A 118,850-nucleotide genomic window follows, 5' to 3' on the forward strand; every position below is an offset into this window, starting at 1 on the left:
ATTTCTATTCTTCCATATTGACCACATAATCCAAGGGCCACTCCTTCTGATATTATAAGGACAACTTTGATTTTTCCCCACCTGTAGAACGTAGTAAATGTTGGAGTAGATGGAGAAGGGGTCAAAACCATTCTCTGGAATAGGAAAGTTACATAGAGCCCATGACTGCCTTACAATAGTACAAGTAAAAAGGACATGATTCATTGATTTTCCCTCCAAATCACAAATTTGGCATTGAGTGTCAACCTTCATTCCTCTTTCGACGAGATGATCAACAACAGGGATGGCACCGCTAATGACTTTCCAAAGAAAAATCTTAATTTTTGGTGCAGTTTTAAGAGTCCATATGCATTGCTTAATACCACTTAGTGAAGGCCGGGCTTGTCATGAAACTAAAGCCTCTTTTCTAGCATTCTTTTCTGCAAACCAATATCTAGACTTTACAGAATACTCTCCAGAGCGCGAATGGTTCCAGAAGTAGAAATCCGGTGAAGAAATAACTGGCTTTTTCTTTTAAATCAGCTCAATATCCTGTCTGTAAAATAGGTTCTCCAACTTCTGAAAGTCCTATAAGTGAGTGTTAGGAAGTAGGAGGTCTGATACCTTGAGGTTTAAGTCTACCAAGATATTCTTCATAAGAGGAATGCACAGCCTTTCTCCATCAACCAACTAAGGCGTACTCCAAACTGATATTGAAAGACCATTACCTATCATATGCCTTAAACCCTTAGCTAGGATTCCTCTGCCATAGAGGATGCTGCACCAAGCATATGAGGGTCTATTACTAAGAGGAGCTGATAAGAAAGCTCCATTAGGAAAATAGAAACTTTTCAAAAAATGGCTCAGAATAGACGACTGATCAGAGAGAATACGCCAAGCTTGTTTAGCAAGGAGAGCCTGATTGAATAATTCAATATCCTTAAAACTCATTCCTCCCAAATATTTTGAGGCACATAGCTTATCCCAGCTGAGCCAATGTATCTTGCCTTTGTCCTCCGAATCTTTCCACCAGAACGCTGTCATAGCAGATGTGAGATTGTTGCATGTGGTCTTTGGTAGTTTAAAACAAGACATAGCGGAATTGGCATAGCCATGGCAACAAACTTCAAAATGATCTCTTTTCCAACTAGACATCATGCCTTTCATTTTTTCCTGAATATATGCAAGCATTTCCACTTTCGAGCCACTAAAACATTCTGGAAGACCAAGATAAGTTCCAGCTCCACCTTCTGAATAAATTTGAATCTTTGACTGAATATGTTCTTTTAAATTCAGACTGATATTCTTACCAAAAGTGAGGGAGGATTTTAAAAGGTTTATGACCTGTCTTGTTGCTTCACCATACTTGTGTAAAATGTCTTGAAAGATCTGACATTGGTAAATATCAGCCTTGTAGAGGAACAGATTGGCGTCTGCAAAAAACAAGTGGTGAATTTCAGGACCATCCAAGTTGAATTGAATCCCATTTAAATCTCTCCTAGAAGCAGCTTGGTTCAGCATATGCGTGAGCCCTTCAGTGCAAAGAACGAAGAGAAAATGAGATAACAGATCGCCTTGTCTTAAACCTCTCTCAGGGGAAATGAAACCATATGATTGGCCATTCAAAAGAATAGAATAGTTGACCTTGGTTACAAAAGACATGATCCATCTAACCCAAAGATTATCAAAACCAAGAGACTGAAGAAGAGCTTTCAAATAGTTCCATTCAACTATGTCGAAAGCTTTTGACATATCCGTCTTAGCCGCCATGAAATATTTTGAGATTGCATCATGAGTTCTAAGGCTATGGACAGCTTCATGGGTGAGAATAATGTTATCAGATATAAGTCTATCTAATACAAATGCCGATTGAGTTGGAAAAACGATCTTTGGAAGAAAATGCTGAAGTCTGACAGCTAGGATTTTAGAAATAGTCTTGAACATAACCGAACATAAACTAATAGGCCGAAGATCAGACATCAGAGAAGCATTTGTCTTCTTTGGTATAAGAAAAAACTGTGTATAATTCCGTTCCGATGGCATAATACCCGTTTCGAAGAAAAACAGACTTCTTTGGTAAGTTGATCACCCGGAACATCCTAATATTTTTGAAAGAAAAACCCAGACATTCCATCAGCACCAGGCGCACTATCAGGTTTAATAGAAAAAAACTCCTTCCTTAACTTCATCTTTTGTAACTCTTCTAGTAAGAAAAAAATTCATATCACTTGTGACCCTTGCCAGAAGGTCACAAAGGAGATCAAAATAATCCACCGAGTTGGAAGATTTAAAAAGGTTACTGTAGTAATGAATAGCAGCTTGACCCTTTGAAGCTTCAGATCTTTGAAAACCCCCCATTAACATCTTGTAGCTTAACAATCTCATTCTTAGATCTCGAGACTTTAACTGCAGCGTGAAAGATTTTGGTATTTCCATCCCCATGTAAAATTCAATCATCTTTGCTCTTCTGTTTCCAAAAATTTTCTTCTTCTTTAGAAGCATAGACAAGAGATTTTGTTAGAAAGTTTAACCTGGAAGTAAATGGGTTCAACGAGGACTCCTCATGTTCTAGATCATCTTGAAGTTTAGAAATCCTTAGTGAAGAGTTAGACTGATTTTCCTTTTTCCATCTGCTTAAAGCCTTCCATAATCTGATACGATAGGCCACACAAAGGTTGAGATTTGAAGAAGAAGAGTTTCAGTCTTGATTTATGGTTTCAAAAACAAAAGGTTTACGAAACATCCTTTTATCAAATCTAAATGAGCCCATGTAAGCGTCTTGGGACGAGATCAACTTAATCAGAATAGGGCGATGATTAGAACCTCTTTTAGCAAGAAAAGCTTGATTGGAAGCTGGAAATTGATCAAACCATTTTTGATTTCCAAAAGCTCGATCAAGTTTACTTTGAATCCATAGGTTTTTGCCTCCCCATGTGAAACTATTCCCGGTACTTGGAAGTTCTAACATACCACATATTTCAATCATGTCTGAGAAGGCTTGAAAGGTGGAATCACTTCTTCTAGGGCCACCAATTTTCTCCTAATTGTTTAAAATTTCATTAAAATCTCCGAACATACACAAACTGCTTCTTCTGTTTATACTGAATCAAATCAAATGTTCCTAGATAATATGTCGTAGACTTATAGTTGGGTTGCCATATACACAAGAGACATAGAAACACTTATCTTCATATATGCTTTTACATCCAAGACATTCTTGTCTGCATACAAAATTTTTACTACAACAATGTTCTTCCAAAAAAGAGCAAGACCCCCCCCCCCCCCCCCCCCACGTATTAATCGGGTCAACAGTGTAGACATGATCATACCCAAGCCAACATTGCATATCTACTAGAGCATTCCTAGGATTCATGGTTTCCATTAGAAATAGCACCTCAGGAAAGTACGTATGTCGTAGCTCTGTGAGGCGTTGAACTGTCAGACCTTGAGGATCACCCAAACCCCGACAATTCCAACTGAGGAAACTCATTACGTTTTTGACGGTCCCTCATGCGGGACCATAATTGATGCATTGCTCTGTGCAGCCTTGGATGCATCAGCCAATTCAACTTATGTTTTCTTCTTGAGAGAAACGTCTTCCATCGAACCATGTCCTTTCTTCTTAGATGACCTGAAAGTTTCATCTAAATCATCTTTTGCTTTGCGTTTCTTGTTAGGACTCTCCTCATTTTGAACCAGAGTATAATGTTTTACTGAGCCTTTCGGGACTTTCTTCTGAGAGATAGGGAGTCTTTTGTATCTTCCATGCTTTCTCTTTGGTTTCTACTTAAGCATGGGAAAGCTTGAGAGCCCATCAAAAGGAATAGCTGATATTTGACTCAAAGAAGCTTGGCTAGGAGGAAGAAAGAGTCTGCAAAATACATTGGCCGTAGAGTTAGCCAATGAATGAGCAGCAAAGATCGCCGATGCCATAAGCTTTGGAGGTTGAGGATTGAGATTAGTGGATTGAAAGTCGTTGATACTTTTATCAAAGTTGAACACAATTCCCTTTCCTTTGTTTAAATCTGTAGTGAAGATCGGAGGAGGAATGAGCTGAAGCATCAACTTCTGAATAACTTGATTTTCCTCTGCTTCCTTCATCGAGAAGATCACTCTCTGCTCTCTAATGTGTCTATCTTCTTTGCTTGCGGCCAATAGATAGGTGTGCATTTCATGAAGTACTTCCGGAGCTATGCGAGGGCGACCAGATAGGGGATTAATACCAACTTGATCTTCTTGTAACACTCCAAACAGCGGATCATCTTCAGATAAGACTTGATGGTTTCTTGTAGAGAGAGAAGATCGTGGGTTGATAACCAAAGAAGCTTGCATGTTTTGAGAGTTGGCCAGGAGAGGACATATATCTTTTGCATGCGTGAGTCTTTGACAGCGAGTACATCTCTTATGAACTTTTTCATAGAAAAAGTATATAGTAGTTTGTTCTCCACCAGGTAAATTCAGAACCCTTGATCTCTTGAGGGGCTTGTTTACTTCAATCCGAATCTTGGCTCGAACATAGTCTTGTCTCTAAGATTTTTCTTGATCAAAGGATACTACTTCCACATGACCAATCAGCCCACACGCTCTGAGATGGCTGGTATTGTGTAGTGATTACCCAGAATATTCCTTATCCTGACCAAAATTGAGACGAATTGTAGATATCCCGATGGAGGTCTTTCTACCCATCTTTCTATAGCTAGACCCCAGTCTTTGAAGGTTTGCATGCCTTTGTCGAGGACATCTTGAAGGCCATATGCATGCATGAGATGAACTGGAATCTTTCTTTGGTGAGAGCGATACCTCTAACTCGATTGACGATTTGCCATTTCCTCGGCATATCAAGTATGAGATCCGCGATGTTTTGATGTTCCGGGTTGAGAAGACGGCCGATTAGACTGCATGCATTCCGTTCTGTAGCATAGTATTGAGGAAGATCTGGTAAATTGTAAGGGGTATCGTCATCATCTTTTAGAGAAAGAGCTAAGAGAGCATTATCCATTTATGAAGATATGATGAGATAAAGAGATAGAGAAAAGATGAATATGAAAGAGCAGCTTTGAGAGATTCTGAGACAAAGTGTGGGATCTAAGGTCTTTCTTGTTGAAGAAACCAAAAAGATGGTCCAATGCTCTAGAGATGATTTATCTGTAGAGAGAGAAAAACTGAATTTTAGTATATTGGTATTATTACTAATATTTGTAATTTAAATAATTAACACATCGGTTTCTTGGTTCGGTTCGGTTTTAAACCGAACTGAACCGAACCATTCGGGTTGGGGAAATTTTTAACCGAATGGTTTGAGTCGATTTCGGTTTGGTTGGTTCGGTTTGACTCGGTTTGATTCGGGTTTTTTGCCCACCCCTAGTCAAAAACTCTGACCTAATCCTTTTGTATATATTAGGATTATATCAGTTCTTCAAAGGCTATTGGAAAAACACAGACCGAAGCAGAAGGTGCGGAAAAAAAAGGGGGATTATTTTGCTATTGGGCTTCGAGTAGGATTGGGCCCATATCATTACAATCATCAACTTGAGCCCAAATCCATACTAATCCTTTTGGTCGGTGGAAGACTTGAAGATGAACGTGGAAAGGTTGTTGGCTCTCAGTTAGGTTTGGAATGGTAGTAAGTCCTCGCCCTTGATTGTTGGTTGAAAAGATGGGGAAAGCCCATCGGCCCATATAAACCAATCTAACATTTTGTATATAAGGTGAAGCTAGTTAGTTCCCTTTTATCTCGGTCTCATCCATCGCTCGCTCCATAGTTTGCCCTACCTAACGAAACGTTTCACATTCGAGGTGGGTGATCTTGATTCAACAACTTGAGTCAGTATAGATCAGCCGCGATTTGATTTTTTTTGTGAATATGAATTTTGATTTTGTAGGGAAAATGAACAAAAACAAGAACATGGCGAGGGAGCAGCATGAGGAGGAGAACGCGTTGGTGATATGGAACATCAGCAACTGCCCGATTCCTGATGGTCATGATCCTCTCCAGGTGGTTCCGAGAATACAAACGGCGCTGGAGAAGTTAAGACGCGATCGCCCCTATGGTCCTCTCTCCATCACTGCCATCAGCAACAACCTAACAGAGATCCCTGGTGAAGACGTCATGAGGAAGCTTTCTTCCACTGGAATCTCTCTTAAACATGCTCACGGTTAATCTTCTTTCTTCTCTCTCTCTCTTTTTACTTTTTACTTTTTAAGGGTTTGGATTCAGCATGCCATCCTTTTCTGAAACAGGAGTTCAAACGGATTTGTATCAGTGGGCCAGTAGGAATCCTCCTCCGGCTACTATAATGGTCATAACCGGTCATGAGGAACTGGAACATTTAGCTTCTACATTTTCTGGCCTTGAAGAGGAAGGACCATAAGTTATCTAATAGAGATTTGGCATAAACATAAATCGTATTTTTTATTTTTATCTGAAACAAAGCAAGATTCAAAGTTCGTTCAAGGGTTTCAAACACATTTTGGATTTGATAATTTGGTTACAGTAGACCCAGTGGGAAGGAGCGGTGGTTTAGCGCTTTTTTACAATAATGAGTATCAGGTTCAGGTTTTATACTCTAGTAATAGAATGATTGATGTGGAAGCGGTGGCTCTTGGAAAAACGGTTTATCTTACGTTTGTGTATGGCGATCCAGTTCCAAAATCAAGGGAACGAGTTGGGAACGTTTGACTAGATATGGGCTTTCTCGATCCGACCCCTGGTTTATTATTGGTGATTTAAATGAGATCACTGGAAATCATGAGAAGGATGGGGGAGCCCTGCGAAGCGCGGATTCATTTATTTCCTTCAACATTATGATCAGGAATAGTGGTTTATTGGAATCTCCGACTAGGAAAAATAAAATGTCATTGCAAGGGAGGCGAGGAAAAGGAAAAGGGGTAGTGACGATAAGGTGTCGTCTTGATTGAGCTTTAGCAAATGAGGAATGGCATACTTTGTTTCCATGTTCTTATACAGAATATTTAAGGATGGTGGCATCTGATTATCACCCAGTGGTGGCTTATCTAGAGGATAAGGTCCCCAGAAGAAAAGGACAATTTCGATTCGATAAAAGATGGATTGGTCAAGAAGGTCTTCTGGAATCAATTTCAATGGGCTGGTCAGATAACAGTAACGGAAGAGAAAGTGGGATAGTGGAAAAAATAAGTAACTGTAGACATGAAATTGCTACATGGCGGAAAAATAATCCACCATATGGAAAGGAAAAAATAAATGAGCTACAAAAAGCCCTTGAGGAGGTACAAATGGATAACACTAGATCTCAGGAGGATATTTTGGAGGTGTCTAAGAAGCTACAAGAAGCATATAAAGACGAGGAAGAGTATTGGCACCACAAAAGCAGGAATATGTGGTACTCATCGGGGGATCTTAATACAAAGTTCTACCACGCCTTAACCAAACAAAGACGGGTCCGTAATAGGATTGTAGGTCTCCATGATGCTGCAGGAAATTGGATTACGGAGGATATTGGTGCGGAAAAGGTAGCAGTAGACTATTTTGAGGAGCTCTTTACTAATACTTCACCAATGGAGTTTGATGATTTCCTCACAGAGGTAACACCAGACATTACTCAGATGAATCAACGATTGTTGAGGTTAGCGACGGAAGATGAGGTCAGAGAAGCTTTATTTATGATGCATCCAGAGAAGGCACCAGGACCAGACGGCATGACAGCTCTTTTCTTTCAACATGTCTGGCACATTATTAAGAAAGATTTGGTGGATATGGTAAATAATTTTTTGGTTACGGGACAAATGGATCCAAGGTTAAATATTACAAATATCTGTATGATCCCAAAGACATAGAGACCTACAAGGATGACGGAACTGAGGCCTATTAGTCTATGTAATGTTGGGTATAAAATTATCTCAAAAGTTTTATGTCAAAGGTTAAAAATCTGTCTACCTACCCTCATTTCAGAAACTCAATCGGCTTTTGTGCCGGGATGTTTGATTTCGGATAATATCCTCATAGCTCAGGAAATGTTTCATGGACTACAGACTAATAAGGCTTGTCAAAGAAAATATATGGCGATTAAAACAGACATGAGTAAAGCGTATGATAGTGTGGAATGAGGTTTTATCAAGGCTCTGCTACAGAAGATGGGTTTTGATTTTCATTGGATTACTTTAATGATGGAGTGTATATCATCGGTAAAATATTGGGTTCTATTAAATGGTCAACCTCGGGGTCTTATTATTCCTCATAGGGGCTTACGACAAGGGGAACCTTTGTCCCCTTATTTATTTATTTTGTGTACTGAGGCTTTGATTGAAAATATTAAAAAGGCGGAGAGAGAACGACACTTAACGGGTATGAAGGTAGCTAGAGCATGTCCATCGATATCTCATTTGCTATTTGCGGACGATAGTCTTTTCTTTTGTAAGGCTCAAAAGGAAGAGTGTCAAACTATTCTCAGGATTTTGAAAGAATATGAGGTTGTATCCGGTCAACTTATAAATTTTGAAAAGTCTTTCATTCAATTTGGGCACAAAATTGAGGAATCTTTTAAACAGGAATTACGAGATATTTTAAAAATCCAGAATATTGGAGGCGTGGGATCTTATCTAGGTCTTCCAGAAAATCTGGGGGATCCAAAATACAAGTCTTTAGCTTCGTGCAAGATCGGCTAAACAATAGAGTTAATGGCTGGACTTTTAAATTTTTCACAAAAAGAGGAAACAAAGTAATTATAAAATCAGTGGTTACGGCATTACCAAATCATGTCATGTCTTGCTATCGTTTACCTAAGGCAACTGCAAAAAAACTGACAAGCGCGGTTGCACAATTCTGGTGGAGTCCAGAGGGAAGCACAAGAGGCATGTACTGGAAATCATGGGATAAAGTGTATACAAATAAGGAGGATGGAGGTTTAGGATTTAAAGATATCACTGATTTCAATACAGCGATGCTTGGTAAACAGTTATGGCGCCTGATAGAGAGGCCAAATACTTTATTTGCTCGAGTTTTTAAAGGTCGGTATTACAAGAACGCCTCACCCCTGGAACCGATTCGTTCATCTTCTCCGTCATATGGCTGGCGGAGTATTGTTTCTGCTAGATCTCTGGTTAGCAAAGGACTAGTTAAACGGGTGGGATCAGGATCATCTATATCTGTATGGAATGACCCATGGCTTCCAACCACTCGCCCGAGACCAGCAAATAAAAATCAACACAATTTATACCCAGACCTTACAGTGGATTCTCTTATTGATTATACTTCGCGAACCTGGAACTCCCAGGCACTTCGGGCTTTGATGGATCCCCAAGATATGAAAATCATAGAAAGCATACCACTGAGTAGAACCCAGATGGTAGACAGGAATGGCTGGCATTTCACAAATAATGGGAAGTATACGGTTAAATCAGGATATCAGATAGAACGGGTCTACCCAGATAGGGAAAGACCACCTTTAATGTTTGGACCTACAGTTGATGCATTGAAGGCATTCTGCTGGAAAATACGGTGCCTCCCAAAGATGAAAAATTTTCTATGGCAATTAGTGACATGGTGTATAGCAGTAAAGAAGAGTCTGAAAGCGCGAGGAATACAAGGAGATATATGTTGTGCACGATGTGGAGCGGAAGATGAATCGATCAACCATGTGTTTTTTGAATGTCCTCCAGCAATTCAGGTGTGGGCTCTTTCCAAGGTACCTTCAAAAATGTGGATCATCTCTTTTGGTGAGTCATCCCGCATATGGAGGATCATCAATTCGCGTGGATACTATGGTATATTTGGAAAGGAAGGAATAGTAAAGTTTTTAGTAATTTGGATATGGATCCTCGAGATACGCTCAAATTGGCAGAAACAGAATCAACACTTTGGGCTGAGGCACAGGTACCCAAGGAAAACATTAGAGTCTTACCGGTCGAGCCTACAACCCTTCCTTCAATTCCAGGAAGATGGTGCTTCACAGATGGCTCTTGGAAGGAGAATGATGTTTTCTCAGGACAAAGTTGGCTTAGTACTTTAGAAGGTTTTGCTGGTTTGTTGGGGGCGAGGAATGTACGGGCTTGTCTAACTCCTCTGCATGTTGAAATGGAAGCCCTATTATGGGCAATGAAATGTAAGAAAAATTTACGTCAATTTCAGGTTACGTTTGCAACGGATTGTTCTCAAAAAGAAAAAAACGCAAAGCCCAACATAGTCAATTTGCTGCTTACGTGGCAAAAGCTTATAATCTGATTGGTTGATTTTCCTATCCCATATGAACAGCCTAAATGAGGCTCATATTCACCTTATAATACTTGTTTGATACTTTGCTTAGTTTTATCATTTTACAGTAAAGTTCAAATATAGTATTTTATTTACTATGATACTAATATCTAGAGCTCAAAAACTGCCAATAAAATAGACAATGTAATTCTGTTAGGTCCACAGAAAGAAATGTAGGTTATTTAGTGAGTAAACTTCAACCGAAAATAACCTGAGTTCTTGATTCTTGAATGCAAAATATCACTTAACAAATACAGTTTTCAACACCAAATGTGGCAACACTTACAAGAAGAAGAGAAAATAAACTTATAGAAATCAAATCGAATTTTACAAATTTACAGGCAACAGCAATGCCAATTTTTCAATATCTTAAAATAGAATCCAAAAAGAATCAAGTTATTACTTGTGGTTTTTCTTGAGTAACACACCAAACTTCTTCAACATTTTACCATTCTCAACAGAATCCATTCTCTCCTCTTCATTGTTCAGTATAGAAGCAGCCGTCTCAGCCGCTTTCCTCCACTGCTCACACTGAACCTTCACTCTCCTTAGCTCCGCTTCCATAGCTTCAGTGTTTGTGCTCTCAACTCTCTTCTCCATTTCACTTCTCAGCCTCTGCAACTCCATCTCCTTATCCATCAAACTCCCTCTCACTTCCACTAAATCTGACTCAAGCTTCTTGAAATCTTCAGCAGCTTCATATCCTTTGCGCAAAACCTCAGCTTCAGCTTTGGTTCTCTTCAGCTCCTCAGCTAACTCTGCCTCTCTCTGTGAATACTTTGACTTAACCGCCTCTGCTTGCTCGTAAGCGCTTCTTATCTGCAACGTGCTCTGTATATACTCATCTTGGTACCTTCTCTCCGCTACTTCAACCGCAGATTTCAACTGGCTTATCTCTTGCCTCGCAAGTTCCATTCCTTCTTTCAGAGTCTTCACTTCCCCTGATGATGATGATGATGAGTCTCTAACAAGTTTCTCTAAAGACCTTACCTCAAACCTAGAGTTCTCTAGCTCTGACTCAGTCTCAAAGAGATTTGACTTCAGCTTCTGTACCTCGGTGATGGCGGAAGACAAAGCAGCTGAGTCCATTCCGTGTTGTCTCTTCATAGCATCAACCTCAGATTGCCATGTCTTGTCTCTCTCCTGTGAGAGTTTACGCAGCTCCTCAATTCTTGAATCTTCTGAGGTGTTGATCTCCATTAGCTGCTTCTTGGCTTCTTCAGCTTCTTGTTTGGCTTCTCTCCTTAATGCTTCTGATCTGTTTAGCTCTTCCTTTGCCTTCTTGAGCGCTTCTTGAAGCTGAGCTACCTGAGATTCTAGCTCTGGTACCCTCCCTGACCTCTTCTTCTGAATCTTGAAACATCAAAAATACGTCATTCAACAAATCAAGAATCTTTCATATCAATATAACTACAAGATTACCTCATTGAGAGGGATTCTTGGAGAGCGGCGATCAGCAGTAGCTACTTTGAGGGTTTGAGTTCTTGGTGATGTTTTGGTTTTGGGATCAGATTCTATTCCACTTGGCTTAACTCTCCTAGCAAGTTTGGGAGCTGGTAAAGAGGATTTCTTATGTGGCAGCTCCAAAGAACCAGGCCTATCACACAATCACAAGCACATCAAGAACATTGAAAAAGATTTTTACCTTAATTGAAAAAGATTTTTACCAAAAAAAAAACATTGAAAAAGATTATAGAAAGAAAATCAAGAACAAGATGGGATGGGATCATTACCTTAATTTTGGAGTTTGCATTTTGGGATAAAGAGTTTAAAACCCTCTTTGTGTTGTGTGTAATGATTGCTTCTTATCTGACAAAACTACATGAAGACAAATTCAATATGTGAAAAAGAAGCAAAAGAGGAAACTGGAAGTAGAAAAGATTATCATAAGGATATATACAACAGACTCAAAGGTAATAGAAAGCTTAAGCAAGTGTACAAAAACAAATAAAAAGAGTTTGAATATACATATTATTAGTTAGCTTCAAAGAGACTACTATTGCCACCAAACGAAAGGTGAAGAGACAGAAAGATAAACATTCTGAAGTCTATTTAGAAGAGATGTAGCCGTCAATGTGATGTATCAAAGTACAAAGATAAACCCTATTACAAGCAAAGAAAGCTCCATATCTTACACATAATCTTTTTTGGTTGTCAAGTCACCAATTTTTCTGGTATTTTTTGTTTTTATTTTCAAAAAGAAAAAATGGAATTATGTGGGAGAAGAGACAATATCTTGGCATTTAGTCAATGTGAGATTTTGTTTTATTAGGTGGATCTTCCCAAAAAAAGAAACACAGATCCACAAGTAACAATACCCAGAAAATTAATCATTTACATATTTCCTAAAACTAGAATCTTTTAACATATTCTGCAAAAAGAAGAATAAAACACACAACAAAAACACTTGCAGGAAAATAATTATCATTCCGACTGAGTTGGAGTAGAGATAAGCATATATAAACCTTAAACTCATACAATTCTACAGCAAATGAGCAAAACAAATATGTAAAGTTACCTAGAAACGCAAAATGAATGTTGCGTTCTAACTGTGATCACATCCAAAACCTCAAGAATGATAAGTTTTTTCACAAATCAAGGAAAAAATCAGTTTAGAATTGGTAACAAATCATGTGAATGAAAAAAATAAATAAGAGAAATATTCTTTTGACAAAGTCGTGAAGAAATATTCTTTTTACCTGTCCGTCGATTTAGCTTCCTTTAGTTGAATAAATCGAATTAATAAAGAAAAAAAAAGACAAACGAAACTGAAGAATTGCAGAATGAAGTTTAGAACTGATCTTTAGACTCGTCGGATTTGCTTTTTTTTCTCACTGACTCACGAAGCCTCTCTTTTTTTCTCAGTGTGCAAAATTCGTTTTCAACTTTGTTGAAAAAAAAAAAGGTATTATCAAAAATAACGCTTAAAATGATTGTGTTGTTTCCACATCTCTTCCTTCATTTTCAATACTTTGAAATATTTATTTCTGTAAACCTTTTCACATTAGTGGCATACATTTGACCTTGGATTCGTTGTGGTTCTACTCAGAGCCGGCTTTGGACGTGTGCTCATGGAGCAATTGCACAGGGCCCTCCAATTTTTTTTGCAAATTTCTTTTACACATGAGGGCCCTTGATTTTTGATTTCTTGCAAGAAAGGGCCCTAATTTTTTAATCTGTGCAAGAAAAAGCCTTAAAATTTTTGACTATGCACTGGGCCCACATATCTTTTGAGCCGGGCCTGGTTCTACTGAAAACTCGATTTGTTGTTTTGTAATGATTAAATTCTCATGGGGGAATGATAATGCCATCACTAAAAATTAGGGGGCTGTTTTGGAAATAATTGAGAGAATGAAACGAAAAGTAAAAGAACGTGGAAGAGGCGTCTTTTTAGCTACGCGCTTGTTGACGGGCCCGAGTCACGTGCCATTGTTCGGCCTCATATTGCTCACTTCAGAACAAACGAACGAACGGTCACGCAACACAAGTCACAAAACAAAGACAATCCTAGCATGTTTTGGGTGTATTATAAAATCTATCGTTGACAAAAAAAAAAAAAAATATAAAATCTACATTTCAATAAATTTAATTTTAACAGCCTTTTGATCATGTTATCATTATATGGACCAGGTGGTCCAGATCTTGGGTATGAATTATCTTACATCCGAATTATTGTTTCTTTAGTTTAGTAAAGTCACATGTTACAGTTTTGATAACGTATCCATCGATCGGAACACGTGTTGTTGATAATTTACATTGAAGAACAATGATCCAATGTAACTTGGATAAATCACGGGTTACGCTAGCCATCCTCTTTGATGGGCCAGAAACTAAACTCAAGGCCCATCTCTTCTTCTCTCTTTCATGTTTCACCGCTGGTTTAACTAATTAAACCAAAGATTAAACCGTCACCAGAATTTGAACCACTGTAATACACTTGAAAAGAAACAGAATCTAACATCTTCGTAGATTCTGTGCTTTGTCTTTGTGTTTCGAACTTGGGGGAAGATTACATGGTTTTAGCATCTGTGTTTCTCTAGTTTCTACTGCAAATTGGCAACGCTTTGTTCATGCTAATTGAAAGATCAAAGCTTAACTACCGTCTCTTCTGTGTTTTTGACACTGCACACCACCTGCTCGATAAAATGTCTGCAATATCTACTCGTCCACATAGGTAGGTACCTCTTCTAATGCCACCTGTAAAAAAATTGTTGATTGAACTGAAAATTGATTAGTAATGATGAATATCCTTTATTCTTGATATGCTGTGAAATTTTTCTCTGATTCATAGAACTAGTGATTTTTTCCAGCTTGATTTAGTGTTTTCAACGATGATATTTTAGTGTGTGTGCTTTTGTCTTTTGTGAAACAGGCTCTTGTCCCTGATAGCCAGTTTTGGAGGAGGGCTGACTTCTTGTTCGGCTACATAAGAGTTTGCAAATGGCTTCTTGTGCATTTGCTAAGATAGTGAATCCTTTGCTTAGTTTGTTGGATGTTTCTCTGAACGACATCCCTTTCAAGCTGAACCATCCGCAAAGAGGTGTTTGCTAGGATCAAAGGAGCTTGATCGAAATGGAAAAAATGTTAAGATCAGGAGCTAGAGCTGCTGCCTTCAGAAACAATCAGATACCGTCAACATCAAGTGTGGTATCAACCATCAAGACCGAAGAGTCGTTGAACGATCACATCAACTCCCTCTGTAAACAAAATCTTTACAAGGAAGCAATGGAAGCGTTTGACTTTGCACAGAAGAACTCAACCTTCAACATAAGGTTGCAAACCTATACTTCTCTAATTTGCGCTTGCTCTTCTTCAAGATCTCTAGCACAAGGCAGAAAGATACACGATCAAATTTCGAAATCCGACTGCAAGCACGACACTGTTCTCAACAATCACATTCTCAGCATGTATGGTAAATGCGGCTCGCTGAGGGAAGCAAGAGAAGTTTTTGATTTTATGCCTCAGAGGAACTTGGTCTCTTACACATCTGTGATCACTGGCTACTCTCAGGACGGTCAGGAAGGGGAAGCAATCAAATTGTACATGGAAATGCTTCAGGCAGGTTTAGTTCCTGACCAGTTCTCATTTGGAAGCATCATCAAAGCTTGCGCCAGTGCTGGTGATGCTGCTTTAGGGAAGCAACTGCATGGTCAAGTCATCAAGCTGGAACCTAGTTCTAGTCTTTTCGCTCAAAATGCCCTGATTGCTATTTATGTTAGCTTTGGTCAAATCTCGGATGCAAGGAGAGTGTTCTGTGGTGTCCCAGTAAAAGATGTAATCTCCTGGGGTTCAATCATCTCAGGCTTCTCGCAACTTGGGTATGAGTTTGAGGCACTAAGCCACTTAAAAGACATGTTGTCTTATGGTGTTTGCCAGCCGAACGAGTATATATTTGGTAGCTCTTTGAAAGCTTGCAGCAGTCTTCTTCGAGCAGATTACGGAAGCCAAATACATGGTTTGTGCATCAAGTCTGGCTTATCCGAAGACGCATTTGCAGGCTGCTCTCTGTGTGACATGTACGCTAGATGCGGCTTTCTTCGCTCCGCGAGGAGAGTTTTTAATCAGATAGAAAGGCCTGACACAGCGTCGTGGAACGTGATAATAGCTGGACTAGCGAATAACGGCTACGGTGATGAAGCTGTAACGTTCTTCTCTCGGATGAGGAGCTCTGGTTTTGCTCCTGATGCTACCTCCTTGCGTTCTTTGCTCTGTGGTCAGACGAACGAAACGGGACTGCGTCGAGGCGTGCAGATTCACTCTTTCATAGTCAAGTACGGTTTGATTACGGATCTTTCGGTTTGCAACTCTCTTCTTACCATGTACGGCTGCTGCTCGGATTTGTACTGTTGTTTTAGGATGTTTGAAGACTTTAGAAACAGAGCAGATTCTGTTTCTTGGAATTCTATCCTGACGGCGTGTTTGCGGCACGAACAGCCAGCAGAGGTGTTGAGATTGTTTAAGATGATGCTCGTCTCTCAATGTGTGACGGATCACATAACCATGGGCAATCTGTTACGTGCTTGTGTGGAAATCTCGTCTCTAAAACTAGGAAGTCAAGTCCATTGCTATAATCTAAAAACTGGCTTGGTTCTTGAGCAGTTTATAACAAACGGACTCATTGATATGTATGCAAAGTGTGGGTCGTTGGAGCAAGCAAGTAGGATATTTGATTCAATGGATAATAAGGATGTAGTCTCGTGGAGCAGTTTGATAGTTGGATATGCACAGTCTGGATTTGGAGAAGAAGCTCTCACATTGTTCAAGGAAATGAAAAGTTCAGGCGTAGAGGCAAACCATGTAACGTTCGTCGGTGTTCTTACTGCTTGTAGTCATGTTGGGTTAGTGGAAGAAGGCTTGAAGCTATATTCAGTCATGCAAACTGAACACGGGATCGCGCCCACGAAAGAGCATTGCTCATGCGTAGTCGACTTGCTATCCCGCGCTGGGCATTTAGATGAAGCTGAGAAATTCATAGACGAAATGGAGTTGGAACCTGATGTGGTCGTGTGGAAGACTCTACTTTCTGCTTGTAAAACACAAGGAAACATTGATCTCGCACGAAAAGCTGCTGAAAACATTCTGAAGATTGATCCTTTTAACTCAACAGCTCATGTATTGTTATGTGGGATACATGCTTCTTCTGGAAACTGGGAAGACGCTGCGTTGATGAGGAGCTCGATGAAAAAGCATGATGTTAAAAAGGTTCCCGGACAGAGCTGGATTGAAGTTAAGGATGAAAGGCATGTGTTCTTTGCTGAGGACGTTCTTCATCCAGAGAGGGATGATATATATACAGTCTTGCACAACGTTTGGTTGGAGATGGTTGATGAGAGTAGGCCGCAAGATAAGAAGAGACTCCAGTTTATCCATTAGAGGCGTTTTGTGGAGTCATATGTGTAACAATTTGAAGAAATGTGGAGGCTTTACATGTGATTATTATGTATTTTAGCTGAAGCTGAAGCTCGATGCATGTCCCTTTAAGCTTCCAAGAAAAACTCTCTTTGTAACCATATTCAAAACTTAGGAGAAGACAACTTCTTATGTGTCTCCATCATACAGAACTCATGACACAATTAAAGGAAGAAAAATGTTATGAAAGCAAACAAAAAAGACTTTATCCAGTTTTGGACAAGACTCAGAGTAATGAAGCTAAGGTGAGTTTTTATTCTCCAGGCACGGAGACTCCTTGCTTCAGCTTCTCACGCTTGAGCTTCTTCTTAGAAACAGGCTTCTTCTTCCTTGGAGGTAGGTTCTTCTGAGCATACACGTACATCACGTAGTTGGCTACAAGGAACCCAACAAGTGGAACTCCGATAACAAGCAGCACGATTAGTCCCGGGTTCAAACCTTTGGCTTCTGCAGCCGCCTATGAATTGCCAAACCAAATAAGTGCATATAAAATATCATATCAAGCAGAGAAACAATGATCTAGGACAAGAGGAAATCAAGTGCTGGTCACAAAAATTGAGCAAAACACACTAGGACCTCGAATATACCAAGCGACAGAAAATACGATCGTTTGTAAACCATCACACTATCAGTACTGACATAATGTTTCAAAATGAGAAGAGGCTGGTTTCATTTCAGAGTTAGGAACCGAATTATATGTGCTAATGTAAGGACATAACAGTGCATACAAGACCTAAGATAGATTCATCTTTTTGCATAGTTCAGGGGAAGCTAGACTTGAAAATTTGATACGCATGCATGCAACACCTGAATGAGATCGCAATTTCTTTTTTCCTAAAATTAAATTATGCATATCATCACATTGGTTTCTTAGATCATTAACAAAATAGTATAGGTTCCCAAACATCCCTAAGAAATATAATTGACGGCATCACAGAAAAATAACCGTTGAATCATAACAGAAGCAGCAAGTATAGCAGGGACGATGGACGATACCTTTCTGGCAAAATCTTCGCCGTCCATGATTGCGATCCGAAATCTGTTAAGATCAGCACCAGCAACGTAAGAATGGTATGATGAGAAGGAGAATTATTTTTTAAGAAACGAAGATCTGTTTTCAAACAATTAAAAGGGAAGAGATTATTAAGACACAAACACACGCAGATATGTTACTACACGTGTTTTGTCCACCACTAGCCACTTCCTGTCATTTGAAAACTATTACTTGGACCCCTTGCATTTCATGAATTTTCCGTTTCAAACCGTAACTTTTGTAATGCAAAGTTAGACCCCTGAGTAAACTAGAATTGTCTAATCTGGTTTTAATTCGGTTTCGGTTTACCAATAATAGAACTCAGAATAAAACTTATATTTGAATTGTCTAGTTTTCAAAGTGCATAAAAATTTCACCGAAATTTGGTAGGATTTTTGGTTTTTTTTCTCTACCATATTTACTCTAATTTGATTTGCATATATTATTTCGATCTGTTTTCAGACTTTGTTGAGTTGATATAAGATCAAATTCTGGCTAATAACTTGAGTGGTTTATTTATTTTTTTTTCAAAAAAGGAAACCAACTCTGTGGTTTAGACTGTTTAGAACACCTAGACAGCTAATTTTTTTATTTAACATGAGTCTATGTAGGGGTTACTCCCTTCTGCCTTACTGTTTTTGACATCTGGCCATGCTCCTCGATGAGAAATTAGTTGCCTTAGGTGTGGAACCAAAGGTTGATGTTCTAGCTACATACATCAACCCGACTTTGGTTGGAGGTAAATATTTCTCGTTGCATCTTATAAGTTTATTTTCAAACTATAGACATGTTGATCCTTTCATTATAAGCTACTACTTACTTGCCACTGACTATTGGTGTAGGATGTGAACTCTAATAGACAAGCCAAAGGTTTCTCCTTTCTTTTAGATACCATCAAACATATGTCATCGTTAATAGTGGAATTTAAAATCTTAGTTTAGGATCATTGATTCCTTTTGTTGTTTCCTTGAACATATTTTGATTCTCAGGAAGAAGGAGAGGGAAGAATGAAGTTGGGATTGATCATTTTGAATCCTGGATTGATCTCCGTCCAACATGTTGCTGACTGATTCATGTTCTCTTGATGTAGGACAACTGAAGCAGTGTGAATAAAAGTTTAAGTTTAATCCTCTCAATTTGTATTCATTCTCTTGATAAGTTTAAACTAGTTCTGGATCAAATCACAAGAGAGACAAGAAGTAAAGAAATATAAAAGAAAAATCAAATTTGATATCCCACATATGTTTGAGATACATTGTATGAAAGACCAAAGCCAAAGACCTTTAAAAACCCCATCAATCTTCTTCCAAGTTACTCGAAGTTGTGAGTTCTCTTAGCCGATGCTAAGGTATTTGATAGAAGCATAGCTATGGTCATTGGTCCTACACCACCAGGAACGGGGGTGATGGCTGATGTAACTTTGCAAGCCTCCTCATAGCAAACGTCTCCAACCAAACGATAGCCACATGGAGCATTAGTATCCTGCAGTTCATTTAGCTTAATTTTAACATTGCAATCATATTTCATTTGGGTTTCTGTCTTTTTGCAGTTGACTCTCATACGTATGTCTTATGTACTTTAGAGAAACCAAATACTACCAAAGCAGTTAACAAGTAGTACATATATGTCACTAGCGTAAAAGCAACCTAAAATCGGCTTGATTTGTTGTTAATCTTTGATATGGAACAACTGAGAGAGAACTGCAAAAAACAAAAACAAAAAAAATACAGATGAAAGAAAAAACAGATTGAATATATAAAATATTTATATATCTAAGATAAGATCCTACTGTAAATACATTAGTCCTATTTCAACTAATGTACTGGGAAAGATAATCAAATTCATACGAAGATAATGATGTGCTTTCACTTAGCTAAAACTAACAACTAGAAATATAATAATTAAATTAGTACAAACGTTAGAAAACATGTGTGATAACAAATACACACAAAAACATATAGAAGATCTCAGAAAAAAACATATCAAAAATATTTAAAATGTTAAAATTAAGCTAAATAATATTAAGCCATAATTCATTTAAAAATAAAACATACGAACCCGGCGCGTAGCGCCGGAATACCACTAGTATATATATATAACTATGTTTCATAATCGCAAATCGCAATTAAAATAACTTGAGTAACAATTAGAAAAATATCGATATTGATTCAAGGTTAGTCTCTCTATTCCCCTCTTCCCTTCTTCTCGAGAAGAGCTGCTCTTTTGTTTCCCTCCGGAAGTTCCAGAGCTACACACCACAGCGCCCACTATCTGTATAGATCACATTAATATATATTAAAAATTTGTTGATCCATTAATCATGTTGGTAAAAAATAAAAATATTCACCTTTCGAAGAATCTAGTAACGGGTCCACCCGTAATCACATCTGAGAAGGCTCTCTACTCGCATCTAAGGCTTCACATCTTCATAATTCGCCAATTACCAGAGCTTCCATGGAGAAAACCGTCAGAGGTATTTTGTGTTGCTGCCAAGTGAGAGTATCTTCTTCAACAAATCATCTTGCATAGTTGCATATCTACTCTGCAGTCAACGTTAGCTCCTCCAGATTATTGAGCTCAAAGATTGAACTCTAGACTTCTTTTTTCTTTTTGGTTCTTTTTAAGTAAGATTGTCAACAAAGTAAGGGACAAAACTGATAATACTGAATTTATCATTTCTATAGAATGGAGAAAAAGACGTTCCGACTTTATTTGTGTAGATAACTTACACGAGTCACAACTAAGCACAACATGTCAAAATGTTGTCAAAGACATTAATCCTTTTGTATCTTACAAGCTAGATATAGGCATAGAACAATGTATCATCATGTTTCGAATTAGCTCGAAGCGCAACCATTAAACAGTGTATCATCATGTTTCAGATTTGTTTCTATTGTGATGTTTGATTGGTTAGGCACAAATACTCGTTACTTGCCTTATACCCGCTGCTTGACCCGTACTCGCCTCGTTTTTTCAAGTACTCGTCGTTGCCAAGTCAAGTATCAAGTCGTTGAGTTTTGTTACTTGCAAGTACAAGACACAAAAAAAGTTACGACTCGCCTTGATATTACTCGTTACTTGTTTTACGACTAAAAATGATAACTAAACCATAAAAACCAAAGCTCTAAACAAATATTTCTTTGTTGTAAGAAGTAAACAATACTTTCTTATCGAATTGCATCTTCTTTTTTATATTAGGTGCAAATATTTTATTTAAAATAACTCTCTTGTTTTTGCCAAGTCGAGGAAATAAAACAAACTTTCATAACCTTCTCTCGTAAAATATTATCTATCAAATAATTTTTAGAAATTTGGAAATATATCCAAGCAATTAATAAATACTTGTAAATAGCAAGTAATTTGCAAGTAACATATTTTTGGACAAGTATTCGAAATAACAAGTACTCGTTTCTGACAAGTCAAGTATAAGTCGAAAAATTCATTACTCGTTCAAGGCAAACCAAGTATCAAGTATACGTAAAAAAACAAGTACCCGCCTTGCGTCCACCCCTGCATATCACAGGTGATATAAGATGTAAAATTGATTAGCCCAAATAAATATATTAAAAAAAAATATTTAAACTAATTGTTTAGTGGATTGATCCAAATGGTTGGAAAAAAACAAGGCAAGGTGAACAAAAGTAAAAAAAATTAAAGTTGGTGGTCATAAAATTTTGTTTTGTGAGAAGTAGCACGTCCCTGGAGATAAAAGGAAAGGAAAGAGAGAAACGAAACCCTAAGAAGAGGAGGATCGGGTCGTCGAACTTTTTCTGATCAGACAAGAAGGAAAAGCAAAGATGATGAACACTTCTAACGGAACGATATCGGGACCATCTTCATCGTCTTCACCGGCTGCGAATCCTCAGGCGCCTGGGATTAAGACTTATTTCAAGACCCCCGAAGGCAAGTACAAGCTCCACTACGAGAAGACTCATTCCTCCGGTCTCCTTCACTACGCTCATGGCAAAACCGTTACTCAGGTGAGTCTATTCGTTTAGGGATTACTTCGATCCAATCTGATTTTGGGTTTTTGATTTCTGATTCATTCAATCGGATTTTTTTAATTAGAGATTTAGTGAAATTTTGAATTGCAATGCTTAAAGGATGTAACTTGATCAATGGGTTTCATTAGCAATGCTTAAAGGATGTAACTTGATCAATGGGTTTCATTAGCAATGCTTAAAGGATTTAACTTTGATCAATGGGTTTCATTAGCTTTGCTTAAAGGATGTAACTTTGATCAATGGGTTTCATTAGCAATGCTTAAAGGATTTAACTTTGATCAATGGGTTTCATTAGCTTTGCTTAAAGGATGTAACTTTGATCAATGGGTTTCATTAGCAATGCTTAAAGGATGTAACTTTGATCAATGGGTTTCATTAGCTTTGCTTAAAGGATGTAACTTTTATCAATGGGTTTCATTAGCTTTGCTTTCCTTTAGATTATATAGCAAATGAGAGTTTCGTTTTTTGCGTTGTCAGGTAACTCTAGCTCAGCTTAAGGAACGAGCTGCTCCTTCGACACCAACTGGTACTTCGTCAGGCTACAGTGCGAGTAGCGGATTCCGTTCAGCGACAGCGAGGTTGCTGACCGGGAATGGGAACCGCGCGCTTAGCTTTGTTGGAGGTAATGGAGGGGGCAAAAACGTGAGTGCTAGTTCGAGGATTAGTGGCTCCTTCGCTGCTGCTTCTAACGCCAGCACTTCGATGACGAATACGAACTTTGATGGGAAAGGAACTTACCTGGTATTCAATGTGGGTGATGCTGTTTTTATTTGTGACTTGAACTCACAGGAAAAGGTAATTAATTACTTCTGGTGTTTGTGTTTCTTTTCAAGACTTGAATGTAGTCTTCTGGCATGAAGAATGTTCTTTCTAATGTAGGATCCAGTAAAGTCTATCCATTTCAGTAATTCGAATCCTATGTGCCATGCTTTTGATCCTGATGCTAAGGATGGGCATGATTTACTTATTGGGCTGAACTCTGGCGATGGTGAGAAGGATTTTGAGCTCGGTCTTTTTAACCTCTCATTTAGATGCGCTGTCCCGTGGATTTATAGTTAGTGTATGTGTTATTGCAGTGTACACTGTATCGCTGAGACAACAACTACAGGACGTCTCTAAGAAGCTAGTTGGAGCACTGCACTATAATAAGGACGGCTCCGTGAATAACAGGCAAGAGTCTTTACCTGTCGTCACCTCTTTATTGTGTCATTATTCATCTGGTTCATGTTTGTTTTCTGTAAGGATCTGTTTGCGTGTTTTTGTTTGTACTTCTGCTAGTGTTTTGTCAATGAGGCAAGCTTGGGCAGTTTATCTACTGGATTTATGCTCTAGGCAATTCTCAGTGACAGTAGATTAGTCAGATTATTACAGACAGGATGTAGTCTCAGAGGAGAACGATTTTAGTTGGTTAAGATGAAACATAAAGCGACAATGAAACAAGTTTAGATAGTTCATTTTTTTTTGTCGTTGACTTGTTATGGATGTGTATGCTCAAGGAATCTTTTGACAGTAGATTACTCAATTTACTACAGAACATGATGTAGTCTCTGAGGATAACAGTTTTGGTTGGTTGAGTTGAAACATGAATGTGGCCAAAAGTCCTTTGACCTCTGAAACTTAATTTTAATTTGGAGTAATTTCTTCTCTAGGATTAAAATAAACTTTGTTGCTTTGTCACAGCCGTTGTACTAGTATTGCTTGGGTGCCTGGAGGTGATGGAGCATTTGTCGTTGCTCATGCCGATGGCAATTTGTACGTGTATGAGAAGGCAAGCTCAGATTCCAGAATACTGTTTTTGATGTATTACTTTAATTTGCCTGATCTTGTCTAATTCTTGATTACTGTTTAATTTAACTTATAGAACAAAGATGGTGCCACTGATTCAACATTTCCTGCTATAAGAGATCCTACACAATTTACGGTTGACAAGGCAAAATATAGCAAGGTACTTGAGTTAGCAACCATCTTCTTAGATCCTTATATATGTGCTGGAAGCGATGGTACATGCATATCCTCTGATAGTATCATCAGTTGCTACTGCTGTTAACAAAATTGTGTATTGTAATGAGAAATTGAGTATAGTTGGATGTACCATTGTTGATTCCCGTGAGTGTTCATGCAGAGTAATCCAGTTGCGAGATGGCATATCTGTCTAGGTTCAATCAACAGCATTGCTTTCTCAAACGATGGGTCACACTTGGCCACTGTTGGAAGAGATGGTAAGACGCATGTATTCCATTCATTGTGTAGCTCTTCTTCTTTCTTCTCCAAGTGTTTCTTAACTAAATCATTAAAGCTTTCTTACCATTTTACAGGCTATCTTCGCGTTTTTGACTTCTCAACCCAGAAGCTTGTATGTGGTGGCAAAAGTTATTATGGTGCTCTGCTGTGCTGTTCTTGGAGGTGTCTAGAAACATATCCTTAAGAAATTTTCATCTTTTACTGTACATTGACAACGTGATTATATTGACAGTATGGATGGGAAGTACATATTGACTGGAGGTGAAGATGACTTGGTTCAAGTGTGGAGTATGGAAGATCGTAAGGTCGTGGCGTGGGGTGAGGGACATAACTCGTGGGTAAGGTTTTTTGGTTTTTTTTTTATTGTTTTTTAAATGCACATTCTTCAGTTGATTCATATTGGATTTGCTTGCTCCCAGGTAAGTGGAGTAGCGTTTGATTCGTATTGGTCGTCACCAAATACGGATGGGTCAGGAGAGCATGTCATGTACCGGTTTGGATCAGTCGGTCAGGTATTGCTTCATGCTCCTTTAGTGACTACTTGAAATATGAGATTTGTGTTTAGCTTCTCTATATTGCTTTGGCCAGCTTTATCGTTTGAACAGTGTCAACAATTAGAATGATAATCTAGGGTAAGGACAACAAAGGGTGATAGGAGAAATCTTAGTATATAGATCTTTGTAACGTTTCTTTAGTCTTCACAATGACTAGTCATTGGCCATGTAGCATTATTATCCAGATGACATATACTGATTTGTTGGTAGAAAGTTAATTGTGTGTTGTATGATGAGATCGTTTACACAAACCTGTTACCTGAAAGTCTCAGTTTCTAGCTTAATTTGCCATAGTTAAACATAGCCTTCTACAATGTGCCTCTCACACACTTTGCTGCATTCCCAGGACACACAGCTACTTCTCTGGGACCTTGAAATGGACGAGATCGTGGTTCCACTCAGGCGACCACCAGGAGGATCTCCAACTTACAGCACGGGAAGCCAATCTGCGCACTGGGACAACGCCATACCGATGGGAACTCTTCAACCCGCTCCTTGCAAGCGTGATGTTCCAAAGCTCTCGCCGGTCATAGCTCACCGTGTTCACACTGAGCCACTCTCGGGGCTGATGTTCACACAAGAATCAGTGGTAACAGCTTGTCGAGAAGGCCATATAAAGATCTGGACACGGCCCAGTGCCTCGGAAACCCAAACCAACAGCTCAGAAGCCAATCCTGCGATTGCACTCTTGAGCTCAAGCTTCCCCAAAGACAACAAAGGATCACTGAGCAGCAAGATCGGCGGTTCTAGTTTGAAGCAGTGATTAGAGATCATGCTGTCTGATCAATCAGGTGCTATTGTTTAGTCATGTTTTCTCCATCTAAAGTGGTAAAGGAAAGCCCTGTGAATAAAAGTTTCTGCTGGGTTTTTTTTTAGAATTTATAAGAAGATCAAAATCTGACTGTATATTGGAGGCTGACAAAGTTGTGGGCATAGAAAAGATGGCTGAGACGAAAGAGATGTTTAATTTTCTGATGTAATTATAAGAAGAAGAAGAAGAAAAGGTGTTTTGGTTTTCAGGGTTTTATGTCCGGAAGACTTTCTTCATCAGCCAATAATGGGAACCTTGGGTACTCCTGAAGAATGTCACTCTTTTATTTTCATTCAGTCTCTGCAGACACTACTAAAGGATCGATGATGCCTTCTTTATCTATTTTAATTATTTGGTTTCTCTGAAATAATGTCATAACCTGCATTTTTGTTTTATGAGTGAATATCCCAAAAGTCACTCGGCCTTTTGTTGTTTCTATTATTTTTGTGTATATGTTTAATTTAAACTTCTCATAGCTTAAACACGAGACTGTGTCACGGTCCGAGTAAACGGTACTGGTGGGAAAGACAAAAAAAGAGATCCGTGACACGACCGACAAGAGATAAACCGAGGGAAGGCTCACTCACTCACCTACCGATTTTGGAACATTCATTTCTTTGTCTTTTCCCCTTATCACACTCCTATCTTGATCATACTTTTTCATACGACGTGACAGTATTTATTTGATAATTTTCATAATACATCATCATCTAATATTTTGTTGGATCTTAGTCTCAACTCTCCAAGTGTCCGTAGCTATGTGTACATGAAGATAGATGTGTAAGGTGTTTGATAATCTTATTCTCTTCACATGTGTGGTTAAAATGGGTCTTCCTTGTGTAATCCCGTAAAAGCAGAAGAATTCTGAAAGGACACACTCGAGAATTAATTTATTATTAATACATCTTTATGGTTTTGACTTTTTGTTGTTATCTCTCTAATTTTAGTCTAAGCTTTTGATGTCTAGGTACCAATCAAGAAGTCAAGATTCAACACAGCTGGAACAAAAACAACTATTGCAAGCAACAATAAATGTTATTTACTATAATGAATACTCCAATGGATAGAAAATTAGAATCGTGATATTGTCAAGCGTCGGTGGATCGGATTCACTCCCAAATCATAAGCCATACTTCTTTAATGAGTACTTTCTACGGATAAATTGCATTATATCTATTCTATTAAAATGAAAATGAAGTAAAAAATAATATTTATCTATTTTTAAGTGGATTTTTACATATTTTCATTTTTTTAACTAATCTAACCAGTTCATTTATTGTTTTCATTTAAGTATTTTATTATATCTTTTACATTCATTTTTATTTTTCTAAATTACTTCATTGATTGTATTTACCATAATAATTCGTTGTCGTTTATTTTACGTATTAATCATAATAATTTCACGTATTTAAATGAAATTACTCCATTAGTGATAAGAATTCAAACTGCTTAAAAATTATTTTTATTTGTTTACATAATCAGTTAGACATGGACATTCAAGTATACGTTCAGATACATATTGGTTTTTATGGATATGATATTTTTGGATTTAAAATTAAACTATGTTCGGGTATAATAAATTTTCGGACAAAGTTCAAGTTGAATCTTCCAGACCGGATAAGTTTGTAGGAACCTAAAAATATATAAATAACATATATGTTTAAAAATGTCACTAAATTTTTATAAAAAGATAAAAACCAAATCCGTACAGACGACTCTAATTATTATATGTGAAACTGTATAGATTGGTTTGATCATGTGTCGTCTCTAATATTATGGCTTAACTATTTTTAAAAATATGGTCCTATATTCAAAATTTAAATAGTATATTTATTATAATTTTTTTATCAATATTTAAAATTTTGAAAATAAATAAATATATGAATCATTACTAAAATTTTGATTTACCTAATATTTGTAAATTTATTAGCTTGGATATGTAAATATATTTGGTTTCTAAATTTTAAAGAAATGTTGACTGAATTTATTTTAAGTTTATTTTTATAATCTAATAATTAAAATCACATAGGTTGAAAAGTCATTAATCAAACTAAAATCAAATAGAAAATAGAGTAAAAATAGTGAATAAAAAGTAAAAACTATCTGGTTACATGATTTAAGGTGAACATAAAATAATATAAACAAAAAAAAATAGTAAATCAAAACCGATAGTTACAAATCCTCTTCTTCACAAGGATGGAGAGCAGCCTCATCTGTTGGGTTCTTAAAAAAGAGGTTCTTAATTAAAAAATATTGTTATTTTAATTAATTTTGCTTAATTAACTAAATTTAAATGTGAATTAAATACAAAAGCTATTTGGTGTAAGGCAGCCACGGCGTCCGGTGGCGCGTCCGAGCGCGTACCGGCGCCGTTGGCTCCTTTCCTTGTCATTCCGTTCAAACCCTCGTGTGGTTGTTCCGATCTGTCAGGTTTCTCCGACATGCGCGCGGATCTGAGTTAGGGTTTTGATTCGGGAAGAGATCGGCTCTCTGCGACTCTTCTTCCTCTGGATTCGCGGCGAGGAGGTAGGTCAGGCAGATCTTCGTTTCAGCGTCGGTTTTGGTCCCGGGATGTAGAGGTTCCCATAGCTCTTGCATCGCCGCTAAAGTTCCCGGGTTGTGGAGGCTTCGTCAGCTCTGCAGCGCCGGCTAAGCTTCCGGAACGTGGAGGCTCCGATAATTCCATTGTTGCCGGTTTCTGGCCCCTTAGTTCCTTTCTAGGGTTTAGTTTCTTTTATTTTTTGTGTTTGTCACTAGTTATGTGAAGTTGGCTCGGGCTTGTTGGTTGAGTTCTCGTCGGAGGTCGATGGAAGCTCTGATGGAAGGTCGATGTTTGAGCGAAGCCCCCTCCTTGGTCCCTGTATTGAACTATGGCGGATGAGATCTCGGTCACGATTGATTCTCTCCGAAATTAGGCGTACTTGGGAGGGTAGGCGGTCGCGGTGAAGAAGGTGTGGAGTCGATGAGCTCCGGTGTGGTTCGGTGAATCGGTGGGTGGTTCCCCGGTGGTAGTCGAGGCAGAGGTGATGCGGCGGATCGCGATGGAATGCGGTCGACATCAATTGCTCTCTTGGGCCTAGGGCCTTTCTTGGACTTGCGGGTTTTTTTTAGTGGTTTTTAGTGGGCCGTAATAGATGTGGGCCTTGTAATCGTGATGGGCCTTGGGCCTTTATTAAATAAACCTTGACGGAAAAAAAATAATACAAAAGCTATTTATATGTTAACAAGTGGCATAAAGTGTTTAGATTCCCAAATGTCTTTAAATTAGACCTCTTCTTGTTCTCTTTTCTATTTTCTTTTGTTTTTTGATTTTCCTTTAATTATTAGAACCCCATAACAACTCTGGGATGGAGGTGCTCTATAGTAACTAAAAAATCAAGCCACTTGATCAAAACACATACTGTATTAGACATGTGTTCACTCCTCCCCATTCCCCAGACTTTACTGAGAAAGAGAATTCATCGTAAACAGAGGAGAGACTCGCCACCACCACAACAACAACAACCACCCTTGTAATGTCGACGAGTGCGCTGTGAACTTCGCGTTTCATGTTGCTTCCTTGGGTGAACATGTTTTGGTCGTCTTCAGGAGAAACGTTGAAGATAGTTTCCGTTTGGATTGCTCATCATCCGTACTCAACAACCGTCCATACATTGGATTATTAGAGCCTCTTCTCTAGGAGAAGCGTGCGTTCGGATATTCATTACTTGCCTGAGCTCATTGATCTCTCTTCTAAGAAGAGGCTGGTTTATATTGATATTGGAGCAGCGGATCATTTAACAACTAGATCGAACTGGTTTTTCCCTTCCTATCCAATCGAGAAGAAAGCTTTTAATAGCTACTTTGTGCATCACAACACATTGGTCTTGACTTCTTACGTCAAAAGTCCTGGTGTAACCTTCATCTATCACCCGGGACTAGCAGCAGCGACAAAAGCTGGTACTGGAGATCAAGAAGAGCCTTTTGTGGAAGATGATAGCTTTGATTTTCTAGAATGGTTCAAGGAAACGACAAGCTTTGCTGATTTTGTGGTTCTGAAGATGAACACAAGTGGAGCTGAACTGAAGTTTCTCTATGAGTTGATAAATAGCGGTACGATCTGCTCAGTTGATGAACTGTTTTTAAACTGCAAAGGGTACAGAGACTGCACCAGTATTCATAAGGAGTCTCAGAAACAGCGGCGTCTTTGTTCATCAGTGGTGGGAAGACTAAAGAGCTAAGCTATATGAAGCTTAAAAACTAAAACTATCTTGTTTGATAAGTTATTTTTTTTTTCCTATGTTTGATAAAATCTTTGCTCGGTTCTACCTTAAATAAGCAGTCGCCACTATGAACCTTTGTGTATGTTCTTTTCAATGAAGTTGCTATGTTTGTGTGTTTCTACTAGAGTTTTAGTGCTCTGTTTATTCAACTAATAACAGTACCAAGTCGCATAATAGTATTACTTACTATAAATAGCACTCTCTTAACTTAGGAAAATTGCGCTTCCTATGAATTCTTAATCACTATACATGAAAAAAACAAACTCAAACCATAACCTCTTTGATTTTCAATTCCAATCACTTGATAAACTTGACATTGGCGTAAAATAATAACAATTACACTCAACGAAAACACAGTAAAGAGCAAGTAGAAAACACACAGATAAGATAACAAACTGAAACTGATTTGGATAATTTGTACATATCATCTTTATTATTTCAGAATCTGCTTGGTGAATGAGAGAGTATTTAGACGTTGGCAGCACTTCTGAAAGATCCGAGAGATTTGGAACCTGAAGCCCTCAGAACGAACTGGTGGTAGAATGCAGCTATCGCAGCTCCAACGAATGGTCCCACCCAAAATATCCACTGTTCCATTTTATTTAATCATCATCAAAATAAATCAAAGTTAGTTGGTTACAACTAATATATATCCTAATATAACTAGTAAAATAGAAAAGGAGGTCATACGTGGTCATCCCATGGCTTGCTCTCATTGAAGATAACGGCTGCTCCGAAACTCCTTGCCGGGTTGATTCCAGTTCCGGTGATGGGAATGGTAGCCAAGTGCACCATGAACACCGCAAATCCAATGGGAAGTGGCGCCAACACCTTTTCATTTCATTTTTAAATTAAGTATTAGTATATGATTGAACATATCAGTTTATAACACTTGCTTTTTTATAAACAAACTATGTTTTTAAAGGCTTACTGGGACGTGGGAGTCTCTGGCACTACGTTTAGGGTCAGTGGCGGAGAAGACGGTGTAGACAAGAACGAAAGTACCGATGATTTCTGCGGCGAGGCCTGTTCCTGTGCTGTAGCCGTCGGCTAGAGAGTTGGCTCCACCGCCGTAACGAACGTAGTAAGAGCTTTGGAAGGCTTTGACGAACCCAACTCCACATATCGCACCCAAACACTGAGCTACCATGTACAATATGGCTCTAACCAACGACACTTTACGTGCCAAGAGTAGCCCGAATGTCACTGCCGGGTTAATGTGACCACCTAAGGAAACAAACAATATGTTATCAGTTGACAGTTAAAGACACGCTGTGTAATCAACTAACCGGTTTCAATCTTGATTGGTATGCTCCGGTTAAGGGTATTAACTCAGATAAGCTAAACTTTCATGATCCTTAATAAATGTTTCTAAAACTCTTTTTCTGTTCATTGTAACCTAACACTTCGGCTTTGAATAGTGAATAAAAAATAAATAAAACATTTTAAAAATACATTATTTATTAAAAATAATGTTTTAATTTTTTTTTATAGAACACTATACAACAAAATTGTTCTACATTAAATTTAGGAAATAATAACACTATTCTTTTTCATTTCTACTATTTTATTAATATTTGCTTTGTTCAAATTCATTTCATAATGTCTCTGTGATGGACTAATGGTTACCAGTTAACCGACAAAATCGATTTAGTGATTTCATTTTTACTTATCAACTTTTCTTCTAAAGAAAAACTTAACCACATGATTCTAAACCAAGCTAAAGTCAAGACTCAAGAAGATTCATACCAGAGATACCGGCGGTGCAGTAGACAAGGATGAAGATCATGCCACCAAAAGCCCAAGCGATACCAAGGATCCCAACTCCACCGCAGTCAACGCCGCCGGCGGTACTATCGGTCTGAATCTTGTAACCGATGACTGTCAAAACGGTGATGTATAAGAAGAGGAGAGTAGCTACGAACTCGGCAATGACAGCTCTGTAAAAAGACCACTTGGTCAGCTCCTCCGGATCAAACAGAGGCGCCGGCGGTGGATCTTGATAGTCTCTTGTCTGAAACCCTTCTCCGGAAACAGCTTCCACGTCCTTCGCCATAACTAGTTTCTTTGTTTTCTGTCTTTCCACAAATGGGTTTTATTACTTCTCTGTTGTGTGGTTAGTGAGAGGAGCATGTGCTCTGGTTTTATAGTAAGAGACTGAGAGCTCCTCTAGTTATTTTGCATGTATATTTAAAATATTATAAAATTATAAAAATTATGTACGTTATTGTATGTCTTAAGGTCTTGTTATGGAATAAAATTCTATGTTCTCTAAACAAACAAATGACTATAGAAATGTATGAGTGATTATGAAATTATGAGCTTACTAACTTTCACTAAACAATTATAAGCTAGTTGTCATGAAATAAAAATTATGATTAATAATTGCTTGATAATATTAATAACTAATACGTAAACTAAAGAACCCTAGCTACAGTTTTCCAATCATCAATTATCTAAACTAGCCAACGAACTTGAGAACCGAAAATAATCAAGTTTTACGTTATAGAAAATTACAATACTTTGAACCAAGTCCGAGACAAGAAAATGTTGATCCAAATCTACTGAAAATAATAAACTATAGTATGCGATTAGTTGGTTTATTTATGATCTCATAAGACAAGAACTTTATATCCACTCGTAAATACTTGTTTAAGGTAGAGTTCTATCTATCATAGTAGTATACTATAATAGTGCCAATCAGTGGTGATGGTGGAGTGCTATTAGAACCACAACTTTTGAACTATTTTAGTAATTTTGATTCATTTAAATTTGAACTTTTCTATATTTTCTGGTGGATAATGGAGTATGTTTACTTTAACTTAGCCTCGCCGCCCCATCACCCAAATGTCAGTTTCATTTCGACCGACTCCAATAGTATACTATATGGTGCTATTTTTGTATATGATATGCTCTCTTCTTTTTGTCTTTCAATACCATAACCAGCCATTATTTCACAATTTAAAAAGTCGCAACCTTTCTGCACCAATGCATTTTAGAGCATGAGCATTGGTGATCACCAAATTTTTTTAATATTTTTTTGTGGGCCCATGAACAGTTATGAACCCGAATTTGTTGTTTTCTGCATTAGTGGACCCGAAGAAGAAGTTCATAGGAATAAAATAATAATATTTTTTTATTTTTTTAAATTAAAAATTATTCAGAATACATGAATAAAATATTAAAATATATTATAAAATTGATGAAAACATTTTATTCAATACATTAAGAGTAGATTATATAAAACGAGAAACCAAACTTTTGCCAAATATTTTAGACTAAATCAGCTTTCAAACGATCATGATTCTCTAAATCTCGAACATATCATCGGGGATAAAGAGTGTCATTTCAGATGTAGAAAAGCTACGTTTTAGTTTTGGAGTTTAAGTTTTGGTTTCGAGATATGTTTTAATATTTTGGTTTCTGTTTTCAAGATGTAGAAAAGATATGTTTTAAAACTTTTTGTTGTTTCTTAACTTAAATTCAATTCATAGAAACATTTTGTTCGATGATCAGTCTACGCATTCAACAAAGGAATTAAGTTCGAAAATGTTTAACTTAGCATACAAGTTCACATAGAAAAACCATTCAAGTTTTACAAACCGAAATACAAAAAGAAACAAGTTAAGATGATAGAGAGGAAAGACCGCAAAAGAGCCATCTAATTTCGTGAGGTAGAAGCAATGCTACCTGTAGAGAAGAGAACACAAGTTAAAGCAGAAGCAAAGTAGTAACATTGAAGATATAGACAACACAAACAAGTCAAATGAGAAGACTTACCATCGATTCTGCTGAAGTGGTTGATCAGTAGTTCAGTACACTCCTTCCTTTCCGGACATACACACAGTAATGGAGTTGTCGTCCCGTCTCCAACCACGTTGAATACAAACAAAGCTCCGTTGGTGCATCTGTTATCACGACAGAACTTTCTCCACCCTCTGCTGATGTAATATGCGCCGTCTGATTCGCTAAATCCGAAGCTCGCAGTCCATGACTTTCCCTCCTTGTTTTGAAGTTTGACCTCTTTGCATTGTTGGTTCAAAGCACCACACCACATAGCTTCCACAGGAAGAAACTACAAACACATAAATAACATCAGCCAAGAAGCAGTAGTACAAACAAAGAAATAACTAAATATGGTGTGTAACATAGTCAAAATTTTACTCACCATTTTGTCGTCCTTTTGATTTGTAGCAGTAACCTCAGCTAAGAAGCAGTAGTCGTATGAGAAAGTAGGAGCATCATCCGCGTCGATGTGAGGATGTGTATACTGAATCTCACAACAGCTAGGACCAAAAGAAGTCACATGAAAGACCATGTCTCCTTCGTGTTTGAAGATGATAATGTCACCGATGCGAAGATCATGTGCTTCGGTGAACTCTTTCCAACCTCTGGTGAGTGTCCTGCCTTCTCGGATCACCTCCCAAATTTGATCTGAAGCGTCCGATCTTAGCTTCCATGGTTTATTGATCTCAGCCCCTTGTATGTGTTTTGAGTAGAAGTCAAGTGGTATTGCCACGCCACTTTGCCAACCAGGAAGAAGAGGCTTGAAGAAATGAGGTTCTCGGGGAGTTTCCATCTGCAACAATCGAGTTCCAATTACATGTATTAATCGAGTTCCAATTTAAAAAAATGGCATCCAACTACTATAGACCACACAAGACCACAGAACTATAGAAATCGAAAATGTGGTTTGTTTTTCCATTCAAGAAAGCATACTGAAGCCGTTAATCGACTAGTAACCATTGATGCTATCTATTTTGCTATGTCAAAAATTCGGTTCAAAGGTCTAATCCTATCATGCATGAAAACAATTCTAAATGAGCCAAGTCCGGTTATATTCATGTCCTATGTATAGTTCTATGATTATGTTCGTGTCCTATGCATGCAACAAGAACACACAACAATCCTGTCAAATAAATCGACAATATTTAACACAACAATATGAAAAAATGCAAACCGATTAGAAATCGATGAGAACAGAACCATTAATCATACTACTACTCGATTTAGATCCCTCACCAAAAACCCCCAATATTTTTTTTTCACAATTCGATTTAGATCCCAAAGAAATGAACCTTAAAACAAACCATAAATTAAACGCGCATGTCGATTTACATCAATTAATCGAAATCCAGTTATCGATTTACATCCGAAACTCGAAAACCCCAAATTGATATCAAATCTCACTAAACGATTTGGACCAAAATCGACGAAATTAAACCGTCGATCTACTCGATACTCACCAGAGGTCGTGGAGAAGACTTTCCGTCGTCGATTTGAACGAGAAAAACGGCAAGACTCGGCGTCGCTCGTATAATCGCCTCTCACACAACAAACCCTAGCTTTTCTTTCGAGAAGAGAAAATGAGAAGAGACACGGGAAAACCCGTCTTTCCTCCCCCTCTGCGCGGTTTGTTTCGTCCAAGCAGGACATGACGCGTGGCTAAAACCGCTTCATAGCGGATCAACCGTAAGGCCCGCTTCGTCGAAACAAACCCATTTTTTATTGCTTTTTAATCACTCCGGCCTTAGAACTCGGGCCCGTGAACCCGTCTAAAGCCCCTGATGCGCATGGCCTTAAAACTATAGAATTTGCATCGACATTTTATTGATCTAGCATTTCATTCTTGCCAAAGTAAAACATGTAATAAAATTCTAGAACTTTCTTTGGTTTAATTGCAACAAATCATGATTAAGTTTTTAATGTCTATGATGCATGTTAAAGTCAGGTAAGATTTAAGTTCAGCAACATCACAATTACAACTTGATTTGTTTATGATTACAAATAATGAATAATTGAAATATATCAGGTATAATCAACGGATTATTACTAACTAAACCTGATGAATATTAGGTAAAACCTTGAACTATAGGATACAAATACAGTATCAATTATCAAGGTGTCATGGAGAATAAACTAGCCACATATTCAAAAGCCTCAACGAATCCATTACACACTAACACCAGGGTGTAAAGAAACTAGAGGGGTCCAGATTCCACTGATGTCAAAACCATGTGATTTTGTTAAAAGGTGACACGTGAAGGGGTGGCACGCCGGAAACCGACCGGTTGCTAGCTCCGACAAACTTATCATCACCGTCCATTCGGATGAAGTCCAACTCAGCATAGCCGTCTGTTTGCTCAGCCACTTACATATTGCCACGTTATGAGATAACCCACCAATCATTCTCTTCATCAATAATTCCAACGTCTTTGCGAAATTGAGAATTGCTGACAACAGATTGAAAACGAAAACTGAATGAAAATAAATAAATATATAAATGAATAGAAGTGATGAAAATACAAAGATAGAAATTGTAGTTTCATTGTTATTATTTTGACACGTTTCGACGTCTTATCGTTATAGTTACGTTGGTCGGCTATTGTTAGACGAGTATTCCACGTTAGTATTATTTTCCGTGTTTGCTTAAAATCATGAAAATGTGAAAGTCTATAGTTTGGTTCTGTCGTGTGGATATAAATTTATAATATGAGCAGTAAGAGACTGAACTCAAGAGAAAAACATTGAGTGGCTCAAAAGAAATATGTCTTATTATATTATAAAAGCATCTTGGACAAGTAAATGTATTACTATACTACACATTCTTTTATTTTTTATTAGCTTATATATTTACACACTCTATTCACAGAAAACCAGACTTCTTACTAGATATTGTTCTATAAATAACTCGACGTATATAAAATGTTTTAAATTTTAATTTTTGTCCTTTACTCATTCAAATGATGCTATGCCAGAATATAGTACAGCTATATGTATAACAGTATCGATTTATCTGTCTCAAAATTAATAATCTACTCTGCATACAAATAATAGCCATTTCTAGTTACATGATATATTTCGTATTTATATTGTAGTCAGAGCCGTGCTCACTTGAGGAAAAAAGAAGCACTCGTGTAGGGCAGCATTTTTTTTTTTACAAAAAGTAGTTAAAAGCATTTCTTATATAAATATATAAAACGTATCTCGTTAGTACGTAGCTTTATGGGTAAGCAAAGTTTTAGATTAAAATGAAAACATGATTTTTTTAAGAAATCAATTACAAAATATAGAAACAATTTTTAATTGCTAAAAGAGATTATGTAAATTAAAAGATTTTCCCCACAAGTTCTAGAAGACAAAAATATTTGTTTCCTGTGATTCTCTCACACTAAACTACAATAATTTTATTATTGTATGTGTTCATTATTTTTTATAAAAAATTTATTGCTTGGGGCAGCTGAAAGTGTTCCCACGGCTCTGATTGTAGTGTCCGAGTGTTTATGAGATATCAGTAAAAAAATTCCTTTTAAAAAGTCATCATTGATCATTGATAAACCACCAGATCAAAAACCTGGAGAGAGATTAATCTTGATACTCTGGTTCTATTTAAATCCACAGCTTTACATTCTTTGTTCATATGTACGCTAAAATTAAGATTTGAGGTATTAACATAATAGATTTACGATCTTTACTGCATGATTTAAAGATAAGGTATATAGAATATATACGAACTATGTACTACAAATCTACAATTACTCTTTTCGTCAACGAGTATAGTTTCCAAACGTTTGATTTGTTGATGGTTCTCATAGGTCATATTTTGCGGCCTGACAAGTTCAAACACGTGCCTTTCTATGGATACAGTGATCTCTGATCTCTCTCACCTACAATGTTTTTGGTTAAGATACGTACTATAAGGTGACAAAAGTCACATCTTGTCCTACTTCGTCTTTATTTCCTAGTAGAGTTATCCGCTTTTCGCGCGAAATATTGTTTTATTGTTGATAAATATAAATTTTCTAGAAAATATATTTATGTAGTCGTCTTTATTTGTTAAAAGTATTATTTGGTATTTTTACTGTATTATGTAGTAGTAGATGATATCTTAATATATTTTGTGTTTGTTTTTTCAATAATGTGTTGTTGTGTATATAGTAGTATCACTACAAGAAAACACATGCTTAACGACGAAAATTAACGAGGAAAAACAATCCTCGTAAATTTGCGTCGAGTTTACGACGAATTTACGTGAAAAACTAAAGTCATCGTTATTTCCTCGTAACGTAACGACAAAACTGTTTCGTCGTAAAGTGGATGTAACTTTACGAGTATTTTACGAGGAAAAACTATTTCCTCGTAAATACGACGTAAACTTTGCGTGGTATTTACGAGGGAATAGTTTACGTGTATTTAGCGAGGAAATTTTTGAATCCACCAACTTTATAGGTGTTACACGTTTTTTTTGCCCACCTAATTAATTTTCGTCGTAAATTCATAGCAAAATTACAACTACCAGATTCGAATTTTCCTATAAATATGGATGTTTAAACATCATTTTAAACACACCAACAACAAAAAACGTGAAAGAAAAAAAAATGGCTGGCTCCGGGAATATTTACGAGTTGCGGAAGTGGATGTATATGCATAGAGATGCTAACGGGAGAGTGACGAAAGAATACCTTGCGGGTCTGGAGACATTTATGCATCAAGCAGATTCAACACCGCTCGCCCAAGAAAGTGGTAAGATGTTCTGTCCTTGTCGGAAATGCAACAATTCGAAACTGGCAAACCGTGAAAATGTTTGGAAGCATTTAATAAATAGAGGTTTCACGGCAAATTACTATATCTGGTTTCAACATGGAGAAGGTTTTAATTATGATCAGAATGAAGCTAGTAGTAGTAATAGCAATTTTCAGGAAAAAGAACCGGTTGATCATCATTTGCATAATGAACATAGTTACAACCAGGAGGAGATGGTAGATTATGATAGGGTTCATGATATGGTAGCTGATGCATTCGTAGCTCATGATGGAGATGAAGAACCTAATATAGATGCAAAAAAGTTTTACGAAATGTTAAGCGCGGCGAATCAACCACTTTACAGTGGTTGTAGAGAAGGTCTCTCTAAATTGTCGTTAGCTGCTAGAATGATGAATATTAAAACTGATCACAATCTACCTGAAAGTTGCATGAACGAATGGGCGGACTTGTTTAAAGAGTATTTGCCGGAAGACAATGTGTCTGCTGATTCTTATTATGAGATTCAGAAACTGGTTTATAGTCTTGGGTTGCCTTCGGAGATGATAGATGTTTGCATCGACAACTGCATGATCTATTGGGGAGATGATGAGAAGCTAGAAGAATGTCGATTCTGCAAGAAGCCACGATTCAAGCCGCAAGGACGGGGACGTAATAGGGTACCGTACCAAAGGATGTGGTACCTACCAATTACAGACAGATTGAAAAGATTGTATCAATCAGAGCAGACTGCTGGAAAGATGAGATGGCATGCCGAGCATACTCAGACGGATGGTGAGATGACTCATCCATCAGATGCAAGAGCCTGGAAACATTTCAACAAAGTACATCCAGATTTCGCTAGCAATATCCGGAATGTGTATCTCGGATTATGCACAGATGGATTTAGTCCGTTCGGAATGTCAGGGAGACAATATTCATTGTGGCCAGTCTTTCTTACTCCATACAACCTGCCACCGGAGATGTGCATGCAACGGGAGTTACTATTCTTGACCATATTAATACCTGGTCCGAACCATCCAAAAAGGTCCCTGGATGTTTTCCTACAACCACTGATAAAAGAGTTGAAGGATTTGTGGTCAACAGGGGTGAGGACGTATGACTGTTCAACGAAGACGAATTTTACGATGCGAGCGATGCTTTTGTGGACCATAAGTGATTTCCCTGCCTATGGGATGTTGTCTGGATGGACTACACATGGGAGATTAGCTTGTCCATATTGTAATGGAACGACAGATGCGTTTCAACTGAAGAATGGTAGGAAGACAAGTTGGTTTGATTGTCACCGTCGATTTCTTCCCATTGGCCATCCTTACCGAAGAAACAAGAATTTGTTTAGGCACAAAAGGGTTGTGAGAGACACTCCTCCTCCATATCTAACTGGAGAACAAATTGAAGCGCAAATCGACTACTACGGAGCTAACGAAACAGTTCGTTGGGGTGGTAATTGGCATGTCCCTCGTAATATGCCAGATTCTTACGGTGTTCATCACAACTGGCACAAGAAGAGTATATTTTGGGAGTTGCCATATTGGAAGGATCTTCTTCTGCGCCACAACCTCGATGTGATGCATATAGAGAAGAATTTCTTTGAGAACATCATGAATACAATATTGAATGTCCCAGGGAAGACAAAAGACAACATAAAATCGAGGTTGGACTTGCCGGATATTTGCTCAAGAAGCGAGTTACATATTAAAAGCAATGGACAAGTTCCCGTTCCGATATTCAGATTATCTTCAGAAAAAAAGTCGGTGTTGTTCAACTGGGTGGCATCAGAAGTGAAGTTCCCCGATGGGTATGTTTCGAATCTCTCTAGATGTGTTGAAAAGGGTCAAAAGTTCTCCGGGATGAAGAGTCATGATTGTCATGTATTTATGCAACGACTACTGCCCTTTGCATTTGCGGAGCTACTTCCAACAAACGTACATGAAGCACTTGCAGGTACGTAGTGTATTATATCACAATAATTTACAAAATAATATATGACTAACAATGTGTTTAATTTTTTTTTGAATATAAAAGGCATTGGAGCATTTTTCAGGGATCTGAGCACACGCACTCTTAAAGAAGAAGTTGTGGAACAGCTTCAGGAGAACATTCCCATCTTATTGTGCAACTTGGAGAAGATATTTCCTCCCGGATTTTTTGACGTCATGGAGCATCTAGCTGTCCACCTCCCATATGAGGCATTGCTTCGTGGACCTGTACATTACGGATGGATGTATCAGTATGAGCGAGCCATGAAATATTTGAAGGGAAAAGCAAAGAACCTCGCCAAAGTTGAAGGTTCTATAATTGCTGGAAGTTTGACGGAAGAAGTTTCTCACTTCACATCGTACTACTTTGCGTCAAAAGTACGTACACGGAGAAGAGCTCCAAGAAGATATGATGATGGTGGTGTTGCGCCAACATATGCAGTTGCTGGTGTTCCAGACATCTTTAGCCAGATTGGGCGACTCGGTGGGAAGTGTAAAGAGGTTTGGTGGTCGAGTGAAGAAGACGCTCATAGTGCACACACCTATATTCTACTCAATTGCGAAGATCCATTGATGCGTTATTTTGAAAGGTAACATATATTGACACTTCGAAACACATATAACTATAATTAATTGTATAATTGCGAGAGATTCATTCCTATAAAATGTGATTTTACAGCCTATTTGTTTCTCAAGTCGAAGAAACATTTCCTGGTATATCCACAAGTGACGTAGACAAAAGGAAAGATCAACACTTCATTAAGTGGTTGCGGAATCAGGTATTAACTAAAACTTTTTTTTCATACATTATCTGTATTTCATTAACATTCTCTTTATTTTTGCAGGTTGATTATGACGACGACGATGCAGATTATCCTAAGTGGTTACACGAAGTAATTCAATCTCCACTTGTAAAGGTCACCACATCACAGATGTATTTCACACGAGGCTATACTTTTCATACATATGACTATGGTAGACAGCGGGCGACCAGTAACTATGGAATATGTGTGAAAGGGGAAACAGATTTCTACGGGATCTTGACGGAGATTATTGAAGTCGAATTTCCAGGGATACTGAAGCTGAAATGCGTCCTCTTCAAATGTGAATGGTTCGACCCCGTCGTCAACAGAGGTGTTCGGTCTAACAAATTCGGTGTAGTTGATGTCAACGGTGGACGAAGGTACAACAAATTCGAGCCTTTCATCTTAGCTTCACAAGCAGACCAAGTTAGCTTCCTTCCATACCCTCGGATGAGAGATTCAGGTATAAATTGGTTAGCAGTGATCAAAGTTACACCTCGAGGACGAATCATCAGTGGAGAAGAACCACCATTGCAAGAAGAACAGATAAATGAAGTCGAGGAACCTGAACAAGAAATTGATGACATCCTTCTCATTGATCCGCATAATCACGAGTACGAAGATCTTACCGATGATGCCACAGACGAAGCTGTTGAAGACGAGTTTAATGAAAATGATGATGTTTCTAGTGATGACGAGAATGTCGATGTATCCGATTGATGTATTTGTTTTATGAATAAGATGAGGGAGTTTGTTTTATGAATAAGATAATGTGGGGTTTGTTTTATGAATAAGGTAATGCTGGGAGTTTGTTTTATGAATAAGCAAATGTGGGATATTGTGGTTTGGAATGGAAATAAAGATGGAGTTTGGAATATATGAAGTAGAAAATAAGGAATATGGGGTTTCGGGTTTTTGGTTTCGGGTTTCGGGTTTTGGGTTTTGGGTTTCGGGTTTGGGCTTTCGGGTTTCGGGGTTTGGGGTTCTAGGGATATATGAAGTAGAAAATTAAAGATGGGGGTTTGGAATATATGAAGTAGAAAATTAAAGATGGGGGTTTGGGTTTCGGGTTTCGGGTTTCGGGTTTGGGGTTTCGGGTTTGGGGTTTCGGGTTTCGGGTTTGGGGTTTCGGGTTTAGGGTATGGGGTTTGGGGGTTGGGGTTTCGGGTTTCGGGTTTCTGATTCTAGGGATTTAAACATAACACTCGTTAATTCCACGTAAGCACAAATCGTCGTAAAGTCCACGCAGGATGAAATCGTCGTAAAGTCCACGCAGGATGAAATCGTCGTAAAGTCCACGTAGGATGAAATCGTCGTAAAGTCCACGCATGATGAAATCGTCGTAAAGTCCACGTAGGATGAAATCGTCGTAAAGTCCACGCAGGATGAAATCGTCGTAAAGTCTACGTAGGATGAAATCGTCGTAAAGTCCACGTAGCATAAAATCGTCGTAAAGTCCACGTAGGATTAAATCGTCGTAAAAACCACGTAAGGCAACGAGGAAATAACGACGAAACCTAAAATTAAATATGAGGTTTGGAATATATGAAGTAGAAAATTAAAGATGGGGGTTTGGAATATATGAAGTAGAAAATAAGGAATATGGGGTTTGGGGTTTCGGGTTTCGGGTTTCGGGTTTGGGGTTTCGGGTTTCGGGTTTCAGGTTTCGGGTTTGGGGTTCTAGGTTTCGGGTTTCGGGGTTGGGGTTTGGGTTTCGGGTTTGGGGTTTCGGGTTTCGGGTTTGGGGTTTCGGGTTTCGGGGTTGGGGTTTCGGGTTTGGGGTTTCGAGTTTCGGGTTTCGGGTTTGGGGTTTCGGGTTTCGGGTTTCGGGTTTGGGGTTTCGGGTTTCGGGTTTGGGGTTTCGGGTTTCGGGTTTGGGGTTTGGTATATATGAAGTAGAAAATTAAAGATGGGGGTTTGGAATATATGAAGTAGAAAATAAGGAATATGGGGTTTGGGGTTTCAGGTTTCGGGTTTCGGGTTTGGGGTTTCGGGTTTCGGGTTTGGGGTTTGGAATATATGAAGTAGAAAATTAAAGATGGGGGTTTGGAATATATGAAGTAGAAAATAAGGAATCTGGGGTTTGGGGTTTCGGATTTGGGGTTTCGGGTTTCGGGTTTGGGGTTTCGGGTTTGGGGTTTCGGGTTTCGGGTTTCGGGGTTGGGGTTTCGGGTTTCGGGTTTCGGGTTTGGGGTTTGGGGTTTGGGGTTTGGGGTTTGGGTTTCGGGTTTCGGGTTTGGGGTTCTAGGGATTTAAACATAACACTCGTTAATTCCACGTAGGATGAAATCGTCGTATAGACCACGTAAAAAGATTTAAACATAAATCACGTTAATTCCACGTAAGCAAAATCGTCGTAAAGTCCACGTAAAGAAAAACACGGGCCTTTGTGATTCCTCGCCATTTCTTCGTAAAAAAAAACACGGGCCTTTGTAACTGCTCGCTATTTCGTCGTAAATTTACGACGAATTTGCGACGATATGTAATCTTATATATACACCCGACCGCTCACTCTTTCTTTCCTCTCTACTTCCTCTCTACTTCCTCTCCATTTCGTAGCAATGGTAAGCCTGATTCCTCTCTAATTTGGTTAGTTTAGGATAGATTAGGTGGTTAGTATAGGGAATTTAGATAGGTTTGCGGATTTTATGTTATTTAGTGTTGATTAGGTGGATAATGTTGGAAAATATATTGTTGATGTTAATTTTAAAAATTTCATTTTTTTTCCAGGTTCGAAAAGGAAGACTTACTGCCCATTACAGAGAGATCTTCGGTGAGCCGGGTAGTCGTTTAGACCCGGCCTCTTCTTCCGCTCCCAGTTCTTCGGGCCAGGAGACTGTCCCCGAGACTCAGTACACTCAGAGAGTCTCTGGGTCTACTTCTTCTAGTGCACCATCGGCTCCTCATGTGCCTCCTCCGATGCCTCCTCCTGTGCCTCCTCCGATGGCACCTCCGATGGTCGCTGATATTCATCCTGATCTGATGGTGCCTCCGAGTGCTCCTTACTCGCAGTACACGGTAGAGGACATTCTCAGTCTGCCAGGCAGAGAAGGTTTACCAGTCATCGACCCAGACCGACCGGACGGAACGTTGTGGTATGTTGCATTAATTTTTTTAATTCGTTTAAATATCTTTTATAACATTAAAAAATAATTTATATTTTAAATTTGTATTTTCCAGGTGGGGGGTTGACGGATGTCTTGCATCGGACGTAACCGACACGATCAAGGGTTACTTCTCCATGGCACATCCAAACTGGAGTAAGACGCCTCACTACGTCAGAAAGACGTGGTTCAAAATTTACGCTGTAAGTTTCTATTAATTAATTATATATATTTTAATTTTTTCATGATTTATATATATACTTTCTAAAAAACTAATTGTTAATTTATTTTTTCCAACAGCAAAAATATAATTGGGCTTTGGGGATCACTGAGAGGGTGAGGAAGAAGTTTAACGCGAAAGCGAAAGTTCGCTTGTTGGACACGGTCTCCAACTGGAAGGGTGACTGGATCGTGAAGGGGTATGAGCGTGGCAAACCCGCTGAGCTCACCACGGACGTGTGGGATGGCCTCATCCGTTATTGGCGCCTTCCTGATTCGATTAGAATCGCCCAGGCTTGCTCTAACTCCCGTAACACGGTCGATGAGCACGGGAACGGGCCGATGCTTCACACTACGGGCCAAAAACCCCACGCCGGTGTCCGTTTGGAAATGGTAATTAAATATTTTATTAAATAATTTTTTAATAATTATATTAATTTATTCTAACTTTCTTAACTGTTTTTTAGGCCAAAGAGACGGGACATCTCCCGTCTCTTATGGAACTTTACGAGAGGACCCACAAGAACAAGGCGGGCGTATTTGTAGATGGCAAGTCCGAGCAAATCTACAACGACGTAGTTGCTCGGGTTGAAGACCGCCAGACTCAGCTGACCCAGCAGTCTACCGACGGATTACCCGTCACCTTATCCACACTTGAAGTGGATAAGATTTACGAGGAGGTAAATTTTCAAAAAAATTAATTTTTAATTATTCATTTAATTTAACTTTAAATATTTACTTACAATATTTATTTTTTGTTTTTAAGGTTGTCCCTAAAAAAAAGGGACGGACGTTGGGTATTGGTTCCGTCAACGATGTTCCGAGAGCGACATCGTCTTATGGTCAGCGACGGGATGATGAAGTCACGGAGCTGCGTAGAGAGTCCGCTCAGCTGCGTAACGAGTTGACCGCGACAAAATCTCGTATGGGTGGAGTCGAGGGCTTCTTGGACGTTATTGCGGCCACAAATCCGGAATGGGAGTCCATGTTGAGGAACATGCGACAACAACATCCCATTCATGGCGAGTCATCCGACGACGTACATAACGAGGCGGATGTTACGAGGAGGAGTGATGAATTCTACCGGGCGATGAACGACCCTTAGTTTTTTTTTTGTTGTTGTATTATATAAATTCAAAACTTATTTATTTATAAAATATTTTCATATGAATTTATTTTTATTTTGAATTTTAATTTATTATTAAATTAAATAATTTTAATTATTTTTTAATTATATTTTAAAATTCTGTAAAATAATAAAAACGAAGTAAATTCGTAGCTAAAGTACGACCTCTTTACGTGGAAATCTTACGAGGAAATGACGAGAAACAGTTTACGAGTATTTTACGAGGAATTATTTACGAGGAAATAACGAGGAAATGTTTACGACCATTTTACGAGGAAATCATTTCGTGGTTGTTACGTGTATTTTGCGAGGAAAATCTTTCAAGGTATTTACGTGTAGATTACGAGGAACTGTTTTCGAGTTATTTACGAGGAATTGTAGCGACGTCCTTACGAGGAATTGTAGCGACGTCTTTACGACGAATCGTTCTACTTCGTCTTTACGACGAAATATATTCCTCGCTAAGTTACGACGAATTAGCGAGGAAATATGTGTTACGACGGACGTGTAACGAGCAAACGCGTTTCCTCGCTAATTCGTCGTAAAGCCTCTTTTACGACGAAATAACGAGGAAAACCGCCATCGTTAAGATTATGTTTTCTTGTAGTGTATTTGTTAGCGGTGACGTGAGCCTCTCGTATAAAGCATATTTAATTTCAATAATTTTGCATTTATATATTTGTTGATTCTAAGATTAGCGATTTCTGAGTCAAAATTATATTTTATTTTTTTCAAAATTTTGAATAATATTCTTTTGAGATGTTTTTTTGCCATATCTCCATATTTTGACCTTACCTATCACCATCTTTGTATTTCGTTTACCTCACCGGTGTTTCTCCCAGGAATGATTGTTATGTTTTGGAGTAGAGTTCTTATTGTCCGTCTTGTCTTGTGAGATTATCTCGTATTTATTGTAGATCGGGTCTATGAGTTCTAAGTTGTGCGGTTGTTTCTCACTGCGCTGTAGGTTGTCCTGGTCAATATTAATTGCTCTTCTTCTTCATTCAATTTTGGCTGATGTTGGAGACTGCATCTTCTTGGGTTGTGTCAGTGTTTAGGCGTCATTGATGTTTTTTCCTCGTCGTTGACTTGACGTCGATAGTCCCTGCTTGTATTGGTTTTAAAATTTTGTTTTTTCGTGATCTACCTTCTTTGATCTCTTTCATAGCTTGAGTACGGCTCTACGATTTGTTAATTTCATTTGCATTCCCTTCCCTCGCTGTTATCTCATCTCGTTGAAGTTTTCATTGTTGCTTGCGTCTCTAGAAGCTCTCATTTCTGTCATGTTTGCTACTCTAGGTTTGGATAGTGTTTTCCTCTGTGTATGCTCAGTGGGTTTGGAAGGTTGTTTATGGTATCAAGCTTGAGCTCTGGTTTCTCGGTGGTTGGCTTCCATTCTCACTCCCTCAGGATGTTTCTTTTCTTTCCATGTTTCCCTTGGTATAGGTGTACGGAGTTAGTTTCATAGAGCTTTGGTCCTTTTTATCCAGAGTTTTGTCGTTCTTCGTTGGCATGGGCGTCTTGCTTTAGTTTGTGAGGTGCTTCTTACCTCTTAGCTGGTGGCTGGGCTTTTGGGGCTTTAGGCATGTGTCTTCCTACTTTTGCTGACTTTGGCGTTTTGGTTATTATTTTTCTTCTGACTCGCTTTTTTGGTTCTTTGCGTTGGAACTCTATCACACACATTTGTGTTCCGAGGATTACTTTGTCTCAGATTTTATCTTTTTGTTTTTTTCTGACTTCTGATTATTTAAGCTAAAACACTTTATGGTAAGATGAGGGTAATTTAGTGAAATAAATATTTAATTTGTAAATTAAAAAAATAGAAAATAGTAAAAAATAATAAATAGTGAAAGTTAATATTATTTTTAGTTGTTCATAAATTAAATATTTAAAATTATTTATATTATTTTGCTTATTTTTTTATTCATCTTGTATTTTACTGACCAATAAAATAATTATCAAATTTCATATAATGATTCTTTGTGCGAGAACGATTAGATAACTTAAATTCTCAGAAATTCTATTAGATTCGAAAATTTCGCCTTCTTTTGTTATTTGTTTATTTATTGTAATTTTCTGAGTTTTTGCATTATTCAAGTTCCATAGGTAATTTTTTAATATAACAAACATGTGAATTTTGATGAGAAAATAAAAAAGAACACGTGGCAGCAAATCCCCATGCCACTTGTCAGAAGAAAGAAAAATAAAATGATTATTTGTGGGAGAACGATTAGATAATGTTGGACATGAACTTTGTCTCCAACAAGGCCTATAAGATAATGGGCTCATCCCATTTGAAAGGGGGTCACTAGGAAACCCTAGACCTCTTCTTTCTATAAATAAGGAGTAAACCTCCTTTGAGAGGGGACTCTTGGCTCTCTTGGACTCTCTTTTGGTCTCTCATCAATCTCTCTACTTCTAGAGAGAGAAACACCTCCCCACATGCTTTCACCTAAGCACTTGTGATCCTTTGTTTTAGAACTACGATTGGCTTGATCTCCTTTCGGGGTACGTAAGCAACCCTTCACCGGGTCCAGCTATAATCATTAAACACCCTTTTCTTATTCTCTTCGAGTCCTCGTCTCATTCATTCAAGTGCAGATCTTTCTCTCGCCACTTGACCGACGAGTCGTCACTCAGTCGTCGTCACTCGACCGACGAGTCCTCACTCGAACTACGAGTCTTCACTTGACTGACGAGTCCTCACTTCGACCGACGAGTCCTCACTTCGACCGATGAGTCCTCACTTGACCAACGAGTCCTCACTCGACCGAAGAGTCGTCACTCGACCGTTCTGTCGTCACTCGGCGCAGAGCATTCTCTCGCAGTCGCCCCTTTTTCTTATTCTCTTCGAGTCGTCTCCATCCGGTTCAAGCTCAGCATAAAGACTTCTCCTAACCCCACTGACGAGTCCTCGTCTCGTTTATTCACTAGTTTGTTGACAGTTCTCGGTTCAAACAGTTGGCGCCCACCGTGAGGCATGGGGAAGTATCTTCGAGGAAGATTGAACTGGAGTCCGTTCTGTTGTCACTCGACCGACGAGTCCTCACTTGACTCACGAGTCTTCACTTGACCGACGAATCCTCACTCGACCGAAGAGTCGTCACTCGATCGTTCTGTCGTCACTCGGCGCAGAGCGTTCTCTCGCAGTCGCTTCGCTCGATCTCTCGCGGTCACTCACTCGCTCTCACGGTCACGGTCACATAACAAAACAATCTCCCAACATGTAGGAGCGCGAATTGTTTTGAGCGATGCTTACGCACGAGCACGACCTTGTCTCTCGGACAAACGTACTAGCACTCGCACCCACTAACGAGCATGTCCTGATCAGACACATACTCGAGGGATTTTCGGTCGTATCGCGGTCCAGACCCATGCGATCGAGACGACAACTTTCAATCATCTTATAATCCTCTAAAGCCGGGCTTGGCCAACCTAACATTTTTAGGATTACTTCAAGATCGAGTGAAAACCGTTGTTGCTCGAAAATATAAACGATTGTCTTCGAAACTCGAAAATTTAAACTGTTATCGAGGACTCGAACTGACGGCATGATGTGTCAAAATTTGATAAGACCGAGTCATCGACTCTCCGGTTTAATTCAAGACATCGACCAAATTGCCAAATCCAAATCGTTTAAACCCAATATTCAAAGTAGAATTCAGCGACTCGTCGAAGGCCAACTGGCACTCTCGAGTTGACCCACCGCACGACTCGCAGTTGCTCATATCTCTTTCTCGCGGTCACTCGACTTGCAACTCTTGCGGTCACTCGACTCGCACTCTTACGGTCACTTGATTCGCTCCTTGCGGTCACTCGACTCGCACTCTTGCGGTCACTCGACTCGCACTCTTTGCGGTCACTCGACTCGCTCCCTTGCGGTCACTCGACTCGCTCTCTCGAAGTCACTCGGCTCGGATCGCTCTCTCGCAGTCACTCAGATTGCTCGCAAGTCTCGAGCATGACGTGATACCGCGAAGACACGTCCACCCGTGACGATTTGATTGTGCGAAGACACGTCCACCCGTGACGATTTGATTGTGCGAAGACACGTCCACCCGTGGCGATTTGATTGTGATGGTTTGCTCATGGCGGTACGTTCATGATGATGTCTACGACGACTTGTCTTTGGCAGTGTGTCGATTGACACTTCATCCATGGCAACTTGCTCCGATGGTTCAGAACACTGTCCTCACAGATCGTTCGTGCAATCATCCCAGAGTAAGAAGTCTGATCGGAATCAGAAGTATGTCGATGACAGCTCGCCCAAGACGGTCCGTCTATGACATTTCATCTATGACAACCTAACCATGACGGCCCATTCATGATAATTGTCTGCGTCGTTCTCTTGCAGTCGTTCGACTCGATCTCTCGCGGTTACTCGGCGCATATCGATCTCTCGCAGTCTCTCAGATCTCTCTCTCCTCGCGGAGTTGACGTGTCGACTCAGCAACAAGGACTCGCTGAGGCGTATCCATATTTGTTGTATCCATCATGGCTTCACGATGAATCGTCTCGAAAACAGTCGACTCGCACTCTTGCGGTTATTCGGCGCAGATCGATCTCTCGCAGTCGCTCATATCTCTCTCCTCGCGGAGTTGACGTGTCGACTCAGCGCTGAGTCCATTTTCTTATAAACCCTCTTCGTAAAATTCATTGAGATCAACTCCATCTCTCTCAATGAACTGGGGGGCTTACTGTTGGACATGGACTTTGTCTCCAACAAGGCCTATAAGATAATGGGCTCAGCCCATTTGAAAGAGGGTCACTAGAAAACCCTAGACCTCTTCTTTCTATAAATAAGGAGTCAACCTCCTTTGAGAGGGGACTCTTGGCTCTCTTGGACTCTCATTTGGTCTCTCATCAATCTCTCTACTTCTAGAGAGAGAAACACCTCTCCACATGCTTTCACCTAAGCACTTGTGATCCTTTGTTGTAGAACTACGATTGGCGTGATCTCCTTTCGGGGTACGTAGGCAACCCTTCACCGGGTCCAACTATAATCATTAAACACCTTTTTCTTATTCTCTTCGAGTCCTCGTCTCGTTCATTCAAGTGCAGATCTTTCTCTCGCCAGTTGACCGACGAGTCGTCACTCCATCGACGAGTCGTCACTCGACCGACGAGTCCTCACTCGAACTACGAGTCTTCACTTGACTGACGAGTCCTCACTTCGACCGACAAGTCCTCACTTCGACCGACGAGTCGTCACTCGACCGTTCTGTCGTCACTCGGCGCAGAGCGTTCTCTCGCATTCGCCCCTTTTTCTTATTCTCTTCGAGTCGCCTCCATCCGGTTCAAGCTCAGCATAAAGACTTCTCCTAACCCCACTGACGAGTCCTCGTCTCGTTTATTCACTAGTTTGTTGATAGTTCTCGGTTCAAACAGATAACTTAAATTCTCAGAAATTCTATTAGATTCGAAAATTTCGCCTTCTTTTGTTATTTGTTTATTTATTCTAATTTTCTGAGTTTTTGCATTATTAAAATTCCATCGGTAATTTTTTAATATAACAAACATGTGAATTTTGATGAGAAAATAAAAAAGAACACGTGGCAGCAATCAGAAGAAAAGAAAATGTCTACTTCATATATATATAGATTTGAATTTTCCTTCTTTCCAGGAATGGCATTTTAATCAAAACTTGACATAACAAAAGCATAGCAAGGAGTTTTATTTATATACTTCAAATACAAAAGATTGGTGGAAATAGCCTCTCCAACACCAAGTTGTTTACATGGAAAATAAACAACTTTGTGGTCGTGTGTTACTTTGACAAAACATTCGACTCACGTATATTATCGTTACGTATATAACTTTTTTTTTGTTAACCAAAAAAAAGCTACAGAGAAAACAACCAAGTTAGAGGAATTTTCAACAGTACTAGAAATGAGCAAGAGTATGTTACATGACACTGCTTCAAGCAACAAATAACTTCCCGAGCTCAATGATTTCCTGTAAGACTGAAAATTAGAAAACAACCAAGTTACAACATTTTGCTAGTTAATCATTTAGGTGGTCTTCAAGGAATCCGTGGTTCTACTAATATAGATTAGATTATGACGGTTTTCAAGTTTAATGATTCGACTCAGAATTCTTTAGGAGTAAATCCTAATCTGGTTCGAGGAGTTGTACTGTTTCATACAACTGTATATTGATTTTGTGAATGCAGGATGATATTTCACAAAAAGCTCTAACTAATAAACAAAACAAAAAGCTTGGCAGACAATTAGAATTGTATTTGAGATCATTCGGAAATGGTGAACTCGTCCAAAAAATCATGTCCATGAGAGGAAAACTTCATGAAAAAGCCTTCACTTAGTGTCAGCATAATCAAAATCAAGGTTACATAAAGAGCAAATCTCCAAAATAGCACATCTCTAAGTTTATATCACAAAAATAACACTCCAAAACTAAAATGACCAAAATAGCACCTTTCTAAGTTTATCCTTTGAAAATTTTAATTTTTTTATTTTTCAAAATTGAAATCTTATCCCCAAAACCTTATTTCTCAACTCTAAACCCTAAACCCTAAACCCTAAACCCTAAACCCTAAACCCTAAACCCTAAACCCTAAACCCTAAACCCTAAACCCTAAACCCTAAACTCTAAACTCTAAACTCTAAACTCTAAACTCTAAACTCTAAACCCTAAACCCTAAATCCTAAATCCCACCCTTTAACTCTAAACCCTAAATTTGTGACTTTTGATAAAACATTAAGTGTTATTTTTGTAACTTTTGAACTTGAGTGCTAGTTTGGAAACAAAAACTTGATTTATTGCTATTTTTGTCTTTTTCTCTTACATAAACTCGACTTTGAATAAAGAGGGAAGAGTGATAAGATATCAGTATGCAGCAGAGACGGATGCAGAGTATACAACTGAGACCAAAGGGGATGAGACTAATCGTTAATGATAATCATGCAGTGAACCCAAACAGTGTGTAAACAACAACCATTCTAGAAATCAAATCAAAGAGAGTAAAGTTTCCATCTTTCTACCATCAATAAGCAAGATACCATTATCAAGAAAACAAGCACAACCTAAACAAAGCATTTCCGCAAAAGCTAAGCTTTCAATCGCAAAATGATAAACCATTTCAACGGAGATAATAATAATAATAATCCAAAACTCGAGTCATTGTAATTGAAAACAAGAAAGCATCTAACGATAAGATAAAACAAGAAAGACAACATCTTTTCTCGATCCTTACTTAGTTCTCAGGGATGTCAATCTCACCCTCCTGAATCTCCTGCTGGAGATCCTTGGGGTCCTTCCCATCAACAGTACACCCAACAGACACACACGTCCCGAGAATCTCCCTCACGGTCCCACTCAGCTCCTTGGCAATCGATCTCGGCCTCATGATCCTCGCGATCTCAATCACATCGTCAAACGAAATGTTCCCGTTGTGCTTGATGTTCTTCACCTTCTTACGGTCCCTCTCCGGCTCCTTCAACGCCTTGATGACGAGCGCCGCGGCGGACGGAACCACCGTGACTTTCGCCTGACGGTTCTGAACCGTTAGCTTGACGGTGACGCGGAGGCCTTTCCACTCCTTGGCGGTCTCCTTGGCGATGTCTTCTCCGATCTTCTTCGGGGCGAGACCGAGGGGTCCGATCTTGGGGGCGAGGGAGCTCGCGGCTCCGACTTCGCCTCCGGTGACGCGGACGTAGACGTCGACGATCTGGCTAGGGTCCAACTTCGGCGGCATTGTTGTTTGTTGTTAGGTTTTGGTGTGGAATGAGAGAGTGTGAGGGGGCGCACAAGGAATTTTTAGGGTTTTGATTCTGAATAAATGTGATTGAAACCTAGGGCTTTTATATTTGTTGAATTACGAGTTTGTCCTTCTCGTATAACGGCCCACCCAGCCCAATAATATATGGGGTTTTAAGAAATTCATAAAAGCATAGCATTTTTAGAATCACTTGGGTTTGGATCAAATTCGATGATTGTTGGGAATTTTAGGTTGACAACGTAGTTTGGAGGATTTAATTTATTTTCGAAGGGTTGTTGAGCAATGGTCATGTTTATATAACACAATCTTATAATATAAAGAAGAGCTTCACTCTTTTCTTAGAACACCACATCATCAATTCGGATGCCCATAGCGTGACACGTGTTCTCTCTAACTAAACTCATCGTTTCATTAAAAAGAATCGGCTCACGTGTTTGACATTTATGATTGGCCTCAGATATTAGGCATGGTTTTATTGGCCCAAAATTTATTTCATAACACAGTCCACATCTGTGAAAATAATCCACCGACTTATCTTCTGCTTGCTCTGTGTAAAGCCATCGTCTTTGTCGATTGATATTCAATCCAATGTCCAGCAGCGTAAACTCTTGCATTCAATCAACCTAATAAATGCTTTCATTAACACCCCTGAATCACTCCTTCGACTACGCTGCATTCAGTACACCCCTCCTTTTATGGTTGCGAAAATGTACCTATAAATAAGGAAGTAGCTTTCGTGAAATTCATCACTTTCTCCCTCTCAATCATTATAACCATCCGAAACACAAACACCACCAATAGAATACAAAATGAATCGGTTCATAGAATTTGAAGGGAGACAAGAAAAGAACACACGAAAAGCTTTCCTTTGTTGAAGAACAAACTGGTTCGTCCCCGGTTCAGCTGAGAAGAACTTCAATTCACCAAATATTTGCGTCATGAAAACCAAACCTTATGAGGCGACAATCTCATCAATGAAAGGCTCAGGATTCTCCATCATGTGAGCTCCGAACAGCTGAAGAGTCTCACCTATGAGAGAAGCCCGAGACTTCCCAGAGGAAGACCCAACCGCCGGAAACGATTACAGCGGAGTAGGAGGAAAGCGGCGGCGAGGGAATAGAGGAAGAGGATGTATGCAGTGAAGGAGAAGAAGAAAGCTACTGATGATGGTAGAAAGGATAGAAAGAATAGAGTATAATGGAAAGGGGAGAGAGGAACATGATCTTTCATCATTATCTCTTTTGCATTCTTCGTTTTTTTCTATTTAAATTATATTCCTTGAATATATGATTTCTTGAATATGAAATAACTATTCATTTTTATTACGATTCTATAGCATTCTAGATTTGCTCGGAGATAGATATCAACATTTGAAATTTGTTTTGTTTTTGTCAAATAACGTAAATCATTCTCAGTAATTAAGAAAATTACTACATTAAATATAATTTAGTAATTAAGATTTTGGTCTAAGAATATCATTTATTATTAGCCTTTTCCTTTTTATTCTCTGATATTTTTTTTGTCACAGATATTATATAAACAATTAATTAGTTCTTTCAACAGAGAAGGTCAAGGTTGACAGAAAAAAATGAATAGAGCTTTGAATCTGAATAAATGTGATTGAAACCTAGGGCTTTATATTTGTTGAATTACGAGTTTGTCCTTTTCGTTGCCCAGCCCAAGTATATATGGGTATTTAAGAAATTCATAAAAGCATAGCATTTTTAGAGTCAGTTGGGTTTGGCTCAAATTCGATGAATGTTTGGAATTTTAGGTTACAAACTTGCAACAGTCATCTATCTATATATATTTTTTTTTTGCCATCGGGAAAAATTCGTGAAATACTTGTTTTGATACACAAGCTGACGGCATAACAAAAAAGCCCAAGAAGCAAAAGCCACATAAAGACGGCATCTAAAACCCACGCATGGATGATTTACTGACAATTAAAACTGCAAATAAACTCATATGACTAGTAACTACACACGAGCATTAAACAAAACAATTCAACAGACTTTAGAATCAAGCACAAGCCAATGATCGGGAAAATATCGTTGCTGCCCATAGCCCGCCACACAATAACATCCACTTCTAATAACCACACCATGACTTACCGTTGCTGCTTACGCCCGCCAAACGATAACGTCCAAGAACCTGAAACTTCATAACCCAACAAGAGGGACCGCCATTCGATCAAACACAACCTTCGGATACGCATGCGATGCACTCATATACGTCCGCTTAATCCTAGATAGAAGCCCAACCAAAACCCCACAAAGACGAAGCCTTGCCAATTGAAATTCTCGGGATATACTCCCGGATGAAAAACCACACCACACGGCAAGCAATCACTGCACCCATGAACTCTAAAATAAAGTCTGCTAAATCAAGTGTTAAACTCCACGCATAGCAATAACCAAACCTTGAACTGAGCGGCCAAAAAGGAGATACAACCACCACATACGCTAATTCCGTTTCCAAACCATACCACTCTAGATAAACCAAAAACAACATACGACCATACTAACACACCATAGACCAAACCGAACACACAAGACACTACAATCTATAGCAAGAGCCACAAACATGAGAGCTTCAGAACCGTCATACTTAATGGCTTCGCCGGCGCCAGACTCAACCCACACGCCCTAAGCCACCACAAAGACCATTACTCTACCTAATTCAATCGAATCTCCAACCCGGGTCAAGCCGCAAAGGATCTGAAACTCCAAATCTGCAGAGACCTCCAAACAAATCAACCACACAGACTGTTTCCACTTGCCCCACCGCTGCTTCTCGACGAGATTTTGCAGTGACACAAGCTTTTGGAGCCATCACCCTAAACAGATCCAGATTCATAGCTAATCACCAATCCTAACACACAAATCTACAAAAGGATAAGGAAACTAAGAAAACTTGACCGCGGTGGCGCTAACGAAGCCACCACGCGCCGGTCACCGGAGTTTGAAGAGATGAGGCTGAGAGGAGAGGAGTAGGGAACGGGAGAGAAGATGGTTTGTGAGAAGATGTGGCATGGACGGTCCATAATTTGAGGAATTTGATGATTTGTCATATTCTCCATAATTTTAGGCTTAGTCATATTTTAAGATTATTTATTAATTTTACTAAATAATTTTAATGATTTAGCTGATAACTTATCATTATCTTCAGAATAATTAAAAATTCAAATGAAAAATATCATAGTTAAATTTATATTATATTTACTTTATTAATATTAAAATATTATATACATTTTTATATAATATTTGGCTAGTAATATTAAATGATTCTATTTTAATATATACTATATCTTTTCTCCGCGCTACGCGCGGATTAGATACACTAATTTTCACCATTTTAATTTATATTATATTTGAAAGTAGTTTTACGTAATATTTATAGTATTTCTAACATAATAATAAAGTAGCTTGGGGTATTTTTAAATTGTGATTTCTTTAACATGGTGAGCTCTGTGTTTCGTACATTAGTTTAGTTTTGCATATTTTTCCTGGTTCTTCTAATAATATTAAGGGAAAATTCTAATTTTACCATAGAATTGATACTATTTTAAAATATCTTTAAAGAATAATTTTCCACAAATACCTTAAATTTGTAATAAAAAACTAAATGAATCCTCATAATCATTTTTAAATATGTAAGAATTATGTATGGACGTTTACCCAATTCCAGCCTTTAAATAATAAACCCCAAATATTTGTCATTAAATCTTAAACTCAAATGTTAGGATAGTTTTGATTAAATGCATTTTTGGAAAGTTATATCTAATTTGTGGTATTATAAGCAATTTCTCTATAATGTAATTGGAACTGTTGAAGTATAATTGTGTTGTTGGTATTAAAGCAAACAATATATCTATTTTTCAATAATTTAAAATATCGTACATGATAATTTAATATTTTTGTATTTAAATTTGTATGCTTTATAATTATCTAAAACTTTCACTTCTTCGTCCCATATAAATAGCTATATGATAGTGGAAATGCAAAAACTGTTTTAGATGAAATTGTTGTTTTTTTTAAAGTGAAATTGTTGTTTGTTTTTAACATAAAAATTAAAATTGGGTTGAGAATCCAGCAAGATCATGTTATTAGAGTGTTTCGTTCATGTTAATTCTAAATAAAATTTAATTACTTGACAGTGTAAGATAGTTATACTCGTAATGATTTAAAATGAAATAGGTGTATAATAAAATGAAAAATATATATTTAGAAAATATATTTAAAATTATAATGCATGCAAAAATTTCCTAACAATTCATTCTTTCTAACTATCCCTTTGTATTTTTCAGTTTTAAGTTTTTTCGTAGACGCATAAACAGAAACATCAATATAGTTTTGTTATAAATAACGTTCACAAAGATTAGTAGTACTATTAGCTATCTTAGATTAATGTGAAATATTAAAGATGAAGGTAGATTTAATCATTATTAGGCATTTAGAAGGTTTTTTTGTACAACTAACCAAATTAGTTGTTTATGCATGAATAATTTTCTGTAAATTTTAAACTTATTATTATGAGATTTTGAGTCTTACTGTATGGTATAATTAGAGTAAAGTGAAAAAGGTAAAAAATCTTTTCACCTTCAGCTGGTTTACTCTCATTCTTCCCGTTTACTATAAAAATAAAAATAAAAGTAAAATTTATCTCACCTTGGATGAAATGGAAAAGTTAACGCCAACGGTATTGTTTTGTTTCATCCTATTTTCACTTTTCTTTTCCACCTTTTTACTCTATTGATTAACCAATCACATCCTTTATATATGTTTTGTTACGAACAAATAATATTTATAACTTAACTATTTTATAAATTAAAAAGGTGTGATTGTTTTGGGTTGAGTTTTGTAAGTACTTACGACTGCTTCATTTTCCTTTTTTCTTGAATACCGTAAGGTTTGGAATATCTCATCGACCACTCATAATGAAGACTTCTAACACAATGGCTATAAATCATTTTCAGTTGAGTTAAAAATTATTTTAACACATCTTTACTGTTCCCTTCGTTTCAGGTGATTTACTAATCATGATGTTTTATATATGTTTTTGTTATTTAACATCAGACGATGTTTTCAAGTATCTAAATAACTTTACATTACTAAAAATGGTGTAACTAATTATAATTTTAATATTTACATTTTTAATTGGTGAAACTATATCTAAATTATATTTTAATATTACTTTCTAAAACAGTAGATTTTTTAATATATGTTCACCGATGTAAAACATCATCTAATATTAAACAAAGAGACTTTATGTTAAAGGTAAAAAATATAATATACGAACACAAATCATTTATTTGAGCAAATTTTGAAAATAGTTATTTTAAATAGAATTTGGAAGGTTTTGCAATTTTGGTAATTGACAAATCATAACAATTAAAAAAATGTGTTGATATTTATTTATTACAAATCTATATTTATATATTCATTTATTTTGTTTGTCTATTATTTTATTTGTATGTCAAAGAATTTATGTTAAGAACATTGCATGCAGTGTTATAAATGTTTAATTCTATAAATTTATGTAAGGTTATATTCTACAGTTTTGTTCTAAAATACAATATGAAATTGAATTTCTAAATATGATGTTTGAAAAGTCTTAGAGTTATGCTTTCTGATTTCAGGATCCATGACCTTTTTTCTAAATAATGAAAAAAAAAAACAGTACGCAACACTGGTCTGTCCACATGAATTTTTGAACCTTTGACAAATCGATATTAAAATACATGTTTAATATAAAATATTAATAGAATTTGCCAGTAGATTTGGATGTACATGAGAAATATGACTCATTTGTAAACCAGAACCAAAACCTTATTAACACCAAACGTGTTAAAAAGAGACGTGCTGTCTCAAGAAAAGAAACAGACCATCAATATTTGGTACTCCTTAACCTCCCCCACCACTTATGCTACACCCTCTCCAAAAGTTTTTTCACTTTGCTCAATAATCAATATCGTTTTCGTTTCCCTTTGTCTCCTTCCATGATTCTTCTTTTATGTCTCAAACATCTGATTCAGCCTCCTTAGCTCTGTTTAGGGATTCAAGTTAGCTTCTACTTTACCGTTGTTTTTTTTCTATCGTTAGAAAATTCCTTGAAATTTTAATTTTTTATGATTTGTCTCGTCATAGCTTACTACTATACCCAGTTTTCAACATAGCTTACTTTGACAAAATAAGAAAAATCATCAAAAATAAGGAGAAAAAAATGTTTAAGTAGGAGGAGGAGCAGAGTTCTTGCGTATCTTGAGATATCCAAACTTGCCAGCTCCAGGAGACGAACCTTCAAACACATACGGCATAAACCCCGTTGCTTCCTTGTACTTTCTCTGTATCTGCATAACCACATAATCATAGTATCAAACATCCTTAATATTATCTATTACTATAAATTTCTAGCTCAGGAATCATCTATCAAAGTTTTTGATTATCTTGACCTCAAGAATCTGTTCACTGCTTCTCAAACTGCTCCTTCCAATAACACAAACTGTTCCGCCGCTACCACCTCCTGTGATCTTGGCCCCGTAGAGCGTCCCGTTCTCTGTTTTAGAGTGCTTCAACCTCTCCATTTTCTGTACTAATCTGTCTGTACCATCAGAGCCAAGCCCACACGCACTGTAGCTATCATGGCACTGCCAAGTAAACACGAATTGAACAACGGTTAAGTAACCAGCAGAAACTCTTAGTTATTGGACCATATACATAAGATCCGTGTTTGTAAACCATGATTCACCTGGTACATAAGCTCCCCAAGACCAATGACCTGTTCTTCTGAAGGAGTTGCTGTCAGCAATGCTTTGAAAGCCTAAGAAAGAGATAAAAGACAAAACATATCATTCTTCTTCTTACAACTCAACAACATAAAGGTTTTGATTATATATTACAGGTAGATTAAACTCACCTGGACCCGGAAGTTCTCATAGATTGGATGTTTAGTAGGCGCCATTATGTGGTAAGTACCTTTTTTGTTAATGATTGTGACAGAATCCCCATGATCACCATACTTTTCCATGAATTCTTCCCCTGTGATAGACTGTGGGAGCTTACTTGCGTATAGAGCTTGAAATCTACAACAAAAACAAAATATATCATGATCAATTGATCATCACCCAATCCATTGGGTAGACACAAATGGAGTACCTATGAGGTGAAAGGTTGCATAAGTAATCCAAAGAAGCATCATATTCAATCAACTCCGAGCTCTCCTCTTCAGCCTCTCCTGAGTTTGTTACAGAAGATGCAAAAGATCTTATCATTGTTTTGCCAATAAAAGCTCCTAATCCTTACAGAACCATAGTCTGAACCACCAACACTGCAGAGTGAAAACTATTTGTGTTCAGAACAAAATGTTTGGACTCGAATGAATAATATACACAGCACCTGTGTCGTATTCCAGAATCGATTCCCCAGATTAGCAACGTACTTTAAATCACAAAGCAAATAATCAAATTCTTTGTCTTACGATGGAACTTTCTCATTAGTCATTATGGTCCCCAACATATCCGCAACTATACCCACATCAAGTTTGTTCTCGCTACCAGAAACCACAGGTCCACAACACCAAACACAAATTCACCTGATTTGGGATCGTAATACTCCAGCGAGTCTCTCCGTGTCCTGGGAAATCTCTGATTCATCTTCTTCTTCATGCTTTAAGAACTTCAGAAAGGGCTCATGCAGGACCTGGCCACAGCCTGCTTTCCCACACTGATTTCCATCACACTGTAACCAAAATTAGTATTTTTTTCATAATCCACAAGTAAAATTTGGAAAACCAAGTCGTCACCCATGCATAGGACAACTCAATCCAAATCTTAAAACCCTAGACCCTAAAATTTCTATTGAAAGAACGGTACGTAGAATCCGTCTTTCTTTTTCTGGCTCCATCCATAGAAGTCAACACTCTCGGTCTCTCCCATATCAATTGTCCAGACGCTGAAAGAAGTAGAGGTAACCCATGTCTTTAGGAGGATTTGTCGAGATACCTACTTTGCTGTCATTGAAGATCACCCAACGACCTTCTTTCAATATGTGTGTCACGTAGTGACCACAGTGAGTTGATGTTCCCATGTGACTTACTATCCCAAACAACTTGTATCCTGCAGAGTTTTGGAGCTTTTTACGGGATGTCGGTTCTCTTGACGGTTTCTCTCCGGCTCGGCCTTCGGTTTCGCTTCCGTGAGTCTGAGAAGGTACGTGGTGTCTCGGACCTAGGAGGAAGAGTGAATTTCAGGCGGATTACGGCGTTAGGGTTACGGAGCCGGACCTTAATCCTTTGGTTCCGGCGTTTTGGGGCCAGGGGGCGACTCTGCGGGTGGTGGTCTGAAGGTTAGACGACAGAAAGAATGTGGGGTCTTGCACACACCGGCGCCGAGAAGTCTCATTGACCGGATTTCTTGCCATCAGTGTCCACCGGAGTCTAGATCTTACTCTATTCAGCTTTCTTTCCCTCGAACTGTAGTCTCTTTTGTTTCAGTATTTGCTTGTAAGCTAGCTTCTTCTCCTCTGTAACCTAGCCCACTGTTTCGCCGGCAACGGTGTTATTGTTCTGATCCCTTTTTTGGGCTGATTTATTTAAAAAAAAAAGCAAAGAGTCATAATGTTGATCAATTAATTTGCAGAGAAGGAAACCAAAAGATTCAACACGTTAGGAAGGAGATGAAGAGAACGGTGGTGAAGGAATAAATTGACATGACATTATAATACTCTCTCATTGGTTGATTTAATTTTATGACGTGGATATGCTCAATGGAGCTCATATATCCTTTTAGTATAGTATATAGATATATATATATATATATAAGATAGATTAAATTATATATCTTTTAAGATAATTTTTTAAGACAATCAAATCACTTATTGAGGTAATTTCTAAAAAAAATGCTGGCAAAGAATTCAAAAATACCTATAATATTATTTGTGAAATGATTTTTCGTTCTCACGTTAAAAGTTAGAACGTTTAAAGTATTTATTACATTTAATAAATAATTAGATTAGATTTGTTACATATAATTACCACATAAATTAAAAACAAATTCATAAATTTGATAATCATCATTATCTAAAAAGATTCTATATTATGTTATCCAAAAAAAATTTTTACATCATAATCTTTTGAATATTTTAAAATTAAGCATAAATCCATATATATAATTTATGTATATATGAAATTTGATAATCATCATTATCTTCCAAAAAAATATTTTACATCATAATCTTTTGAATATTTTAAAACTAAATATAAATCTATATATCTAATTTATGTATATATTAATGTTTTCAAGTTTATTTTACGTAATAAATTTTTTTTTATAAAGAACTTTATTGTGTATAATTTTATTAATAATTAATTAATTTTTAAATATTTCAAAATCATGAAAATAATTTATTCTAATGGTTTTTCAATTGATAATATATCTATTTACAAATTTTTGTAAAAGAATTAAGCCTGCAAGTGCGAGCAAAACACCTAGTATGCTTATATATACAAAATTTTGTCATAAATAAGAGTTTGTTTTTATTATAAGAACTAGGTAAGGGATTGCATGATAGTCACATAAAACTGTTTCAACATTTGCAAGAAAATGTTTTTTATGATGATAAGTTTTGAAAAATAAAAATAATTGGTTTCTTATTTGTAGCCTACAAGTTCAATTCATTTGGTTTATAGGGCATTTCTAATTCATTATATTTTCAATCCACGTTCTGTATTGGAAAAAAATCTTTAATCTCATTCCATTTTCCATTCATTCAAAGTAAAACAAAAATAAATCTATTTCAAATATAAAATAAGTGTATTTTATTTTATTTTAGTTAATATTCTGTTTTTTTACTCTAAATTGGAGTAGAAATATACTGAAACTTAATTATATTTTAAAATTACTCAATTTTTTTTTTTTTTTATGAAATTTGAAATTTATTGAAAAGAATATGGACCCTTTACAAAAGAATGAAAGAACAGCTTATGAACTAATTAATCTTGTTCTATGATAAATAAGATGCCGTGTGCCTTAAGTGTCGAACACTTCAAACCAGCAACGCAGTAGGCCGTCCAATTGGTGAGGATGCTTATATCGGAAAGAGGTGACTCTGTTCCTGATCGCTTTGTCGATCACTCTAATAAGCTGAGCAGTCCCTTGAATACCTTTCTATTGAAACTGAACTATGGTTTTCTGTTGGACAGTTAATATTATGGTTAAAAGTTTGTCATCATCAGTTAGGTCCAGTCCAGTTACATATGGGCTTTGTAACTTTACTCAAAACTTTAGATTTCGTCAGAGGTTTGGATAAAAAAGCTTAACCAAAACAGTGTCACTCACTAGTCACTAGTCACTAGTCACTAGTCGCCTCTTCTCGATAATGAAATTTGAAACACACATCAACAAGATGAATCTCTGATTCTCGAAGAAACCATTTGGGAGAAAAAACAACTTCCGTTGAGGAGTTTAAAGAGTTGAAGCAACAAAGTTTCGTTTTTTCTTTGTTCCCAAGCTTTTTATTCTGATTCTCGAGGACTAGTAGAGAGAGAGACACACATCCGATCCCAGGCGTTCTAGGGTTTTACGAATCTCCGACTATCGCTCCTCCGCTTACTTCCTTCTTCTCCAATTCGCGCCTCTTGGATCCGTCATCTCCGTTGGAAAATGTCGAGAAAGAAATCCCCCGTCGTCTCGCCGCAACCCGCTACATCTGTTCTTCGCCGATCCGCGAGGCTTGTCTCTCTGCGTAGTGAAGGAAAACCCACGAAAGATCTGAGCTTTGGCTCTGAACCACCACCGAGGAGAACCCGCCGTGAACTCGGACCAGAAGCCAAGAAATCCCCAGGATCGCTGAGGGTTTCGAAAAGAGGGGTTTCCGACGCCGGCAAAGAAAAGTCTCCACCTTTTAGTTCCGCGAAGCCTGCGTCTACCCCTTCCTCTGGCTCTTTTACTCTGAGACGCTCTCCTAGATTCTCCAGTAAAGGAGGAGGAAGCTCTATGCATCATCTTCGATCAGGTAACAGTGTTTTGAGTAGTTGTACTAGTACCAAGTCAAGTGGAGGTCATGGTGTCAGATCTAGTAGAAGCCGTCCACGTTCAAAGACTAAGCAGATACTTAGAGATTCTGAAGAAGAAGAAGATGATGTTAGTGTTCGTCTTAGTGAAGGGAAAGAAAATGGTGTGAGATCTAAGGACATAAGTAGAAGCCGTCCTTGTCCAAATACTAAGCAGATATGTATTGATTGTGATTGTTATGATGAGGATGAAGAAGAAGAAGTTAGTCCCTGCCTTAATGAGGTTAAAAGGAGGAAACTTGCAAAGGAAAACGAACCGCCAAAAGCTGATGAAGGGAAGAGAATAGACAAGGAAGAAGGATTTAAGACGAAGAAGGAGAGAGGATGGACAGATGAGCTTGAGTTAGCTTTACAGGGAGCTTATCTGACAGTGAAGCCAAGCCCAAACTTCTGGAAAAAGGTCTCTAAGATGGTCCCTGGAAAATCTGCTCAGGAGTGTTTCGATAGAGTCAACGCAGATCTCATCACTCCGCGTCAAACTCAGCCTAGGTCAAGAGCCAGGAAGTCGAACCTATCACCAATCCCTCAGTTCTCGCTATCCGCAAGCAAACTACTGAAACCCATTTCACCAACAAAGACTAAGATACGTCAGCGAAAAGGCAATCTCTCCAAGAAAGCGATCAGGCATCTAGTGGAGAAGCAGAATCATATGGATCAAGGTCTTGGATTTGATCTCTTCTCAGTTCTTGAGCCTGGCGCCACAGGCAGCTTTCTCTCAACTCCAACGGAGAAAGGGAAAAGTCTTCCGAGGATCATTGAAAGTCCAATGCCTGGCTCTAGTAAAGATCAAGCAAATCTCGTTAGTCCTCCAGTGCTGAAACAGGTTAAAAACAAGGCGTTGCATGAGAAGTACATTGATCATCTTCATGTGAGGGAAGCTAAAAGAAAGGCAGAGTATAGACGGCTGGTTGGGAAAGAGAACGTTAGACCTATGGATAATCAGACGAACGTGAGAGCAGCTAAAGATGCTCTTTTCTTTGATGTACAAGATGCAATGCAGAAGCTTAAGGGGTTAGAGACTGAGGACTCATCTAGTTCAGAAGAGTTCTGCTATGGTCTTGGTGAAACTGACGAAGAAGATGAATCAATCTAATCTCTAATCAGGTAGCTTTATTGTATAAGAGGATAGAGGTTAAGAGTAAGTCATTACTGTGTGAATCTTAGTCTTGTAACCATGAGAGTGTAGCTGTTTGTGTGAACTCAGTTGAGTCAGATGTTGTACAGACAACCTAAGTTGATTCTCTTTTAATATGAAGTTCAGATTCTGATTCGTTTTTTTTGTTTGCTTATAAAGTTTTACATCAATTGATTAGAGGAAAATAAGTAGAAACATTTAACATTAAGAAAAGTAGTAATTTACACAAAAGACTTTCCTCCGTGAGTTGAAATTGTAGTTTACCCTCCTAATCAAAAGCTTCTAAGATCTTAAAATTTAGTTTCCTTCCTTAAGTACGATCTATCTTGAAATCTCCTGACATTCAAATAGTTATAGTTTATATGTTTATCTAGATTCTGATTCGTATCAGTCTCCAGAAGAGTAGCCAATCCGCTCAATCTCCCAGCAAAGCTTTGACGCAACACTTTCATGGCAAGGCGAATATTCCTGCAAACGGACAACAACAACAACAACAACACAGTTTATATGTTTCTGATAAGATTTACTTATCTCTTTCGTATAAACTCTCAAGAACAAGGAAAAAGACAATTTTTATTGAATGAAACAAGTTCTCGGAGACGTTAAAGGACTCTCTACTCCTACTACAACTTTGATCCACCAAGATGATAAAGACAACAAACGACTCTCTACTTTTATAGACTCTACGGACCTCGTGAATGCCCACCAACGTTTGCGTTTGCCACTAGCGTTTGCGAGTCACGACAAGCACACCTCACGACAGGCCATGTGATGCAATATCTACATGATAACGACCCTTATTCCTTTCTCCTTATTATTCCTTAGCCAGCTGTCCTTCCCCTCACTCCCCTTTTGCTTGGCCTCTACGCCTGTAGTGAAAGAGGATCGGTGGTCGTTCTGCTTCGTACGTATCAATACACTCTCCTTCGAAATTGACCTTGTCCTCAAGGTCAAAACCTGGGAACTGATCTTTCATCGCGCTAACCTCTTCCCAAGTGCAATCATGAGATGGCAGCCCCTTCCATTTGACTAACACTTCCTCCTTCAGTGTTTTCTCATTCTGCCTCTTCCTCACGACGACTTCAGGCTCTGTGTCCAATACCCCCTCAGACGTCAACTGCTCTGGTATCTCCACTGTCTCCACCAACTCTCCGACAATTTTTTTGAGTTGCGAGACGTGGAATGTCGGATGTATCTTGGTTCCCTCCGTTAGTTTCAGCTTATAGGCAACACGCCCCACCTTCGCTAGCACCTCAAATGGCCCATAGAACCTCGCAGACAACTTCTCGTTGATTCGCTTGGCCAATGAGTGTTGCCTGTATGGTCGGATCTTCACCAAAACCATATCACCTACTTCGAATTCCACTTCTCTTCTTTTCGTATCAGCCCTTTCTTTCATCAACTGCTGGGTACGCTGAAGCTGTTCTCTGATGACCTCTATCATCCGATCACGCTCCAACAACTGTTCCTCCAGCTCCGCATTGGCAGTAGACCCATTTTCGTATCTGATCAGCGCTGGTGGTTCCCGCCCATACTTCTGTCGCTGACATGTTTGACACGCTTGAACATACCTTCGTATGTCCGTCATCATACCCTTCCAGTAGAACAACTCCCCAATCCGTTTCTGAGTTTTTAACATACCCCCATGTCCCGCCATCTTACTGTCATGATGCTCCTTTAGTATCATTCCCACTAGTGGCGAATCCTTAGGTAACACCAGCTTACCTTGCCTCAATAATCTTCCCTGCACCCAAGCGTAGTCCAGATGTTTAGAAGGATCTTCCTTGAGCTCAGAGATCAGCCTCTGCAACTCCTCATCTTTGTCAACCTCGCTTCATATCTCCTCCAACTGCAATGCCGTAGACACTGATACTGCAAACAGCTCTGTTAGTTCAGTCTTGCGTGACAGCGCATCTGCGGCCTTGTTTTCCATCCCCGGCTTATAGACTATGTCGAACTCAAACCCCAAGAGCTTAGTCAGCCACCTCTGATACTCCATGTTGATCTCCCTCTGTTCCAGTAAGAACTTGAGGCTCTTTTGGTCAGTTCTGACTAAGAATCTTCTCCCTAATAGGTAGTGTCTCCACTTCTGCACTGCAAACACGATCGCCATAAGCTCTCGTTCGTACACTGATTTGAGCTTCTAGCGCGCAGTCAAGGCTTGACTGAAGTAGGCAATGGGCCTCTGCTGCTGCATCAAGACTGCGCCCAATCCAACTCCGGAGGCGTCTGATTCCACCACAAATAGCTCGTCAAAGTTAGGCATTGCTAGAATAGGCACAGTGGTCATAGCTCTCTTCAGCCCTGAAAACGCCTCAGCCGCTTCGACGCTCCAGCTAAATTGATCCTTCTGCAGCAGAGACGTCAGCGGTCGTGCTATACTCCCATACCCTAGGACGAACTTCCTGTAATAGCCCTTGAGACCTAGAAATCCCCTTAGTTCCTTCACCACCCTCGGTACTGGCCAGTCTACCATCGCCCGTATCTTCTCTGGGTCCGCAGCTACTCCCTGAGCTGAGATCACATACCCCAAATATTCTACCTTCTCACAGCCAAAATGGCACTTTTTTCGGTTCGCGTAGAGGCGGTTTTTCTCCAACAACCCAAGTACTATCTCCAGATGCTTTTTGTGCTCCTCTTTCGTCTTACTGTATACCAAAATGTCGACAAAGAATACGAGAACGAACCAGCGTAGGTGGGGTCGGAACACATCATTCATCAATGACTGGAAAGTGGCAGGCGCGTTAGACAGTCCGAACGGTGTCACGAGGAACTCGTAGTGTCCATCATGCGTTTGAAAGGCCGTTTTGGGAACATCCTCGGCCTTCACTAGGATCTGGTGGTAGCCAGAGCGAAGGTCGAGCTTCGAAAAGACTACTGCACCGTGGAGCTCATCTAGGAGTTGGTCGATCATAGGTATCAGGTACTTGTCAGCTACAGTTACGCGGTTTAGAGCACGGTAGTCTATACAAAATCTCCAACTTTCGTCTTTCTTCTTAACGAGCAACACGGGGCTTGAGAATGGACTTCTACTCTCCCTGATTATCCCTGCTGCCAACATCAACCCAATCTGTTTTTCGATCTCCTTCTTCTGCGCTTGAGGATAACGGAAAGGTCTGACGCTGACTGGACTGGCCCCTGTCTCCAAGAGAATCGCATGCTCCTTCCCTCTAGACGGGGGCAGCCCTGTAGGCTCCTGAAACACCTCTGCGTACCGGCTCAACACTGGCTGCCATTCTTGCTCCACCGTTATTGGAACTCCTACCTCATCCGCCTGCAACCCTCCAAACTCCACAATAATGCCTTCTCCCTCTTTCTTCAATGTCTTCCAGATAGACTTCAGCGACACTCCTGCTGAGTGTAGACTGGGGTCTCCTTGTATTAGCACCCACTCTCCATTCAGTCGAATTTTCATTCTCTGTAACTTCCAGTTAACCCTCATCTCTCCCAAAGTGTCGAGCCACTGGACTCCTAGGATCACGTCTTCAATTCCTAGCTCCAATGGCAAGAAACTCGTGTGAACGGTACACTCCTGCAACTTCAGCTCTGCACCCGTAATCACTCCGCGCCCTTGCACTTTGACTCCGCCAGCGACCATGACCCCCATATCTCGTGGTGTTTTTTGCTATCAACCCCAATTGCGCCGCCAATTTCTCAGAGATGAAATTGTGAGACGCGCCGCTGTCGATGAGCATTGTCACCTCCGTCCCTTCGAGCTCCCCTTTTAACTTCATCGTCCGGGAGGATGATAGACCGACGACGGAGTTAATCGAAACCTCCGCCATCACCGCCTCGATCTCGTCCTCCTCCTCCTCGAACAACTCTCGCGGCTCTTCATCGAACACCTCTTCTTCCCCATCATCGTGCATAATTAGCACTGTAAGCTCCGGCTTCGGGCATTTGTGGTTACGGTGGAACTTCTCGTCGCACCGGTAACATAGCCCGGCTGCTCTCCGTTGCTCGATCTCCGCCGGGGTGAGGCGGCGGAATGGAGCCTTAACCCTATTGTGATGCGTCGTGGTCTTCCCCGCAAATCCCTTTTCCTTCTGTGGAGATGGGTTTGTACCGTAGCTGGGCTTGGGCTTTTGCGGGTTGGGCCCATTCACTCCTTGGGCCCCACAGAAAACTCCGCTCGATTATTGGGCTTCGGGTTTCGGCCCGACAAGCCCGAGTAGGGTTTCGAATCATCGCTTCCGTCGTCTCCTTCCCATTCTTCCACCTTCCGAGCCAAACTCATCATCTTCTGCAACTTTTTAGGTTCGAACATCCTCACTCCAGCCCGCACCCGTGGCTTCAACCCATTCATGAAAGCCATCTCTAAGACCGCATCCGTCAACTCCGGCGCGTTTGTCGCCAGCGAGATGAACTCTCGACAGTACTCTTTCACTGTCCCCTCCTGTCGGAGTCGAAGGAGCCTTTCCCCCGCCGACGTGTCTCTCGCCGCTGAGTATTGCTCTAACACTCTCTCTTTCAACTGGTTCCAGCTCCGGAACGGATCCCTATCTCGCTCCCATCGATACCATAAGAGTGCGTCCTCAACGAAGCACATCCTTACGGCTTTCAGCTTATGTTCCTCTGTGAACTCGCTGATCTCAAAGTACTGCTCCGCCCTCAACACCCAACTATCTGCTTGCTCACCGTCGAACAACGGTAACTCAAGGCGACGGGCCAGCCTCTTGTTGCGATAGTCTTCCTCTGTCTGGTCGGATCCGTGAGAGAACGACCCTCTTCTCTCCGACCCTTCTTCCTGCGCCGAGATCGGAGTCTGAATCAGAGCTTGGCCGGTTTCTTTCGTTGCCGGCGTCAGCTCCTCTCCGATCGACGTTTTCCCCACTTGATGAGCTTCCCCTTTGTCGGTTTCGAGCGAACGAGCTTTCTCTCCTCCTTGCTCGTTCTTCTCCTGCTCCCACCGGCCAAAGAAGGCGTTCATCTGCTGTTGCATCGCTGACAAGGTCTGCTCCATCGTTTCGACCTTTGTCATGCTCTGCTCCAGAAGTGAGATGCGACCCATTTGCTGCTGCATCTGGTCCGCATTCTGGTATGCGTCAATTTTCTTCGGTGCCATCTTATCCCTTAGATCTACGAGCTCTGATACCAAATTGATAAGATTTACTTATCTCTTTCGTATAAACTCTCAAGAACAAGGAAAAAGACAATTTTTATTGAATGAAACAAGTTCTCAGAGACGTTAAAGGACTCTCTACTCCTACTACAACTTTGATCCACCAAGATGATAAAGACAACAAACGACTCTCTACTTTTATAGACTCTACGGACCTCGTGAATGCCCACCAACATTTGCGTTTGCCACTAGCGTTTGCGAGTCACGACAAGCACACCTCACGACAGGCCATGTGATGCAATATCTACATGATAACGACCCTTATTCCTTTCTCCTTATTATTCCTTAGCCAGCTGTCCTTCCCCTCACTCCCCTTTTGCTTGGCCTCTACGCCTGTAGTGAAAGAGGATCGGTGGTCGTTCTGCTTCGTACGTATCAGTTTCTTTCTTTTGGATGCATCAAAATTCCAGTTGACAAGTTACCTCAAGTTTCTTTACAAGCTCCTTAGCGGTAGGTGCAGAGATTATAATCTGGCGTGCGTTTGGACTGATGAATCCTTCTTCAACAGCTTTATCAATGAAGGAGAGCAAAGAGTTGTAGTATCCATCAACATTAAGCAAACCAACCTGCATCAAAACAATGACAATCAGCTCTTTGATGACTTTCTGTTTGTATCTTTAAGAGGATTATAATGATGGGTCTTTACCGGTTTGTCATGTATCCCAAGTTGAGCCCATGTTATGACCTCCAACAATTCTTCAAGTGTTCCATATCCACCTGCAATTTCAAAAGCAAAAAAATATTATATACACTATTATTATTATTCTTGTTATTATGATATGGTCAATTCAACGAAAATATGCTGCTTCTGTATAGACAGTCTTCTGACTGTGTTCAGATATAGACATGATCACAAAAGCAGGGGGTCTTATTGAAGAACAAGACCTTCCTATATGGGCAAAACATGCTTTGTCTCTACGAGTGTTTCAGGTTTCGTCTTTCTATATGAAACAGGTAATAAAAATTAAAACTTTGGTCACAGTAACACTACATCACAAGCTATATAGAGTCAGTATCTCCCCAGTAAAAGGCAAATAACAAAGAAACAGAGCAAAGAGAAGAGTTTGGTCTAATTTTCAGTGCAAGATGTGGATGCCTGGATGGGTCAAGGCGTATTATATTTTTAAAAATTGACCATATAAAAACCCCAAAATCATAACAAAATTATATTTTCAACATAAAAGAATAGCTTTCACACTACGGCTTGAGTCTGTGACCAAGACAACCTGTTTAACCCAATGTTTCTTTCCCACCTCTTTGGCAAACTATTCAAAGAGCTAAACCCTTTACAGTGCTTTTTTAATCATCATTATTATTCTTTTTTTAGTTGGTTTGGACTTAAACAATTAAGAAATTACAAAAGCCTAGAAAGATGCTTATTAGATTCTAAACAACGCTGTCACTAGACTTTGACCAGTTTAATCTTACATAATCATTACTTGTTTGGAGAACCGAGCTAGTAACAGAGACTTATAGAGAGACAACAAAGATTTAAAAAACTGATAGGACTTTGAACAAGTACTAACCTGGTAAGGCAATAAAAGCATCAGAGTGTCTAGCCATCTCTGCTTTTCTCTGATGCATATCTGCAACTGCTCTTACTTCTCCTACTGTTTCACCAGTTAACTGCCAAAAAGAGAACCCCATTTAACCAATAATCTTCAAATTTTTAATAAAATTAAAAGAAAGAAAGAAAAAGCAGCTTTAGGATGTTCTATGACCATAAGCAATGATGGCAATGTAATCAAATTGGCTTATTTTAAATTTCCTTACAAGACTTAGTTATTAAGCTCTCCACCATTTAAAACTAGTGTTTAATATGAAAGGGTTTGGTTTAGGGATTTGTAAACAACAGTTAACAAAGACGAATCAATAAGCAAACTCAAAAAAAAACTCAAATATTTGTTCTCAGGGCTTATAGCAAGCATACCTCTCTAGGCATGAGTATCTTGGGAATAACTCTGTGGTAAAAATGACAACAAAGATGAAAAAAAAAAAGAGAGGCTTGTTAGTATGTATTCCTCTGATTAAGTGATTAGATAAAGAATTACCCAATAACATGACGACCACCATCATGAACAGCTTGTGAAACAAAACCCATCAACCCTATGCTTCCACCTCCATAGACAAGATCAATGTTCCTTGAAACCTGTAAAAAGCAAACAAAACAGAGGAAACTCAGCCATATTGTTTTGTTATCACAGATAGACTGATAAATGAGCTAAGAAGAGGAAATTAAAACCGAAGATACTCTATTTGTTACTATCATTTAAGGAAACAAACATTCACCATGCGATATGTATGGGTTCCCCAATCATAAAAGTTGAATATAATAAAATGAAGAAAAAGAAAATTCTAATCTTTTGAGTTGTCAAAGAAGCATAAGTTTTACATATCAAGAATACTTATTACGAAAACAGACGAAATGCTCTGCATTTGCAAAAACAAGAGGACGAAACAAAACATAGACACAAACATACGGTGAACATTTTCACCAAAAAAAAAAAAAACATACGGTGAACATAAACAGTCAAAACTAAATAAATAAATGATGGAGAAACGTATGTAAAATACCAATTCGTTGCCAAGATCGACAGCAGCATCTTGGTAACTACTCTTCTTGCCTTGGCTGCTTCCACAGAACACACAGATTCTTCCAAACTTCGACTTTTGTATTATTGTTTTAGTATTGACCTCCATTGATTACGATGACAGGTGAGAGCTCAAGCTTCCTCCAGAACATAAACGAGAGAGAGAGAGGTACACACCGTACAAGTGTCAAAGAAAGAGTGCGTTTTCTCGTCATGTCTTAATTATTCAGGTTTAAGTTATTTGACGTAATCTTGGACAATTAATTTCACACGTGAGAGAATTAAGCACGCGCGTAGCAACTACCCACCCGCGCATACAAGTTCATGTTGGCACGCGTGGACCACTTCCTTGAAGTTTTCACTTGTTCCCCAAACCAGCTTATCTCATACCACGATTAACCCGGGGTTCTTAGAGTAGAGTTTATATCGGAAGTTAAGAAATTGTTTCTTAACTTTTAACTAAAAAACTAAGAACCAGTTTTTAGAATCCTTATTTAAGAACCGGTTCTTAATTTTTTTAGTTAAAAATTAAGAAAAAATTTCTTAACTTCCGATAATAACCTCATTCTAAAAACTCCAGATTAATCATGCTCTTAGAAATTAGAATACTGTTGCAACATTTTAAAAACACAATCTCATCAGGTTATTAAAACTATTTTATCATTACTCAGAAATACTCTAGGATATCACTAAAAAAATTTTGGTCACAAATATAGACTTTAAGTATCAAAATTACCAAAATATTTCATTAAAGAAGTAAATATACATTTATACCCCTAAAGTTTAAAGTTAAGGGATGGATATTGGGATTGGGGTTTAAAATTTTATAAAATAAAAAATAAATATTAAAAATAAAAAATTTAAAAATAGTTTCAAAAAGTATTTTCAAATTACAAAAGGAAAATTTGAAAAAAAATAAATAAATAAAAAAATTTGAATTTTTTTTTATAAAAAATTTCGAATTTGAAAACATATAATCTAAAACTATAAAAAAAATTATTTATTTATTTATTTTTTAATATTTTTTTGTCATCATTTTTTTTTTACTTTTTATTTTTATATATATCTAGGATAGTATGGTCTTTTTACCTATTAAATGAAACATTTTGGTCATTTTTCTCTTTATGATCTATTTTTGTGACCAAAATTTGAAAATAATCTATTTAGGAGAATTGCTTTTAATGTATTTGATAACCATATATATATTATATATATATGAATACTTCAATTATAAACCACATACTTGAAAAGGAATTTTTCCTTGCATAATTATTATATCTTTCACAATGATGTTTAAATTTGTCGTGCGAGAAGTTAATGGGAAGTGACAAAGAAACTGATTTAGATATAAAGCTACTTCACTTTTTAGTTTCCTTTTACAAGAAACAGAACAAAAATTCCATTTTCGAAAATATAATTCATTGTCAACATATATCTGGACATGTAAGATGGGTCCAAATGTAATTTATTTCAACACTAATATTTAAATGAAAGTGTGACCAAACGAGTGATGACTGATGAGTAAAGGAAGAGATCGGTTAATGGCAATTAAAACCGGACCGGATTCTGACCCGGTATAACTACTGGTTGAATGGTCAGACCGGTTCAATAGGTTCAACCCGGTTTTCTATTTAAGAATAAATAAATATATATAATCATATATTTATACTATTTGGATCTAAAATGTAGTTCTACGTATAATATGTTCTATGTTCTCTTTGATTAATTAGATAATAAATAATAACCATAAGTTTAGTCATATATACAGTTAACAAATTAATAGTATATCAACTGAATTGATAAAAATAAATAAATGATTGACCGTTTAAATTACGTATTTATTAATTTTTACAATTAAAAGTCTTAAATTTTACTAATATGGCAAAATGAGAATAGAATATGAAAGTCAAAAAGAGTTTATTTTAAACATTTATTAAACATTAAGTATTGATTATGAAATATTAAATTTTAATAAAAATTGAAAAGACATTAATTATATGTTGATTTCTTTAGAACCGGGTTTTGAAGTTGAACCGGGTCACCGGTTTTACCGGTTTGTAGCTGGTTTCACCGGTTTTACCGGTTTGTAGCCGGTTTCACCGGGTTTTCTCAAATTCGAGTTTTAAACCGAACCGGACTCGGCTTCTTCAACGAGCCACGGTCGGACCGGTTCGACCGGCCTGTCCGGTCCGGTTTTCAAAACACTGGTTAATGGACTAATGAAATCTATCCGTATATGTAATATGTATAACTGGAGATGGTGATGTTTGGGTTATGGAGCAACGTGCCATTGATGATCGAAATAAGAAACACAAAGTGATCGAGTTATGGCTTTTACTTTTTATTAGGATAAGACATGCGTTTTGCGCAGGATCAATTTATTTGTATATATTATCGATAGTTTCTTTTATATATTTGATCATTTTATTTATATATATATATAATATTTTTTGTTGTTATTATATAATTTCTTTCCGATGGATCAGATCAATTTTTATTAAAAATAATGGAACAAAACTATAATTAATACATCATGGGTTGATCGGATTGGAAATTAAACAAATTATGACATAAAAACTTTATTTTTTCCTTCGAACACATTCTTGAAAAAAGTGAACAGTATTGTTTTCACAGTTGAATTATTTTGACTTTTATCTTCCATATGGTTTTGAAAGCTTTCAAATCAACCATCGAATTGATACATGTCATTTTAATGTTTTTAGTCGTATACTTAAGGAAAACTTATATTTTTGTAATTTAAAATCGTCTTAAAAAATTCAAAATATAACATATAAGAAAAAATAACATATAAGGTGTCCTCGTTTTTGTATTTTAAAGTCGTTTTAAAAAAAATATAACATATAAGATTTCCTCATTTTTGTAATTTAAAGTCATTTTAAAAAATTCAAAATATAACATATAAGAAAAAATCTAATTTTTTTATTATATGATTAATGTGATTGTTTATTTTTTTTAATAATATAAAATTAAACAAAATGAAGAAGGATGCAAAAATTGTTATCAAATCTTTATTATTTATAATAATTAATTGTCATATATATGTAAACATATTAGGTAATTTCGTAGCTTTTATTTAGGGAAAGAATACACACTTCTTATATTTTAGGTTAATATAATGTTCTCTAGTGTACATTAAACAAATTATGACATAAAAACCTTATTTTTTTCCTCGAACACATTCTTAAAATAGTGAACAGTATTGTTTTCAAAGTTAAATTATTTTGACTTTTATCTTACATATGGTATTGAAAACTTTCAAATCAAACATCAAACTGGTACATGTCATTTTAATGTTTTTAGTCGTATACTTAAGGAAAACTTACATTTTTGTAATTTAAAGTCGTTTTAAAAAATTTAAAATATAACATATAAGAAAAAATCTAACATATAAGAAAAATATAACATATAAGGTGTCCTCATTTTTGTATTTTAAAGTCGTTTTTTTAAAAAATATAACATATAAGGTTTCCTCATTTTTGTAATTTAAAATCATTTTAAAAAATTGAAAATATAACATATAAGAAAAAATCTATTTTTTTATTATATGGTTAATGTGATTGTTTATTTTTTTAATAATATAAAATTAAACAAAAATGAAGAAGAACGCAAAAATTGTTATCAAATCTTTATTATTCATAATCATTAATTGTCATATATATGTAAATCATATTAGGTAATTCTGTAGCTTTTATTTAAGGAAAAAATACACACTTCTTACATTTTAGGTTAATATAATGTTCTCTAGTGGACATTAAACAAATTATGACATAAAAACCTTATTTTTTCCATCGAACACATTCTTGAAAAAAATGAACAGTATTGTTTCCACAGTTAAATTATTTTGACTTTTATCTTCCATATGGTTTTGAAAGCTTTCAAATCAACCATCGAATTGATACATGTCATTTTAATGTTTTTAGTCGTATACTTAATGAAAACTTAGATTTTTGTAATTTAAAGTCGTTTTAAAAAAATTCAAAATATAACATATAAGAAAATTCTAACATATAAGAAAAATATACCATATAAGATGTCCTCATTTTTGTATTTTAAAGTCGTTTTAAAAAAATATATATAACTTATAAGGTTTCCTCATTTTTGTAATTTTAAAGTCATTTTAAAAAATTCAAAATATAACATATAAGAAAAAATCTAATTTTTTTATTATATGGTTAATGTGATTGTTTAATTTTTTTAAATAATATAAATTTAAACAACAATGAAGAAGGATGCAAAAATTGTTATCAAAACTTTATTATTCATAATCATTAATTGCCTTATATATGTAAATCATATTAGGTAATTTCGTAGCTTTTATTTAAGGAAAGAATACACACTTCCTATATTTTAGGTTAATATAATGTTCTCTAGTGTTATATAATTATGGAATAATGTGACACCATTAGATTAAACTATACTTTATATTAGATACTCTAGAATTCTTTGAAATAGAATTTAGAATGCATTTAGAGTGCCACCTAGGATTTGGGGTTTTTTTTAATTAATACAAAATTAAGGTTCTAATTTTTCAAATGATTCTCAATTAATATATAGGGGATTATCAAAATGTAGTCTTGACTCTTGTTATCTTGTTAGGTACTCATTCCGTTTCTTTTTGTTTGATGTTTTAGAATATTTTATATTTTAGTTTAGTTTGTATAATGTTTTGAAACTTGTTATATAAAATTATTAAAATAATTGATTAAAATATTAAAAATTAATATTAATTTTTTGTCTTATTTATTCTTAAGAGCAATTATTAATTGTTTTTATTTACTTTTTTGTTATAATTGAGTTTTTTGATAAAAGTAATTTTAAATAAGTTTGTTTATACTAAAACATCATAAAAAAAAAGAGAGAGTACGGTAAATATGTCTGTCACCCGTGGATTAGTCGGTCCGCCGGACACATTTGGTTAAAAAAAACAAAGTATAACAATTAACAAGCATACACTTATTTATTTATTTACACATTTCCCTACCTTTTGTACTTCTTATAATGTTTTGTACAAGCTCCTTCTAGCATTACCCATATCTCTCTGCATGTGGATATTGGATATATATCTAACTCATGGCCATTTGTATATTTTTGTATAATGTTTTTCCACATATAGCTATACCCTATACAAAACAGCATTGAAAGAATTAGTATGAGACATATGTTTATGTCTGCATTAAGCGTGTGAGAATTAATTAAACTAATTAGAAAAATGCAATTCCAAGAACTCCTCTCAGTGTAAGCTCTGCCCTATTGGGTTTATATGTTGTACGTTTAGAGACTATAAACAAATAATTACTTCTTGAAACCAACGTGTATTTGAGTCTGCATGCTTGCATGCTCATTTATTTTTTTTTTTTTTATTTTTTTTTTTTGAACTTTGCATGCGCATTTAACTCTTCTGTTTTGTTTTTTTTATCACCCCCACATTCCCCTTGGGTTTCTCACTTCAAACCTAGTTTTTGGGATAAAATGTGAATTTCCAACCTAGTTTCTAATATCATAATATAATCGGCCATGCTGAAATTCTATAACAACATAATTAACTCACTCTCGGCGTATTAACATTTATTTGTTACTAGTGTTGACCCCATGCTTCGCATGGGAATAGTTTTACTTGCAAACAAAGAAAACAGTAAAAATCAGCATATAATTGGAAAAATCATCTCATGAGAGTAAATTAATCAGTACAAAATAATGAGAACACATACACTTAAGCTGAGGTCCAGACTCGGACCGAGGCTTGTGATGAAGCTGGCTCGTGTGGCTTTTTGTGGTTTCTGCATCTAATCTTTTTATGTTTACCTTCTTGATCAGAAGACTGAGACCAAGCTTCTAAAACCAATTGAAAGGCGTCTTCTGCGCTGTTGAACTTGTTCTTGTCTGAGATGAAGCAAAAGAGCTAATCTCTTGTAGTGTTTCTCTACTGTTTCATCATCAGCAACGATCAACATTCAGAATCTCATATCAAACAGCTTCTCTTCCTCCTCTGGTTATACAGAGATAAAAACATCAAACTCTTTACCTGGTTAATGAACGTTTTACCTCCGTAGTAATCATTCTCTAAGAGTTTTTTTTTTTATCACCAATACCCATTGCTTTTCTAGATTCTCCATCGTCACCTACCATTGTTTGTTTGAGAGAGAAAGCAAAGAATTAAACAGAGGTTAAGAGAATTATATACCAAATTCAGTCCACTGTATTTTCGGAACTTACTATGTCCAGAACCACGAAACATCACACAAATCTGAAACAAATTCGTGGAAATTAGGAAAAAGAAACTTTGTAAAATCTCGTGCCAAGTGAAGAATCTCTTATTTTGACGGACCCTAGAAACGACGTGAGAAACAAAGAAGAAGAAAAATATTAGGAATTGCGAGATAACCAAGGATCGAAGCGTTTGTGTAATCATCAAGAACTCTTCATGATCGCAGCAATAGTTTCTTTCCTGCTTTTCTCTGTAATGCTTCAAACCTGATGCTCCTGTAACACAATATTATATTGAACAAAGCAAAAATTACAATTTGATACTGTTGTATCAAAGCAAACACGAACTTGTTTTGTTGATAGGCTCGAACAATTTCTTTTTAACAAAGTTCACGCCAATAGAGCAAACACCTGATAAGACAAATAAGTATCGAATTTACTTGATTACATGCTATATTTTTTTGATTGATTTAGTATGTTACCTATTACCGAAACGTCTCTTTTGAGTGATCACCGACTATATTCGCTGGGTGTTTGTAGAATTTTAGAGATAGGAGTTGAGTAAATAAAACATTTTGGAGGAAGGATAACCGTGAGTAGTAGTTGTTTTTAGAAGCAGTTTTCTACATTTTCTTAACATTACTTTGTTTTTATTTATTTTTTAAATATTAATTACGTGGCAAATTTTGATTCGCCAGGCGACTTGCGCTTTAGTATTTATTTGTTATAGATATAGATCTCAAATGGTTGTGGATATATATTACCACAAGTAGATAATCAAAAGAAAAGTTCATTTGCCTTTGGTTAAATTTTATAACAAAAGTTCACTTTAGATACAAGACCTACATCGTTGACAAAAAAAAAGATACAAGACTTACATTACTCGATTAGTTACTTTACAAAAATTTAAACCCAAGTAATTTTTTTTAAATATATATATTTATTTATTAAACCCGGGAAATCATATCCGGTTACAAATCCGCTTTGAACAAAAGTTTCCAAATCAATTTATTACAAAAACTTCAGTTACAAAAAAAAAAATTATTACAAAAACTAGTTTCACCCGTCCACTCAACCCATGTAAATTTAGTTTTGCTATATGTAAGTTGTCATATAAAGAGTATCAGAGAGCTGCGAAGAAGAGTGAGAAGCACAAGATTATGTTTTTTCTTTGGTGACCAAAAGGCTTATGGTTTTCAAGAAACTCTCAACAATAAACAAAAAAGGATATAGACAATTAAAGATAAGTGCTCTCGAAGTATAACACAAGCTTATATGTATGATGAAGTCAAATATGAATTTGTGTATTGATGTGTGTGGATAAAGTGTGCGTGTGGCACCGAGAATACAGATGAAGCAGGAGAGCAGTAAAAAGGCTCCCTGCTTTCTAATTCGTTCAGACAAAAAGTGTTACTTTAAGACAAACCATATTTAATTTGATGCTAATGATAGAAAGGGCAAATTACCACCTTATCACTGCGAAATCGAAGTTTTATATTCTTTTATATTTGCTTGAAATAATAACATTAAAATGTTTTTCTTATTACATTTTATGTTATTTTTGTTAGAGATAACAAATTACACTGGGGCTAGCCTTGATGACTTGATCAACTCTATAATATTACGCATCTCTAATAACAAGGAATATTTAGTATGTTTATGGAATTAATATATGAGGACAAAAGGAGAATGAGTTTAAAAAGGGAAGAAAACGCTTAACTTGTAGGTAGGAAGAGTGGTGGAAGTATGATGGAGAAAGAGCAAAGTGACATTTATTATTTTCGTGTTCTTTATCTATGAGACATAAATCTTCCCTTATTTCACTTCAATGTTTCCTTCTCTTCTTTCGGTTATTGCTATGTCCCATTTGTGTATATATATAAGGTCAGAACTTAAGATAAACAGGTGTAAAGTTAAAAAATCTAACAAGCATTACCAGTACCATCTTAACATGTGCGGTTTACACGATTGAAATTATAACATACTTAGTCAGCTCCAGTGCCGGACCAACCTTTTATATTGCCCCAATCAAAATTTAAAACTATGCTTTCGTACATGTTTTATCAAAATCACAAAACAGTATAAAAAATAACTTAAATTTTCATTAAAAAAATCAAATTTCATAATATGTTCATAAAAAACATTGACATAAAATCACTTATTGCTGAAATATAGATCTTCTTGCATTTTTCCCTACAAAATCATCCATTAAACTCCTATAGTCAAGTTTTTCGACCATAGCAATCTCAATTGTTATGTTTCTATTTTAGAATTAGTATTTTAACTATTATCTAAAATATAAATTTACTAATATATTTAAAAAATTTGACAAATCTTATTATAACTAAATATGCCCAATAGATAATATTTTAACAAAATAATCTACAGGTTTTCTTTTTATGTATATACTAATAATTTTTTTCTTTTTAAATATGCCCCACTAATTTGGATGCCCTAATCCTTGGTTTGGGTGGCTTCCCGTTAAGGTCGGCCCTGGTCAGCTCAGTAATTGTGTGTGTTTACGCTCATAAAATTATTACGTACTGATGATTTTTCTTATGCTATTCCAGTTGCAGCTTCTGTAAGGCCACGTGACTGGCCGAGAAAGTGGCATCACATTCAGACGTGAGGATCTATATACTATTGCTCAGGCCCATTTTAAACTGGGATCGAAAACTATGATTTGAAGAAATTTTAGTAAAGCAAAAACATCCGTCTAAGATTCAAATGGCTCTTTTGAACGGTCCACATACACTTGGTGGACAACAAAGTTAACTAGAGAGCATAATGAAGAAAGAAGTAAAAGTCCAAAACCGTAAGTAGTCTGCAAAAATAAAAGCAAAGCCCAAAACGACTTAAAATAAAGAAACAAAGCCCAAAACTCGAAACATAGATAGCTTGTTCGTCAGCCAAGATGACATACATGATACACCTCAAGAATCTGCATTTCTTTGAGAGCAGTGAAGTGACATGGTCGCTCAAAACTGGCGCCTTGGTGGTCTAGCCTCAGCCTCCGAGACTCTAATCTGTCTTCCATCCAAATCCTTCAAAGAAAAACAAAATGTGTATAAGAGAGGTTGCTGCACAATGAGTCAATGACAAATACAACAATACTTAACGTGAAGAAAAATGAATAATAATACTTACTGCGCCATTCAAAGAGTTGATGGCTCGTGTGACCTCTTGAGGAGAGCCGAGTGTCACAAACCCAAAACCCTTGGATCGACCAGTGTCCCTGTCGTAAATGACCCTGGCCTCAACAACCTTTCCTTGCTCGCTGAACAAGCTCTCAAGAGCCGTGTCATCCACACCCCACGAAAGGTTTCCCACATACACACGGTCTGATGAACCTGAACCTGAGCCTGAGCCCGAACCTGACCCAGAACCATAGCTGGAACGCTCAGACCCGTAACCAGAACGTCCTGAACGTTGAGACCCGTAGCCGGAACGTTCAGAGCCGTAACCAGAACGTTCTGAACCGTAACCACCACTTCTTGGTCCCCTGGAGAATGATTCCTCCCTCTTAGGTGGAGGAGGGCCAGCGTTAACCCTCAAAGCTCTGCCCTCAAGTTCCTGCAATGTTCATGACAACAAGCTTAACAAAAACAACCCCAAGGTATAAATATCTTAAAAGACAAGCTTGCATTTTATACAGAAAAAAACATAAACCATAAAGCCTCCACAAACCAAACAGAGTATTAACAGACACACAATAGGCAATTCAATAAAACAAGAACTTATATCAATAAGACAAGAGCACAGTTTATCTCCTTACATAGCCATTAAACTGCTGAGCAGCTGCTTCGACTTCAGCTGCAGTGGACATTGTCACAAATCCAAAACCTCTGCTTCTGCCAGTCACTTTATCATAGATAACCTACAAACAAAACCAAACCCCAATTCATCACAAATTCAAAACAAAACCAAATCTCAAATTATCTTCAAAGACCCATTTCAAGAAAGCTATAAAGCACCAAACTTTAGGAAGAGAATTAGTTATACCTCAACCATCTCAACAGTCCCGGCGCTCTCAAACAACTGAGCGAGCTGAGCGCTATCCACATCGAAGGAGAGGTTACCGACGAAGAGTTTGAGGTCCGCGGAGAAGGAGGAGCTGCGCTCTTGCTGCGGCGGGGGAGAGTCATCGTCGGTGAACACGTCGTCTTCCTCCACCTCGAAATCCGATGATACGGCCACGTTTCTGGCGAAACGCGACGGGTGTTGGGCGGGGGAGGAGGAGCATTTGACGGCGGAGGAAGCGAAGATGGAGTAGAGTTTGAAGGAGAGGGAAGGTGGGAGAACGGAGGCGGAGCGGGAAATGCAGAGAGGGAGGGATTTAGGGTTGAAGGAAGAAAGGGAAAGGGAGGAAGCAGAGGCAGACATGGCTCACTTTACTTTCTCTCTCGCTGTGCTTTGGGGGAAGGGATAAGGTTTAAGGGTTCTTCGGGAGATTTGAGAGTGAGGAGATAATAAAGGAGACGAGTTCTAGATATTTATTCCCCACTTGGATATTTTTTTTTTTAATCTAAAATCTTTATTTTGCATATTATTAGTGCCAGTACAATAGTAGAATTTTTTGTAAAAGAGGATTTTTTTTTTTTTAACAGCTATGAACATAAATAAATTTCCATTCCATTTAAAAAACATATATTCTTATTAGCTCTTTTATTCTTTATGAGAAAACTGTTTTCTAAAGATATATATTTGACATTTTTGATGCATTTTGTTAATTAGTAATAAAAATAAAAAATAAAATAATATTTAATGAATTATATTTATCTAAAATGATTTATTTATAATCAAAATTTAATGGTTTTGATATGTGTGAAAAAAAAAACCAACTTTTTTAAAAAAATATTGAATTTTGTATAATTTTGTGTTTTTTAGGAATGTTTGTAAACCATTTTTTGTGTTACTGATGAACTGGAAATATATTCATAAAAGTATACACTCTGTTTTTTATAATAATAATAACACAATTGAGGAACTTTATAATGAAGTGAATGATATGTGTGATAAGATCTTGTCCGTTCAATTTGGATGCACAGTGAGAGAAGTAACAAGAGAGTGGGTCTAGTGAGAAGATAAGAGTTTACTAATAGCCAAAGGAAAAATGCAACTAGAAACTGTGGACTGATGCTCCAGCATGGATCTTCAACTTGTCCTTTAATTATTAAGTAACCTCCCTCTTGAAAAATAATCATTTTGAGGTCTATGTTGATAATGTTAACCTTAGTTTCATTTGCTTTGAATTTTTTCCTCTTAAAAATGAAAAGGCCTTTATTTATTTGAGAGTGTCTCATTTTTCCAATTTTCCCTTATCATTATCTCTCACCAATCTTTTCCAAGAAAAAACTTAATAGCCTTGCAGAATTTTCAATTAAGATTCCTATTAGTGATTTGCTTAATGAACCGGAAAGAGTTGAGCATTGGGCTCAGTTTCACTTCTTGGCCCACTCAGCCCAGAGTAATGTAACTAACAAGTCCCACAACACAAGTTGGCCCAACTTTTCTAAATATAAATCGTACCGGTTAGGTGTTAAAGCTAGCAATGTCCGGTCCTGAGCTGATATTTCCCAAACCTGTTAACCGTTAAACAAGTAGTAGCCAACCCGGTTCGCACAGAAACAGGACCCATTCACATCCCACGTGTCGCTAGTGAAGATGGACCAAGAGATTGAAAGGCTAAGAAAAATCACATTGTCCGGCAGAGAATCGAAGAAGACACAACAACGCTCACAAGATCCTCTTTTGTACTGAAACGATGAACGTTTCTGCTAGAATCTCCTCCGTGTTAAGATCCTCCAATCTCTGCCTGATAACCCCTAGATCATCATCTTCCTCTAGATTCCTCTGCTCCAAAAGAAACCCCGACGAATCTCCCAAAAACGACAATGGTGAGAAAGAATCAATCAGTTTATCTCAAAGCTAGTGCTTATTGTCTCGTTCTTACATCAGATTCTTGATTTATTATGGTCTCAGGTGATAAATCGTCGAGGGATTGGGACAAAGCGTGGAAGAGTTTCAAGAAACAAAGCAAGAAGACATTCTTCTCTCAGTTCAACGTGGACAAGTACGTGACGTGGAATCCTCCGAGATCGGAGTTTCCGTTGTCGGAAGAAGTTGATCCTATCAAAAGAACAGAGAGATCTAATCTCATGCTCTGGACAAGTCCAAAGTTCACATTAGTTGGAGCCATCGTCATTGTCTCATTCCTCCTTCTATATACCATTCTTGCTCCTGTCAAGTGAAATCGCATGCATTCTTGCTAATGGTAGTTATTGTCAAATTTGCGATCTAAATGATAATATTAAGATAATTGATTGCAAACTACATTTCAGTAGACAAATAGTCGTGGGACTCAACCTCTACTACTCTATGTCTCGTGTTAAAATATTTGAAAATATTTTAATAGGTTGCAATTAATTCTAAGACGGATTAAGGAATAGAACATGCAAGAAGGTACAACTATGACTCAAATTGTAAAATCGCATGCATTATTTTTTCAAAAATTAGCGAGAACAATATAATCTTATATGTTTTTTTGAGAAAAATATTTAATCATTCATGCCTCTGAGATAAACATTTGAATATGCTTTAGTATACTACTACTTAAAAGAAACATTTGAATATATATAGACATTTGAAAAGTTTTATAATGCCCGCCTCTTGTAGCACGCTGGTCTGCGATGGCATTTCATTGTGCAACGTGTGACCAGTTCGAAGCTCGAGCGAGGCACCCAAAGAGAGAGAGACCGAGAAAGTAGTAGAGCAGTAGAGAGCGTCTTCTTAAGATTAAAAAAATGAGGTATTTCTAAATATCTTTTTTTCTCCAAAAAAAACTATATATAATTGTGTAATGATGAAGACTAATGAATTCAATAAAAAAAAAAGAGACAAATAGGCAAATGAGGATCAGCTTAGGTGAAGACAAATTTAAAATTGTATAATATATAGTATTTCATATGTTTACGAAAGTTTTGATTATTATTTTTATGAATTTAATGTAAGCTACTTATGAGTCATTATTAAATAAGTAAACCAAAGACGGTCAACACAAGAGGCTCGGTATGTTCCTAAACACGAAGCCAGTACGCTTCTTTCAAACGCCATAGTCAGAAAACCTCGCCGAGTCAATATCGAACCCTAGCTACACACCTCATCTGCTTCTTGGGACTTTCGAGGTTCGCATGGTATGCTTTGTCGGAGCAGGATTTTGAGGCTGAACACAAACCAACTTAGTCGATGGGTTCCAAAAGAGTTATTTTGAGGCTGAATACATTTTGCAGGAGCAATTTTAACAGAAACAGCTGAACATAAATAGAGAAAGCATAAAATAGTTGAAAGCTTTATTCTTCCAAGAGTTTTACAAACGAGAATATTATAAAATCTCTTGCTATAAAAACAAATTTATGAAACATAACAAAGTTTAAAAGTAGTCTCACGACAAACCAACGAGTCAACAAAGTAAAAGTTCAAGGAACAACATACATTGACACATACAATGATGCGTTGAGATTCTTACCCTGCTGGGGAAAATGAGCCATCAAGGTGACTCGCTGCCTTTAGGGGAAGAACGGTTAAGCTCAGGCTCATCATCAATGGGGCTCCTGTCTTGAGCAGGACTTTCTTCCCCTCCCGCAATGGGACTCACAGAGCTCTTGCCATTACCATTTTCTCTTGGGCTGCCTTCATAGTCCGACCCGTCTTGCTTTTCTAGTTTTGGGCTTGCATCTACGACTCTTCGGTCTGGACTCAGGCTTTGGTCTTTGCCTATGGGAGATGCGGATCGCTCCATTGCCTTGGGGCTAAGTGATCTATCCTCAACGCTTCTCTCTCTTCTCACTGGCGATCGTGAACGACTGATTAAACAAACGTGCATCAGTTAATAAGAAAAGATCCATAGCTTCATGCAAACATAAGAACGATCTAGAGCATGCTTTCTAACCTGTAGCTACGACCACGACTGTAACTGCGGCTGCGGCTTGGGCTTCTTCTGCGGCGAGGGGAGCGTGATTTAACTGGTGACCTGGAGTAGCTTCCACCACGCCTGGATCATTACAATCCAAAGAAGTATCAGCATCAGCTTAAAGGAAACAATAATTTAAAGTACAAGTACCTGGCCTTCTTAGGACTAGGACTGTTCTTGCAGTTTCTCTCAATGTGTCCTCTTTCACCACAGCGGTAACATTTGTTCTTCCAGTCACCTGCTGTGCAGTCTCTAGCCCAATGACCATCAACACCGCAGTTAAAACAGCGACCAGAACCAGGAGGCGGACCTCTGCTACCACTGTCCCGAGAACCACGAGGTGCCTATCATGATAAAATGAAAGATTTTTGAATGACATCAATCATCAGTAATTTACATAGAACTAGTGGAGGAGCCAATAATACAGAGAAAGAAACAAACAACTAACCCCTCTGGAAGCCTCCACAGTGATGCGACTTCCATCGAAGTCTCGTCCATCTAAGTAGTATCTTGCGTCATCAGCATCACGAGGATCGCTAAACTCCTGCTCTCAACATGTGAGGAGGGCCAAAGATAGATGCACAAAATACATATGTTTGTGTGTGTGTGTTCGAGAGGATACACTAATTCAAACCCTCTGATAAAAGGTGATAGGTATTAATTAAACTTACAACAAAGGCATAGTCACGCTTCATATCAACATCTCGTACTCTGTGGAAAGTGCAATCAAGGCCCATCATTACTTAAAGGAACTTCCAGTCAAAAACATGCAATTAAATCAAGAAACAAAATCGCCGATGCACTCTCTATACACCAGGCGAGAGTTGCCACCAAGTCCACAGTACACTCATCAAACATCTCCAGGTTAGGCAAACCCCCCCCCCCCGAGAGACCTTCAACAACATCATTTAAGTTAAGAAAGAAAACAAAACACTAAACCCTATATTCATAGTTTCCATTAGCTTCTCCCCTTAGACGAATCATTCCGGATTCATTTAAAAAAAATAACAAAAATCTGAAAACTTAATTTCCCACAAGAACAATAATCATTCCGGATTCAAAAATCAAGATAAGTCAATCAAGGCGAATCAATTCGAAAAAACATTTACCTTCCGTATCTGCTGAAAAGACGCTCAAGATCCCTGCTACGAGTTCTAGATGACAAGCGGCCAACGTAGAGGCGAGTGTTTCCATATCGATCATCAAATCGAGGCATTGTCAACGCTGCAAACTTTGCATCATAATCAATCAGGCGCATAAGAAAAAAAAAATCACAGGGAAGATTCGAGAAACCGATAATCAAAAGAACGAATATTAATTAAAAAAAGGATCCAATTGCGCACAGACTCTTCTTCGTACCTTGAAACGGCGATAGGGAAGGAGGAGAGTAACCCTGATTAATTTCCAAAAACGAAGAAGAAAGTGAACCGCTGACTCAAAAAAAAGGTCTTGGACTCGTGACCCCTTTATCTTATAAATGTCGGAACCGACGAGATTCAACGGTTCAGATTCGTTGTAGTGGTTTCAATCAACGGTTTAGAATCAACAGGTCGGTAGTGTTACCGATATGGAAAACAAACCATTTATTTTCACACCATATGGAAAATATTGAGCTGGCCAATAAATAGAAATATTAAGCTCAATATTACATTTCTTAAGCCCATTAAAAGGATAATTTCGGTTATTTTTCAGCATCGTGCAATTGCAATTGCAAGGCTAGAAGCAAGATGAAGATTAAATTCGCTGAACAAAAGAAATAAATCTGGTTGATCATGTCTTCTTTCTCTAGTCTCTTCTACTTACTGAAATCAAACCATTATCTTTGTCTGTTGAGTATTGTTTTCCCCCATTAGTATAGCTTAAAACTGTTTTTAGTTTTATACAAAAGAAACCATAAACACATCTTCAGTGAAGACTGAAGTAATCAAGACGAGAAATAAAGACAAACCTTTTAGTTACTTTACTAGTACTAGATTTTTTACTACGCGCGTGGTATTAATAATTTAATTTAGGTTTATAATAACTTAAAACTAATTATTAATTTATTTATATAATTTCATATCTGAAATATGATTTGTTGATTTTATTATTTATGTTTATTTATAACTATACCCTCTTATTAGCTATTTAGTTATTTGTATTTATAAATGTATTAATTATGTTTATAAACATATTCACAATTTTTGAAAAATACTAATTTGTATTTTAAAATATTATATAAATTGCTTGATGCATGTAAACTTGTAATACAATATATTTTATCATACATTTTACATATATTATATTTGTATAACATAAATGAATGAACTATATGCATAATATCTAATTTTGCTTTTTACAATTAATGTGTGATTGTTATATATATATATATATGAGATAGTATAATATTTAGATTTAAAATTTAATCATTCTAAATATTTTGATGAACTTTAGTTAATATTAAACTGTCTTTGTAAGATAATATAGAAAGTAAAGTAAATATAATGAATTTAACAAATGTTATCTAAAATTTTTATTTATTGAATTAATAATATTTAGAATCTAAAGTATTAAATTTATCTAAAACTTCAGTTGATTATTTGTATTGTAGTTAAGCTTTTATGATTGTATATCTTTATGGTATAATAGTTAATATTTGTTTGTTTTGGAGTTTACATGAAGATTTTTAAGATTCTTTTAAAACTATTACATGATTTTGATAATTTTTTTTCTAGTTGCTAAATGCTGATGATTATTACAATATATTGTAATTTAATTTTTTTTTAAATGTTCAAAATTTTTAAATTTGTATGTTTTTAATTTGTTGATTATAGTACTTAGATATTATAGATATATTGATAAATTCATATTGATTGTTCTTTCTATCATTTTTATGTTATCTTTCATGCTAATTTATTGTTGGTGTTCGTTATTAATTTTATTTAAAATATTAACTAACTTATTAGACATGATTTCTTAGGCTCTTTATTTTTCATCTATTTTATAAACATTGTTCTCGAAATATTTTCTTCGACATAACTCAGTAGATAGCTTCTCAATAAGAATTCATCATGTAGTTTGGAATTATTCTCTAGTATATCTGGTATTGTTTGGCGTGATGCATTTTTTGTCTATCAGATTTTGTCTTCGACTTGTATGGTTACTTTCCATCGCGGATGTTTTTCGTTTTCATTCACTGTTATTCTTCATTCATTTCAAACCCTATATTTTTTATGTGTTTCTTGTTAATTCTTTGCTTTGGGTATTATTAAAGAAAATACATTTGATATTGATTTCTAATTTATTTTGAAAATACACTTTTTGAAATTTTATTTTGAATAGTATATTTTATTTTGTGTTCTTGCAAGTTAAAAATCGTGTATTCTTTATATTTTATTTTAGTTTAGTTAAATTTTTTTGTTAAATTTCCAAATATTTAGTATACATATAAGTTATTTCCATTTTAATGATTTATTTATTAGTTTGCCTTATTTGATGTTGAATTATATTTTGTATTGAAATAATTAGTTTTGGAAATTTTAACATTTTAAAAAATAGTAAACTATAATTATGATTTTTCATATTTTGATTGGTCTTTTATAATTCTATGTGTATACTCTTAATGACTTATAGTCTCAACTTTTATATAGTAAATAAATGATATTTAGCATACTTTTGGTGCTTTAAAAATATTATGTGAACATTTTCAATTATTTATACCTTCAACTTATATATAATACATGTTATATGTGAATATTTTCATTATCATATAGCCTAAAAGTTGAAAATCATGAGTTAAATTTATTTACTTATAATTTTTTGAAAGTCTTGCATTCTTAAATTAATTATTATTTTGTATTTATATTTTTATGTTAAATTTTGAATAATATTTTATATATTATGTTAACTTATTTATAATGTTCTACTTTTGTTAACTTTACTAATTTGATATTGGTTTATGTTCTATTTTGAAATGAACAAGTTTTGGAAATATTAACATTTTTGAAAATGATAAATGAAAAAAAATGATTTGTCAAAATATATATGGTTGTTTAAAATCCTATGTGAACGTTCCCAATGACTTATAGCCTCAACTTTTATATAGCATAGATTTTCATTAGTATATAGCCTAAACTTGGAAAATCATGAGTTAAATTAATTTACTTATAATTTTGTAAAAGTCTTGCATTTAATTAATTATTATTATATTGTATTTTATTTTTATGTTAAAATTCGAAAAATATTTTCTATATTAAGTTAATTTATTATTAATATTTTACTTTTGTTAACTTATCTTGCTTGATATTAGTTAAAAATTTTGTTAATTTATAGATAACAATTAATATAACATGTTTTGAATTTTTATAGTTATAATTTTTTGAAAGCCTTGCATTTTCTTATAAAAAATATCAAAAATTTATTATATATTCAGTTAACTTATATATAATCTTTTTACTTTTGTTAGGTTTTCTTATTTTATAATGATTTCTATGTTATTTTAAATAAAATCTTTTTTGCAAATATTGACATTTTTGAAAATATTAAACTAAAATAATGATTTGTCATTTTATGATTATTTGTTTTAAATCCTATGCTTTTTAAATCATATTATTGAATATTTTTCAATAGCATATAACCTAAATTTAAAAATCACGTGTTTTTAATTTTTATGGTTCTAATTGTTTAATATCTTGCATTTTTAAGTTAATTATTATATTTATAAGATATTTTAAGTTAATTATTATATTTGTAAGTTTACCATATTTAAATTGATTTATACTTTATTTTCAAATAGACAATTTTTTGTAATAGTGACATTTTTAGAAATAGCAAACTAAAAATATGATGTGTCATAATACGATTGGTGATTTTAAATCCTACGTGGACGCCCTCAACGGCTTATAGCCTCAATTTTTATATAGTATAGATATCTCATTTTCTTGTTTAAATTAAAATTTAAGAACATATGATATTGGGATTTGGTAAGAAGAAAAATATGAAGAAGATTGGGAAAGAAAACAATAATTAAAAAGAGAGTACAAAATTATGTTTTTGAATAATTATTGTGTTTGGGCCTAGGAAGTTATTCATATACATACTAAATATACTAGATTTTTTAACCGCGCTACGCGCGATTAAGATATTATATGTATTTTTTAATTCTAAAAAAATAATGTATAATATTGTATTATATTATTTAAAGAATATAAAATAAGACTACATAACATAAATATATTTTTAAAAGTTTCCTTGTGAAAATCATTACGTTGTTTGATTTTTGTACTTGATTCACATATTTGCATAGATATTTGTGATAGATGAATAACTATATTTTTATTATTAATGTATTAGACAGAAAAAATAATTTCTTAGTTCAAAGCTATCCATAAGGGGGTACATAGTGATAGAATTTATTTCTCACTTTCACAACACATAACGTTTTTCAAGTACTTTTTCATTTCAACTTATAGTTGGAGCTAAAACCAGTCTCATTAATTTGAGGGCCTCAAAATTCTCACCAAAAAAATATTTTTTTGTTCTTTTGTTCTTTTTTTCTTTATGAACTTTGTCTCTTATTTTTTGTTTGACATATACTTACTATCTCGCTGATTATGTTTAAACTATGCGGGACGGGTACATTATTCATAATTTGCAATATTCTTAAATGGAATCTTTCAGCGTACAATAGAGTCCATCTTCTAAGGGAATAGTTGCGGCCAATATTGAGCTACCACCAACTTAATAATCTCGACATATGTGTAAGCCAGTTTTGGTAAAAAAAAACCATAATTTTTCTTAAAAGAATCAGCTACGTAAAATGCACCAAAAATTTCTCATTCCATAGAAATATTGCTAAAACATTATCCACAAAATGATTAAAGTGCCAAGGCTAAAAAATCTTAATATCTCAGCCCCACAAATAGAGCGCTAGAATTTCCCCCCGGTGAGTAGCTTGTGGTACCGTTGGTAATACAAATTCATCCTTAACCTGTTAATAACATCTTTAAACCTCCCATTAAACATCCATAAAGAGCCAAATCATGCTGAAACATTAAGAGCTCGAGAAAGATTTAAATAAAAAGAGAAGGGTCTAAACAATTAGCATAAACTCGAGCAGGAAGAGCTCCAGTCTGCCTTATTGGTTCTGAAGGCAAGATATGCTCAACATCGTAAATTCTTACCGGGTTGGAGATAAGAAGATACTCTCCATCCTCTTTGGTCTCGTTTTCATGTCAGATTCAAGAGCCTCAAGCTCTGAAAATTACGCCAAAGCTTCTTAATCTTAACTTTCACTGAATTTCTTCTTTTATTTGTCTGATTTTTTTTTTAAAAAGCCATGAAGATGAAACAATTCAACTTGAGGGAAGCAATAATACAATTTAAAAAAAAAGTCAAGTCTGCCATTCTTTTATAAAGACTAACGTAAAGAGATTGTCATAGTGTTGATGTATTTAAACCTTTTTCCAAGAAAACTAAGCGAGGAATCTATATTATAATTAAGGTGTTACAAAGATTTACATTAGTTATTTTTTCAATCCTCATCTCTTACTTCCCAAAAATAGTCAATTTGGATCTGAGCTTTCAGCATCATAACTACAAAGAGCACAGAAGACGCATTGAAAACCTAAAACCACGCAAATCTATTATCCTGGAGCTTACACTCTGAAGAAACCTATAACTCTAGTAATGAGGCCACATGTAAACCACTGAAAAACACATATATAGATCCAGTGAAGGAATATAGAGGAAGTAGTCCATACGAACAAATAGATAAAACAAAGAAGATCCAATACTATTGGCTGGCCATAATCCACTGGACTTTGGTAACTCCAAGAATGTGAACTCGAGATCCGATCCCTTTGAAGCGTCGGAAAAGAAAAAAAATCTCTGAGAGGACCAAACCTGAGATCAGTGAGAGAACAATTGGCGAACGCAAGCGGAGAGGGGACCAAACCTGAGATCACTGAGAGAACAATTAGCAAACGCAAGCGGAGAGGGGATTAGAAGGATGAGTCGCTAAGCATCGTCGTGGCAGCCTAAGCTTTCCACCGACGTCCGAGTCTCTAGATTTTGATGAGGTAGCTTGTCGCATAGATGCTCTCACACGACCATGTTCGGATCAGATCTCTTCTTCAGTTTCTATTGTGATTAGAAATAGAGGTGAGTCAAATTAATAGTGTGAAGGTTGGGGAGGTGAAGAGAACATTTTTTTTTACGAAGAGGTGGAGGCGTAGATCATCGACATCATCGACACTTCCGTCTAGGTTATCTTTTGTTTGGGGAACGACGAAGCCCAAGCGTAAACAGACGAAGCCCATAAAAAAACATATCCACCTGAGGCCCAAACGTAACTCAATAGACTGAAGCCATGTGACGTGTCAAAATGAAATGTTATGATTGGAGGAATATTTTAAGTGACGTGGACATGCTAGAATTTCAGCATATGATGCTTTTAGTATTGTGATTTTACACTAATCTCTTTTGTTTTCTTTTTATAAAATACACTAAAATTTACAGCAGTAAGATTAGTAAAAACTAGCGCCGCTTGTTCTTGCTTCCGATCAAGAGCGTGAAGTAAAACAGAACCCTAAACAAGAACCCCCAAGCTACCGTGATCCACAAGCAATTCCACTTACTCATCTCCGTGATCCCTTGCTTCCTCAAAATATCAACCCCCGTCGTCACACACGTCTCCGCCGTCACGTTAAACCCCAAAACACCGCTCATACTCTTCAGCAAACTGATTTTTACAGCATCCGGAACTTGTCCCAACGGCGAACTATCAAACATCTGAATCCCTCGGACAAAACACTTCGTCGAATCTTCAAACTCGTTCTGAAGCACACCTTCGTAAGGGTACTTCACGAGCGAGAGGTAATGAAACCATAACCAGTAGAGAGGTATCCTATCTCTGGCGATGAAGAATCCAGAGAAGAGGAGGAAGTAAGCTAAGATCGCCACAACCACCGTGAATCCAATCATCACATGCGATACCACGCCAGATAGGAACGTAACGAACGAGCTTCCCGCCCAAAACGCTGCCAAGATCGTCAAGAAGAAGAAGAAGAACCCCTCGGAGCCTCCGGCGAGACCAACGGAGAAGAAAGTCGTGGCGGCGAAGGTAGCTGATAAGATTACAAGAGCTGGGAGGGAGATGATCGTGTGTGCGAGGACGTACGATGATCTACGGTAAGCGTTATAAGCGGTTTCTCTCATGAATATGTAACGCTCTTGGAGAAAGACTGGTATGGCTTCAGCACATGTGTAGAACGTTGTAGACATGGCGAATGCGAAGAACCCTAAACGTTCTTGTATGCCTCTTGGTGAGTTATCTAGCTTATAGAACATTGTAGCTAAGATTGTTCCGGTGACTAGCACAGCTCCTAAGCGGATTCCGAAAAGCTCTGGTTGTCTTCTTGAGTTTAGCATAGATCTTTTGGCAATGACAAGAATCTCAGTCCAGAATGGGTTTGCAAAGGTTTGAAATGTTGATTTTAGGTTTGTTTCTCCTCCAGAGGACCGGTCCTAAACATAGTCAAATGATTTTTAAACAATATATATATATGATCCCAAATTTGTGAAAAAAAAAATTAGATAAATCCTCAAAACTAACCCTCAAAATTTCAGGACCGGCTCTGCAGGCGGAGACTAGCTTCTCTCTTGAGATACTGGCGTCGATAGCGTCTTTGAGAGAGACATTAGTGTTTCTTGTGGTTTGGTTTAGGGTTTGCTTTGCTCTCCATTGCTTGTGGAAGTCTACTAGGGTTTTTGTTCCTTCTGGTGAATCTTCCAGCTCACGGATTAGGTCAAGTGCGAACTCTGTCTTGTTCTCGTTTTCGGGTATAATGTGACCATACTCTGAGAAGAACCGAGGTAGATCTGTCGGTGAGCCGCTGTAAACTGTGTTCCCTCTAGACAGGAAGAGTAACTTGTCTAGCAAGCCTAAGATTCTGTAACTTGGCTGATGTATAGACATGATAACTATGCTACCACTCTGTGCCACTCTCTGAAGCACTTTAACAACTATGTAAGCACTTGTAGAGTCCAAACCCGAGGTTGGCTCATCGAGGAAGAGTATAATCGGGTCATGTATTATGTCGATTCCTATCGAGACACGTCTCCTTTCTCCTCCCGACACACCTCTATGTCCCTCATCACCAATCACTGTTGTTGCTGCGTTCCTCAGACCGAGCTGGTCGATCAAAGCTTGAACGCGTGCTTGCTTTTTCTTCTTGGGGAGTGAGCTTGGAAGCCTGAACTCGGCGGAGAACATCAAAGTTTCTTCCACGGTGAGCATCGGGAAGAGAAGATCGTCTTGCATCACGTAAGCTGATATGACTTTATGAAGGCCTGATTCAAGAACTTCACCGTTTAGAGTGATGGCACCGTGTAGGCTCTCTTTTGCGATACGGTTGGCTAATGCATCGATAAGTGTTGACTTCCCTGACCCGCTTGCTCCAAGAACGGCCATCATCTCTCCTTCTTTGGCTTCACCGGAGATTCCATTGAGGAGCATCTTGGTATTCATCTCCATACCATCACCATCGGAGCTCCCGCAACAGGGAAGTGGGTTAAACTTCTTCGTGATCTTCACGCTGTAAGTCAAGTCTTTGAAGGAGAGGACGAACGGAGAAGGAGAAGGAGAAGGAGAAGGCAAGGGATAAGAAGAAACCGAGGAGAAGAAATTGGAGGCAAGTGCGATATCCCAAGCCTGACTCTGGCCGTTCTGATCATCTTCCATACTCATGAGAAGCTCTGCAAGTGTGACTGAGACTTTAGGTGTGTTTCTGTGACCTCTGTGAAAACCCACGGACTGGTCAGTGTAAAACAGAGGAAGGTCATCGCTCTTGTTGGCCCGTCTGGCCGGAGATAGTTTGTCGAGCAAACCAGACATCACGTGAATTATTGTCTAATAAAGTTCCTTTTGGCCTCTCAGGCGATGTGTCTAAAGTTTGTGATAGATATGAGACTTTATAGAATGTTTAGATGGGAATAATGAGATAGAAACTTGTCAATTTGTTTGGTGATCTCTAAATATCTAACTCTAGCTTTTGTAGCTTTTTATTATATATACGCAGATAGCTTTTGTTTATATGAGTGTATGTATATAAATATATAATTGAGGTTCAAGAATAGGTGAGGGGTTGGGCAAATCCATTCATGTTTTTCCATGTATGTGTGCATACGTCTCTTTCTTGGGGCTTCATGAAATTGATTTTGCTCCCAAAAGTAAATAGATTTTACTTCATGAAATTGCGTATTTATTTCACATTTATTGAGTATAACCTGATTTCTGGAGTTGTAATAAGAAAAAATGGGTAAAATTCATTAATGTAAGATTGACAAGGAATATATTCATAACACTATACGATTCATATTTCTTCCCCTTCCCCTTTCTATTTTAATTTCTATTTCTCTATGTATGTAGTTTTTATTATTTTCTAGTTATTTGGTTTTAGTCACGAGCTTTTAATTTTCTATTTATTTGGTTTTAGTCACGAGTTTTTCTATTTGATTCACAGGCGCGAGAGACACTGTTTTTAGTGTGGACAATGTTTGACTAATTAAGAAAGAAGGTTTGGTTTTTAGTGTGGACAATGTTTGACTAATTAAGAAAGAAGGTTTGGTTTTTAGCTTAAGCAGTGTTTTTTTTTAAATCTTTGTAAAGTAACTAAATGAATAAAAGAAGAAATTATTGGAATATCACCATATCATATCTATATTAAAGTTGGAATTCTTTTGATATTTATTGTAGCACTATTAATTGGAAATTTCTAAATTGGTTAATCAAAAGATACTCTCATAATTACGATTTTGGCATGGTACATGTTAGAATCAGGAATGTAGCATTGCCGCATTTCTTCATGCTTAACGAAGCTAACGGCGTGCTTGAATTATTTGATTAATCATGTGTGAGTGAAAGCCTTCCAAAAAGGTATATAAGGGGAAGTCCATTGGACTTGTACAGAAGATTAATGGTGCAGCAAAAAGGGATGAATGAGAAATCACGGGACCGAAACTTGGAGACTAGTTTTATGCTGAAGAGCTACACACCTTTTTTTTTCTATTCACCGAGCTACACACTAAAACCCAACAAAAATATGTAATAGAAAGTCTAACGTGATACAAGTTAGATACAGTTAGGCATATGTAAGTTTGGTCTGGCTGTTATATTAGTTTTCTTGATTATCTCTCTTTCATTAACCCATCCTCACAAGAGATCTCAATGAGGCCTGTCTCAATCAACTCGGACGAATGAAAGACATTTTATGGAATGTACGTTTACATAGTGTTTTTTTAATAGAGAATGAGTTAGTAAAATTCTGGTTGTAAAATAGAGCTGTTAAGGTTAGTAAGACTTTTGCTTTGAAAAGTTTGTTTTGAAATTTTGTGCATGGTAGATGATACTTTGCTAAGAAAAATCTGGTTAAAACAAAGGTGAGCATGATTTATGATTCATGGGAGTTAAACAAAACATTGAAACAAAGTTTAAGAGTAGGTGCCTGATTAATAAAACTTATTCAAATATCCTTGCTGCTTTAGGGTATGATTAACCTTGGTCTCTTAACCGGGGTTATTAACTCATGATTTGACATTTTTTTGTTTTTATTACACTTTTCGGCTAAGAGACGGGCTCTTACATCTCTTACTAGAAGGGTTTCCGCGCTTCGCACGAGATATTGGTTTATTGTTGTTGGATATGATTTTTTGGATGATGTAATTATGTGGTCAGTCTTATTTGTGAAGCATTATTTGATGTTTTATTGTGTTATGTAGTAGTAGGTAATATGTTAATATATTATGTGTGTTTTTCAATAATGTGTTGGTGTGTGTATAATAGTACTAACAATTGTTAGTGGTGAAGTGAGCTTCTGATGTAAATTATTCTAAATGTTAATAACTTTGCACTTAGGCATTTGTTGATTTTAAGATTGATGGTTTTAGCGTCAGAATTGTATTTTAATTTTTCACATTTTTTCACATTACTCTTTTAAGATGTTTTTTGCCCGCTCTCCATATTTTGACCTTGAGCTGTCACCATCTATGTAATTCGCTTACATTTCCGGTGTGCAGTGCTTCTCGCCAACACTGAGAAAAGACTCACATTCGTGTTCTTGTTTTTCCTCACATTCATCTCATATGAGATTATCTGGTATTTGTTATAGATCATGCTTATGAGTTCCCAGTTGTGCGGTTGTTTCTCACTATGTTGTAGGTTGTTTTGGTCAATATTGGTCATCTTCTTTTTTAGATTTTGGCTAATGTTTGGAACTACATCTCGTTGGGTTGGGTCAGAGTTCAGTTGTCTTTGATGTTTTCTTTCTCTCGTTGACTTGCCGTCGATAGTCTATGCTCGTCTTGGTTTTCAAGATCTGGTTTTTGATGATCTGACTACTATGCTCTTTTTCATAGCTCGAGGAGGGCTCCACGGTTTGTTGATTTTTTTCCGTCTCCTTTTCTATTTTTGTTCTCTCATCTTGTTGCACCTTTCATTACTGGTCACGTCTCTGGTGGCTCTTTTTTTCCATATTTGCTACTCCAGGTTTGGATAGTGTTTTCTTCTGTGTATGCTCTGTGGCCTTGGAATGTTGTTCCTAGTCCAAAGCTTGAGCTCTTGTTTCTCAATGGTAGACTTCCATTCTCCATCCCTCAGATTGTTTCTCTTCTTCTCTCGCTTCCCTTTGTGTAGGTGTGCGGAGTTAGTCTTTGGAGCTTTGGTCTCTTCTATTATGAGCTTTGTGGTTCTTCACTAGCATGGACACCTTGTATGTGCTTGTTTAATTTGTGAGGTGATTCTTACTTTTTAGCTGGTGGTTGTGACTCCGATGTTTTAGGCTTGTGTTTTCTTGTTTCGTGGTGACTCTGGTCTCCTGATGATTATTCTTTCTCTGACCTTTTTTTTATTTTTTGGGTTGGTGCTTGATCGCGCTCTTTGAGCTCGGGGAATGCTTTGTCTTATATTTTACTCCATCTGTTCCAAAATAGATGATGTTTTAGAAAGGTTTTGATGTTCCAAAATAAATGATGTTTTGATATTTTGATATTAATTTTAATTTTTTTGAAAATTGTGTGACCAATGATGTTTTATATTTATTTTTAAGGATTGGATTAATTAATTTTGGTTTATATTTTTAATGTTATTTTTTAGAAAAAGTGTATACTTTAATTCTTGTGCATACACTCAAAACATCAAAGATTTTGGAACAGAAGAAATATCTTTTTTTTTATATTTTTCTAACATTTGTTCTATCCAAGACATTATTGGTAAGATGAGGTAAGTTAATTTTCTTTGTTGATATTTTTCCAGCTCTAAACTTTTATTGAGTTAGTGTTACCATAGTATTTTACTTTTTCTCTTTGTTGTGGAAGTTGTAGGTTTAGATTATGTACTGTATTCTACTTTTTTCTTGTTAGTTTGGTTATTTAATGATTTTTAATAGTAAAATAAATATATAATTTATAAATAAAATAATAAAAAATGGTAAATTAAAAATTAAAAATTATGTTATTTTTATGCAAAAAAAAAATTAAATATTTTTTTTTAAAAAAAAAAAATATATATATATATATATACATATATTTATTTATTTTATTTATTTATTTCTTTATTCATCTTGAAATTTTAGTGACCAATAAAATAAATTATCAAATTTTATACAACAATGGTTAGTGCGAAAAGAGTAAATAGTGCATAATTAAAAAGTATTTGGCTAAATTGAAATAATCTATAAGAAGAAAGACTTAAAATGTAAATATATATATATATATATATATATATATATATATGGAGGACATATGTCATCAAACATCGTTACCATTTGTCATAAGAAAAGAAAAAAATAACTTTATATATGTAGATTTAATAGACGGTTCTTGACTTTTTTCAAAAAAACTAAAAACAGAAAAGAGCAAATCGTAGAGTTAAACGGCGACCCGGAAATATCCAATTCACCTAAAGAAAGTTGAATGAGATTTTATTGGGCCATCAAGCAGTGAAGCCTATATAAAAACCTCTAAGTGTGTTTTCAAATTTTGCCTTTTAGGGGCTGTTATTAGTTTATATATTTTGATTGATTTAGAAATTTATAGTATTTATAAATCCAAGTAAAATATGCAAATCCGGACGTTTTCCTTCGGATTTGAATCTTTGTATTTTTAACTAAAAAATCCAAACAATTACATTCAAATTCATTATAAAATCATATATATTAGTAAATCCGTACGATTGAATAACACTTGATTTAATATAGAATTTATAAATCATTAAACCAATAACACATTATTTTAATACAAATTTTAAAATCACAGAACCAATAATTCTAGATTTTGTTTAGATTTTCAAATCCATTAAAATACCACGACCAATAAACCATGCTAAAGTTTTTGGATATGCTTTATGATTATTAACTGAATGTTAATATCAAACGCAAATCACGTTAATATGTATAAACTATAACGGAATAATAAAGATTCATTCACTTACTTGATGACAAAAAAAAATGCGAACACTTGCACCACGCTGCATCAACTAATCGCCGTGTAACTACCACACCGCTCTCTTCTTCTCCTTCAAACGGTTGAATCTCTCCAGATCCCAAACCTCTTTCCCGGCAACTCCCGAGACGACGAAGCTCTCGACACGGAGACGATGAAGCAGCTTCACAAGCAAATGAGCTCGAAGCGCGACGATGATACGATCCCCATGAGCCAATCGTCTCCTTACTCTCCCAAAGCCTTAAAGCATCCCAGATCTCTCCCGAGATCGCTCCACTACCTCTTCCGAGAACAGAGACTCCTCTTCATCCTCGTCGGGATCTTGATCGGATCAACCTTCTTCATCCTCCAGCCTTCTCTCTCCCGTCTATCCCCCGCGGAGTCCACCTCCCTCATCACCAGATCCGTCTCCTCCACCAACTACTCGCCTTCCAGGATGAGTTTCAACTACGGCGGAGGCAAAACCGGACGCGTTCCCGTCGGTATCGGACCGCGGAGGCTGAGGATCGTCGTCACCGGTGGAGCTGGATTCGTCGGGAGTCATCTCGTTGATAAGCTGATAGGGAGGGGAGATGAAGTGATCGTGATCGATAACTTCTTCACGGGGAGGAAGGAGAATTTGGTTCACCTGTTCTCGAATCCGAGGTTTGAGCTCATTCGTCACGACGTGGTTGAGCCGATTCTCCTCGAGGTTGATCAGATTTACCATTTGGCTTGCCCAGCTTCACCTGTTCATTACAAGTATAATCCAGTCAAGACTATCATATCCTTTTTGATTACTTTCTATATATATATACTCTCATCAATGTAATGCTTGCTGCTGCTTAGGGATCTTGATTTGCTTCGTAAATGCTAGTTTCCGATTCCAAATCAATTAGGTTTAGGTTTCTGTTGAGGCGAATTAAACTTGGAAGAATGCTCAATTGAGGCGAAGATTCGTTTTAGGATTAGTTTATTTGAGCTGATATGCAGAGTGGTTTTGTTTATTTTGATAAATCTCTTATGATCCTTAACGGTTGTTTCACAAGACGAATGTAATGGGAACTCTCAATATGTTGGGACTTGCAAAGAGAGTTGGAGCAAGGTTTCTGCTCACCAGCACAAGTGAAGTCTATGGAGATCCTCTTGAGCATCCACAAAAGGAGACGTATTGGGGCAATGTGAATCCAATAGGTGAGTTTGGATTACTTGCTCCTGAGTTTATGAGATGTATAAATAAACGAGATATTTACCACTGGTTGCTGATTTCTTGTTAAAGGTGAGCGGAGTTGCTATGATGAAGGAAAGCGTACTGCTGAAACTCTAGCCATGGATTATCACCGAGGTGCAGGTGTGGAGGTAAATTATGAAAATTATCCCATAGGTTGTATACTTGCAAGCTCTTAACGCATTGACAATTGGCGTTTTGTATCAGTTAGTGCATGCTGTTTATCAAGATTTGTTACATTTCACGATGCTGTTTCTTATTTTAGTTGATAGGAGAATTTTGAACCTTGGAATGTTTAGAGCTGATGACTTAAATGTCCACAACGGTGATATATGAGTGATCTCTAACTAGTTTTTCAGTTTTCAGGTTAGAATTGCTCGTATTTTCAACACCTATGGACCCCGAATGTGCCTTGATGATGGGCGTGTCGTTAGTAACTTTGTTGCACAGGTTTAATTCTTGTATCAACGTAACACAACTTGTTTATGTTTATAGCCCTTTACAATACACTCTCACAGAACCATGTCTTATATCTACGCAGACTATACGCAAACATCCGATGACTGTGTATGGTGATGGAAAACAAACTCGAAGCTTTCAGTATGTTTCTGACTTGGTAGGTAAAACAGCCTCTGTTTCAGTCCATTCTGATGTTATGATTGGTTTCTCCAAACAGTGTAAAATAAAATATATATATTGCCGTGATATATAACCATATTTCTCTTTTCTAAGGTGGATGGACTTGTAGCGTTAATGGAAAACGATCACGTAGGACCTTTCAATCTTGGTAACCCAGGAGAATTCACAATGCTTGAGCTTGCAGAGGTTTGCTTTACTTTTACTGCCTTCCTATTTCTTCCCCAGAAGGATATGGTTTTAAGAAATTCAGTTTGATTCGATTTTGTGCCCATCTTTAGATACTTGCATTAAGATTTGAAATGTTCCCTTGAACTCAGTTTAGGATCGTACTTAACATGAAACATTCAGTTCTGTTGTATGAAATGGGAACTTGTGTGTGTGTGCAGGTGGTTAAGGAAGTGATTGATACGAGCGCGACCATAGAGTTCAAACCGAACACAGCGGATGATCCTCACAAGAGGAAACCAGACATAAGTAAAGCAAAGGAGCTTCTGAACTGGGAACCAAAGATCTCTCTGCGGGATGGTCTGCCTCGAATGGTAAGTGACTTCCGTAACCGAATCTCGAACGAAGACGAAGGCAAAGGTCTCTAAGTGAGAGTCACACAAAGATCTTCCTTCTTGGTATAAGATTCATATATGTATAGTCTCTTTTGCAAGAGCTCTGCTAAGTATTTTTTTTCTTCTCTTCTTTTTCTTGTTTTTTTTTTTTGTTTTTTCACTAGTGACGCAAATTACTGCTTACATTACATATTAGCTAATATTTTTTTGTTGTCTATAATGGATTACTATTTGGCCAGTCACTAGGGCTCAATTTTAGTGGAAGAATATTAGTAAAATATCTCCCGTTCATGTACCCTTCACAATTCACATTATGTTTGTTAGATATGCATTGGCATACTCTCTTGGTTCATACAAACATAAGGTTTTTGGAATGTTTAAAAAAGACATCTGATGTTTGTTTGCCTTTGTATTTATTTATATATCTTTTTCGCTAGCATTTAGTATTCTGAACGAATAATTATTTGTTAAAGCTTTCTAAGGTGTATTCATATTTTCAAAATATACAATAAAGAAAATTCAAATATAAAGGAAACAAGTTTTTGATACAATCGAGACATATTTATATCGACTGCATACGTAGAAAAGAGTCAGCTGGAAATGGCAGTTGATTGAGCGACAAAGTTAGCTGTGAGCATTTCTTCTTTCCACTTCGGGTGTTTGTTCGATATAGTGGTTCAGTCTGTTAGAACTTGACATATAAAGAAACAATCGCTTTAAGAAGTTACTACATCAATTCTCCTTCTACCTAGTTAAATTAAAAACTTGTATTTAAAGCCTTTCCTTTATATCCTTTCTCCATCTTCTTTACAAAAGACTGATCGGTATCCAAGGGGGAATAAATGTAACGTAGTACATAAATAGCTAAGCTTAATAGTGACATCTCAACTTACAATGTGTGTTTATGTGGACAACACAAGACCGTTTCTACTCAAAACTCTCTGTTACTGTTACTCTGGCCTTACACTCTACATGTGACACACTGACGCATTATCAATAACACACATGTATTTGTAACGTATATGTGCAATTGTTTGTATATATTAATGAGTTTTGTTTTTGCAAAAGCTTCTATCCAAACATGAAAGGCACTATGTTTTGTGCATCGCAAGCATCGACAGCTACGGCTAACCACAACGAACGGAGCGTCATGGCACGAGCCATCGACCGTCATAACCCCATTATCAAAGATGGTAGGAGGTCTTTCACTGCACCGTGCTCTTCAGGCGACGACTACATTGAACCGTACCGTCAACTTTCGAAAATTACGAGAATACCCTCCTCCCCCTCAGGCGTCGGGAAGATGGCTCAGGTGGATAATGGAAGGAAGAGTACTTCAGGGTCGTTGTTGAAGCTACTTAGCAGTGATAATATTGGCTTAGCGAGGAAGAGTTTTGGCTGTTTTGATGTTACCAAAAGTACCCCACCTGGCTCTACTAGGTATCTTCTGGGGACCGAACCGGTTTGTTTATCCGGTTCTACGAGTAAGGATACGGTTGTAACGGAGGAAGGTGAACCTTCTGAGTCAAGAAAAAGCTCTGGTGCTGCAGTGGAAGAGAAGAAGAAGACTTCTTCTGGTTCAGAGCACCAGGCAAGTAAAGTAAAAGTAAAAGTAAAGTAAAGCTTGTCGTTTACCGTACAATGAATGCAACGTAAAAAGAGATTTGAGGGTTGATTTTGTTGTGTATTGGAAAGCTCAGGTGGTTGTTCTGAGAGTGTCTCTACACTGTCAGTGCAGAGGCTGTGAAGGCAAAGTGAAGAAACATCTATCTAGAATGCAAGGTCAGTCTCTTCTTATCAACAACAACAACTATGTTTTTTGCTTTTTCTTATCAACATGATGTCCACACATAATACATATCATTGTTGAATGGGTTTAAGCTAATTATAATGGTATTTGGCATATACGCAGGTGTGACATCATTCAACATAGATTTTGCTTCAAAGAAGGTGACTGTGACTGGAGACATCACCCCCTTACAAGTATTGGGTTGCCTCTCAAAGGTCAAAAATGCTCAGTTCTGGACACCACCTCCTCCATCATCACTCTCAAGTGCCAATCCAGAGAACTAAAAAAACACACTCTCTTGAGTATTTGTATTCTCTTTCTCTGGTTTGTATTGAATCATATCAATCAATGGTAAAAGTCGAGACTTACCAACTGCATTTTCAATGACCATTGATAAAGACCTATAAGACTTTTATTTAGATGATGATTAATGCTTTTCAGGAACTAATGCGTGTTTATTCACTACCTCATATGATGAAACTGTCATTACATATTGCACTTGTTCAGTTTTTGTTTAAAACTACACATAAAATAGCGATAATATTTAACATTCTAGAAGATTGCATCTACCACAAGCTCTGCTATGAGTTCATCCGTCAGCATTTCCTCAATGTCTCTACCTATGATTTCAATGTCATCTTCCAACCTCAGCCACTCCAACTCCTTTTCCTCCACATCATCTTTGCTTGGTTTCTCTTCTTTTCTTGTCACCAAATCGCGCAGAGTCTCTTGCATCTTGTTTGCATCCCATTTCGAACAGACCCTTTTGGGTTTAACCCAAGGGTGTGGATCTGAGAACTGCTTTAATATCTGTACAAGCTCTCCGCTGATCTGATCAAAGAGAAACCTTCTGTCTATCCGGGTTGATGTTTTCAAGCTTGAGTACTTCTTCTCAAGATCCTGAAACAAGGATGGATCTACAGGTGTTTCCATGACAGTGCTATGGTCCGAGTCACTTGTCCTGGAGTTGGCTAGGAGATCAACTAAGTACAATGACTTCCAGTCTTCTTCTCTGACCTCCTGGCTGGTCAAAGTCTCATTAGTTATTGTTGATGACTCCTGATCTGTGTCTTCATCAGTTGAAACGAGCATGCTAGCTTCATTGTAAGCAGCTGACTCTAGTTTGAGGAGCCGGAGTTGCATCCTGAGTCCTAGAATATAGAAATAACGGTTGACACGTCAAAATATTTACAACTACAACAACTTAAAGAGATGAAAATTTTATATTGCACAAAAGAAACTGACAAGCATTGAATGGCTACCTTTGAGATCGGCGCTAACACTCTCAAAGCATTCAGAACTCGATGAAACATCATCATCGTCAAAAGAAGCTTCTAGAACTGAAGCCGGACTTGGTTGATCTCCTTCCTTTGAGCTTTCACAAGGCTGTGGTTCAGGAACCAAAGAATGTTTTATAGTCTCAGTTGGCATCCTTGAGATATCCTAGAACATCAGTAACCAATTAGATATGTACGTAAGCTGATGCTCTAGTGCACAGATTCGTGATCTTGAAACAGAATGCTCACTTACAGGATCAGTTAAAGAAGTGACAGTTGACAAATCAGGAGCTTCAGAAGACATAGCCGTCTTGATATCATCAGAAGCGGAACTTTCCTCAGTGTCTGAATTTGCATTTACCGAGAAACTGCAACTATTGTATGATGAACGAGATTTATTACTACCATGTCTAGAAGATTTGCTTGACAAGAAAGAGTGATGAGAAGAGCTCCCCATCACTAATCCATCTCGAGTGATCAACTCCTTTGGCAGCACTATAGTGTAACCACCAGTGCTTTCCTGGTTCATGATGGTTTTGGATTTTGAATAACTTCTTGAGCGTGATCCTTTCCATCCATCCCTACTGCTGATTCCAACCGGTTCTGGCAGTTCAGACAAGTGAACATTGCTCTCAACTCTTTTACTAATCCTCTCTTCGAAAATGAGTCCATTAAAACTTGCTGGCCTTGCTTCCTTATCTGAAGTTGCAAGCATCTCAGCTAATGTGCCGCTTCTGCTAATTTCTATCTCTTGCTCGTACTTGTGTGTCAGCTTCCATCTCTCTGACAGTCTCCTCTTGGCTTCCCTAGTCACAGATGATGATGTTGTTGACTTGGAAGGCAAAGATCGATGGTGGTGGCTCTTACGGTTAAAGGAGGTTCTTGTTCTTGAAGTTATTGGCACTAGCTCTGATTCACTTGCGGAATCACTCCCTGATGAGCTTTCGTCCCCTGCATATCCTCTGAATCCTGAAGTCTCAAAGCTCGCCTTCCTTGAACTATGTCTTGAAAGGCGGATGTCTTCGTTACTTTTCTGCCTGCCATGATTGCTGGTGCATAGAAGAAGACTACGATCTGCTCTGAACTCATCAGAAGAAGAGCTTGGCGATGCAAAATCTCTACCACCGAGGTTAGGTTTCAGAACAACAATCTTGGTTGGCTGCAGCTCAAGTGTCTCATAAGAAACATGCCTAGAATGAGAATGGCTAGGACAACCATCGCCACCACCACCATGCCGATGAGGTGACCTATGACTCTTCCTTAACGAGTCCCTATCAGCTTTCTGAGAATGGCTAGGACATTTCAGAGATGGTGCTTGACTGTAAAGTGGCTTGTGAGGTGTGCTTTGAAGATCATGCACATGTTTAGTGAACAATGAATCTGGTTGCTGAAGAAACTTGAGTAGGAGGTCTTTGTTAGAGTCTAGAGCCTCAAGCGCATCATTAAACTCTTTAGAATGACGAAGCTTCTCATCAGTTGATAAACGCTTAGCCTCCATGAACTTCTGCTTTATAAAAGCCATCTCCGCCTGTGTAAGATTAGCAGCATTCATCTTCCCCTGATGATGTAAGTTTCTATGGCTCTCTGCCTTCTTTGCATCCAAAACTTCGAAAACATCTTTAAACTTTTGCTCACTACCCTTTGAGCTCCTTCTAAGAGATTCACAACCATCATAAGAACTGGATCCACCGCTCCTACTTTGCTGACTCTCTACAGACTTTTGTTGTCTGTGGGAAGAACTCTGAGGCGATGGCAAGACATCGAGACCCATCAGTCTAGCTATAATGCTAGGTGATCTCTTTTTAGTTTCTTTCTGCTTTGACATTTCTTGTGCTAACAAACTTCTCATCGGTAAATGATGAGCAGAATCTTGATGCAACTACAATATGAGCAAGGAGTCACTTTCAGACAACAACTGGAACCAAAAACATTTTCCTCTCAATACTTAAATGAGTATACATACCTTGTTTTGACTTGGAGCTTCACAATGGCAAGAACTAAACTCAGAAGATGACCCTGGAGACTTGAGTTTCTTTCCTGCAAGAAAAATGAAGACACTAATGATGAGAAGAAGATGCCATTTCAAGTGTTAAGGATTGATAAAGCAGTCGACTTTACAACGGAAGAAACTAAAAACATAACAAAGCAAAGAGGAGGAGGTTAAAGAGCAGTCATGATTACATGTTAACTAAAATCATCATAACCACTGTTGAAAAAATTGAAGTTTTAACAAACAAAACCAAATCATGACACTATCCAACAAACTTTTCTTAAGATTTTTAATTTTTCTTGGCTTTTTACTTTTTTTATGATAAAGCAGAGAGCAACAAACTCATTCATTTTCTCTACCACACTGCCTTTAACTGTAGTTTTCCACTAGACAACAAATTAGCATAACTATACAACTTTTCCTTTTTAAATAAATAAATAATAATAATAAACTTGCGAATTTTCCAGATTAATACATAGAAAAATTAGCAGTAGATGCTAATATGTTTAGCTGGAGAAGCTTTACTAAAATATTTTAAAAAATCTTCTTTTTTTTTTTTTTTTGCTGGAACTGTAAAACCTTGGCGAGAACTGGGAACTTTGGAAGCTAATCGATCTCGGGAACTCAGCTCGGCGAATCGAAATATGTTCATATTTTCACTCACTCGGAATCTAGATAGGGTTTTTGAATCAGAGTAAAATGCAAGCGATTATTTAGGACTGCTGAAAAATCGGAAGAATCTACGAAGAAATTCAAACGTTACTGAAAGAAAGTGAGCTAAAGAGAGAGAGAGAGGAAGAAGACAGCCGGAGAGAACAGGGGGGGGGGGGGGGGGGTTCGGAATTATTTGAAAGTTCGAAACGTTAAAAATGTATAAATAAAAAGGGTGAAAAAATAAAGAGCAAATCTCCAAAATAGAACATTTCTAAGTTTATATCACAAAAATAGCACTCAAAAACTAAAATGACCAAAATAGCACATTTCTAAGTTTATCCTTTGAAAATTTTAATTTTTTTATTTTTCAAAATTTGAAATCTTATCCCCAAAACCTCATTTCTCAATTCTAAACCCTAAACCCTAAACTCTAAACCCTAAACCCTAAACTATAAACCCTAAACTCTAAACCCTAAACCCTAAATCCTAAACCCTAAAATCTAAACCCTAAACCCTAAACTCTAAACCCTAAATCCTAAACCCTAAATCCTAAACCCCACCCTTTAACTCTAAACCCTAAGTTTGTGACTTTTGATAAAACATTAAGTGCTATTTTTGTGACTTTTGACCCTGAGTGCTAGTTTGGGAACATAAACTTGATTTAGTGCTATTTTTGTCTTTTTCTCAAAAATAAATATATTATTCTTTTTTGGAAAAAAAAGAGAGACAGAGAGAGGATGTGTGATTTGTGAGTGCCACTTGTCTCTCCTCTTCCATCTAGGTTTTTTTTTTTTTTGGCTCAACATCAACTTTCATTATCCAAATTGTGAACACGGATTACAACCACACAAGTTTTCAATCCGATGTACAAACGACGCAATCTAGTATCGCCTAGAATCACTGAGTTGGATCCTAAACTACCTGATCAAATCATCGCTGTAACTTTCACCACAACGAACCGAATTCATCTCACAACTCGAGATAAACCGGCTCTTAAACCCTAAGATTAGGCCACAAAGACGGACATAGTAATAGCACAAGAAACCCATGACGCTAACCGGCTATCCTTTAGAATCCAACTATTGAGCCCTAATGATTTGCATTCAGTCCGTGTCCCAACAGTGTCAACACCACAGGTGCATTCCGTTCGAACCTCATACCTTCCGGCTATCACTATCCCGCTTCTAAGCCTGACACCGAACAAGGAAGTCCGGACTGAAAGCGGACCTTGGTGACTGCAACCGGAACGCGCCCTACCAAATCGTAGCTAGCAGAGGTGCAGAGTCAGACCACCGGCTCGACCTCGAGACCGTCGCCGGCGTTGGGAAGTCGATCTCCGCCGCACTACACCCGCAAGAGCGCTTCTCCGGTTGACTACTCCGTTGTCGAAGCACCTTGCAGCACGTCGTCTCTCCGAGAACCGAAGAGCCAAGCCTATGTTCACCACCCGTTGAGCCACTCCTCCACCGTCTCACCGCCATAGGGGAGAGTAGATCCGGTCTTGAGGAGTCGTCTGGTCGTGTCACGCGCCGTCGCCGCGACGGTAGAACCGTAGATCTCGAAAAGGAGAAAACTGGATCTGACGGGACCGTCGGTCCTAAAAGCCGACTTCCACCTCTGACGTTCTTCCTTGGGCCTCGTCGTTTCTCCATAAGAAGCCGGGACCGTTTCCGTCGACTAAAAGTAGTCTCCGGAGGTCAACGACAGCACGAAGATTCAAACATATCAGCTTAGATTGAACACAGAGAGAGGAAGCAAAGAGAAAACGAGATTAAGAGAGGAAGAGGTGTGCCTCCGACGCCAACGACAGGTCGACGTCGGAGCTAGGGTTTATGCTGTCGGCGTCCGCAAGATTCGCGAGAGAGAGGCCATCTTGGTTTTTCTGTATTGTCGCTTTTTACCTATTTTTTTTTAGTATTTTTTTATATACAACAAATTGGTGAACAATTTAATAAAATTAGTAATTAAAAAAATCAAGTTTGGTGTTCTACTTTGGTTAGAGGAAACGATATCTTATGAAGTTTTTTTTTTTTTTTGATAAAAGATTTTCTAATATCTTATGAAGTTGGTGATTCCTAAACTTTGTTTGCGTTGCCCGTTTTGTAAAAAAATAGAAACGTAGGAAAATGATAAAATAAAAAAGATAATTTAATTTAAGAAAATAATCAATGTGGCTAAGAGTATCTACAAAAAAAACACATTCTATTTTGAAGTTTCAAAAATTTCATATTTGAAATTTAAAAGTATTATTCTCCAAAAACAAAATTTCAAACTGAACTTAAAAAATATTTATATTTTATATTATGGTTGTTGTATTTATCATAATTAATTTAAATTCATAAATAAATAACACATATATAAAAATACTACATCAATATTAATTAATAAAAAGTTACATTGAAATATAAAATTTGCATAGAAATACATAACTAAATATTAAATTATAAATAAAATACCACATTATTCTGTAAAATTATTTCTTTTATACTCTTATATATGGTCAATTAGTGCATTTGTTAAGTTTCTTTTGTAATTTGTTGTTGTATGAATCTGGTTTAATTTTTTAAAATATTATTTTAAGGTTTACTTAATTTTATGCGCAAAACTTAAATTTATGAAAACAAATTTGAAATATTTATATGATCTAAATTTTTTAAGGATTAAAACGATAAACATCATAAATAATACGTAATTGCAAGTATCAAAATACATATACAAATATAAAATTTCAAATTTGAAGTTTTGATTAGTGACATTCTATATTTGAAATTTTATTACTCCAAATTTCAAATTTAAAATTCTGAAGTTGCTTCAATTTTGAAATTTTGCAGTTTTTTTTTGGAGAGCAAAAAAACTTCATATTTAAAATTATAGAATGTGTTTTAGATATGTTCTGAAGGTCTAAACGAATCTTTGTTGAGCAATTAAGAGTATTATTAGAATTACTAGTATTCTACTATATATCTGCTACAATTAATGTATTAAAAACTAAACTCTATATGCATGAAACACTAATCTCATTTCTTTTTGGATCATATCAATCTGGTATTAGCAGCATACATACATTCCTTTACTTTTCTCGACGTTAACTTACCGCCAAAACCAGTGTTTTAGAACATTATGTGATTTTCTAACTTATGTAATTCGGTTAAAGTTCAATTGAAAATTTGACTCCTACTTTAATCAAAGATATATTATTTTAGTATTAACGTTTATACTTACTAACTCTAACCAAAGTCATATCTATCAAATCTAGAAGTATTCCTCTAACAGATTAGGTTAGGCAGAGTTGAAATATATTCAACTATATGGTCCTTTATCTTCTTAAGTGTATGGTCACAGAATTTTTTTTAATGTGTAATTAACAATGACAAGTACTCCCTTCGTTTCATTAAAATAAGTTTAGGCAGAGTTGAAATATATTCAACCTTTTAGAAAATAAGTTTGTTTCACAAAGATGTATTTATTGAATTACTATTGATTAAAAGTTATTAAAATTGAAAATTACAGAAAACGATACATTTATTATGATAGTTTAATGTGTTTTCTTAATATGTATAAAAATATTAAAAATTCTATCTTTATGAAACAGATGGAGTAATACTTTTTTAAATCCTAGGAAGGGATTAGTTCTTGAACTCACCAAATATGACTTAAAACGACAGAAATGCTTACATCCTTGATCCTTCGCTTTCAAAGGTAATTAATCCGACACATTTCTCAAAATAGGTTTAGTGACAAAAAAAATTCCCCTGAAACGAACCGCTAAGCGTTAATTTATTTCGTACTCTCTCCGTTTCAAAATGATACATGTTTTAGTTTTTTCACACAGATTAATAAAACATATTAAATTTCAATATTAAATGCATAATTTTCTGTGATTATTTATTTTCTATAATTTTAAACCAATAAAAATTCCGAAAATGCAATTAATTTTCTTGAAGTTTACAATTAGTCATTATTAGATTATGAATTAAACTATATTGTATTGGTGTTTCATCTTATGATTTAAATGAATTTTTCTTGTTAACTGTCGTTCTAAGCATAAAATACTAGTTAAATGTCCAAATTTATCATTGTTTGATTATTATAATTGCATAAGTTTTATTTTTATCTTAATTTAATTAAGAAAAAGATGAATTAATAGAAAAGGTTGCATTTCGTAAAATGACATTTATTTTGTACCAATTTTTTTACGTAACGTTCTATGATTTTCACATGAATTAAGACACTTAACAGAATATCTTTTCTACCCTTCCCCATCAATTAATTATCATATATCGCAAGACACATTCCACTTTGAAAGAATAATAGTATAAGGGTAAATAAAGTCATATGTCATTAGACTTTTCATTTCTTTTTGGAAACGCCAACTATATTGTAGCAAAATAAATATTCTAAAACATCACTTAAGAGAAAATAGAGGGAGTATAATACAATGACACTTAGTTTAAAACGAAATGGGAAACATTCACTATGCATGCATTAATTTACTATTCTTTTTTTTTAAACAGTTTTTTTTACAAAGAATTCCAATTTATTTTCTAATGCAAAATTTTTTTTTACAAAAAATCGGCTTTAACCCTATTGTTTTTATGTATTAATTAGAAAATAAATTTATTTAGTGTGTAAATAAAGAATAAAATATAATTTTTAAATGATTTTCCAGTATTTGTGAAAATTATCAAATGACATTTTTGTTAAATATGGGAGTATTAAAAAACAAGCATTGTCATTGTGTTGAGAAAATATAAACTTGTATGCACTTATATATGGAAATATTATTAAAATTCAGACGGAAAAGAACAAAGTTAAAAAGCAAATGAATCTTTAACCTTTTCTTTTTGTCATTCAGACCTGGACGTCTGTCTATATATCGATGTTCAAATCGGGTATTTCAGATTTTGGTTCTATTTTGTATCACAGGTCTCATTTTAGTAAATTTGTAAGTACGAATTAGGTTCGGATATAAAATATTAGTTTTGGTTCTAATTTGATCACATCTTGAAATCCATAAAGTAATCATATATCGTTTGGATTTGGGTTATATCAATTTGTTTTGGATATACCCGAAGTAAAATAAAAAAATTTAAAAGCAAAACATAAAAAATAAATATTTTGTTTTATATAATCGAGCATTTAGAGTACTTATTTAAATTTTAAATACTTAAATTTAGATATATATATATATATATATCAAAATAAATATGGAATTGAATATTTGAAGTATACAATTATGTTACAAATATTTATATTGCATATTAATTTGGACATTCAGATCGGTTTCTTTGGATATTTGTTTGAATTTTTCGAGTTATCCGTTCGAGTTCAATTAATAAAATTTTGAGTTTGGATTTTGTAATTTTTACATTTCTAACCGGATACATATCGGATTTTACGGTTCGAGTTCGCTTCGGATTTTGGATTACAGATTTTATGTCCATGCCTAATTTCTCTTTCGAGGCTTGCTACACACAAAATCACTTATTGGTTCTTTTTCTACAATGGAGTAAAAGATTAAAATTTACGATTTTCGGAATTCGACAATTCGTAAAAACATTCATTTTCTTGAAATTGTCCAAAAAACTTTTTGCTGTTCTATAACGTGACACAGAACAGCATTAAATTTGGAATGTTTCCAAAGCTACAAGAAAAAAGGATGCCATCTTTGTTACTCCATCTATTCTTAAATATAAGATGTTTAGGGGAAAATACACATATTAAAAAAATTGTTTTTTGTCTAAAAAGTATCATTAAAATTATAAAATAGTTGTATTCAACCAATTAGAAAATAAATTATTAAATATGATTGGTTACACAGTTTTTAATAAAGTAAAAGTTACCTAGAAAGTTAAAAACATCTTATATATTAGAACATCCTACATTTAAGAACAGAGAGAATATTATTATTTTTCTAACGAAACCAAAAGGTATTCTTCATAAAAAAATGCCATCTCTAAGTTATATAAGGTCGCAAAAATATTTGTAAGAATATGAAGTTTAAGATCCAATATAATATTAATCTACTTTAATCTACTTCGATAAGCAGCTTGCATTTTATCGAATATAATGAAATGGACTGTTAGAAAAACGTCAACAAATTTTTTTTAAGAAAAACGTTAACAAAAGTCAAAAACTAATGTTTTAGAGTATAAGTAGTAATTTTCTAATATAGAGAGAAAAACCCTAGCGCCGTCGAGAATAGCACAAGAGACTTCTGGATCTACCCTCTCCGGTTACCGGCGAGCCTCGTCGGAGCTGTGAAAGGGTCTCTACTGTCTATATTTAGGTCGGATTTATTGAGCTGGGGCGATCGAGGCATTGAGAGGTCTGGGCGCAGAGATCTGGTTCTGTGGTCACTGTGTGGTTGCTTGGGATTCTTCACTGGACTCGTCTCTGTTTCTGGTGCGCGGTGCATGTTATACCGGCTCTGATGTGGGTTAGTACTTCTTCCATTGAATCTGGTGAGGTGGTTCCGGCGATTCATTGATGGCTCTTGAGCTTGTCTCTCCTTATCTATTCCTCTGTTGGTGTGTAGTTTGTTCTCTGTGCTTAGTCTTAGTTGCTATATGGTCTTCATCTTGGTCGACGTCCAAAGCTTCTCGACATGAGTCTGGCTCTGCGTCAAAGTGTATTGTTTCGGCGAATTTTGGTTTTGTTCGAGGCTGCACGGTGGAGGCGATTCAAGGGAGGTAATGGATTCAGGTCAAGATGTTCGGGTGCGGTTGAGATATGTGTGATAGCTTTCAGTCTGGTTGGTGTTTTGAGTCTTCTGCTCAAACCAACCTCTTTTTTAAGGTTTGAGGACAGATCTCTGGTTTTTGATCGTTATTATTTTAGATTATAAAGGAGATTAAGATATCTATGGCTTCCTGGATTTGGTTTGGTCTTGCGACTTGGTTTGAAGCGACATGGTTCAGGTCTGCGGTTTAGGCTTTGGTCGTCACTGGTAAGCTCCCGTCGTATTTCCTCTGTGGTTGAATTGTGTTTTTAGTGGGTGAAGCATCGATGTTGAGAAGTTGTGTAGTCCCTTAGTCTGCAACCTACGGGTTTTCCGGATTGCTTAGGGAGGGGCTAAGGAGCATATGCTCAATTGCGGCTGGTTTTTGAGTAGTCAATCGCCAAACGTTCCTCTTCTATGGCTGCTCGGGTTGAAGTTGTGTCATCTCTTGGTTTCTTTTTGAAGAAATAGTGGTAAGTCTGGTTGTTGTACGTGGTTCCATGGTGGAACGGTGTTACGAGATTGGCTTTCAACCCCAATAATTAGGCCTACGTCGCTTTCTCGATCAATCTTGCTTCCAGTATCAATGTGCTTCTCCCTTCCTAAAATTTTTGTTTTCCTAGCCTACCTTGGGATATCTTATTACTTCTTAGTAATTGTTAGCTTTATGGGTTTAGTGTTATGAACAACTTTTGTCTCCGGGTGATACGTGTTATCTCGCTGGCTCTTGGCTCCGGAAGGGTGATGTTCTTACTGGCTTTGTGTAAAACGTTGTTTGATCTAAAATTAATCTACCAGATGACAAAAAAAATAAAGAGTATAAGTAGTACAGCTCAGCTGCGTGGAGAAGCTAAAGTAATGAATGGAGACACATGTGGGACGGTTTTCAAGAGCGGATTTTGAAAAATGCACTCAGGTCACCAATCACACTATTTTGCAACAGTGATAATTAATAAAAGAAAAAAAGCTCAAAAACGCGGTGTACATATCGAAGCACTTTTACTGACCAAAAGATAAAATCCGCATTTCAAAAATGCGCAGCTCCCACTACCCAGCGGTTCGTGCAAAAAATGCAGTAGATAAATAAATGTCTTATTTTTTATTAATAAAACAACACTATAAAACCTTGGTTTCTCAATCTATTTTAACCATACAAATTTCAAAAAAAGGAAGGAAAGAAGACGTGTTGCTCTTCTGCACAAAAAAAAATAGACTTGTTGCTCCACGAGGAGTCATTGCCATGCTTCCGCACCTTGTGTGATATACTACAAATAAATTATGGTCTACAACCAACACTAAATGTAAGTATTGAAGAAAGTGTGGCTATGTTTCTACAAATATGTGGCCATAATGAAGTTTAAAGAGACGTGGGTTTGAGATTTGGCCGAAACCAGGAGACAGTTCAGAGAAAATTTATGGAAGTTCTTACGGCGACCGAAATATTATCATGTGATTATATTAGAACTCCAACAAGACAACAACTAATGCGAATTCCTGAAAGTCTTCACTCAGATCGAAGATATTATCCGTTTTTCAGTGGATTCGTTGGAGCTATGGATGGGACTCATGTATGCGTAAAAGTGGAGCCTGAGTTACAAGGAATGTACTGGAGTCGACGTGATAATGCATCTTTGAACATCATGGCAATATGTGATTTGAATATGTTATTCACGTATATATGGAATGGAGCACCAGGATCTTGTCATGATACTGTTGTTCTGGCGATGACGCAACAAAACGATCCTGTGTTTCCTTTGCCTCCACGAGATAAATATTATCTTGTTGAGTCAGGCTATCCGAACAAGCAAGGATTTTTAGCTCCATATAGGTCATCACGAAACGGAGTTGTGAGATATCATATGTCTTAATTCAACTCTGGTCCTGCTCCTAGAAAT

At 36.9% G+C, this 118,850-nt stretch overlaps 18 protein-coding genes and 1 long non-coding RNA gene across 33 annotated transcripts; 6 read left to right on the forward strand and 13 right to left on the reverse strand.

The window, feature by feature from the left end:
• Positions 1–4,675: 4,675 nt before the first annotated feature.
• LOC106433945 lies at positions 4,676–4,978 on the reverse strand. The gene has a single exon (XM_013874785.2). It carries the CDS (start codon positions 4,976–4,978, stop codon positions 4,676–4,678), a length of 303 nt encoding a protein of 100 aa, XP_013730239.2.
• A 5,424-nt stretch (positions 4,979–10,402) lies between these two features.
• Positions 10,403–13,199, reverse strand: LOC106433939 (interactor of constitutive active ROPs 5-like). Of its 6 annotated transcripts, XM_048764600.1 has the most exons (5): positions 12,907–13,191; positions 12,726–12,775; positions 11,941–12,025; positions 11,630–11,804; positions 10,403–11,560 (listed from the first exon to the last, which is right to left on the reverse strand). In XM_048764600.1, the coding sequence occupies exons 3-5, from the start codon at positions 11,958–11,960 to the stop codon at positions 10,607–10,609; spliced, it is 1,149 nt and encodes a 382-aa protein (XP_048620557.1). In that variant the 5' UTR covers positions 11,961–12,025; positions 12,726–12,775; positions 12,907–13,191; the 3' UTR covers positions 10,403–10,606. The 6 variants fall into 6 exon arrangements, with proteins under 6 accessions (XP_048620557.1, XP_022559814.1, XP_048620558.1 ...); XM_022704093.2 differs by lacking the exon at positions 12,726–12,775 and having other exon boundaries at positions 10,403–11,554; positions 12,907–13,199; XM_048764601.1 differs by lacking the exon at positions 12,726–12,775 and having other exon boundaries at positions 11,941–12,016; positions 12,907–13,187.
• Positions 13,200–14,042: 843 nt separating this feature from the next.
• On the forward strand, positions 14,043–17,261 carry LOC106433941 (pentatricopeptide repeat-containing protein At3g53360, mitochondrial). Its single transcript, XM_013874781.3, has 2 exons — positions 14,043–14,381; positions 14,580–17,261. The coding sequence occupies exon 2, from the start codon at positions 14,780–14,782 to the stop codon at positions 17,078–17,080; it is 2,301 nt and encodes a 766-aa protein (XP_013730235.1). The 5' UTR covers positions 14,043–14,381; positions 14,580–14,779; the 3' UTR covers positions 17,081–17,261.
• LOC106433942 (DNA-binding protein S1FA1) lies at positions 17,191–18,278 on the reverse strand. Its single transcript, XM_013874782.3, has 2 exons — positions 18,113–18,278; positions 17,191–17,573 (listed from the first exon to the last, which is right to left on the reverse strand). Exons 1-2 carry the CDS (start codon positions 18,137–18,139, stop codon positions 17,370–17,372), a joined length of 231 nt encoding a protein of 76 aa, XP_013730236.1. The 5' UTR covers positions 18,140–18,278; the 3' UTR covers positions 17,191–17,369.
• Positions 18,279–21,816: 3,538 nt separating this feature from the next.
• Positions 21,817–26,200, forward strand: LOC106433959 (WD repeat-containing protein 20). Its single transcript, XM_013874798.3, has 12 exons — positions 21,817–22,129; positions 22,631–22,948; positions 23,033–23,141; positions 23,230–23,323; positions 23,834–23,921; positions 24,015–24,098; positions 24,276–24,372; positions 24,469–24,556; positions 24,627–24,732; positions 24,814–24,906; positions 25,295–25,739; positions 25,825–26,200. Exons 1-11 carry the CDS (start codon positions 21,947–21,949, stop codon positions 25,709–25,711), a joined length of 1,677 nt encoding a protein of 558 aa, XP_013730252.2. The 5' UTR covers positions 21,817–21,946; the 3' UTR covers positions 25,712–25,739; positions 25,825–26,200.
• Positions 26,201–30,285: 4,085 nt separating this feature from the next.
• Positions 30,286–32,675, reverse strand: LOC106433954 (aquaporin PIP2-1). Its single transcript, XM_013874793.3, has 4 exons — positions 31,771–32,675; positions 30,953–31,248; positions 30,712–30,852; positions 30,286–30,609 (listed from the first exon to the last, which is right to left on the reverse strand). The coding sequence occupies exons 1-4, from the start codon at positions 32,075–32,077 to the stop codon at positions 30,490–30,492; spliced, it is 864 nt and encodes a 287-aa protein (XP_013730247.1). The 5' UTR covers positions 32,078–32,675; the 3' UTR covers positions 30,286–30,489.
• A 1,007-nt stretch (positions 32,676–33,682) lies between these two features.
• Positions 33,683–34,600, reverse strand: LOC106433944 (B3 domain-containing protein REM9-like). Its single transcript, XM_013874784.3, has 3 exons — positions 34,190–34,600; positions 33,802–34,096; positions 33,683–33,711 (listed from the first exon to the last, which is right to left on the reverse strand). Exons 1-3 carry the CDS (start codon positions 34,598–34,600, stop codon positions 33,683–33,685), a joined length of 735 nt encoding a protein of 244 aa, XP_013730238.3.
• Positions 34,601–51,450: 16,850 nt separating this feature from the next.
• Positions 51,451–53,679, reverse strand: LOC106433960 (60S ribosomal protein L12-2). The gene is made up of 2 exons (XM_013874799.3): positions 53,007–53,679; positions 51,451–51,756 (listed from the first exon to the last, which is right to left on the reverse strand). Exon 1 carries the CDS (start codon positions 53,505–53,507, stop codon positions 53,007–53,009), a length of 501 nt encoding a protein of 166 aa, XP_013730253.1. The 5' UTR covers positions 53,508–53,679; the 3' UTR covers positions 51,451–51,756.
• Positions 53,680–59,643: 5,964 nt separating this feature from the next.
• LOC106387396 (L-arabinokinase-like) lies at positions 59,644–62,227 on the reverse strand. 5 transcript variants are annotated; one of them, XM_048764605.1, is made up of 7 exons: positions 61,538–62,226; positions 61,125–61,255; positions 60,689–60,767; positions 60,450–60,615; positions 60,282–60,353; positions 59,986–60,180; positions 59,644–59,883 (listed from the first exon to the last, which is right to left on the reverse strand). In XM_048764605.1, exons 2-7 carry the CDS (start codon positions 61,195–61,197, stop codon positions 59,761–59,763), a joined length of 708 nt encoding a protein of 235 aa, XP_048620562.1. In that variant the 5' UTR covers positions 61,198–61,255; positions 61,538–62,226; the 3' UTR covers positions 59,644–59,760. The 5 variants fall into 5 exon arrangements, with proteins under 5 accessions (XP_048620562.1, XP_022554602.1, XP_013682698.1 ...); XM_022698881.2 differs by having other exon boundaries at positions 61,125–61,270; XM_013827244.3 differs by having other exon boundaries at positions 61,125–62,227.
• A 1,627-nt stretch (positions 62,228–63,854) lies between these two features.
• On the forward strand, positions 63,855–65,871 carry BNAC08G24490D. The gene has a single exon (XM_013827247.3). The coding sequence runs from the start codon at positions 64,192–64,194 to the stop codon at positions 65,692–65,694; it is 1,503 nt and encodes a 500-aa protein (XP_013682701.1). The 5' UTR covers positions 63,855–64,191; the 3' UTR covers positions 65,695–65,871.
• Positions 65,872–65,994: 123 nt separating this feature from the next.
• On the reverse strand, positions 65,995–74,195 carry LOC106385715 (cytokinin riboside 5'-monophosphate phosphoribohydrolase LOG4-like). 3 transcript variants are annotated; one of them, XM_022698879.2, is made up of 7 exons: positions 73,433–74,194; positions 72,910–73,007; positions 72,789–72,819; positions 72,385–72,484; positions 71,505–71,575; positions 71,281–71,424; positions 65,995–66,204 (listed from the first exon to the last, which is right to left on the reverse strand). In XM_022698879.2, the coding sequence occupies exons 1-7, from the start codon at positions 73,556–73,558 to the stop codon at positions 66,124–66,126; spliced, it is 651 nt and encodes a 216-aa protein (XP_022554600.1). In that variant the 5' UTR covers positions 73,559–74,194; the 3' UTR covers positions 65,995–66,123. The 3 variants fall into 3 exon arrangements, with proteins under 3 accessions (XP_022554600.1, XP_048620563.1, XP_022554601.1); XM_048764606.1 differs by lacking the exon at positions 65,995–66,204 and adding an exon at positions 70,873–71,219 and having other exon boundaries at positions 73,433–74,195; XM_022698880.2 differs by lacking the exon at positions 65,995–66,204 and adding an exon at positions 71,050–71,191 and having other exon boundaries at positions 73,433–74,187.
• Positions 74,196–78,810: 4,615 nt separating this feature from the next.
• Positions 78,811–81,081, reverse strand: LOC106380134. Its single transcript, XR_001276276.3, has 3 exons — positions 79,684–81,081; positions 79,493–79,589; positions 78,811–79,393 (listed from the first exon to the last, which is right to left on the reverse strand). It is a non-coding gene; the product is annotated as an uncharacterized LOC106380134 (long non-coding RNA).
• Positions 81,082–82,391: 1,310 nt separating this feature from the next.
• On the reverse strand, positions 82,392–84,176 carry LOC106382808 (29 kDa ribonucleoprotein, chloroplastic). The gene is made up of 4 exons (XM_013822875.3): positions 83,677–84,176; positions 83,450–83,551; positions 82,822–83,247; positions 82,392–82,718 (listed from the first exon to the last, which is right to left on the reverse strand). Exons 1-4 carry the CDS (start codon positions 84,055–84,057, stop codon positions 82,653–82,655), a joined length of 975 nt encoding a protein of 324 aa, XP_013678329.1. The 5' UTR covers positions 84,058–84,176; the 3' UTR covers positions 82,392–82,652.
• Positions 84,177–85,308: 1,132 nt separating this feature from the next.
• BNAC08G24520D lies at positions 85,309–86,007 on the forward strand. The gene is made up of 2 exons (XM_013819944.3): positions 85,309–85,571; positions 85,657–86,007. Exons 1-2 carry the CDS (start codon positions 85,439–85,441, stop codon positions 85,923–85,925), a joined length of 402 nt encoding a protein of 133 aa, XP_013675398.1. The 5' UTR covers positions 85,309–85,438; the 3' UTR covers positions 85,926–86,007.
• A 1,004-nt stretch (positions 86,008–87,011) lies between these two features.
• LOC106382807 (serine/arginine-rich splicing factor RS2Z32) lies at positions 87,012–89,129 on the reverse strand. 3 transcript variants are annotated; one of them, XM_013822873.3, is made up of 7 exons: positions 89,003–89,129; positions 88,753–88,874; positions 88,315–88,354; positions 88,092–88,187; positions 87,794–87,987; positions 87,623–87,724; positions 87,012–87,536 (listed from the first exon to the last, which is right to left on the reverse strand). In XM_013822873.3, the coding sequence occupies exons 2-7, from the start codon at positions 88,857–88,859 to the stop codon at positions 87,221–87,223; spliced, it is 855 nt and encodes a 284-aa protein (XP_013678327.1). In that variant the 5' UTR covers positions 88,860–88,874; positions 89,003–89,129; the 3' UTR covers positions 87,012–87,220. The 3 variants fall into 3 exon arrangements, with proteins under 3 accessions (XP_013678327.1, XP_013678328.1, XP_048620564.1); XM_013822874.3 differs by having other exon boundaries at positions 88,753–88,867; positions 89,003–89,123; XM_048764607.1 differs by lacking the exon at positions 89,003–89,129 and having other exon boundaries at positions 88,315–88,536; positions 88,753–88,872.
• Positions 89,130–95,087: 5,958 nt separating this feature from the next.
• LOC106380131 (ABC transporter G family member 20) lies at positions 95,088–99,148 on the reverse strand. The gene is made up of 2 exons (XM_013819942.3): positions 96,237–99,148; positions 95,088–96,148 (listed from the first exon to the last, which is right to left on the reverse strand). Exons 1-2 carry the CDS (start codon positions 97,515–97,517, stop codon positions 95,159–95,161), a joined length of 2,271 nt encoding a protein of 756 aa, XP_013675396.2. The 5' UTR covers positions 97,518–99,148; the 3' UTR covers positions 95,088–95,158.
• A 2,945-nt stretch (positions 99,149–102,093) lies between these two features.
• LOC106382806 (UDP-glucuronic acid decarboxylase 1) lies at positions 102,094–104,863 on the forward strand. The gene is made up of 7 exons (XM_013822872.3): positions 102,094–102,881; positions 103,144–103,291; positions 103,377–103,456; positions 103,692–103,775; positions 103,867–103,941; positions 104,058–104,150; positions 104,351–104,863. The coding sequence occupies exons 1-7, from the start codon at positions 102,273–102,275 to the stop codon at positions 104,555–104,557; spliced, it is 1,296 nt and encodes a 431-aa protein (XP_013678326.2). The 5' UTR covers positions 102,094–102,272; the 3' UTR covers positions 104,558–104,863.
• Positions 104,864–105,438: 575 nt separating this feature from the next.
• On the forward strand, positions 105,439–106,778 carry LOC106382805 (protein SODIUM POTASSIUM ROOT DEFECTIVE 3-like). Its single transcript, XM_013822871.3, has 3 exons — positions 105,439–106,115; positions 106,225–106,306; positions 106,437–106,778. The coding sequence occupies exons 1-3, from the start codon at positions 105,606–105,608 to the stop codon at positions 106,595–106,597; spliced, it is 753 nt and encodes a 250-aa protein (XP_013678325.2). The 5' UTR covers positions 105,439–105,605; the 3' UTR covers positions 106,598–106,778.
• On the reverse strand, positions 106,748–110,405 carry LOC106382804. 2 transcript variants are annotated; one of them, XM_013822868.3, is made up of 5 exons: positions 110,160–110,405; positions 109,554–109,627; positions 107,844–109,469; positions 107,576–107,756; positions 106,748–107,464 (listed from the first exon to the last, which is right to left on the reverse strand). In XM_013822868.3, exons 1-5 carry the CDS (start codon positions 110,230–110,232, stop codon positions 106,866–106,868), a joined length of 2,553 nt encoding a protein of 850 aa, XP_013678322.2. In that variant the 5' UTR covers positions 110,233–110,405; the 3' UTR covers positions 106,748–106,865. The 2 variants fall into 2 exon arrangements, with proteins under 2 accessions (XP_013678322.2, XP_013678324.2); XM_013822870.3 differs by lacking the exon at positions 110,160–110,405 and adding an exon at positions 109,772–110,131.
• Positions 110,406–118,850: the final 8,445 nt, after the last annotated feature.

Source organism: Brassica napus, chromosome C8, assembly GCF_020379485.1.
Source record: "Brassica napus cultivar Da-Ae chromosome C8, Da-Ae, whole genome shotgun sequence".
Classification (NCBI taxonomy): Eukaryota; Viridiplantae; Streptophyta; class Magnoliopsida; order Brassicales; family Brassicaceae; genus Brassica; species Brassica napus.

What these genes read in the sequence shown, in the direction of transcription:
- LOC106385715 (XM_048764606.1), bottom strand. Translation starts at nt 73,558, where the DNA reads ATGGAGGTCAATACTAAAACAATAATACAAAAGTCGAAGTTTGGAAGA. An exon ending in GGTGGTCGTCATGTTATTGG is followed by an intron (nt 72,820 to 72,909) that starts GTAATTCTTTAT and finishes TTTTTACCACAG; the next exon opens with AGTTATTCCCAAGATACTCA. An exon ending in AGCTTGTAAAGAAACTTGAG is followed by an intron (nt 71,220 to 71,280) that starts GTAACTTGTCAA and finishes CGTACGAAGCAG; the next exon opens with AACGACCACCGATCCTCTTT.
- LOC106382806 (XM_013822872.3), top strand. Translation starts at nt 102,273, where the DNA reads ATGAAGCAGCTTCACAAGCAAATGAGCTCGAAGCGCGACGATGATACG. An exon ending in ATAATCCAGTCAAGACTATC is followed by an intron (nt 102,882 to 103,143) that starts ATATCCTTTTTG and finishes CGGTTGTTTCAC; the next exon opens with AAGACGAATGTAATGGGAAC. An exon ending in ACCGAGGTGCAGGTGTGGAG is followed by an intron (nt 103,457 to 103,691) that starts GTAAATTATGAA and finishes TTCAGTTTTCAG; the next exon opens with GTTAGAATTGCTCGTATTTT.
- LOC106433945 (XM_013874785.2), bottom strand. Translation starts at nt 4,978, where the DNA reads ATGGATAATGCTCTCTTAGCTCTTTCTCTAAAAGATGATGACGATACC.
- LOC106433939 (XM_048764600.1), bottom strand. Translation starts at nt 11,960, where the DNA reads ATGCAAACTCCAAAATTAAG. An exon ending in ATGCAAACTCCAAAATTAAG is followed by an intron (nt 11,805 to 11,940) that starts GTAATGATCCCA and finishes ATTGTGTGATAG; the next exon opens with GCCTGGTTCTTTGGAGCTGC. An exon ending in CAAGAATCCCTCTCAATGAG is followed by an intron (nt 11,561 to 11,629) that starts GTAATCTTGTAG and finishes TGATGTTTCAAG; the next exon opens with ATTCAGAAGAAGAGGTCAGG.
- LOC106382805 (XM_013822871.3), top strand. Translation starts at nt 105,606, where the DNA reads ATGAAAGGCACTATGTTTTGTGCATCGCAAGCATCGACAGCTACGGCT. An exon ending in CTTCTGGTTCAGAGCACCAG is followed by an intron (nt 106,116 to 106,224) that starts GCAAGTAAAGTA and finishes TGGAAAGCTCAG; the next exon opens with GTGGTTGTTCTGAGAGTGTC. An exon ending in ACATCTATCTAGAATGCAAG is followed by an intron (nt 106,307 to 106,436) that starts GTCAGTCTCTTC and finishes GCATATACGCAG; the next exon opens with GTGTGACATCATTCAACATA.
- BNAC08G24490D (XM_013827247.3), top strand. Translation starts at nt 64,192, where the DNA reads ATGTCGAGAAAGAAATCCCCCGTCGTCTCGCCGCAACCCGCTACATCT.
- LOC106433959 (XM_013874798.3), top strand. Translation starts at nt 21,947, where the DNA reads ATGATGAACACTTCTAACGGAACGATATCGGGACCATCTTCATCGTCT. An exon ending in GGCCACTGTTGGAAGAGATG is followed by an intron (nt 24,373 to 24,468) that starts GTAAGACGCATG and finishes ACCATTTTACAG; the next exon opens with GCTATCTTCGCGTTTTTGAC. An exon ending in CTGCTGTGCTGTTCTTGGAG is followed by an intron (nt 24,557 to 24,626) that starts GTGTCTAGAAAC and finishes TTATATTGACAG; the next exon opens with TATGGATGGGAAGTACATAT.
- LOC106382807 (XM_013822873.3), bottom strand. Translation starts at nt 88,859, where the DNA reads ATGCCTCGATTTGATGATCGATATGGAAACACTCGCCTCTACGTTGGC. An exon ending in AGCGTGACTATGCCTTTGTT is followed by an intron (nt 88,188 to 88,314) that starts GTAAGTTTAATT and finishes TGTTGAGAGCAG; the next exon opens with GAGTTTAGCGATCCTCGTGA. An exon ending in CCTAGTCCTAAGAAGGCCAG is followed by an intron (nt 87,725 to 87,793) that starts GTACTTGTACTT and finishes GTAATGATCCAG; the next exon opens with GCGTGGTGGAAGCTACTCCA.
- LOC106382808 (XM_013822875.3), bottom strand. Translation starts at nt 84,057, where the DNA reads ATGTCTGCCTCTGCTTCCTCCCTTTCCCTTTCTTCCTTCAACCCTAAA. An exon ending in GGACTGTTGAGATGGTTGAG is followed by an intron (nt 83,552 to 83,676) that starts GTATAACTAATT and finishes TTTTGTTTGTAG; the next exon opens with GTTATCTATGATAAAGTGAC. An exon ending in CTCAGCAGTTTAATGGCTAT is followed by an intron (nt 83,248 to 83,449) that starts GTAAGGAGATAA and finishes TGAACATTGCAG; the next exon opens with GAACTTGAGGGCAGAGCTTT.
- LOC106380131 (XM_013819942.3), bottom strand. Translation starts at nt 97,517, where the DNA reads ATGTCTGGTTTGCTCGACAAACTATCTCCGGCCAGACGGGCCAACAAG. An exon ending in CCGGTCCTGAAATTTTGAGG is followed by an intron (nt 96,149 to 96,236) that starts GTTAGTTTTGAG and finishes GACTATGTTTAG; the next exon opens with GACCGGTCCTCTGGAGGAGA.
- LOC106433954 (XM_013874793.3), bottom strand. Translation starts at nt 32,077, where the DNA reads ATGGCGAAGGACGTGGAAGCTGTTTCCGGAGAAGGGTTTCAGACAAGA. An exon ending in CTGCACCGCCGGTATCTCTG is followed by an intron (nt 31,249 to 31,770) that starts GTATGAATCTTC and finishes TTGTTTCCTTAG; the next exon opens with GTGGTCACATTAACCCGGCA. An exon ending in CCAGAGACTCCCACGTCCCA is followed by an intron (nt 30,853 to 30,952) that starts GTAAGCCTTTAA and finishes TGAAATGAAAAG; the next exon opens with GTGTTGGCGCCACTTCCCAT.
- LOC106433960 (XM_013874799.3), bottom strand. Translation starts at nt 53,507, where the DNA reads ATGCCGCCGAAGTTGGACCCTAGCCAGATCGTCGACGTCTACGTCCGC.
- BNAC08G24520D (XM_013819944.3), top strand. Translation starts at nt 85,439, where the DNA reads ATGAACGTTTCTGCTAGAATCTCCTCCGTGTTAAGATCCTCCAATCTC. An exon ending in ATCTCCCAAAAACGACAATG is followed by an intron (nt 85,572 to 85,656) that starts GTGAGAAAGAAT and finishes TTATGGTCTCAG; the next exon opens with GTGATAAATCGTCGAGGGAT.
- LOC106387396 (XM_013827244.3), bottom strand. Translation starts at nt 61,197, where the DNA reads ATGAAGAAGAAGATGAATCAGAGATTTCCCAGGACACGGAGAGACTCG. An exon ending in GTATTACGATCCCAAATCAG is followed by an intron (nt 60,768 to 61,124) that starts GTGAATTTGTGT and finishes TAACAAACTCAG; the next exon opens with GAGAGGCTGAAGAGGAGAGC. An exon ending in GCAGTGAACAGATTCTTGAG is followed by an intron (nt 59,884 to 59,985) that starts GTCAAGATAATC and finishes GTGGTTATGCAG; the next exon opens with ATACAGAGAAAGTACAAGGA.
- LOC106433942 (XM_013874782.3), bottom strand. Translation starts at nt 18,139, where the DNA reads ATGGACGGCGAAGATTTTGCCAGAAAG. An exon ending in GCGAAGATTTTGCCAGAAAG is followed by an intron (nt 17,574 to 18,112) that starts GTATCGTCCATC and finishes GGCAATTCATAG; the next exon opens with GCGGCTGCAGAAGCCAAAGG.
- LOC106433944 (XM_013874784.3), bottom strand. Translation starts at nt 34,600, where the DNA reads ATGGAAACTCCCCGAGAACCTCATTTCTTCAAGCCTCTTCTTCCTGGT. An exon ending in ATCAAAAGGACGACAAAATG is followed by an intron (nt 34,097 to 34,189) that starts GTGAGTAAAATT and finishes ATGTGTTTGTAG; the next exon opens with TTTCTTCCTGTGGAAGCTAT. An exon ending in CCACTTCAGCAGAATCGATG is followed by an intron (nt 33,712 to 33,801) that starts GTAAGTCTTCTC and finishes TCTTCTCTACAG; the next exon opens with GTAGCATTGCTTCTACCTCA.
- LOC106382804 (XM_013822868.3), bottom strand. Translation starts at nt 110,232, where the DNA reads ATGAACATATTTCGATTCGCCGAGCTGAGTTCCCGAGATCGATTAGCT. An exon ending in AGTTCCCAGTTCTCGCCAAG is followed by an intron (nt 109,628 to 110,159) that starts GTTTTACAGTTC and finishes TTTTTCTTGCAG; the next exon opens with GAAAGAAACTCAAGTCTCCA. An exon ending in TCACTTCTTTAACTGATCCT is followed by an intron (nt 107,757 to 107,843) that starts GTAAGTGAGCAT and finishes CTGATGTTCTAG; the next exon opens with GATATCTCAAGGATGCCAAC.
- LOC106433941 (XM_013874781.3), top strand. Translation starts at nt 14,780, where the DNA reads ATGGAAAAAATGTTAAGATCAGGAGCTAGAGCTGCTGCCTTCAGAAAC.